Source organism: Syngnathus acus, chromosome 8, assembly GCF_901709675.1.
Source record: "Syngnathus acus chromosome 8, fSynAcu1.2, whole genome shotgun sequence".
Classification (NCBI taxonomy): Eukaryota; Metazoa; Chordata; class Actinopteri; order Syngnathiformes; family Syngnathidae; genus Syngnathus; species Syngnathus acus.
This window is the reverse complement of record NC_051093.1, coordinates 36,797-180,975: the sequence shown is the minus strand read 5'-3', so window position 1 is coordinate 180,975 and position 144,179 is coordinate 36,797. Positions and strand designations below refer to the sequence as shown.

The 144,179-nt window shown below is 47.9% G+C and overlaps 3 protein-coding genes, 2 long non-coding RNA genes, 5 other non-coding genes and 2 pseudogenes across 10 annotated transcripts in view; 5 read left to right on the top strand and 7 right to left on the bottom strand.

Annotated features, from left to right (window-relative positions):
• The first annotated feature begins 16,348 nt into the window (after positions 1–16,348).
• Positions 16,349–32,657, top strand: gpr139 (G protein-coupled receptor 139). Its single transcript, XM_037257264.1, has 2 exons — positions 16,349–16,897; positions 31,287–32,657. Exons 1-2 carry the CDS (start codon positions 16,759–16,761, stop codon positions 32,264–32,266), a joined length of 1,119 nt encoding a protein of 372 aa, XP_037113159.1. The 5' UTR covers positions 16,349–16,758; the 3' UTR covers positions 32,267–32,657.
• Positions 32,658–60,613: 27,956 nt separating this feature from the next.
• On the bottom strand, positions 60,614–62,336 carry LOC119126068 (piggyBac transposable element-derived protein 3-like). Its single transcript, XM_037257094.1, has 2 exons — positions 60,678–62,336; positions 60,614–60,631 (listed from the first exon to the last, which is right to left on the bottom strand). Exons 1-2 carry the CDS (start codon positions 62,334–62,336, stop codon positions 60,614–60,616), a joined length of 1,677 nt encoding a protein of 558 aa, XP_037112989.1.
• Positions 62,337–69,840: 7,504 nt separating this feature from the next.
• LOC119126437 lies at positions 69,841–70,012 on the top strand (annotated as a pseudogene).
• An 817-nt stretch (positions 70,013–70,829) lies between these two features.
• Positions 70,830–70,991, top strand: LOC119126434 (annotated as a pseudogene).
• A 3,758-nt stretch (positions 70,992–74,749) lies between these two features.
• LOC119126423 lies at positions 74,750–74,913 on the bottom strand. Its single transcript, XR_005098648.1, has one exon. It is a non-coding gene; the product is annotated as a U1 spliceosomal RNA (small nuclear RNA).
• A 13,229-nt stretch (positions 74,914–88,142) lies between these two features.
• On the bottom strand, positions 88,143–100,483 carry LOC119126011. The gene is made up of 3 exons (XR_005098568.1): positions 100,331–100,483; positions 93,602–93,610; positions 88,143–88,153 (listed from the first exon to the last, which is right to left on the bottom strand). It is a non-coding gene; the product is annotated as an uncharacterized LOC119126011 (long non-coding RNA).
• LOC119126439 lies at positions 94,588–94,699 on the bottom strand. The gene has a single exon (XR_005098662.1). It is a non-coding gene; the product is annotated as a U5 spliceosomal RNA (small nuclear RNA).
• A 3,484-nt stretch (positions 100,484–103,967) lies between the features above and the next one.
• On the bottom strand, positions 103,968–107,313 carry LOC119126067 (delta(24)-sterol reductase-like). Its single transcript, XM_037257093.1, has 3 exons — positions 107,295–107,313; positions 104,307–104,484; positions 103,968–104,259 (listed from the first exon to the last, which is right to left on the bottom strand). The coding sequence occupies exons 1-3, from the start codon at positions 107,311–107,313 to the stop codon at positions 104,106–104,108; spliced, it is 351 nt and encodes a 116-aa protein (XP_037112988.1). The 3' UTR covers positions 103,968–104,105.
• Positions 105,991–106,063, bottom strand: trnam-cau. Its single transcript has one exon. It is a non-coding gene; the product is annotated as a tRNA-Met (tRNA).
• Positions 107,314–122,123: 14,810 nt separating the features above from the next.
• Positions 122,124–122,208, top strand: trnas-aga. Its single transcript has one exon. It is a non-coding gene; the product is annotated as a tRNA-Ser (tRNA).
• A 763-nt stretch (positions 122,209–122,971) lies between these two features.
• trnaq-cug lies at positions 122,972–123,043 on the top strand. Its single transcript has one exon. It is a non-coding gene; the product is annotated as a tRNA-Gln (tRNA).
• A 20,879-nt stretch (positions 123,044–143,922) lies between these two features.
• LOC119125707 overlaps positions 143,923–144,179 on the bottom strand; it is a 390-nt gene continuing 133 nt past the window's right edge. The window contains exons 1-2 of the long non-coding RNA XR_005098519.1: positions 144,163–144,179; positions 143,923–144,033 (exon numbers count right to left, since the gene is read on the bottom strand). The exon at positions 144,163–144,179 is cut by the window's right edge and continues 133 nt beyond it. This is a non-coding gene — a long non-coding RNA (uncharacterized LOC119125707). The remainder of the gene's footprint in view (positions 144,034–144,162) is intronic.

Here is a 144,179-nt window from a genome sequence, read left to right as displayed (position 1 = left end):
GTCGGATCTGACTGGGCCAGAGCGGCGTGTTGTGTACAAATCGACTGCCGCCCCCCTACCGCCCCCCTACCGCCCCTTTCTTCCTCACCGCCCCCCCAGATCTTTCCACCGCCCCCAGGGGGGCGGTACCGCCCACTTTGGGAACCACTGGTTTACACCAATATAAAGGATGCATTCAGAGCAGCCCCCCGCCCCCACCTCGGCTCTTCAGACCACCTATCTGTTATGCTAATCCCTGCATACAGGCCTCTGCTGATCAGAGCAAAACCCACAGTGAAGCAGGTGAGGGTGTGGTCTGAGGGGGCCATGGAGGCACTCCAGGACTGCTTTGAGTGCTCTGACTGGGACATGTTCAAATCAGCAGCAACATATGACATTGATGAGTACGCCATGACTGTGTCAGCCTACATCAACAAATGCACCGAGGACGTCAGCACCACTAAGAACATCATCACCCGAGCCAACCAACGACCCTGGATGACTGAGGAGGTACGTCATACGCTACGAGCACGGAACTCAGCCTTCAAGTCTGGCGACAAGGAGGCACTGAGGACAGCGAGAGCCAACTTGAACCGTGCCATCAGGTTAGCGAAGCGAAGCCACAGTCGAAAAATTCAGGATATTTTCCACGACGCCAATAACACCAGGAGTATGTGGCAAGGCATACGGGCGATCACGGACTACAACTTACCCTCCCCCCCGGTGGGTGAGGTTGATGGTGACTTCCTAAATGGTCTAAATAACTTCTTTGGGCGGTTTGAGGCACTAAACAGCACTCCTGCAGTTAAATCTGTTCCCCTTCAGGAAGAGGAGGCACTCTGCCTTGACTCAGCCGACGTGTGGAAGACTCTGAGAAGAGTCAACCCACGTAAGGCCCCAGGTCCCGACAACATACCTGGGCGGGTGTTAAAGGAATGTGCAGGTCAGCTGGCTGGTGTCATCACAGACATTTTTAACATCTCGCTGGGCCAAGCCACAGTGCCAGTATGCTTCAAGGCTGCCTCCATCATTCCGGTGCCGAAGAAACCTCAAATCACCTCATTGAATGACTACAGACCTGTGGCACTGACTCCCATCATGATGAAGTGCTTCGAAAGGCTGCTCAAAGAACACATCGTCTCCAGACTCCCCCCAACATTCGACCCGTTCCAGTTCCTCTACTGAGGATGCCATCGCCTCCGTTCTTCACCTGAGCCTGGCTCACCTGGAGGAGAGGAACACCCACGTGCGGTTGCTGTTCCTGGACTTCAGCTCAGCGTTTAACACCATCATTCCACAGCATCTGGTGGAAAAACTGGAACATCTGGGCTTCAGCACCCCCCTTCGAAACTGGCTGCTAGACTTCCTCACCAACAGACCTCAGTCAGTCCGGGTCGGACAGAACACCTCAGATGTCATCACCCTCAGCACAGGCTCCCCTCAGGGCTGCGTCCTGAGCCCCCTGCTGTTCACCCTGATGACACACGACTGCACCCCCAGGTTCACCACCAATCACATCGTGAAGTTTGCAGACGACACAACGGTGGTGGGCCTCATCAGTGACAACAACGACCTGGACTACAGAGAGGAGGTGGAGCAGTTGGTGGGCTGGTGCAGAGACAATAGCCTGATCCTGAATGTGGAGAAGACGAAGGAGATCATCGTCGACTTCAGGAAGAACCAGCCTCACCACGCTCCACTGATCATCAACAGCTCAGCTGTGGAGGTGGTCAGCAGCACTAAATTCCTGGGGGTCCACATCACAGATGACCTCACCTGGACTGTGAACACCACAACACTGGTCAAGAGGGCACAGAAGCGCTTGTACTTCCTGCGGAGGATGAGGAGAGCCCACCTGCCCCCACCCATCATGAGGACGTTCTACCGAAGCACCATAGAGAGCATTCTGACAAGCTGTCTCTCGGTGTGGTGTGGAGGTTGCAGCGCCTCCGATTGGCAGAACCTGAGGAGAGTGGTGAGGACAGCAGAGAGGATCATCAGGGCTCCTCTTCCCTCCATTCAGGACTTGTCATCCCTGCGCTGCGTGTCCCGAGCCCGTAATATTATCAGTGACCCATCACACCCCCACCATGGACTGTTCTCCCTGCTGCCCTCTGGGAAGAGGTTTCGCAGCATCCGCTGCAGGTCCACCAGGTTCTGCAATAGTTTTTTCCCTGCTGTCGTCAGACTGTTGAACATTCAAACTTAGCATTCCTCTGCACACTTGTAAATACTGTTTTTGTCTCCTGCACTGTTTACATACTTTATCACTGCTGCACTTTGTACTTTATACTTATCTTATTTCATATTTTTATATAGAATGTCACTTTTTAACCAGCTGCAATATCACTACATTGTTGAAAGCCGTATGCAACGTAATTTCGTTTTGTGTACACCCAGTGTTGACAAAATGACAATAAAGTTTGTCTAAGTCTAAGTCTAAGTCAATTCATGCTCCCTTCCGGCTGAGCCACCAAGTTTTTGTGGCGTGGGTAATTCTTGAGCACATCACCTCTAGGGATGACTCCTTCATCATTCTCTCTAAATGTGAAAATGGGCTTTCCATCAAGAGAACTCTTAGAACTTTGCTTCAGAAACTTAGCACTGATCTCGTCACCTTCAACATTCTCCACCAATCCAACATAGTTATAGGATTTGGATTTTTGACACGCAAACCTCACAATGACAAAGTCACCAGCAGACAGATTCTTGTCACCATCATCCTCATCACTCTGGACATCTGAACTGTCATATTCAGTGACATCACTAAGTGGAAGCGGAACGTCACTCTCTTCTGAGCTACTGGGGAGTACTTTCTTTTTGGATTTGTTTTGCTTTGACCCTTTCAGGCTCCCCTTCTTATTTCCACTCCTTTTCTTCTTTGAAGCCTGTTTTTTTTTGTGGCACAACTTACCCCAGGCCCTTTGGCACAAACTACCCCAGACCCACCATTATGAAAAAAATGCATCCCCCTGCTGTTTTGAGCAAGCATCATGCTAACTCTATGGACTCATGCTGTAGCTTACTAAAGCACCTGGGGTGCTGGAATGTCAGGACTATGACACCTGGGCTCAGCGACAACCTACATGAAATTAGTGATGTCCGTAAAACTGCAGTTATAAACAACGAACTCCTGAAGCTCAGAATTGACATCTCGACCCTCCAGGAAACACGACTCCATGGATCTGGCTCACTCAGGGAAAAGGACTATACCTTCTTTTGGCGGGGGAAGCCCCCTGAGGAAACCAGGGAATACGGAGTAGGGTTTGCTGTCAGGAACACACTCCTGGGAGCAGTGGTACCACCCACAGGCGGCTCTTACAGAATCCTGGCTCTCTGCCTCAATACATCCATGGGACCTGTCCACCGAGTGAGTGTGTACTCTCCAATACTTAGCTCCCCCCAGGAAATAAAAGAAAGGTTTTATGATGAACTCGAAGCGACTCTTGAAACATTCCCAGCCGTGAACAGCTCTACCTACTTGGTGACTTTAATGCTAGAGTCGGAGCCGATCGTGACTCCTGGCCATCCTGCTTGTGACACCATGGCATCGGTAAGCTGAATGAAAATGGGCAGCGTCTTCTGGAGTTCTGCACATATCACCACCTCTGCATCACCAACACATACTTCCAGACCAAACCCATTCACAAAGTCTCTTGGAGACATCCACGCTCAGGTCACTGGCACCAGGTAGACCTGATCATAACACGCACTTCTGATCTCAGAGGCATCCTTCAAACACGCAGTCTCCACAGTGCAGTCTGCGACACAGACAACTCCCTTGTGCTCTGTAGAGTCAAGCTACAGGCAAAAAACCTACACAGATCCAAACCAAAGGGAGCCCCACGCATCGACAGCAGCAAAACAACTGACCCAACCAAAGCTACAGCCTTCCTCTGTGCCTTAGAGGTCTCCCTCCACGGCCCACCCCTGTCCAGCTCCGCCCAGCGGTACTGGGATGGCTTGAGGGATGCCATACACAGCAAGGCCCTGTCGGTCTTTGGCAAAAAGCAGGGAAAGCCAAATGACTGGTTCAATGCCAATTTAACATCATTGGCACCAATCCTTGAAGAAAAACGCGTCGCACTCACAAATTACAAGCACACTCCAAACACCAAAACTCTACAGACACTCCGATCTTCTCGGGGGAAACTCCAACAAGCCGCTAGACGTTGTGCCAATGACTATTGGCTACAGCACTGCAGCAACATCCAAGCAGCTGCTGACACAGGCAACATCAGACTCATGTTCGATGGCATCAAAAAGGCACTTGGACCATCACCCCGCAAAATCGTCCCATTGAAATCAGCTTCGGGAGAAACCATCGCTGAACGCTCTAAGCAGCTGGACCGCTGGGTGGAACACTACTCAGAGCTCTATGCCAGGGACAACAGTGTCTCTGATGCAGCCCTCAGGCATGTAGGGCACCTACCTGTTATGGAAGAGCTCAACATGGAACCAACAACTGAGGAGCTAAGCAAAGCAATTAACAGCCTGCCCAGCGGAAAAGCTCCAGGCACTGATGGGATAACAGCCGAAGTCCTCAAGTGTGGGAAGCCTGCTCTTCTGCATAGACTGCATAAGCTCTTATGCCTGTGCTGGAAAGAAGGCTCTGTCCCACAGGACATGAGAAATGCTAACATCGTCACCTTGTACAAAAACAAGGGAGACAGGAGTGACTGTAACAACTACCGTGGCATCTCCCTACTCAGCATTACCGGTAAGCTCTTTGCTCGAGTTGTACTAAACAGACTCCAAGTCCTTGCAGAGAAACTCTACCCAGAGTCACAGGCAGGGTTCAGAGCAGGAAGATCAACTCTGGATATGATCTTCACCCTGAGACAGCTGCAGGAGAAGTGCAGAGAACAACATAAACCTCTCTACATGGCCTTCGTTGACCTAACCAAGGCTTTTGACCTGGTGAGCAGGAGCGGCCTTTTCCAACTGGTGGAACGGATAGGTTGCCCGCCAAAACTCCTCAGCATCCTCCAGTCCTTCCACACTGACATGAAAGGTACTGTCCAGTACGATGGGTGCACTTCTGAGTCCTTTAACATCCGCTGTGGTGTCAAACAGGGATGCGTGCTGGCACCCACTCTGTTTGGGATATTCTTCTCTCTCCTCCTGCGCCAAGCCTTCGGAACATCAACTGAGGGAGTTTACTTACACACCAGGACAGACGGCAAACTATTCAACCTATCCCGACTGAGAGCAAAAACCAAGATCAGACCACTCACCATTCGGGACATGTTGTTTGCTGATGATGCAGCATTGGCAACACACACTAAGGAACACCTGCAGATTCTCCTAGACCGGTTCAGCCAAGCATGTCAGGACTTCAACCTGACCATCAGCCTAAACAAAACCAAGACAATGGGCCAGGGGACCACTGTCCCACCCTCCATCACCATCAACAACTACACACTGGAAGCTGGAAGCAGCTTTATCTATCTTGGGTCTACCATCACCTGCAATTTGTCACTCGATGCCGAGGTCAGCAGCCGGATTGGGAAAGCAGCTTCTACCTTTGGAAGACTGACACCCAGAGTATGGCAGAACAGCAAGCTCACCATCCATACAAAGGTGCAAGTGTACAGGGCCTGTGTCGTCAGTACACTCTTGTATGGCAGCGAAGCCTGGACTCTTTATGCACATCAAGAGAGAAGGCTAAACTCTTTCCATCTGCGTTGCCTGAGACGCATACTGGGCATCACCTGGCGGGACAGGATCACAGACAGTGCAGTCCTGGAGAGTGCACAGCTCCCCACTATGCTCTCCCTGCTGAAGCAGCGGCGTCTCCGTTGGCTGGGCCATGTCTGTCGGATGGAAGATGGTCGTATGCCAAAGGACATCTTATATGCAGAGCTAAAATCAGGCAAAAGGCAAGTAGGCCGCCCACTGCTCCGCTACAAGGATGTCTGCAAACAAGACCTCAAATCCTTCAACATCAACCCAGCCACCTGGGAAGGCGTCGCCCAGGATCGCCACAAATGGCAACAGGCTCTCCGAAACGGGCTGCAGACCTACGAAATCACCCTGGCTCAACATCGAGAAACGAAAAGGAAGTTGAGGAAGCAGCAAGCCACCATGCCCCCACCTTCACCGGATCCGGCCCACACCTGTAACATCTGCGGCCGTGTCTGTCTCTCACGGATAGGACTCACCAGCCACAGCAGACGCTGTGCAAAGAACACCTAACCTCCAGACACAAGAAATCTATGGTCTTTCGAGACTGTGATGCCGATGAATGTAGCTTACTAAAGCACTAAAACATGTGTGAACTGTTTTCAAAGTTGTTTATGATTGTTCAAACACAGAAATCAAAAAACCTTAATCATAGAAATTTTACTTTTGAGGGCAGAAAAAAGGTTTTTGAACTTATATGTGCTTACCTCTCAAGCCATGTGTCTCCCTTCTCTGCAGGATGAGTGAAATGGATGCCCCTTCGAAAATAGGTGGTCACATGACCAACTTTTTCTATGGTTTTCTGGAAAACAAGGGTGGTACTACTTGCCCCTTGGGACAAATTACCCCACTCTCCCCTATGTATGTATGTGTGTATGTATGTATGTATGTATGTATGTATGTATGTATGTATATATATATGTATGTATGTATGTATGTATGTATTGTCGAGTTACATGGTGGATAGGATGGTAAAAGATGGTGTGTGTGTATTGGATTTGGCCCAGACGAATTGGCTAAGATGAAATTCCAGATTTCAAAGCTTGACATGGAGGACCTGAAGAAAGGGGCCTGAGTAGGGGTTACTTAAAAGTTAGTTCTTCAAAATTAACGATAGTTAAATTGGTAAAGGGGAATTTGTTGGTTGAACCAGTAAACCTCCATTCCCGTTCCAAATTTCACCAGAAGATGGTGCCAAAGTCAGATTGACCTAACATAGTAAATTAATAGTTTAAAAAGTCATCGATTAGATGAAGACTTGTTCTGAAGCACGGCAACACACAATTTTGGATTATGTTATATTATTTTGTTTTGCTATAATATACTTTGAAACTGCTTGAATATTTTAATTTGCTAACTAGGGAAGCCCATGCTCATTGTTAGGTAATGAGAATGAGACATGTTAATCACAGTTAGAGTAAGCTGCAATATACTTTATTTTATTTTGTTTTGCAATATTGTATAGTTAGTAGCAACTTGAGCAGCATCATAGCACTGATGTTTCATTTACACATGAATGTATTAATAGTTGAGTAAGGACAAGCGGCTGACAATGGGCGGAAGACTGCAATCCCACGCTTGAGCTTGACCTAGAGGTCACCAGCTTGTCAAAATACGTTTTGAAGATGCTTGAGTGTTTTAACCTGCTAACTAAGAGAATCCACGATCATAGTTATGATTATGTGTTAAATTGATTATTGTGAAAGTATGTGTTAGTATTGTCACAATGTTTGATCAGTATCAAACATGTATATAATATTGATGTTCCAGGGGTATGGCCCCAGCGGCGACTGCCGTGGGTCGAGAACGCCGATTGGACAAAGATAGATTTCATTCTTTATGAGATTAACCCTAGGTCCGTTAAAATGAATTTATACTATCTTCAAATTGGACTGCAGGAGAGAGGAGCCATTTTTAGGGCGTCGTCATCTCCATTCTTTAGGCCAGCCTGTTCTTTTAAACAGAATTCGGATTTTGGAACAAGGAGAACTGATCACTCGACTTTTCCACCAAACAGCATTTTAGACCTCTAGCCTCTTACCCTTTTTTACTATATTTTTGAGTTTTCAATCGAGAGAACTTTGAGACTGAATAATTTTTGCTCTATTGAGAATGGTGAGTGGAAATTATTGTTAGTTGTTCGAACAATTGAAACTTGTAATTCTCTTTCTTGCTTATTCATTAAATTTCTACTTTATAATCATTTAATTTCGATTAATGATTATTTTTATCTTTTATGCTTTAAATCTCTTTTGTTTCTCTATCATAGTCATACTTTAAACCGTTCAGTTCTTTTTTAAATGACGACAGCTTTAATCCTTGACATCAGGGAGTGTCAGAATCTGGTTCGAAACCGTTAACTTAAGCTCAGCTAGTGTGAGTGAACGCTAGTGAAAATAAACGAGTTCCCGCGGTCTTACCAAAGACAGCTAAACTATTCCGAGCGGATAACAAAAGCAACAATCTTAATAGGAAAGGAGAGCCGCTGAAACGGCCGCGATCGAGGAGATCCTGGGTCTCGACAAAGTAGTTACTCAACCCTCGGGTTTCTTTGATTTCAGCGTGACTGGCGTCCGGAAATGACGGAATTAATCTAACAATAGATTAGTTACCTGAACAGCGGTTAGACTCGGAACGAATCTTCTTTCCGTACCGGCTTAAATCAATTCTCGTCTCCCCTACAGGCTGCGTTACTGCAGAGGGACTAAAGTACAGAATTTTACCCTTTAAACGGAGAGCCGGTCACTTACATCGGATAAGTGCACGATTGACAGTATGTATGTATGTATCTCCGTCCGTCCGTCCATCCATCCATCCATCCATCCATCCATCCATCCATCCATCCATCCATCCATCCATCCATCCATCCATCCATCCATCCATCCATCCATCCATCCATCTGTAATGTCGTCCTGACATAAAACAGGCCACGCCGTATGCTGAACAGAAACTGGTTGTTCTTTATTCTTCAACTCCCGAGTACCGACTGTCGAATCACACTTAAGCTCTCGCGATAGAGTATGGGCCGTTCAAAGACCAGCTAGTGTGGGAAATTACAATATTCGTTCATTCATTACATCTTCCCCTCTTTTTGAAAAACAGAGTCTATCTTTGGCTCCACCAAGTGGTTATAACTTGTAACAACAGAACATTGTTATTATTACTATAGCATACCCAGCTCTTGTTTTCCCATATGAAAGCTTTCCGCAACTAAGTTATATAACACAAATAACAGTATCTTAACACCGCATCAAATAGCTTATTTGAACACAGCATAACTTTAACTTTTTTTTTTTTTTCTCTTTTCTAACTACAGATCTAACTTCGGTGGAGGCTTACTCACTCGACCTGAGCGAGTGATTGTAACTGTCTCAGTCATTGGTGATGTCCCAGAGGTTGTAATAATGTCGTTGTCCCCACTCCTGGGCGAAAGATCTTGCGGGGGCCCGCTGATAGCTGGAAGTAAGGGAGCAGCAGGCACTTTCAATAAGTGGTGGCGGTTCCGTCTAAAACAGTGGTTCCCAAACTTTTGCAGGCTGGCGCCCCCTTTGGCTCCCCAGTGAATTCCTAGCGCCCCCCCCCCCCCCCAAGGCATTTATATAAATAAATAATACATTTATATAAATAAATAAATAATACATTAATAATATCATTACCAATACGTTGAATTAGTGGGAGCACTGAGTTTGTTTCTCAGAAACGAGCCGGTCCCATCTAGACGTAATCGGAGACAATGACACCCGAAGTGATTTAAGGTTTGTCTTTTATTGCAGGATGCTTGGTCTCCATGTGTTGAAGCAGTTTTGAATGCTTCACTGCCTGGTTAGTTAGCCTGTCGCCACATATTAGCTTTGCGGGCTCGACTGGGGAAACATGTCACGTGACCGGGACGAGTGTCTTGACCTGAATTAATTGATCGTCGATAAAAAAAAAAATTCTGTGCGGCTTGGCGGCCCGGTACCAAGTGACCCACGGACCGGTACCGGTCCGCGGCCCGGTGGTTGGGGACCACTGCCCTAACCAGCTCAACACAACACAACACGGCGCGTTCTGGCGAGTCCCCAATTTCATGTTGACTTGAACTCAAGATGATGTTGACCGCCAGAATGCGGTTTTTATTATAAGATAAAATTCTGAACATTACAAGCTTGAAATTACAAACCTGAGCTTTTGCTTTTGTAGTCTATGCTGTCGGATCTGACTGGGCCAGAGCGGCGTGTTGTGTACAAATCGACTGCCGCCCCCCTACCGCCCCCCTACCGCCCCTTTCTTCCTCACCGCCCCCCCAGATCTTTCCACCGCCCCCAGGGGGGCGGTACCGCCCACTTTGGGAACCACTGGTCTAAAACAACCTCCTTGGGCTGTCGTCACGACATAAGACCTGGGTGCAGAACTGTTACCTTGTACCATTCCTGGAGTAGCCCATTGTTTTTCATTGTCCAGTTTCATCAGGATCTTGTCTCCAGACCTCAGTGGAGGTAAGTGTCGGACACCATTCCTGCGGTCATAATAAAATGCTTGCTTCTGTTTGGCCGCAGCATCTGCAGAGCGTGTCTCCTCCCTGTTGGGCCACCTTGGATCCAGGTTAGCAGACAGGATGGGCAGCGTGGTTCTGATCTTGCGGCCCATCAGCAGCTCCGCTGGGCTAAAGCCTGTAGAAGTAGTGGGAGTGCTCCTATAAACCATAAGAGCTAAAAGGGGGTTTTCCTGCTTAAGAATTCCTTTTGCTATCTGCACTGCCCTTTCTGCATGACCATTACTTTGAGCGTAATGCGGGCTAGATGTGGTGTGGATAAAATCCAACTCTCTGCTGAACCTCCTGAACTCTTCGGAAGTAAACTGAGGCCCATTATCACTAACAAGCTCCTCTGGAACCCCAAACCTGGCAAAAGTAGCAGCTAGCTTACTTATAACCTGAGTGGTTGTGGTTGTGGGCAAGTTCAGAATCTCTAGATAGCGAGAGTAATAATCAGAAGCTACCAAGTAAGTTTGCTTGTTATATTCACATAAATCCACCCCTATCTTTTGCCATGGTCTGTCTGGCAATACTGTTGAGATGAGTGGCTCTTTATTCTGTGTGTGCCTCGTTGCAGTGCAGAAATCACACTCAGTAACTTTGTTGTTTATGCATTTTGAGATCCCTGGCCACCACACTGATTGTTTGGCCCTCTCTCTACACTTCACTAGACCTAGGTGACCATCGTGAATCCTGTCTATCATCTCAGATCTCATCACACTAGGAATTACTATCCGGCTTCCCCTGACCACCAACCCCTCTACCACAGACAGCTCCCCCCTTACTTTGTAAAAATCTTTAACTGCCTCGGGAACCTGTCTTTCGTAATCTGCCCAGCCCATCTGAATAAACTGTTTAACTAGCTGTAGCTGGGGGTCTAGGTCGGTGTGCTCTCTTATCTGCTGCAGCTTGTGGGGCGTTGCTGGGAGGTGGTTGATGACTGCTCCGATGTGCACCATCACGTCTTCCTCCAGCTGCTCGTCACCGGTTTGTTCAAGGGGCCCTCTTGACAGTGCGTCCGCCACTGCCAATGTCTTGCCGGGTGCGTATACTGCTTCTGCATTAAAACGCATCAGTCTCATCAAGAGTCTCTGGCACCTTAGTGGGACATTATCCAAGTCCTTATTGTTCATCAAAGGCACCAATGGTTTGTGGTCCGTGACCAATGTAAATGTCTCTAGTCCGATCAGGTATTTCTCAAAGCACTCACATGCCCAGACGCTCGCTAGGCACTCCTTCTCTATTTGTGCGTATCTTGTTTCAGGATCACGAAGTCTCCTTGAGCAATAAGCGATTGGCCTCCAATCTTCACCATGTCGCTGAAGTAGGACTCCTCCGAGCCCATAGCTACTGGCGTCAGCGGACACCATTGTGGGTTTATTGGCATCATAGAAAGTGAGAACCGGTGCAGATGCCAAAGCTGATTTCAGTCTCTGAAAGGAGGATTCCTGTGCCAGACCCCACTGCCATTTCACACTGGTTTTTAGAAGTTCATAGAGTGGTTGTCCAACTGTCGCCATTTCAGGCACGAACTTTGCTAGGTAGTTGACCATGCCAATAAACCGTCTCAGCTCAGCGACGTTCTGGGGTTTAGGGAACTTCTCAATCCCCTCAACCTTTGCTGGGTCTGGCCTCACCCCGTTCTCATCAATGATGTGTCCCAAGAATTTAATCTGCCTCCGTCTGAACTTACACTTGCCTTTGTTTAGTTTCAGTCCGGCTTCCTCAATGACTCTGAGGACCTGCTCCAAGCGTTTGTCGTGCTCCCCCTCCGTCACTCCGTGGACCAATATATCGTCCATGTACACCTCTGCACCTTCCAGCCCCTGTAGTGTCTCTGCCATCTTGCGCTGAAAAATCTCGGGGGCACTCGATATTCCAAATGGAAGTCTGCAAAAAGCATATCTCCCGAAGGGAGTAATGAAGGTGGTTAGTTTGCGACTGTCTTTATGCAGCGGGATCTGGTAGAACCCACTCGCAGCGTCCAGGGATGTGAACAGTTTGGATCCTGAGAGTCTTGGCATTATCTCTTCCATTGTCGGCAACACATATTTCTCCCGTGCTACGGCCTTGTTTAGTTTTCTCAAGTCTGCACAGCACCTTACTTCAACTTTGTTGGGCTTTAAGACCGGCACCATTGCTGCACACCACTCAGTAGGTTCGGTTACTTTTTCAACTATGCCTTCGGTTTCTAGTCTTTGTAACTCCTTCCTAACGAGTGGCATGAGTGGGAGTGGGACTCTTCTGGCCACGTGGACTGCGTATGGTTGTGTATTTTCTTTGAGAAGGATCTTTACTGGTTCTGTCTTTAACAATCCAGTAGTTCCGAACACAGCACTGATTTCCTCTACTCTTTTCACCAAACCCATCCTGACCGCCTCCGTGCGACTGAGCAAGCAGCTGTTCCCTTTTATCACGTATACTGGAAAGGTGTAGTTTTCTCCTTTGTACTCTGTGTTTGCCTCGAACATCCCAAAGCACTGGAGTGGACCTCCGGGTCCTGAGAAGGGTGTTGTGGTAGGGGTTAGTTTGTACTTTTTATTGAGTAGACTGAATGTTTTGTCTCCAATGACGCTTGCATCAGCTCCTGTATCTATTTTGAAGGTCAGAGGCATCTCTGCAATGTCCAGTGTGACGGTCCATTTCTCGGGGTCTGCTGAGCCAGTGACTTCACCTAGAAAGTGGTACTGGGTGGCTTCACTGAGTTCGTTCACAACCTTGGTACGGCATACACGAGCCCAGTGCCCCTTTTTGTTGCACTTTTTACACACACTTCTTGCTGCTGGGCATCTGTTCTTTTCATAGTGCTGTGTGCCGCATCTACCACAGCTTGTGGACTCTCTTTGAGTATGTTGTGTGGACTTTTTGTGTGGTCCTTTCCGACGTCCTTCTGCGGAAACACTTGCGACCTGGAGCTCCGGTGGGAGACCGCTAGCTTGCATGCTAATTTGCATGGTGACCTCTTCAGACTGTCGTACCTGCTGTATAACATGCGCCAGCGTCAGGTCTACTGTGAGCTGTAGTTTCAGCGACAACTCCTTGTCCCTTATGCCCACAACGAGCCTATCACGAATGTGCTCGTCCCTCTTGTCCCCAAAGTCACAGTTCTCTGCTAATTCATACAGGACTCGTATGTACGCTTCCGCTTTTTCCCCTTGTAGTTGGTTGCGTTGGTAGAAGCACGCCCTTCCGTGTATTATATTTCGTCTGGGTATAAAGTATTCATCAAATATTCCAAGAACAACTCCATAGTCCTTCTTATCGTCTTCCCCCGCGAACTCAAACGAGGCGAAGATTTGTATCGTTCATTCATTACACCATCCATCTTCACTAATCAGCAGGATAAACAACAGTTTGTTTCACCCCAAACATCAGATTCTCACCAAGAAGTGAGACACCTGGCTTTTGGGGAAAAATAGCAGCAACTATGTACTAATTAATTCTAATAAAATAAGATTTGCTGCCATAACTTTGTCATAGGGTGAATTCAGACCTGACTGTTTGGTCCGCTTTAAACGGACCAGGGTTCGATTGTAACAGTGGTCCAGACCTTTTGTGCAGGTGTGAATACACGCAAACAAATCCTTGTGCGGATTATAGAAAAACCCACTTTTTCTAGTGGACTTGGTTGGCTTCCAAACGAACTCTGGGGCGGTTCGCTTCAAGTATGAATACAAACAGCGTAGATCCGAACCAACAGCACAAATATGCAGAGCAGGAACACAGCGCGTAGAACTCACATGTCTTCCTCCATTCCGGGTCTGCGCTCTGTGTGCCGCCCTGGTCATTGCTGTCCAATGGGAGCACAGATCGTCACAAGCGTGGATGTGTATACTTCACTTGCAAAATTTACAGTCTGAATAGGAACCGCACCAAACGAAAAAAATTAAGTCCGCTTTTGGTCCGGACCAAACAAGCGGACTAAAGGACTTTTCTGGTCTGAATACTCCCATAGTATTTACCTCACGGTATCTTTTTGTCCTTTTTTCGCAATCACCTTTTCTATGTCCCCATTCTCAGTATCTGTCTGCTCTGACCCACTGAGAGGCTGCATGGGCCCTGATTGTGCTGAAGAGGCATTCTGCAAGCTCGCCAAATGGACTGCGCTCGCTCGCTGGCTCAGGCCAATAGCACTCTGAGGTCCGAGAGGCTTCTCGAAATCAGAGATGTGAGAAGGGGAGAAGAAAACTTCTACCAAGGTCAGGAGCAAAGCTTTTTTTCATGCTAACAAGATGTTGAGAGACTTTTTTGAAAAGCCTTCCAAACCCCACCAGTTGAATTTGCAGTTCCACGAACTGAGACCTTAAATTCAGCTAGACCAGCAATGTCCAAAGTCCGGCCCGCGGGCCAAATCCGGCCCCCGGTCAGATTTCGATGTATTATTTATGGCCCGCCTGCACTGTCAAACTGAATAAAAAAAAGTCCTGAAACTTGAAACTGTAATTCCTATTACCAAAAGGTGGAAGCACCACCCATCTCCGCTCATCTCTGGCATGGCGACTGCAAAGAAAACGAGGAATGTTGACATTGAGGGCCGTCGCTTTCAAGAGAAATAGGAATTACAATACTTCTTCACTGAAAATCAAGGCAATTGTGTTTGTCTAATTTCTAAAGTTGCCTTGTTTAAGGATTTCAACCCATCAGACTAAACATGCTAACACATACGACAAGCTAACAGGGAGTGACCACGCTGATAAAGTGAAGCAGCTCCAAGCTGAACTGGCATCACAACAACGATTCTTCACGCGGGGCTGTGAGTCAAAAGTAAATCCAAAGTAAATATTACCTAATATTAAATATTACGAAGTGGCCATATTAATACTGTTGATGTTATGAACCAGACGTGACACAAACTATTACTTTCTGGGAGATATTGTAAATGACAAGAGCAAAATTCACTTGTTTTGAGTTTTAATAATAACAGACAGCTTTGCATTACTTATAACTCCTGTTTAAAATGTTCATGAGGCAAAAATAATTTTAAACTCATGTAAATTTAAGGTATGTCATACAGTTTGTTCAATGTTATCTGACTCTTCAGATCTGAATGAATGTGTTTTTAAAGTTGTTCACATCTGCATGAGTGGCTTATACTTGGTTATTTTGTCATTTAAAAAATAAAGACAGTTGGGACAATGAAATTTGTTTTATAACAGTGTGTATTTGCATGAAATCTTTGTAGTTAGAAAATGTCCGAAAAAACTATTGGCACCCGGGCCCCTTCATTTTATCAAATCTGGCCCTCCTTGCAAAAAGTTTGGACATCCTTGAGCTAGATCATTTCTGCTGCATTCTTTTCATAACTGCCTTTCTGTATTGCTTCCAGTATGTGTATGCTTGGTGGATTTTTTTTCTTCTCCCGATCACATTTCTGCCATGTCAACCTAATCTGCCCCAGGATTATGCTTGCTGATGTTGCTTCAACTATATTAACATTGGGGACTCTTTTCTTAAGATATCAGATTTCACTCCGGTCCTTACAGAGCCAGAACACTGGCCTTTGATGACATCAGCATTTTTTCAGCATCCATTTATGCATTTAATAATTAGCATGACCGTGACATATTGAATAGGCGCTAGATGAGTATTTTTTTTGTGCTGCTCCAGATATGTGCTGTTCCATTGCAGTCCTGTATAGCATTGATGGTTGATCTCTAATTGCGATGCGCCAGTGCTGGTGTTAAGAGCTGAATTGAGCCGAGTAAGTCCATGGCGATGGCGCAAATCCAACCACGCAGCTTCAGCCAAAATGTCCTTCCTTCCCGCTGCGGCTTGAGCCAAAATGTCCTTTCTTACCACTGCAGTTGACGCGGCTAGCAAATTTGCCGTTGATTGGCAGAACTGGCTTCATATGACATAGCGGCTATGTGGCACTAAAAACTTGACCCGTTGACTCTCGTTCAAAGTTTGATGTGCTCGTCTGTCGGTGCAATAGATAGGACCAAGGTGGGGCGCGACATTGCTGCGCCCATCCTGGCCACATTGCATCTGACCGTCACAGCTCAGTCTCGGTAGTTGGCTACATGCCGTAGGTTTACAATGTGTCTAGAGCACCCCGCGTTGAACGAAGCCTTCAAGTCAAGCGCGGCTCAGTTGACTGGCTGTGTGCTGGCGTCGCAATTTCCTCCTTTGGTGTTTTCCATCGCGGCACTGCCAGTGGGGGGTCACTTGTCTTCTAGCCCACGGTCACGTGTCTCTGTACCTTCTCCCACATTGTCTGTCTGTCTCCTTCATCCCGCCTCCCTCCCTTTCTCTCGCCCCCTCGCTTGCCCGACACTCTCATCTCCCAAGCCCGTCTCCCTCACACACACGCGGCGTCCTCCCCTCTCACACATCTCTCCTCCTTCCTCTTCCCTCATCTGCTGGCACATCTCACCTTTTGCATCGCGCTCCCCCAACCCAGCCACCTCCGCCCGCCTCCGACTCCCCCCCCCCCCCCATCCGCCCCCCCCCCCCATCTCCCAACACTCGTGCATGTGCCGATTGTCAGACGGAGCGCAGAGCAACAGTCACCTCACGGTTTGCTGGCACCATCCGGCTTCTCGACACCGAGCGCAGCTGAGGAAGAGGACGCGGCCATGGAGCACAGCCACATCTTCCCCGTTGCCGCCCCCAACGAGAGCGGTCGCAGCGTCGGGCAGCATCCCTCGGAGGGGTGTCCCCTCGGACCGCTGCCCGTCATCTACTACAGCGTCTTGCTGTGTCTCGGCCTGCCGGGTAAGAAACCCACGCACAAATGCGCCTTTCTCGTGGCTTGCCAAAGTTGATTTGGTGTCTGCGTGAGTCAGACTGACCTTGTGGCTGTCGCATGCGTCTGTATACTTTGTCGTTTGCCGCTTTCATTTGCAAGTCGTCAAAAGACTTCAATAAACGTGACCATGAGACCAAAATTTACGCTTGCTGTTGGAACGCCCCAACCAACACCTTGAAGCGTGCAATATCGGCACAATGTGCGTGATGGCTCAGCTTTGACCTCTGCCGGTCAAGAGGCACGTTTGTGTCTGTGTGGACATTTTAGAGTCTTGAATGAAGCTAGCAAAGGAGCGTACTTTTGGAATGTGGCAGGAAGCCAGGGGGCTGAACATAGCTAACGCTGAACTGTGTAGCGTTACGCTTTGCACATCCCAGCTTCCGAGTTGCGATCTCGGCTCCGGTTGGCTAGAGCCGACACGTCTGTCCTGCCCCATCCTTGCCTCAAAATAGTCTGGCAAAAACATTTGCGTTTCATTCAGTCTCCGCTTGAAATGTGCTGCACTGGCAAGCGGTCTACGGTGTAGTTCGCCTCCCGCCCAGTGTCAGCTCGGACTGGCCTCGGCTCTCGGTTGACCCTTGGCATACAAAATGGCTGCTACAGTGGTACCCTGACTTAAGAGCATAGCAACCTTTCAAGTTCTGAATCATTGCTCAATCACCTTTGAGAAATTCTGAAACGGAAGGAAATGCAAGTCTCGAGGTGCCGTTTATGCCTCAGATTTCACGTGATAAGTTCTGCATGTGTTGCATCACAAGGTCAGTCAAATTCAACCCATAAATTTAGGCCCCCACTCCGTGTGCATCTCTTGCAGTCGAGCGTTGCCACATTAAAGCTGCAGTGCGACATGAAGAAGGCACTTTGGAGCAGCAACTTTGTGTCCCCGCCAAATCCCTCTGCTCAGATCTTGCATTCCCCTCAAGATGCTGCAGGAACAATTTCCTCTGTCGCCACCATTCGATTCCATTCTGCCCCTGCAACCGAGGCCGGCTGTTTGTTTAATCAGCGTGACCAGAGAGAGTAATGGAATCCCGCTACAGTTGTTGGAATTAATGGCCGTCTCGAGTGCGGCAGTCGCTGCAACTTATTCAATCGTTATGACTACGCTCGGCACTCTCCGGCGGGGCCCATGAATGATTCATGAGCGGCGGTGCGAGTGTCGGCGTGAGTGGCAACGTGGCGTGACCCACCAACCCAGGTGGAATTCACGCTGTGAATGTGGCTGCTACCTTAATTACGACGTTGTGTTGTCCATCGCACCGACAAGGGTCAAGAGAAAGCTGAGACCACTCGATCTGGATAATCTCACCTCCCACAATTTGCTCATAGAAAAGACGCAGTGCAAAATGTTTCCTGGGTTTGAGGTATGGCACGTTGGTATCTTGTTCAGGAGTGGCTGAAAGCTGTAGCGCAAGCTAGCTCGACATGCATCTTCCTGCCAAATGATTAGGGTGGTAACCTCGATACTGTCGACGCGCGAGCCCTGCATTGTCAAATGTGCATTTTGCAGCTGACCTTTTCAGGGAGGTCATGTCAATTGCGCCGATGTAAGGGCGGCTGGGGTGACGGCAAATGGGATTACGTGGCCTTAAGCACGGAATGATTACACAGCGACAGATCCGCCTGCGACACGTACGCGCGCACGCACGCAGGCAGGCAGGCAGGCAGGCAGGCAGGCAGGCAGGCAGGCAGGCAGGCAGGCAGGCAGGCAGGCAGGCAGGCAAGCTCACAAGCACTCACGTACGCACACACACACACACACACACACACACACACACACACACACACACACACACACACACACACACACACACACACACACACACACACACACACACACACAAAAGGGGATCAAGGACAACCAGGCTGGAGTTTGCTATCAGAGCAGAGAAGCCACATTAATAAGAGGCGAAGCAGTCAAGTTGCAGCTCAACGCTGTAAGGGGGGGGGGGGGGGGGGGACTGCAGGCGATGGCTGAGCTGAGACAAATTGCCACCTTTAATTAATGGTGCTGCCTCTCTTCTTCTTCTCCTTCCCCGAGCTTGCTTGCCACTGCACAAGAGGCAGCGCAGGGTAAACAGTGCCACAGAAGGCAGAAGCACTCTTGCTGCAGCCGCAAAAGCGCAGTGGCGACGCTGGCGTCACACTTTCGACTGTTGTCTTGTCTTTTTGTACCGTAGTGACACTTTCTCCAATTGCTATGAGATGGCCAGTCAAAGGTGGATTTAGTTATCCTGTCGTTGGAGCAGTAAAGCTGTGAGCCTTCTAATAATAATAATAATTCATTCAATTTATATAGCGCTTTTCAATAACCCAAAGACGCTTTACATGGAATAAAAAAAAGAGTGGAGGGGGGGGGGGAGACAGTAGGTTATAGTTAACAGGACATCGATCAGCAGTGCAAAGGAGATGGATGGAGGAGCAGGAGGGGCGGGAGCGGAGGTTGTTGAGGTTGCCAGTACGGGAGGTGGGGGTGACGGGGGGTTGGTAGTCCAGAAAGAAGAGATGGGTGAGCCATCGGGGAAAAACCGGTCAGATGTAGCGGCGACGGCGAAGGATCCCAGCCTCGTGCGGAAGCAGCAGCGGACCAGGCGGTGATGCCGGTCGACCTCGACTGCACCCGCTCGAACGGCGGGCCCCAACGCACCACGGCGGCACACAGCAGAGCCACGGTTGGCGAGCCCGCAGGGAGCGGAGCCCGTCCCCCGAGGACGCCGGACGGAAGGCCAGAGAGCCGGGCCAGAGCCGCCGTCGAGTCCACAGCAGGCGGCCACAGGCTCCGAGTCGGGAGGCAGGAGGGTCCGGTGGTGGTTTTGGCCAGTTGGCTGTTTGCTAGCTGGCTAACGTAGTTGGTAGTCCGAGGGAGAGGAAACAGATAGGTGAGAGCGGAGCTGCGGGGATGCGAGGTGGATGGAAGACAACACGAGAAAAATAAAAGAAGAGACGGGTGCACTGAAAACGGGAAAACAAAAAACAAGTAACGGACACGGTCCGGGACAGAAGCGGCAGTCAACAAATCTGACGCCAGCGTGCTCTGACCCGGAAGACAACAGACTGCTGCCACATCCGGTTGCATCAATATTTGACCTACCTGCAGGAAGTTCAATTTTCTCTGTTTTAGCCTGCTGGCTGGCTAACACTCAGCCACTCATTTTTACATGACTTGCTCTTGCGCCCTCGTGTATGGCTACCTCATGTTCAATCTTTGTGACTAAGTTGCAAATTTCTTTCTTCTTCTTCAATGGACACATTTGCTTGCATGGACGAGAGATCAGAGCTGCAATTGTCATCAAGGAGACGCAATTGATTTTGTGTCAGAGACATTTGCTTTGTACTACAAATAATCCTTCTTGATGACGATGATCAAATAAGTATTTGCCGGCGCACCAACTGAAGCGCAGCCTTCGTCTTTATCCGGTGGACCCGCTGACACCAAATATGCAGAACTTGTCCTGTGTATGTCTTGCTCATTCTTAAAGCACATGAGATTTTAGGGCAAATGTTGTACAATAATCTCTCGCTACTTCGTTTAAGGGCGGTTCGGTCCCTGTATCACCGATGCCAGAGTTTGGTCCGCATTTCCGGCAGTAAGTCGGATTCGTTCCCAGTGAGGGTTGGACTCCGCCAAGGCTGCCCTTTGTCACAGATTCTGTTCATAATTTTTATGGACAGAATTTCTAGGCGCAGCCGAGGCGTTGAGGGTGTCCGGTTTGGGGACCTCAGCATCGCGTCTCTGCTTTTTGCAGACGACGTGGTGCTGTTGGCTTCTTCAGGCCGTGATCTCCAGCTCTCACTGGAGCGGTTCGCAGCCGAGTGTGAAGCGGTCGGGATGAGGGTCGGCACCTCCAAATTCGAGTCCATGGTCCTCGATCGGAAAAGGGTGGAATGCCCTCTCCGGATCGGGGATGCGATCCTGCCCCAAGTGGAGGAGTTCAAGTATCTTGGGGTCTGGTTCACGAGTGAGGGGAGGATGGAGCGCGAGATCGACAGGCGGATCGGTGCAGCGTCGGCAGTAATGCGGACTCTGTACCGGTCCGTCGTGGTAAAGAGAGAGCTGAGCCAAAAGGCAAAGCTCTCAATTTACCGGTCGATTTACGCTCCTACCCTCACCTATGGTCACGAGCTATGGGTCGTGACCGAAAGAACGAGATCCCGGATACAAGCGGCCGAAATGAGTTTTCTCCGCAGGATGTCCGGGCTCTCCCTTAGAGATAGGGTGAGAAGTTCGGTCATCCGGGAGAGACTCGGAGTAGAGTCGCTGCTCCTCCACGTTGAGAGGAGCCAGATGAGGTGGCTCGGGCATCTCATCAGGATGCCTCCTGGACGCCTCCCTGGGGAGGTGTTCCGGGCATGTCCCACCGGTAGGAGACCCCGGGGACGACCCAGGACGCGCTGGAGAGACTATGTCTCTCAGCTGGCCTGGGAACGCCTTGGGATCCCCCGGCATGAGCTAGATGAAGTGGCTGGGGAGAGGGAAGTCTGGGAGTCCCTCCTGAAGCTGCTGCCCCCGCGACCCGACCCCGGATAAGCGGAAGAAGATGGATGGATGGATGGATACTTCGCGGTTCACCTATCGTGTCCTCGGTGCATCGCGGATTTTTATGAAAACAAATATTGCAGATATATTTGATGCATCGCGGCGTCATTTGCAGCGCGGGGCTTTGTCTGCCCATATGACTTTACAGCACACTATTGGCCGGGAGGAGACCAATGGGAACATGTTGATCTGTATCCTTGCCGATGATTGGCTTAGAGCTGTAAGAGCAGCTTTAACCAGGCTTTATCTCAATCTCTCCTCCACTTCGTTTGTGTCAGCAGAATCAGCAACATCTCTGATTTGCGCTTCGTTTTGTTGTCACAAACGAGGCAGGACAACCAAATGCAACATGGGCTCTTTATTTCGGGAAGGTTAAGGGAAACAAGGAGGTTTGGAATATACCGGCAAGTTGACGAGTTGGTCAGCAAGCTCGAGTCGTGCGTTATCGAAGCAGAAGGGCGTAGCAAGCTTTTTAAAGCTATTTAAAAAGTATTTAAAGATACAATAAAGAGTTTAAAAGTATAATAAAGTGTTTAAAAATAAAATTATAAAAGTCTTGTGCATATGCCCTCGTGCTGGGCTGCGGGGGCGCGTCAGCCAGTCAGCACGACAAGAGCAGAGCAGAGCCGTTGCACGTTTCCACTTTAAAATGACGTGCCGGTCAGCGAGCTTGCGTGGTGCGGCCATCTCATAACACAGAGGGTCAGGCAAACGAGAATCAAGTGGCAGGCATGCATGTCCAAACAGACAAAACTGTTCAGACTGACAATGAGCAGTTCCGTATTGGCGATGAGTGCCTCAGAGGTCTAGCGGCCGGCAAGGCGAGAGTGGAGACGTGACACAGCCACGCACGAAGGAAAAATGCACCGCCGGGCAGAAACAGTGATAGCTGATAACGCGGGGCGTACACTGAGGACAAGCGCCGGGTGAGCGGAAACCGCACATGTAGGAAAAAAGCACTGTCGCCCAGGATTTGGGACAGCGGCCGGCAATGAGCACAAATGGCGCGTGCCTCTGAGAAATGTGCGGGTTGCCCTCGCGCTGGCCTGCGGCGGCGTGTCAGTCGGTCAGCACGGCAAGAGCGGAGCCGTGACACGTTTACACTTTAAAATGTTTAAATGTTTAAAATTACAATAAAGTGTTTAAAAATAAAATTATAAATGTCTTGTGCGGATGCCCTCGCGCTGGGCTGCAGGGGCACGTTAGCCGGTCAGCGCGGCAAGAGCAGAGCGGAGCCGTGACACCTTTACACTTTAAAAGTGTTTAAGATACAATGACGTATTTCCAAGTACAATAGAGTGTATAAAAATAAAATTATAAAAGTCTTGTGCGGATGCGCTCGTTCTGGGCCGCGGGGGCGCGTCAGTCAAGATTCAAGAACTTTTATTGGCCATGTTTGAGCATGCCAAACAAGGCATTTGACTTCGGTACATCTCAGCCTCTGTTGAACATTTAGGTGACTAACAACACTCAGGACATGTGCGAAAATTGACAAATATTCTCAAACATCCCCTGATCTTAAACACCCAGGTGGGCAAGGAAAAGCTCAAAACTCCTACTAGGGGAAATGAGAAACCTTGAGAAGAGACCACAGATGGGAGGATCCCTCTTCTAGCATGACCAGGCTGCAATGGATGCAGAGTGGACACATAGTACACATAATACAGACAATTCAAAAAGGTGTTGCAGCACGCAAGAGCAGAGAGGAGCCAGACACGTTTACACTTCAAAAAAGGTTAATCCATCCATCCATCCATCCATCCATCCATCCATCCATCCATCCATCCATCCATCCATCCATCCATCCATCCATCCATCCATCCATCCATCCATCCATCCATCCATCCATCCATCCATCCATCCATCCGTAGTGTTGTGATAATTAGACGCTACCCCTTTAAGAGACTGAGGAAGTCGGATCGGGTTGAACAGAGAGAGTCAGAGTTGTTGCTGTACAGGCTAAGTGAGGAGTCAATATTATACTACCTGTAACTGTTCATGAAAGTTATTAAAGCTTCAACCTAAAGGATATAAACTGAGAGGACATTCAGTTTCTACACCATCCATCCATCCATCCATCCATCCATCCATCCATCCATCCATCCATCCATCCATCCATCCATCCATCCATCCATCCATCCATCCATCCATCCATCCATCTCTATACCACTTGTCCCCACGGGGATCACAGGTGTGCTGGAGCTTATCCCAGCAGTCATCGGGCAATAGGCGGGGGATACCCTGAACCGGTTGCCAGCCGATCGCAGGGCACACAGAGACGAACAACCATCCGCACTCGCACTCACACCTAGGGGCAATTTGGAGTGCTCAATTGGCCTACTAAGCATGTTTTTGGGATGTGGAAGAAACCAGAGTGTCCAGAGAAAACCCATGCGGGCACGGGGAGAGCATGCAAACTCCACACAGGGAGGGTCAGAGGTGGAATCGAACCGGCACCCTCCTAACTGTGAGGTGGACTTGCAGTGCGTCACCGAGCCGCCCTTGTAACAGTATAATTATTCTTATTTATTTTCTTATTTAAATAAATAATGTTTATTAAAATCAGTTTGACTTTAAAAAAGTGTTTAAAATACTAAAAAACATTTCAAAGTACAATACAGTGTTTAAAAATACAATAAAGGTTCATAAAAGTATTTTATGGATATTGTAACACTATAGTTTCTCTACACCGCGGATTTTCACCGATCGCTGGTGGTCTTGGAACCAATTATCTGCGATAAACGAGGGATTACTGTACACCACGCACGAGCTTTGTTCTAAATGTTGTCTTGCAGCTGTGATGTGACGACTTTTTGTGGAAGGAGTGCTGGCCTGCTTCCTGTCCGCTTTAAAGGCGGCAAGGAAAAAAGAGCTTGTCATCATAACAAAGTGCATGCGACCTTCAAAGCCAGCTTTGATGCGGCCTCCTTGGGTACGCGTTGCTGCTTTGTCATTGTCATCCATCTGGCTTTGGGTCTTTCTGTTGCTTCCCTACTTTCCCATTCAGTCGCCTTGTGTCTTTTTCACAGCCCCTTACTTCATCTACTCCTTGATGTCTATTTCGTCTCACGTTCTTACTCGCCTCTAGATTTCTTCCAATGAAAACCAAAAATCTTTAATTGCAAATTCTTTAAAGGACGGGCTATCTCCCACTCAGTGTCACAGATGTTCACTTTTTGTCATATGAGACCCTCGGGAACTATTGATGGCTGCGGTGTTTCCCTGAAACACTGCAGCTCATTGTTACCACTGCCGCTACATGACATTGCGGAGCTATGGGTGGCTTTTTAGGGTACCGAATGCAGGCACATCCACGTTTCATTTTGTTTCTCATATGTTGGCCGTCAGCCGTTCACAAATTCAAATGGACCTCTTTGTGGACGTTTTTGGGCGGCGTTATTCACTGCGCAAATAGGTGTGTGTTGCCACTTTGCGTGTTTGAAAGTAGCAGTTGTTCAAAGGTTTACGCCCGAATGTCTATGCTAATTCCCCTGGTCGCTCTGTCGCATTTCGGATCCTAATTTAGCACCTAGCTAGCTGACTTTCATTAGAGTAGTATACTCATAAATTGTTTACTTGATGTCTATTTTTTCGGTTAACTGGGATCGACAAACAAGCATACATTTTGTAAATGGGGATTTGCATTTTTTGCCCAAAGGCGGAGCATTGGTTAGCACCAGAGATGGGGACTCGAGTCACTGTGACTTGGACTCGAGTCGACTCGAGTCGCTGTTTTGATGACTTGTGACTTGACTTGACAAAAAATGAAAAAGACTCGGGACTTGACTTGACTTGAGACACGATGACTTGAATGACTTCAGTGTTATTTAGTTTATGTTTTCAGTTTGAATATAAAATTAATAATACATTTAAAAAAATAATATCGATAACACGGTAGGAGCGCAGGCTGAGAATGGCGTTATCATGATTGGATCACTACCCTGTCAATCAATCAGTCGTGCCCTCTCTACCTACCGAACGTGTTTATTAGAGAATCACGCCCCTTTATATCAGACACGCGCAAACATGTCAGCGGTAGCGGTACCGCGAGTCGACACCTTCGTCTATCGCAATTACTTTTATGACGGCAAAAGACGGACAGCACAGTGCGAGATATGCAACAAAAACATTTCGGACAGCCAGACGACAACTTCAAACTTTGTCCGTCATCTGAAGAGCCATTCTGCCAAGTAAGTGCTTTTCATTTATCTAAATAGAGGCTTTGCAGTCACGTGGTTTTATCATGTGATTTTGTGTTATGCCGCCATCTTGGCGGTCAACTCGTCGGCTCGTTCCTACGTGTTTGTATGGATTGTCTGATTTCTGCGCTACGTTTTCACCGATTTCTAACGAATTATGGCTGATTTGCTATCCAACGAAGTTAGGCATTTGGATGAAGACTCCAAGAAACGTTACAGAGAGAAGTTGAACCTTGTTGGCACAACGGATCCGTACCTTTTACCGAGAAGCATGCTAAAATCGCCCGAGCATTTTGCAACAGCCGACCTGCCTGAACGCTCATATCCAGATATTTATAATTACCTCGTCGATTTGTTTTGTAATGGCATTTCATAACTTGACATATTAAAAAACTGAATAGAGTGAAATCATTCAGATACTGTACCTGTCTGTTCAAGTTGCTACCATTTTTATTTTTTGTTTATTTTTGCATGATGCCACATCTGATTGGCTTGAAAACTTAACCAATACAATTTTTAACCTTGTGCCAATGGCTTGAAAACTTTACCAATGTAGATTTTACCTTGTGCCAAATGAAGTAACAAAAACCCTCTTGTTAAAAAATGCTACATTAAAAAAAAATTGTTTCACAAGGTTCATAATAATTTTTGGGGAAATTTCCTAATGCATTCACTCGAGAATTAATTGTTCAATTCCAATATGAAGTTCAATATTTACATTGATAACGTTTTCAAGCCAATCAGATGAAGCATCATGAAAAAATAAACACAAAATAAAAACGGGGGGGTGAACTGAAGAAATCATCCCATTCCCTGCCTTGCTGCTCTTGCTGCCTTTCTAAAAATGCACCCAGCATTTTCAACAATCATATTTGTATCATCCCATATTGTATTATTTCACATTTTGTGAAACAAATCAGGGGTGAATAGTTTGTTTACATACCTGATATGAAGTCCTCATTGCATATCCTTGTGTAAATCGTAGGTTTCCGTCGTTCACGACGAATATCCGCGATCCATTTATCACGTTTTTTCATGTTCGCCGGAAATCTATAGAAGCTAAGATTTGGTTTATCGCCTCGTCTATTGCTACATCCAACAGCACAGCAGGTATCCGGCATTTTTAAGCTCATATAACAAGAAAGCGTGTGTGAGTCGTTAACCGGCACTGAAAAGTTGACCGCCAAGATGGCCGCCAAGCTAATGTGGGTAGCTTGATGACGTCAGCTGCAAAGCCTCTATAGGTGTGTGTATATATAGCTTTAATGCAATGAATATGATGATGAAACTGAATTAAGTAAATATGACTTAATATGGAGCAAGTTAATGAATAAAAACTAGTTAACTTGACTTGGACTTGACCTATTTAAGACTTGACTTGGACTTGACTTGACCTATTTAAGGACTTGACTTGACTTGCCCAAGAAAAAAATGACTTGGGACTTACTTGAGACTTGAAGGTTAAGACTTGAGACTTACTTGAGACTTGCACATGTGTGACTTGGTCCCATCTCTGGTTAGCACGTCCGCCTCACAGTTCGGAGAGTGCGGGTTCCATTCCACCCTTCCGGCTTTTCCTGTGTGGAGTTTGCAAGTTCTCCCCGTGCCTGCGTGGGTTTTCTCTGGGTCCTCCGGTTTCCTCTCACACCCCAAAAACAATGCACGGTAGACCGATTGAGCACTCCAAATTGCCCCTAGGTGTGAGTGCGAGTGCGAATGGTTGTTCGTCTCAGTGTGCCCTACGATTTGCTGGCAACCGGTTCAGGGTGTCCCCCGCCTACTGCCCAATGACTGCTGGGATAGGCTCCAGCACACCTGCGACCCCCGTGGGGACAAGCGGTACAGAAAACAGATGGATGGATGGATGGATGGATGGATGGATGGATGGATGGATGGATGGGTCCAAAGGCACAGAGCGGTTAACACTAGCTGCGTTGGTTCCGACACCAGCGCTGCAAAGTGGCGGCTTTAGCGTTGTGGATGAGTCAGGCGGATTAGGCAGCTCGGGAACTCATGCTGTGCCTCGCCAAGTCAACGGCGTCTCGCCCCGTCATTTCACCAGAGCAGCGAGAGCGGTGTGGGGCTACAAAAAAACACTTGGACATCAATAGATACACAGGGGTGACCTGTGCAAGAAAACATGCACACCCCCACAAACACACACGCACACACGCACGCACACACACACACACATACACACACACACACACGCACTCCACACACACACACACACACACACACACACACACACACACACACACACACACGCGCGCACAGAGCACACGTCTGCACACGCACCGCATTACATTATCGCTTGCGCAGGTCATTCGAATGGCCTCTCAGCTGGAGACATGCCCGCTCATTACCTGCACCTACGCATAGGGATATTGTGGAGCTACGTGTGTTTTTGTACGTGTGTGTGTGCGTATGTGTTCGTGCGTGTCAAAATGCACGCACACGCACTTGTCCGGGGAGCCCCCCGGAGTCACTCTTTGTACTTCCGATTTGTTCGGCTCTACAATCAAATCACACGTCATTGCCATCGTCCTGATGATAACAAGTAACATTTTAAGACTCATTACTCACAAAATCATTTCAGCTTTCGACATTCATTCATTTATATACTGCACAGTCACTCACAAAATGTATTATAAAAACTTATAACAAATTACCATGAACTGTAAAAACTAACCCTAACTCTCACTTTAAAAGAGCAGCTGAGCCCCCCCCCTTTTTTTTTTTTTTAAATAGTAATGTAAGGCATAGGCCAAAGATAGATATTTATGAAATATTATGAAAATTTGTAACCTCTTGTTACAAAAAATCCAATGTGTTTGTTTTCATCCAGTTTTCTTCACACAGATGCTACTACTTAATTTCTGTGCGTGTCTGGATACCACTAAGAGACCAGGCCTTTCTTGGGCACCTTATAGCTGTAAAATGGCGAGCACTTTCAGCTCGATGCTGCCTCCCTTGTGTGCGCATGGGGGCTGTCATCCATCGAAATGAAGCCCCGTGCCAGCTTGCCTCCGCTAAATGGAAATGTAAAACTCAACGTGAATCCCTTTTGTTGGTCGCAGGGGAGCTCGGGCAGAATAAGACGCGAGAGCCCGCTGACACTCAACAATTGAGTGCCACGCGTCCGTCTCCGTCCCGGACATGTAGAAATAATTGGCGGGTGGGCCGATTTGAGAAAGCCATCTCTATCTATCTCTATCCGAAAATGGTGGACGCCGGGTGAGCGGTGGCAAAGTGGCACGCGAGCCATAAAGCATGCGTAACGTCACGTTCAAATGTTGAGCAGAAGTGCTCATTTTGCGTTGGCGACACTCCAAACAAATGGAGATCATCTTTGGTGCTCATTTTCCAAGCGATGCTGCCATATGACGTTGTTTGGCTTGTTGCTGTTCCACTTAGGGCAGGGGTCTCAAACTCCAGTCCTCGGGGGCCGCATTCCTACATGTTTTCCAAGTTTCCCTCGTTAAACACACCTGATTCAAATGATCAGTTCATCCTCACGTTCTGCAGGAGCCTGATAATTGAATCAGGTGTGTTTAACGAGGGAAACTTGGAAAACATGTGGGAATGCGGCCCCCGAGGACTGGAGTTTGAGACCCCTGACTTAGGGCCTTTCGGTGTCCTTTCCAACTGTTGCCGACTGGCAAAAGAAGACACTTGCATCCTCATCGCCGTCCTCCATCTCGCCTGCTTCGAAGGCTCGGATCGTCCGGGAGCACGTGCGCAAAGCCGAGCCCTTTTAGTTGGAAGGAAGCGTCAGAAGAAACAAAGGACGTGTTGATCAGTCAATGATGCAATCACGCACCCTATCACCTGAGAGCAATACTACACGTGGCTGCGTCATCATGTATGTGTGTGTGTGTGTGTGTGTGGTCATTTTCAGTGTTCCTTCATGTGTGTTGTCACATTCTTTTGGTTTCCCGGTTGTTGCTGGTGTTCACGTTAGCCAATTGGTGACCAGCATTCTTGTTGCACGTTTGCGTGTCATCTAGTCTGGCAAGGATGTCGCATAGATAATTAGCTGATAGTGGCTGTGAAGTGCAGCGACTTGAAGACGGACGCTTTTAATCCCGTCTGGCTTCTATTAGCAAACGGAGGGTGGCTGCGCAACGGCACACGCAAGCTTTCTTCTGCTGGAATGCAAATCAATGTCAAAATGCAGGTTCATCTGTAAAAACCGGTGCCATCAGCTTTCCACTTATGTAAGCCATCGTTTGGACTCTTGGCATACACTGACGACACAAATGATGTACTTTGGAATCGGATGCCCCTGAAATGAGACATCAGCATTTGAAGTGCGAGTAGATTTTGCGAGACTACCTCACTCTCATGAGAACCGAACAGCGTTTCAGAGCTGACTGCGTGTAATGCGCCGCAATGAGTCCAAAAACAGATGGTTGACATTTTGCTTAGCTTGCTTCAAGTCTCTGTCAAGTGGAAAATTAATAATTTGACAGCACAGGGACGAGTGTTGGTAGCAAGCATTCCAAATTGGAATGGTAAAAAAAAATGCTAGATTTTAAAACGAGGCTTGAACGTCGTGAGCAATCGAGCTTTTCTTGCGCTCAAGTCTGCAGTGCGACACTCTGACCCTTTCCAGCACTTAGCTTGAGACATGTTGAATACATATATCAATTCTCTTTTCATTAAATTTTTACAGATCCAAACCAACAGTGCATACACGATGCATATTCTAACATGTCATGATTGTCACATGTCTTCATAACATCAATAAATGGGGATCTTACTCTCTTACATATAACACTGATGATCAGATTTTGAACATTCACACCAATAAACCTTTGAGGTGTACCAAGTAGTCCTCAAAATGAAAATAGATGAGAAAAACCAGGTTTGTATACAGGACAGTTGGATACTCGAGACATATTGCAGCATTTTTTGAAGAACATATCCTTCTGAAGCCTCAGAGCAAAAGTTATTATTTCCATTTCCATAATAAATGCCTATCCATTCCTTTACGCTCAGCTGCTCAACTTTCAGCCATTTCCATATTGTGATCTTCCATAAATATCCGGACTCGAGATTTATCCTGAGAAGATACATGTCCTAATTGGAATGCACAAAAACACACAGATTCCATTTGGAAAGGAATATCCCTTTGGAAGACCTTTTGTAATTTCCTATGGACCTCCCCCCAGAATGGACGCAGTGATGCACATGACCGGAATACATGCAAGGGATTCGCCTCTTGGTGAATGTGGAATTCGATTAGCCCTCTCTTCAAATGAAAATATTAATTTCATTTTAGAAAAACAATAACTTTATGACATGTCAGGGCTTCCAAAACAAACAAGGCGATCATTTGCTGCACATCAAGTTATTGCAGCCGGCCATAAATCTTGCAAGGGATTTCTTTCTACCCGGCTGGCAAAAAAAGAGGGAAGACTGCACAGTGATGGCAGCATGTCCTTGAGCAGATGTAGCCTGTTCTCTCTTTAAACCAAGTTGCCTACTAACACCCTGAATTGTGTCTTTCTTTTTTCCTACCCCTCATCTTCATTTTCCAATCACCTCTTCATCCTCTATGGTTATTCTCTGGACTAACCGGTCATCATCATCATGATCCCCCCCCCTCTCCAGCCAACATCCTGACAGTGGTCATCTTGTCCCAGCTGGTGCTGCGTCGTCAGAAGTCGTCGTACAATTATCTCCTGGCGTTGGCGGCCGCTGATATCACGGTCCTCCTCCTCATTGTTTTTGTGGACTTCATCCTGGAAGATTTTATTCTGGCTATGCCACTGCCGCCGTCGCTCAACAGCGCAGTGCAGGTGTTGGAATTCTGCTCCATCCATACGTCCATCTGGATCACTGTGCCCCTCACTGTCGACCGCTACATTGCCGTTTGCCACCCGCTGCGCTACCACACTGTCTCCTACCCGGCACGCACGCGCAGGGTGATATTGGCCGTCTACCTCGGGTGCCTGCTCTCGGCCGCTCCATACTACTGGTGGCCCGAGCTGTGGCACGGCTCGCTCGCTGCGGCCGATGAGGGCGGCCCAGAGCGTAGCGGTCCAACTGTCGCCCAGCACGTCCTGGTGTGGGCCCACTGTGCCACCATCTACCTCCTCCCCTGCGCCGTCTTCTTCAGCCTCAATGCCGTCATAGTGAGCAAGCTGCGCCGCCGCCGCAGCTGCTTCCGCATGCGCGGCTACTCCACTGGCAAGACCACGGCCATCCTGCTGGCCATCACCTCTGTTTTTGCCGTGCTCTGGGCGCCCCGCACCTTCCTGATCCTCTACCACTTCTACTCGCCGCCGCCGGCCTCGCTGGATGCCGGGCGCCTGCTGCATGCATTGACCGACTTTGCCAACATGCTGGCGTTGCTCAACACGGGCGTCAACTTCTTCCTCTACTGCTTTATCAGTAAGCGTTTCCGGGCCATGGCGGCCAACGTGCTTCACGCGCTGCTCCGTTGCCGCAAGCAGCCGCAGCCGTTCTACGCCAGCCACAATTTCTCCATCACCAGCAGTCCATGGATTTCACCGGCAAACTCCCACTGCATCAAAATGTTGGTGTACCAGTACGACAAAAATGGAAAGCCTATTTGCATTTCCTCCTGAGGGCTCAGTGGAGGGTGCTTCGGGGCTTTCTCACTCTTGCCTGCACAGGACGCTTTGGGAAAAGGTCAGCTTGCACGGCAGGAACAGCAGTGACGCTTGAGCTAGCTATGAGCCAAAACAAAGCGTCTAGACAAAATAGCTTGTGTTTGAAGCAACGATGTTGGAACCAGCATCTCTTTGCAAAAAATACGTACATTCTCCAGACTCTTGCTCTAGACCACGGACCGATATCCTATGCCCGTGAATCGTAGCGGCCCCATGGGAGGCATCACAGGCTTGGCCGCAATGAGTTCGCCGCTCGGTGCGCTACGCCAGGAGTCCCCAATCCCCGGTACTGGTCCGTGGGTCACTTGGTACCGGGCCGCCAAGCCGTACAGGAAAAAAAAAACATTTTTTTATCGACGATCAATTCATTCTGGTCAAGACGCTCGTCCCGGTCAATCTTGAAGAATCAGTGAAAGCATACATCCAAATAAAGTATAATCAAAACGGCAACACGGTGAGGGGTATCTGAACATCAGAGCAGAGTTTTAACTCACAAACACCTGGTAACAGAGGTGAGGAAACGGGAAACTTCCTTAAAGTAAGCCTTAAGAACTTTACAGGTTAAGATTAGTCGCAAACAGGTGGTGCATCAATGTCCTTGAGCATCCTGCATTGTTTGAAAATGAGAATGGTCGCTAGTTTCAATGCCTGCTATGTGTACAAATCATATTCAAAATGCATTTTTTTACAACAAACTTGAGAGCCTCCCCTTCATTTTCAGTGGGAACAGTGTTGTTGGTCTCCCTTTTTTGCTAGTGCGTCATAGTCAGGAGTAAAATTTGTTGTGGCAATTCTTAGGAGAGATCCGAGGTGTCCGTCCGTTTACCTCGATCTGTGACGGGTTGATGTTCATGTGGCTGAACGTCACGTCGCGTACGTCGAGCCAAATTGGCCACTCTTTTTTAAACACTCGGCACTGTGTCCACCTTGCTTTTCCTTGGACGACTCATTTTAATAGAAGGATTCCAGGGGAAGGTTTGTGGGTGGCTTTAGCGGAAAACTGTATCTGAAAGCTCAGCGCGCGAATTACAAGAATGCTGTCGTCACAGCCCACGCTCTAAATTCGGGACTGATACAAATAGAGCGCGAGTGCGCCATGTCCGTACTACTGAGTACGTACACGCACTTGTGAGTGTGCACCGAGCTTTCTGACACGGCTTCCGGTAGTAAATGCGCAGGCGAGCGGTTCCCCATCTACTGGGGAAACGCAGTCATTGCATGCAAAATGACCAAAAGAAATGCTTAATAATACAATTTATTCAGGGTTGGCGGGCCGGATTAAACGGTCCCGTGGGCCGGATGTGGCCCGCGGGCCGTAGTTTGCCCACCCCTGGTCTAGACGTTATCCTAAAACAACGACCGTATTTTCCGGAGTATAAATCGCTCCGGAGTATAGGTCGCACCAGCCATAAAATGCATAATAAAGAAGAAAAAAACTTAAATAAGACGCACCGGAGTATAAGTCGCATTTTTGGGGGAAATCTATTTGACAAAATCCAACACCAAGAACAGACATGAATAGGCAATAACAAGCTGAACGGTACGGTATGCTAACGTTACATAAACACATAAACGGGAAACTGAGAACGTGCCTGACATAACATATCAAGAGTTATTCACATAACTAAAGCATAAATAACATGCTAACAAGTTTATCGAACCATCCACGTCACTCCAAATCATTAACTCCTACTAAATCTTCATCCTCTGTGTCACTTATAAACAACTCCGCTAACCCCGGAAGCACAAGATGCTTCCTTTTTTACGTGGCTTACTTCAGACTCATCATCAGTTGCAGTTCCAATTATTCCACAGGCCTAGAGCACCCTCATGTGGTTTAGTGTGAAAATAACATGTGAAATGATATAATAATGCGTTAATAATTTCACATATAAGTCGCTCCTGAGTATAAGTCGCTCCCCCAGCCAAACTATTAAAAAAAAACTGCGACTTACAGTCCGGAAAATACGGGAGTTCGAACATGCGGAAGATTTACCTGTTTTTTTTGTCTGGTGCTTTCTCCGGAAGTTCCAAACAGTTGCGGCAACTTGGCATATCGCGGCTCCAAGATGTATTCACGCTAGACCATTAACTGTCCATGTTCAGTGCTATGGCTGTGAAGCTAGTCATCGTCGTTTCCATTATCAAGAAGAGGAAATTTCTGCCATTAGTGGATAGTTCTCTGTGAACTGATAATGAATGGCCCAGGATGATTTCCCGTCAGCCATTATCCGGGCGAATGTAATCAAACGTTTCTTCAAGCCTTTATTGGGACAAGACAAATGCCTTGTGTCCCACTAAGTCAGTTTGTTACATATTTTGTCATCTAGCAAATCCACCAAGCAGCTCTGAGGTTTGCCGTTCGTTTCTCGGGCTCCCTCTGTGGGGTGGGGCTTGTATTCACAGCTCCTCCCTGCTAGATCAAGAAGTGACTTTGGTCTCTGCTCATCCATCCCACTGGGGGATGAAGTTTGCATCTCGTGTGGCAAACGCGTCGAAATTGAAAATGGCTCCCGCAGACACCTTCAGTCCCTTCAGTAATCCGTCCAACAGTCGTTGTGGCCTTCCCCAGGAAGCGTCCGACATACATACATGATGCCTGCTTCTCAAGTCATTGCGCAAAAGAAGCAAACCTTGCTGCAACTCATAATTATTTGCTGAACTGTGAATAGTGACTGCATGGTGTGTGATACCGCTTGTTGGTGACCGACATTTTATGGCTATTCTGAAATGCCTTGAGTGTTTTGTCCTGGAAAAACTAGGACAACGCTGTTTCTTCGAACGGCCACGTAAGACGTGGGGAAGGTGTGCTCGCACGTCTCTGTCTTGGCCGAATTATGAAGGATGGAATGTACTCGTATGACTCACTAAGATGACATGTGGGCAGAACTCTATTTTGCCGTGTCTGGCTAGAGAGCAACATGTGGTCCTTGTGTCTCTTCCCATCACCGATAACCGCTCCCCTGTTTCTAGTCAGGTGCATGTCAGCATAGATGAGGAGCTCCAATCGCCAGACCAATCGCCGTGTTTTTGTTCCACTCAAATTGATTTTCCTCCAAATTGCAAAGCGAAATGAGAGACTTTGGCTTGCCACCTGCTCCTCTCTCTCCTTGCTGCCGTTGTTGGAGGCTCTTTGCATCCACTTGATGTCCAAGCCACCTGCGCAGACCTCACTCTCAACTGTACTCTTTATCTGTCGACTGAATAGAAAACCAAGCAATGTTATTTCATGTTGGCAACTATTCGAATGTTTATGACAAAATATCGTCTTTTCAGCTCCTCACGTGCTGTTCCTGCTCACAAAATGAGCATTCGAGTTCTTGCCCTTAACATGAGCATTGCTGCTCCTGCACAATCTCAGAGCAACAATTTGATTGCACCAAAGTTTAACATGAATGTGTGCACCCAAGAAAACTGCTCTGAAATTAAGCCAAAAGACTGACAAATGTTTCAATGGAGGTGAATGTAGGCCAGGCCTTGATGTTGTTTTGGCCCACAACCAAAACAACCTCAGAACAACAACAACAACCGCCACGTTTTCTTTTGAACTTGAACATTTGGAGCTCACGTCACATTTCAAAGGTTGACTTGGGCCTAGCGCCAGTACCGGAGAGAGACGCTGGATGGCCAGGCCTTCTGTTTGGCCCACAACTAAAACAACGTCAGAACGGCAACAACCGCTTCGTGTTTTGTTTTGAACTTAAAACATTGAAGCTCATTTCACATTCAAAAGGTTGACTTGTGCTTAGCGCCTGTACTGGAGAGAGATGCAGGACTAGAAGAAAAACAATTGTTGAGCGAGCGCCTCCGCCTTGCTGTCAGTGCGAAGCAGCGCGTCATCGCATTTCATTGAGCGCCAGGGAGCAGTTGAGTTTTGCGCTAATGATTCCACGGTCGATCATCAAACATTTAGGTCTTACGCACAAAGAAATGGATTTCTAAGCCTGAGGAGCGTACTGCGGTTCTGATGACATTTGTAACAACACATGCTGTCATTCGTGCTGTTTGGGGTGCACATGTGACATTTAGGCGAGGGGCTGTCTGCCGCTACCCGGGCCAACAGGGAACAAAGCAGGCATGCTGAGAACCCATCCCCCCTCAGATGGGAGGGTGAATTCAAGGAGGAGGCCATACCAAGAAATAATGAGGGTGGAATGCACCATTGTGTTATGTTGTGTTCTCTTCAATCAAATACTTAAAAGACAGAAGAGTACAAATGCAAACGCAGATGTCGCCAATTTATTTATTTATTTATTATTTATTTATTTGTCCATTTATTTATTCATCTATGTATTCATTCATTCATTTATTCAGTTATTCATTTATGTATTCATTCATTTATTTATTTATTCAGTTATTCATTCATTCTATTGATTGATTGATTTATTGTCGAGCAGAATTCTCCATAGTGGCAGCTGTGGTAGAGCATGTCACTTGATCTTTCAAGAGGCCTTCAGATTATTGTGCTCTGTGACAAGATTATTTCCCTGCTGTCTCCTCCTGCTGGACAGTGTGTTTTGTTTCTGGGTGTGTTTGAGAAGGAAGCTTTAAAGAGTGCCAGAGGAACATATCAAATCCAATGTGTATTTCTATCAAAGGCAGACTATATAATAGCTAGAATGACAAACAGCACAGTATGGTAAAAACACGTGTTTGTGAAACGTACAACTGATCCTATTTTCAGGTTGTGATTTTGTACTTAATGACATTTTTGAGAAATCTTTTACCTCCTTCCATGGTTGTGTTTAGTTAAAAATGGTTTTAGATTGTACAGGAGTGACGATAGGCTTGCATAATAAACTGTCTCCTGCTACTGAATGTATTATTGACTTAAAGGTTATGTATCATCGTGACGTGGGAAAGTATGCTGAAAAGCCAATATTTTTATTGAAGAAATAAAGAGTGTCTCTGAGAACTGTGATGATTTTTTTCATTTGTTGCATCAAATACTGACTCCTACGTACAAAGTACCTTTAGAAAATACGCTTCTTAATAGTAGTTTATTCTTGTACCAATATAATCTAAGACAAGCATCCAGGGTCTTTTAGGACATTGACACAGGACTATTTTATTTTAGTGGATAGAAGCTGGCATTTCACAATTTTGGAGAATCGTGAAAAAAATGGAAGGACTCTCACAGGGATATTGGATGCTAAACCATCACACAAAAGCTTCTAAGTGAGCACATAAGCAATATGCAGGGAAATAAAATTGGGCACAAAACACCATCACCTTTGTTTTCTTAAAAAAAAAAAAATAAATCCGTTCAGGCTTTAATAGCTTCAAGACATAGTTTTTTCCCATTAATGGGACATAAATCCGACCGTCATTGGGTTACGGTATAGAAATAAAAATCCTTTCTCAGCCAAATACAAAGAGAAAAGCTGATCCCTTTGGAATCCCACAATATTGCAGAGCAGGGGGTGACTTTGAGCTAACAACTCAACTAATTTTTATTTATATTGCGAATTCATAACAGCTGCAGCTATAGCAAAGTGCTTAGCATCACTGTTCCACATACCCAAATTCTCACATTATCCCTATGAACTAAATGAGATCTCTTCTTGACCTATTCAAAAAGTCTCACAATCCACGTTTGAGCATTCACATGCAATTACTCCCCCCAAAAAGCGATTCTCCTGTCTTTAATGTTAATTAAAGTATGCATACGTGTTGTGTTCATGAAGCCAAAGAAAACGGGACAGTTGATACGGCAACACATTTCATTTGTCGTTTAACCCTCGCGAGAGGTGCACAGATTGAAGATTAAAATGTGCAATATGATCCATCCTCAGTCATTCATCATGGCAGCAAATAGCATCTCTCTGAATTAAATTGTGTGAGCGAGCAATGCAGTAACACTGACTCACGCTGCACACAGGCAGGGGGACAAACGCGACACGTAACAGAAGAGCATCAGCTCCATGGCGCATGGCGAGTTGTTTTCAATTCAAATGTTTTTTTTTCCCCGAGGAAATCTTGTCAAGTGACTCAAGGTTCGCTAAGTCTCTCCTGGAGGCCCAGGTGCCAATCTACGGACAACTGCAAAAGCTCCACGTTTAATTTGAAGCCATTTTGTGGTTAATGACTTGCTGAAGTAAAGTTCCAAAAGTGTGTCTTTGAACTCCTTAGCAACCACCAGGCTGATCGCTCGCATCGCTGTTATTTACGCTCTGCCAATTATCAATACACGCGGCCGACGACAAGCTCACTGACACCTTTCTCGCCAAAGAAATCTTCTCCCTGTAGGAGTGATGTCACCAGCTGCTAAATCAGTGTGTGTGCATATTTACGTACGTGTGTGCGTGTGCGCATGTGTGCATGTGTGTGAGCGTGCGCCTCAGGGAGGCCGAACGATTGGCCTCATTCTGTCAGTCCGCTCAGATTTTCATCTCCTCTTGTATGATTAAGTAACCGATAAATGTTGGCAGAGATCTGTCGCGTGCGAAAGAGACTTGATGATGCCGTGGGCAAAGCGATTTTGTGTGCATACACGTGTGTGTGTGTGTGTGTGTGTGTGTGTATACGCTTGCGTGTTTTTTGTGGGCCAGCGTAACTGCAATAATAAAGATGGATGAGCTTGTCTACTGCAGCCATGATTAGGGCTGAAAATGGTGTGCAAGCGTGGCATCTGTGTGCATGTGTGACTGCGCGTGTGCGCGCATTGCGTGCGTTTGTGTGGGCATGAGTGTGTGCAGAGAGGAATATCTTTGGACCTGTGGTTTGTTCGGATTGTCACGAATAAAATGTCCTGCAGCCAAAATCACCCAAAAATTTAGTTCACCACCAAACCCATTGTTATATGAATTTAGTTTTTTTCTTTTTCCTGGCGGCGGTGGTATCTACTCGCTGCCACTTGCTCAAACAAGCATATTTACGTACATGTATAGCGGGACCACAATTTAAGAGCTACCCGACTTAATTACACTTTTTGTTATGCCTGAATGAGGATAATTACATGCTGTTGCTTGCCGCTTGCAAGTGATGTAGACTTTAAAAGTAAAAATAAAACAAAAAGAATGACGTATATTGAACCAACATTTTTTCGTCAAAAGTCTTCTATTGGAAGGCTAACACCAGATGCAAAACACCAGATAAAACTTGCCTGCATTTGTTTTTAAAAAAAAATCCACTTTTCTGGCTTTTATTTTCATTTTATTGTGCACTTGGAGTCTCCAAGATTGAAGAAAAGTGTAATCTATCCCTCCAGGTGCCTCCCCAGTCATGAACCTCACCACACGTCACTGTGCAGTACGTGTTAAGAATTTTCCATGTTATTTATGTTATTCAGCCGTGCTTTGATTTGAGGTAGGGTACTTTATTTTGAAGGCCGTTTTCAGGCGATACTACTTCCTGTTTCACGTTCGTGTACTTACATGTCGGTTACAGTGGTACAGCAGTCATTGACGATGTAAGTGGATCTCCTAACAAGAGAAATTAACGATCACATGTGTCTAACATTTAGGACGATGTAGTATTGCTCCGAATGTTGGTTTACATTCCTTTAGAGGTCCGTTTTCGCGTGTTAGCATGATCGCGAATCAGCATCTTTCCGCTAACTCGTTACCCTGCCCAGTACTTCTTGTTAACATATTACACACACACACACACACACACACACACACACACACACACACACACACACACACACACACACACACACACACACACACACACACACACACACACACACACTTCCATCTGCAAAGGCAAGAAGTATGAGCTCGCCTGCGAGCGTATTGATGGAACAATGTGTCAACTGACACGTGCGGACAGACTGCTCAACAGATTGTGCCTCCTAGATGTGATTGATGGCTTGTCAGCCTATTCCAATTTGCATGGGCTGATTGGAAGAATCCAATACTGCGTGTGTGAAATAGCTGCAATTCTCTCGCGCGTTAATGTGCGCCCACGCGTGGCTTCTAAGATCCTCTTACGAGTTTCATGATCGACAGTGACACCCTTTCTCAATTTGTGAGAAAAACCAAAGAAGGCTGTTGATTTAATTGTCAAGATGGCGGCGCGTGCACACGCAGCGACCTCTCTCTGTTCCGCCCGTACGGTGTTTTGTTCGTCTAATGAGTGTTTGTCCGACAGTTTTGTGTGTTCGTCTCGTCGTACTAAGTCGTGCTACAAGTACAGCAGGCAGGTTCTGATCGACATCGGCGAAAGTGGGTTTGTGGCGTTCTAGACTTTGATGCGGAGACATTAAAGGAGCTCGGGCTGCTCCGTCCTGGAACGTCGCCGGACTCGCCTGCTATTCCTCCCCCGGATGGAAAGCGTTGGAAGCGGTGTGCGAGGAGGCAGAAGAGGGGCAAGCGCGGAGGCGTCCGGGCCAGGCTGGCAGCTAACCCAGCTCGCCCGGCCGTGCCTTCCATTCTTCTGGCGAATGTTCGAGCGCTGGACAACAAAATGGATTACATTCGCCTGTTGAGATTTACGAACCGGACAGTGCGTAACTGCTGTGTGCTCGTGTTCACTGAGACTTGGCTGACTGTCAACATTCCGGACTCTGCTGTGCATCTGGAGCGGCTAGCGTGCTATTGGGCGGACCGGGCCATTGTAAGAGGGGGATAATCGCGAGGAGGTGGAATATGCGTCTACATCCGTGACGAATGGTGCCGGGACTCTGTGGTGGTATGCAAGCACTGCTCGCCACTGGCGGAGTTTGTGATCATAAAGTGCCGTCCTTTTTACCTGCCGAGGGAATTTACTGCGATTCTGCTAGTCGCGGTATACATCCCGCCTTCCAACATCGAAGGCGACAGGATCGCGGCTCTTAGTGAACTGTACCAGGCTGTCAGCGAACAACAGACGGCGCACCCTGACGGTTTCACCATCTTCGCTGGGGACTTTAATCATGCTAACCTGAAGTCTGTTTTTCCGAGGCTTTACCAGCATGTTAATTTTCCAACACGTGGTGACAGCTTCCTGGACCTGGTCTACTCCACACATAAAGGAGCTTTCAAAGCCGCCCCCCTCCCCCATCTTGGACTTTCTGACCATCTCACTGTTATGCTTTTGCCCGCATACAGACAAATGGTGAAAGCATCCAGGCCGGTTCGCAAGCGGTTACGGGTGTGGCCTGAGGGTGCCTCTGATGCGCTTCGTGACTGCTTTGGCACTACTGACTGGGACATGTTTAGGCGGGCAGCCACTTGCGACGATCGGACAGACATAGAGGAGTATACTGACTCTGTTTCCTCTTACATCACGAAGTGCATTGATGATGTGACTCACTCGAAATCCATCGTCACTCGGGCTAACTGGAAGCCGTGGCTGACAGGGGCTGTCCTCAGGCTGCTGAGGGCCAGGGACAAGGCCTGCAGAGCGGGGGATGAGGCTGGCTTGAGGACAGCGAGGGCCGACCTGTCCCGGGGCATCAAGGAAGCGAAAAGGGCGTTCTCTTGCAAGATTACCACCCACTTCAAGGACAGCAGGGACGCACGGAGCCTTTGGCAGGGCATTCAGACCATCACGGACTACAAGCCTGCGCCGCAGAGCTGTGAGGGCAACGTCCGGCTGCTCAATGATCTTAACCGCTTCTTTGCTCGCTTCGACGCTCAGAACAGCACTTGCCCGCTGAAGACCACTCCCCCTTCACACGAGCAGCCCCTGTGCCTCTCTGCCGACAGCGTGAGGAGGGCGCTTGCCGCTATCAACATCCGTAAGGCGGCGGGCCCTGACAACATCCCAGGTCGAGCGCTGAAGGACTGCGCTGGGGAGCTGACGGGTGTCTTCACGGACATCTTTAACATTTCCCTGCAGCAGGCCATCGTCCCTTCGTGTTTCAAGGCTGCCACCATCGTACCTGTGCCGAAGAAACCTGCTCCGTCCTGCTTCAATGACTACCGCCCCGTGGCACTGACGCCCATCATCATGAAGTGCTTTGAGCGGCTTGTCATGGAGCACATCAGATCCATTCTCCCCCCCACCATAGACCCCTCCCAGTTTGCGTACCGAGCCAAACGGTCCTCTGAGGATGCCATCTGCTCTGCCCTCCACTCGGCCCTCACCCACTTGGAGAGGAGAGACTCGTACGTGAGATTGCTGTTTGTGGACTTCAGTTCTGCCTTCAACACCATTGTGCCACAACGACTCATCTGCAAACTCGACAAGCTGGGCCTCAGTACCTACCTCTGCAACTGGCTACTGGACTTCCTCTGTCAGAGGCCTCAGGTGGTACGTGTTGGCGACAAAATCTCCGCCAGCATCACGCTGAGCACAGGGGCCCCCCAAGGCTGCGTGCTCAGTCCGCTGCTCTTCACCCTGCTGACGCATGACTGCACTGCAACCTACAGCGACAACCGCATAGTGAAGTTTGCTGACGACACGACTCTGGTGGGTCTCATCTCCAAGGGCGACGAGACTCGGTACAGGTTGGAGGTTGACCTTCTGACCGCGTGGTGCAGGGACAACAACCTCCTGCTGAACGTCAACAAGACCAAGGAAATTGTTGTTGACTTCCGGAAGGGTCACACCCAACACCTGCCGCTGACCATCGACGGTGCTGTGGTGGAGAGAGTGAGCAGCACCAGATTCCTGGGGGTGCACATCAGTGAGGACCTCTCCTGGTCCGCCAACACCGCATCACTGGCCAAGAAAGCTCAGCGCCGCCTGTACTTCCTGCGGAAACTCAGGCGAGCAAGTGCTCCTCCGGCCGTCATGACCACATTCTACCGTGGCACCATTGAGAGCGTCCTCTCCAGTTGTATCGCTGTCTGGGGTGGTAGCTGAACTGAATACAACGTGAAGGCCCTCCAGCGCATAGTGAACACGGCTGGTAAGATTATTGGTGCTTCACTCGCCTCCCTGAAGGACATTTACACCTCCCATCTCACCCGCAAGGCGACCTTGCCTGCGCTCCCGCACCACCAGACTCACCAACAGCTTCATTCTCCAGGCTGTTAGGATCCTGAACTCTCTCCCCCCTTCTGCGTAGCGTCCTGTACTTTTGCGCTATATTCTGTATGCACACTTGCTCCATTTTTGCTCCTCTTATTTATTGTGTTATTTGTTTATTTATTATTTATTCACCACTCTTATTTATTCATTGTTTGTGCCTTCTTGTCTTTATTTTTTTGTGTTGTTTACTTGTATGTGTATTGTGTACTATGTCTTGTCACCGTGGGATAGTGGGAACGTTATTTCGATTTCTTTGTGTGTCTTGGCATGTGAAGAAATTGACAATAAAGCAGACTTTGACTTTTGATTTTAGACTCCATTGTCAAACTGTCTGCCTCCATCTGGACAACCAAATGCAGCACGATGCAGACTTTATTGAAATGGGGGAAAGGGGAAGTGGAAAGCTGGATGGCTGACTTGGCTGGTGTACCTGGGTAGCTGAACGGGAACCAGCGGAGGACAGAGCCGGAGCCGAATGTGGTGGCTGACTGCGGAGCGGCCAACTGGCAGGGAGCAGGAACCAACCTAGCGCAGAGAGCAGCAGAGCAAGCACGCAAGGCAGCAGGACGCAGCACGTTATCAGTATCGGGGCTAAGTGGAGGTCGGGACAAGCGGCGATCAGAGCCTGGTCAAAAGGACAAGCTAGTGGTCAGGACGGGCAGCGATCAGAGTGTGGTCAACGACGGGCAAATGGTCAGGACGGGCGGCTATCAAAGGGTTGTCAAGGACAGGCAAGTGGTCAGGACGGGAGGTGAGCAGAGCGAGTCGGGTCAGCGTGCAAGAGAGGTTGGAAACCGGAGTCATGCGGACAGAACACAGTGACCAGACGAGTGTTATCAAGGACAAACTGATGGGGATTGATGGGAACTCAGGGTTTAAGTAGTGTTGCTTAACAAGCGGAAACAGGGGCTGGTGAATGGCTTGATAATGTAGGCGTGGCTGCGAACGATTGACGTCAAGGGGAAAATTACTGGTCGAGTGACAGGTGGTGCCGGCATGTGACACCATCTCGTGTTCATCGTTTCTTGGTGCCCTCTCTCTTGTTTTTCAAGTTGCACAGAAAGAATCGACTGGTAGCTGGGCCACAAGGGAGCAACAGGAACGCTCATTTTGTTGAGTGAAAGTCGAGGAGGGGGAGATTTCCCTTGCTGGGCTTCCTGGAGGAACTGGAGAAAAGAACCCTATATGGGTAGAAAATTGACCATTCTACTACTTGACTCAGATCTAAGTTTTTTTTATGCAAAAATGATCCAATATTCAAAATAAAATTGACCCAAGTAGTAGATCAGTGATCAGTATTTTTTATTTTTTTTTTGTATGCAAAAATGAGCCAATATTCAAAATAAAATTAACCTAAGTAGTGAGTCGTCATCTTATCTTGGTGGAGGGGTTTGCGTGTCCCAATGATCCTAGGAGCCATGTTGTCTGGGGCTTCATGCCCGTGCTAGGGTCACCCATGGCAAAAGGGTCCTAGGTGAGGGGCCAGACAAAGCACGACTCAAAAAAACCCTTATGAAGAAAAATATATATGGACTTCCCTCGCCCGGACGCGGGTCACCGCCCTGGCCCCTCTGGAGCCAGGCCTGGGGGTGGGGCTCTAAGGCAAGCATCTGGGGGTCCCCCTTCCCATGGGCTCACCACCTGTGGGAGGGACCAAAGGGGTCGGGTGCAAAGTAAGCTGGGCGGCGGCTAAAGGCAGGGACCTTGGTGGTCCAATCCCCGGCTGCAGAAGCTGTCTCTTGGGACATGGAATGTCACCTCTCTGGCTGGAAAGGAGCCCGAACTGGTGTGCGAGGCAGAAAAGTTCTGACTAGACATAGTCGGACTTGCCTCCACACACAGTTTGGGTTCCGGTACAAGCCCTCTCGAGAGGGGCTGGACTCTCTTCCACTCTGGAGTTGCCCACAGTGAGAGGCGTCGAGCAGGTGTGGGTATACTTATTGCCCCCCGGTTGGGCGCCAGCACATTGGGGTTCACCCCGGTGAACGAGAACCCTCCCTCCGTCTTTGAGTGGGGGGACAGGTCCTGACTGTTGTTTGTGTCTATGCACCAAACGGCAGCTCAGAGTACCCACCCCAGAGCTTTTCCCACGTCCCGGAGGAGGCGAGGGACATTGAGTCCGAGTGGACCATGTTCCGTGCCTCCATTGTTGGTCGGTGCCTGTCGTGGTGGCAATCCCCAAACCCGCTGGTGGTCACCGGCGGTAAGGGATGCCGTCAATATGAAGCAGTTCTATTGGGCTGTTTTGGCCTGTGGGACTCCGGAGGCAGCCGGCGCGTACCGGATGGCCAAGCAGAACACGGCTTCGGCAGTCGCTGAGGCAAAAATCCGGGCGTGGGAGGAGTTTGGCGAGGCCATGGAGAATGACTTCCGGATGGCTTCAAGGAAATTCTGGTCCATCCGGCGTCTCAGGAGGGGGAAGCAGTGCACTGTCAACACTGTTTAGAGTGGAGATGGCGTGCTGCTGACCTCGACTCGGGACGTCGAGAGTCGGTGGGGAGAATACTTCGAAGACCTCCTTAATTCCACCTTTCATTGTGGAAGCAGGGCCTAAAGACTCTGAGGTGGACTCTCCAATGTCTGAGGTCGAAGTCACTGAGGTAGTTAAAAAACTCCTCGAGGACAAGGCCCCAGGGGTGGATGAGATCCGCCCGGAGTTTTTAAAGGCTCTGGATGTTGTGGGGCTGACACGCCTCTACAGCATCGGGGACGGTGCCTCCGGATTGGCAGACTGGGGTGGTGGTTCCCCTCTTTAAGAAGGGGGATCGGAGTTACAACTACAGAGGTATCACACTCCTCAGCCTCCCTGGTAAGGTTTATTCAGGGGGTGCTGCAGAGGATGGTCCGTCGGGAGGTCGAATGTCAGATTCAGGAGGAGCAGAGTGGTTTTCGTCCTGGCCGTGGAACGGTGGACCAGCTCTATACCCTCGGCAGGATCCTAGAGGGTGCATGAGAGTTCGCTCAACCAGTCCACATGTGTTTTGTGGACTTGGAGAAGGTGTTCGACTGTGTCCCTCGGGAAGTTCTGTGGAGGGTGCTTCGGGAATACGGAGTGCCGAACCAACTGATAAGGGCGGTTCTGTCCCTGTATCATTGATGCCAGAGTTTGGTCCACATTTCCGTCAGTAAGTTGAATTTGTTCCCAGTGAGGGTTGGACTCCGCCAAGGCTGCCCTTTTGTCACCGATTCTGTTCATAACTTTTATGGAAAGAATTTGTTGAGGGTGTCCGGTTTGGGGACTTCAGCAATACGTCTCTGCTTTTTGCAGACGACGTGGTGCTGCTGGCTTCTTCAAGCCGTGATGTCCAGCTCTCACTGGAGCGGTTCGCAGCCGAGTGTGAAGCGGTCGGGATGAGGATCAGCACCTCCAAATCTGAGGCCATGGTCCTCAGTCTGAAAAGGGTGGAATGCCCTCTCCGGATCGGGGATGGGATCCTGCCCCAAGTAGAGGAGTTCAAGTATCTTGGGGTCTTGTTCACGAGCGAGGGCAGGATGGAGTGTGAGATCGACAGGCGGATCGGTGCAGCGTCGGCTGTAATGCGGACTCTGTACCGGTCTGTCATGGTGAAGACAGAGCTGAGCCAAAAGGCAAAGCTCTCAATTTACTGGTCGATCTACGCTCCTACCATCACCTATGGTCACGAGCTACTGGTTGTGACCGAAAGAACAAGATCCCGGATACAAGCGGCCGAAATGAGTTTCCTCCGCAGGGTGTCCGGTCTCTCCCTTGGAGATAGGGTCAGAAGCTCGGTCATCCGGGAGAGACTCCGAGCAGAGCCGCTGCTCCTCCACGTTGAGAGGGGCCAGATGAGGTGGCTCGGGCATCTCACCAGGATGCGTCCTGGACACCTCCCTGGGGAGGTGTACCGGGCATGTCCCACTGGCAGGAGACCCCGTGGATGACCCAGGACGCGCTGGAGAGACTAGGTCGCTCAGACTCCTTGAAAAATCTCCGAGGCGTTTTTAAATAATGTCAGGTTTAATTCACTGACTGAATAACTATTAAGAGAAGAGCATCAGCAAACAAACCACAAGTGAGACGGAATATTAGTTCTTTTCTCGCGAGGAGTGCAGTACAGATCGCTTACAACAATCTCACTACACTAAATATCTGTATGCACTCCTGCGCTTTTTATTTGGATTTTCCCTACCCACAAAATGAGATAAAGCCCCTAAAGGGGAGGGGGAAAGCACGTGGGCTTTGTCTCGTAAGCAGAAAAATCACAAGGTGTTACATATTAAAAAAGGAACAGTGTGATGAGGAGTATGAGTGATCAGCAACCATTCTTTGTGTCTGTGATGAAATCAGGAAACATGAGTGATCACTTGCAGGTTCATTGGGGGGTGCGAGATAGCGATGAGGCATGTTGTTGATCAGATCAAAAGGGTCTTTGTTAAAAAGGAACTGTCTTGGTAGATGTCTTCATTTTGCTGAGTTGTCCGCTGCGACCTGTCGGACCCAGCTGTAACCTCTCTCTTCTGTGGTACATCATAAAAACAGCAAGGCCAAACAGCAAGCATATATTGCAGTAATATTGCGGTAAAGCATCGATTAGAGAACGCATGATAACATATATATACATTTTTCTAACAAATAATGAAGTAGAAAAGAATTTCTGCAGGTCACTGAGTTTAGAGCGGAAAAAAAGAAGATTAATGAAGTAAAGCCCAAACTTGAGTTGTTTGATTGAGTATTGTTGCCGACAATATGACTTTTTTTCCTTTTCTTCTTTTTTTAGCAAAGCTGACTTGATAAGTGCTCTCAAGCAGCATGGAGAAGAGGCTGCAAATGTCACACTCTGAGTAATCATTTCCTTAGCAAGTATGATCTTTTGGGCAGGACGTTGAGGCGGGCACGAGGGCAAGAGGTTTGGAGGCTCTTCGTCTTGGGTTGGTCCCCATCGCACGCAAATCACCACTTGAGCTTGTCTTTTTCAGGTTACCATGATGACCAGAGATGGGGAGGCAAGGAGTGGGGTGGCGCTTAGAGCCCGAAATCTATATAAAAAAAAAAGATACATACATTGTACTTTCCCTTTAAAGGCATCACTTGAGATTTCGAGAGATTTTCTTTCTTTTGGGTAACACTCAATGTGTGGGCAGGCATTCAGGTTTCTTTTTGGTCACAGTGTGTGGGCAGGCGTTCCAGAGACGCAACTATTCCACGCTAGCCGTCAAAAAGGCCCTCCTCTGCAAAATGTCCCGTTTCAACTCAGGACCACAAAAGACCTTGAGTTGAAAGCTTATACTTCATCAAATGCAGGCAGGAATTGATCTCTGTACACTACCATCGATCAATATCAGCACGACGGTGGCGATCAATATTCACGATACTCGGAGAACATGCGCCCAAACGACATTTGTCTTGACACTCAGAATAAACCCAAACTGTTTGGCCCAGGCATATTGGCTATCCCAAAACATGCAGTAGTTCCAAAATGTCACCAGGAGATGGTGTTAAAGCTTGACATACGGGTGACCTGATGGAAACTAACAAATCTAATAAATTAAATTGTTAGCAATTGGGAGGACACGACCTGTTCAAACACATAGCAAAACACAATTTTGGAATATGAGTTTGATATGCCATAATTTTAAGCTGTAACATATTGAGCAATATCAATATATATGTTAAAGTTAGAAGAACCCATTATTATGGCTAAGTATGATTATGTGTTAAGATTGATCTTTACTAGACAAGATATATGTTATTAATGTTGCAATGTTTTATCCAACCTGTATTTAACATTGGTGTTCCATCCATACCTGAATGTATTAAGTTGAGAGGAGACATCAAGCGCTAATAGTGAAAGAACGAGCAAAACAGGAAACAGCAGCAGAGAACAGTCATGCGCAATGCTTGCTGTTTTGAGCAAAATTGCCAAGGCAACCAGTGGTTCCCAGCTGAGAGTCAGGTGAAGATTCCGCAACCCTAAAATATCAGCTGAGAAATCCGTTGAGACAGCATTAAAATATCAGCTGGAAAATCAGATGAGGTCATGCATTCCTAGCATACCAGGCATTCCAGACATTCCGCACATTCCGATGAGGTAATGCCAGAGGAGCTGGCAAGCCTATAAAAGCTTGGCTTCAGACGAGAGAAGGGCTCTTCCTGGTCAGGGCGATGGCCCTGTTGCTGCCCGGAGTAAAGAACGCCGCTTAGACTTAGATAGATTTTTCATGCTTTTTGAGAGTGGACCAAAATCTACGAAGATGAATTTCCAGAGTCTTCGAATTGGACTTTGTCAAATTTTAAGCTTCGAATTGGACTTTGTCAAATTTTACGCTTCGAGGAAGGCAGAGGAGACAGCCGCTTCTGGCAGAAAGGGGAAGACGGCAATGTAACGGCGTTGGCTAATCTCCTCATCGACAGACTTTTCCTCTTTTTAAACAGAATTCGGATTTTGGAACAAAGGAGAGCCGATCACTCGACTTGTTCAACCAAATAGGATTTTAGACCTTTTGTCTCCTCTTTTGTTCTGACATGGGTGAGTGGAATTATTGTTGTTTTTTCGACTTGTAATTCTTTTTCTTGCTTATTCATTAAATTTCTTCTTAATCCTTAATTCGGTTATCGATTATTTCGTATTAACTATGTTGAGCATGGTTATATATGCAGTAATTAGAACTTTACATTTTCTTTATTTCCCTATCATAGTCATTCTTCAAATCCGTTCAATTCTTTTTAAAGTGAAGACAGCTTTAATCCTTAACATCAGGTATTGTCAGATCTGGTTCGAAATAGTTATCTTAAACTCAGCTAGGGCGAATGCGTGCTAGTTTAAATAACGAATCCCTGAGGTCTTAACAAAGGCATCTAAATATATCCGAGATTTAACAAAAGCCACAAATCACAGAAGGGAGCCACCCGTCATTCTGACGACGCGTCTCAATTTTAGTTACCGTGTTTTTCCACGTATAATGCGCAAAATTTAACAAATTTATTGTCCTAAAATCTGGGGTGCGCATTATACATGGGTACATTTCTTTTTTTTTTTTTTTTTATGAAGAAAATCTCCCTCGAAATAAAACTTGAAATCACCTTTCTTCTTGTTTGTTGTCAATCGTGCATCGCATTCAGCCATCCTGCCCAACACACTTAGTCAGTAAAATTCATAACTGACGACACATCGTTTGATGCGATGATGCAATCCTTGATGGTGTGTTACTGTCAAATATTATTTATTTATTTCTCCATCGCAAACCGGAGATCATACGGAGGCCGCCATTACAGATGCGCAGAACGGATGCGCAAGACACGTCAGCTATATAAAGAGCAAGAGTTCAGTTCTCTACCTATTAGTTTCAATTCACAGTTTAATTAGCAGTTCCAATCAGCAAATAACAAAATGCGTATTACAGGTAATATTGTATTTCACAACACTTTGCCTTGTTCCTTTCTTCTCTGCTGTTCACTTCAAACACGCTCCATACGAACACAATGCTCTCGTATCAGACGCTTGCTCGATCACCTGCTCGTTTGCTGTCACAATGTACCCTACACAAATCCGAAACATTCCTTCGCTATCGAGTTTGCTAGCGCATGCGCAGTGATACTGACCGGCAGAATAACATCCGGTTGTTCCCAAAGATGATCTTTTTTCTGAAATAATTTTACGTTTACGGACTTAAGTAGGAGTCAAAATTTGGGTGCGTATTATACATGGGTACAGGTTTTTTTCCAGCATCGACATGCCATTTTTAGGGTGCGTATTATACATGGGGGCGCATTATACATAGAAAAAACGGTATATATAGACATAATTTAGACGTCTATTTTAGATCTATATATGGACCTAATTTAGACGTCTATCTTAGGTCTATAAAATAACCTAAAATAAACGTCAGGTTACAGAAATAATCAATTCATATGTACGGATCAATATGCTTGTTAAACACAAATCCAAACAACTTCTGCACATTATTTATACAACTTACAGCTGGTTCAGACTTTAAAATTTCGAAATATGATTATATTTTATGTTTTTAATTTAGACATCTATTTTTTTATTTTATTTTATTTATTTTTTTAGTCCCAATGATTGTCACACACACATCTGGGTGTGGTGAAATTTGTCCTCTGCATTTAACCCATCCCCGTGTGATTTTAATCCATCCCCTGGGGGAGAGGGGAGCAGTGAGCAGCAGCGGTGCCGCGCTCGGGAATCATTTGGTGATCACACCCCCCAATTCCAACCCTTAATGCTGAGTGCCAAGCAGGGAGGCAATGGGTCCCATTTTTATAGTCTTTGGTATGACCCGGCCGGGGTTTGAACCCACAACCTTCCAGTCTCAGGGCGGACACTCTACCACTAAGCCACTGAGCTGGTTTTAGGTCTATACCAGGGGTCGGCAACCCGCGGCTCCAGAGCCGCATGCGGCTCTTTAGCACCCCCCTAGCGGCTCCCTGGAGTTTTTCCAAAAATGCGTGAACATGGGAAAAGATGTTTTTTTTTTGTTGTTGCTGTTTTTGTTGATTTTTTAAATATGGTTTTTAGATGGTAATCATGACACAACCATTCTCATGCTATAAAAATGTATGTAGTTGTAAATATATTAAAAATACCTAATTTAAGAATGCCGTCAAATAGCAAAATTGCTTCATAGCCTGCGACACTGCACAGGTGAGTTGTAAACAAACAGTTGTGTGAGTGATGGATTCAAAAGGCAAAAAGAGAAAGATTGCTGATGAGAACAGAGGGTTTAAGAAAGAATGGATTGAACTATTTGCTTTCATTGCCAATGCTGAAGCATTGCCTGCATGTTTGATTTGCAATGAGACGTTGTCAAATAACAAGAAGAGGAATTTGGAACAACATTTTCAGCTAAAGCATGCTAAATTTGTTGCCGATCACCCAGTTGGAACTGAGAGGAAAGGTGCAATTGCAATGCCGGTGGAGAAATTTGAGGACCGAAAAAACTGTTTCAAGTAGTGGATTGCATCTCCAAACTCTACTACTGATGCAAGTCTTCTTGCAGCCCGGGAGATAATAAAGCGCGTAAAACCATTCACAGATGGCGAGTACATGAAGGATTCATTCATTAAAATATCAGATTGCCTATTTTTGGATTTTTGGAAAAACAAAACCGAGATCATTCAGAAAATTGAAGACATGCCTCTCTCCGCAAAAACTGCGAAGGAAAGGGTAATTAAAATGGCAAACAATATCACCGATCAGCAAATCAAGGACATCAATTCAGCTCCAGCTTTCTCTATTGCCTGTGATGGACGAGTCGTGTGACGTGACCGATATCGAAGAGACAGCTCTGCTATGCAGGTACGTGAACTCTAATGGGCCTCAAGAAGAAATGATCGAATTGATACCACTATTTTTTTTTTTTAATTATTTTAATAGAAGGCATACAACTTATCTATTGACAGTCTATGTTGCCTTATAAAAGGCTTTTAGATTTTTACAGCTCCATACAGGCATGTTTTTTGTTTTTTTGGGCCAATATGGCCCTTTGAACATTTTGGGTTGCCGAAGCCTAATGTTGGGAAAAATATACTTTTTATCATTGGATTCTATGTATCTACTTATGTGTGTGCAAGATCTTCCACAGTATGTGACAGTTTGACCTCGTGATAATGACTTGGGAGCATATGGCTGGCTAAGGAGCACATGACCGGGGTCATGAACCGCGTTATACAATAAACTCCTTCGTTAGCTAGTCATGACCAGGTCATGAGTCTATTATGAGATGGCTAAAGCAGACAAATGTCTTATTTAATCTAAAGTCATAAGTACGCCACAGATGTATGCATCCCAGGGGTACTAAGACCCTCCTAAGATTTGAAAAAGCAAGATCGATCAGGGCTAATTTTGGACTAAATATGGGTTTAGGATTACTCTGGGGCACCATTGACAACAAAAGACTTCAATGGAGAAGGCCCATTTCAAGATTATGACCAGACGTGACTATACCAGCATTGACAATCAAGACTCTGAGCCAAGACAGTGTATGACAACTCTGGACTTACCTGACAGTGTGACGAAATGTATGTGACGGAATTTGTGATGACTTGCTTTGTTTTGATGTTTTACCTAATTGTATTGCAGCCTCTAACAGCATCCCAGGGAGCAGTTTGTGCTTTATTTGTTAAACTCGTGTTTACTTTGCAGGTTGTCAACTGCAGTCTTGGAGAATTTTGTGTCATGTCTGGGAACATGCATTAACAACTAACCCCTTACTTTTCATAACGTGTTGGAGGAGAAGAAGCAGCTCGGCAGAAATGAAGTGAATGGGAGACAACATCGTGAAATGGAGCCAAAGCCTGGTAACAAGTGTGGAGCGTTTTAAAATAGCTTATAATAAATTGTAGACCTTTACAAGATAGGATCAAATAGGTGGGAGAGTATTAAATGTAAAAAATTGGAACAATAACATAGAGACTAGAAACGAATTGGGAACAGGTGGATAGTTTATGAACATTCAAGTTTGAATACCACATTATTCACATGATTCATTTGCAGGATAAACAATGGAAGGGATTGATAAATTGAACAAATTTAAGATGACTGCAGGAGTATTATGTCGAAAACCAATAGATTCAACAAATTTTTCTTTCCCTATTAAATGGTGCCGTTTGGGTTTGAAGTACATAGTCGCTTCGAAAGAGGAAAAGCATGATTTAAGATACGTGATTGATCAATGATTAAATGTTAGTAAAACAACAGATTGAATAAATTACGATGACTATGCTTTGAGAAGGCTATCCCTTATACCAGGGGTGTCAAACTCGTTTTTTCGCAGGCCGCATTGTCGTCATAGCTTCTTTCGGAGGGCCGTTATGACTGTCACCCCAAATAAATGTATGAGCACCTCATATTATATACAGTAAAAGCTACAAAACAAACTGACAAGTAACTTGTTTTCAAATCAGACGAGTAAAAACTGGTCAAATATTTAAAAATAAAATATTATTATAAGTGAAGACAATTTGCAATTCGAGTAATGACACATGAATTTGAAGCACAATTTGTCTTCGTGGGCCACATAAAATGATGTGGCGGGCTGCATCTGGCCCCCGGGTCTTGAGTTTGACACCTGTGCCTTATACAAAGGTAAAGTAGGATTATAATTTGATAAAACTGATATGGACATTCACATATTCCATGAGAGTTTAAACTGCTTGCAATACCATTACAAATTAGTTAACACTTGTGAGTGAGTGAGTGAGTGAGTGAGTGAGTGAGTGAGTGAGTGAGTGAGTGAGTGAGTGAGAGATTGATTGATTGATTTATTGGTTGATTGATTGATTGATTGATTGATTGACTAATTGATTGATTGATTGACTGATTCATTGAGTGACTGACTGAATGACTGTGACCGAGTGACAGAATGACCGAGACCAAATGACTGAGTGACCGAATGGGCGATCGTTCGATGTCTGTCTGTCTATATGTACATATATATGTATGTATGTATTTCGTTATTTGTTTATGTATTTTTCTCTCACATTGTTTTTCTCATCTTCCTCTTCTTTTGGCTGCTCCTGTTAGGGGCCGCGACAGCAGAGCAATCGTTTCCATATCTTTCTGTCCTGTCACACCAACCATCTGCATGTCCTATAACATCTTCATCTCTGCCACACTCTCCATTATTTTGGCCAGTAGAGATTTCCAAGCCTCGCTTCTAACATTCTTTCCCATAACTTCATGCTTTGCTGGATCAACATAACACCTCTGTAGCTAATGCAGTTCTGTGCATCGCCGTGGTCTGAAATAAAAAATAGGAACCAGTACCTTTCCTCAGGCATCTTCTCGCTTTTTAAGGAATCTCCCCTGCCATCTCTCCTTGATAGTTCCATGCTGTCACTGGAATGTTGTCTAGGCCAATTGCCTTTCCACTCTCCATCTTTTACAAATGTCGGGGTATGAATTTTATCCAGGGCTGTGGACTCGGACTCGGACTCGGGGACTCGGACTCGGTCGGACTCGGGCATTTTTGCCGGACTCGGACTCGGTGCTGATTTTGACCGAGTCCACCGAGTCCGACAATAAAATAAATATGTTCAATTTTATTTTCATCATGCTGCTGAGAATGCGTGTAGGAATACTGTCCACAGCCCTGCTTACGATCAAGTTTGAAAAATAACTTGACAGCATTGAGCGCCTCCGGCGTTTGTCGGCCGCCACCTCGCCAACCGGTCAAACGCGCATGCGCGTGAGGGGAAATCCCGCAAAGGAGGAGGGACAAACAGAGCGATTGGTTTTGCTGGCTTTTTAATAAATGGCGACTGTGACTACGGGGGCCCATTAGGTCCAGAAAAGCTGACAAGACGCTTGCCAAAATGGCAAGGAAAAAATGCACAGCTAAACGAATATATGACGATGAACACAGGATGTTTTTAACAGAGTTAAAGTTGTTGTTTTTTTAACGCTATGGCAAGCATTCTGCCTGATATGTCGGACGTCATTGGCGCATTTAAAAGCTTCAAATGGTCAGCGCCACTTGTGAGAAAAATAAATATAGATAAAGTTTTTATCTATATTTATTTTTCTCACTCATTGGCGGCCCCACAGAAGGACTTGAAGCGGCTCCACAGAGGGACGTGGTGTGCCAACAGAGGGACCCTGGTGGTATCAACGGATATGGTGACCTCAGTTAAACTGAGGTCAACAGAGGGAGTGAAGGAATGGGGTCGAAATACAAAAAGTCCTGCCTAGCTACAAAAACAGATATGCTCAAACCTCATTGAATAAAGTACATAAGCAGACAAGTATATTCACATATTAAATCAATAAAAGAAACATTTTAAGCATATAATTATACCTACACACCAAATCAGTAAAGAAGACATGACTAGACATTTTTGATAGGGGGTAATGACAAAGGTTTTTACTTTATGATCTGATATGTATTTCTGAGCACTTTGAAATAACAAATGTTTTTTTACTATATTGCCTGAATACCTTAATGACCCTTAAGGAACTGTTTAATGCATGCCTGATGATTTTCTAAATCACGGACACTGCCAAGGTCGTCTAAAAATGTTCAGTACTTGATTATATCTTGTGTTTTGACTAATGCTAGACGCCAGTTTTCGATTACTACTGAACGTTATGGACAGAGGGAAATATTTTGCCTAACAAAGAAAAGATATGGTTGGAAGCATGATTAAACTAAGAATATGAGGACGTAAGCAAGTACATGGAGTATCAAAAGAACAAACAAACAAAAACATGGTAAGTGGTGAGTACAAACTTTGCATAGTCAGGGAACATTAATAAATTGATGATGTCACAGCCAAAAGCTCACATAATTCCGTACAAAATGACAAAATTGAAAGAATGATGAAGGGGCGGTGTGCGACAGTGGGCGAAGTGGATGTATGTGCAAGAATGGTTTACAAGAAGGACACTGAGATAAAACCGATAGAGGTGCCAGAGGAAGAGCGGCAGGAGGAAAACAACCAAGAACCCGGCCAAAGGTGATCGCCAAGGCCGAAAGACGGGATGGAAGACAACAGCCCCCACAAACACCGAATCGGCCATTATCAGCACCCACCCCCACGGAACCAGCTCTCACCGAACCACCACCCACTCCCATGGATTCAAACTCTCCTGCGAACTTGCCACACCCCCTGACTCATCACCCATCAAATAGAATAGAATAGAATAGATCTTTATTGTCATTGTCACCTGTACAACGAAATTTAAAAAGTGCCAACCGATCCGCGCATGCGATAAAAAATATATAGAATAAATAGAATAAAAAGATAAAAAAAACAAGCTTAAAGATTAAAGATTAAAGTCCCAATGATCGTCACACACACACCTGGGTGTGGTGAAATTTGTCCTCTGCATTTAACCCATCCCCGTGTGATTTTAATCCATCCCCTGGGGGAGAGGGGAGCAGTGAGCAGCAGCGGTGCCGCGCTCGGGAATCAGTTGGTGATCTAACCCCCCAATTCCAACCCTTAATGCTGAGTGCCAAGCAGGGAGGCAATGGGTCCCATTTTTATAGTCTTTGGTATGACCCGGCCGGGGTTTGAACCCACAACCTTCCAGTCTCAGGGCGGACACTCTACCACTAGGCTACTGAGCTGGTCAAACCCACAGAAGAACATACACAGACATAATCATTTACGTTTAGCTGCATTCAATGTGACTACCGCTGTAGGGTAAAAACTGTTGGCGAATCTGCTAGTCCTCGACCTAATTAATTCTCCACAGGTGCAAAACTTGGTAAAAGTCGTCTGGCGGGTCTTTTTTGAGCCATCTTATTATTATTTCTCTGACGTGTAGAGCGGTCTCTCTCTTGGTGGTAGGTGTGAAGGCTGAGTCCGAAACCCCGCTCTTATACAGTTTAGATAGGTATGCTAATGACTACAGTCACCTTTCTGTGACAGTAGGTAAATCCCCACAGAGTCTCCGCTGTTAGATACCAGTTCTGCTCAAGTTTTTCTGTAGGAGGCTGTTGCATATGTTTTAGATACATACATATGCCTCTTCCTAGGAGTGTTTAACAAGCCATCAGGGCCTTTACGGCAAAGATGAATACTGACCGGTGTTTCCGCTATCATGATTTGAGCTTCAGGTTTGCAGTTTAACACCAAAGCTTTAGCTTAGCTCTTTTCTGTGAACTCGCCGCTCGATACTCTGCCGTAATATAGCTGCAGCAGGTCCAGCCCCTCTCTCAAACCACACCTCTGTGTATCACGTGTTTTTAGTCAGGGCATGTTTTTAACTTAGGCAACTTTCATAAAACTATCCAAACAAATTGTAACATACGAAATATGCTGGAGGCACATCAAATATACTGAAATATAAGGCCTTCAGAGGCTTTCATCTATCTCCCTCCAAAATTAAATGCTCCCAACACCTAGTCTCTTACTTTCAGATAACTTCGTCAGCATATTGACAACGCTTTAATGACTCGACCTCAGCTCAAACTATTGTATGTTAAATTAGGTGTACCAACACCTTGTCTTTCTCCTTCAGGTGTCTTTTTCAACAAAGTTACACGCAGACAACTCAGAGCCAATAAATGTTGACTCTCCTGACTCTACTAGCGGAGGCTCCACAAGCTATTGTATGTCAAATTAGGTGCAGCAACACCTTGACTAGCTCCTTCAGATGCCTTTTTTTTTCAACAAAACTCCCCCCTTGACCTCTAGACACACTGGTTGATAGCAAATCTAGCTCAGATGTATCACTTCTTTGGTTTGTTTCAAAAAAATGGATGCAAATCTATTTCATCAATGTTTGTTAGAAAATCTGACTCCGCATCCGGCTGATATAATACAGGCCCCATACATGCCCATACATGTCCCCATCCAAAATGGCGCCACCAAACCAAAATGGCGACAGCCCCCCCTCTTGACTGGCGCTATCTTGGCGCCCGCCAGACTGGCGCCTAGCTCATTTGCATCTACATTTGCATACAATAGACATCAAAGTCTTATACCTTCTTATATTGTGTGTTTCAACACCCAGATGAGCCCTTCGTTAAAACATTTCTGTTGATCAACTAGCCCCATTTCATCTGAGGTGCATGTCACATGGGCTGTCAATTGAAACGAAACGGGTTGAGTTAATTTACCTTGGGTCTCTTAAGTCTGTTGTTTTGATTCTCATCACTTGAATCTGCCGTCATGTGTCATCCATTGCACCACTCGCCCTACAAGACTGTATCGACTGTAAACTTGTGTGGAAAACTGTCATTGTCCAAAGGAAGGCTGTTTAGCAACAGTGACCAGCAGACAAATTCAACGAGCTAATTTGATTATGCCATAACTCGGATTCGAATCGAACATGAATTAACCAGTACACGATCATGGCCTATATGCAGTACCATTAAATCAAGTGTGCAGGCCATGATCGTATAGTGGTTAGTACTCTGCGTTGTGGCCGCAGTAACCCTGCTTCAGATCTTGGTCATGGCATAATCAAATTACTTAATTTGTCCCTTGCTCACTATTGCTAAACTGCCAAATTTTGGACAATGACGATTTTCCACACAAGTTTACGGTCAATAGCCGTAACTTGTAGGGTGAGTGGCGCAATGGATAAAGCATCGCGGCGTATTCAAATTATGTCACTTTTTTTTTTTTTTTTTTTTCATTTTTGCAAAAGTGTTACACACAAGTTTACAAGCCACATATGCCCGTGGGGCGAGTGGAGCAATGGATAACGCATCTGTCTACAGATCAGAAGATTCCAGGACTCCTGGCTTGCTCACATGCCATTTTGTGGTCAACATTAGCTATGTGTACTTTATGTGAACTTTTGGGTTGAAGTAACTCAGAGACACTGTCAACAAAAAAGTCTTTCCAATTTTGTCTCATCTCAAGTCTTAGGGATCATCGGATGTGAGTAGTTATTGGATAGTTCCACCAACATTTTAACATCAACATTCTTTCATGGTCTGCCTGGGTGTCGTGGCTGAAGATCCTAGAGAAAAGACCCGAAACATGCAACTGCATATTGGCCATAATACAGCATTGAGGCCTCTGCAACCCCGGTTTCAATCTGTTAATAGCAGAATAAACTTGTTGAAGAGTTATTTTTTATTCACCCTGAACAGTCTTACGTTGGACCATGACAAATTTACATACACACAAGCTTACAGAAAATGACAACTTCCCGTGGGGCTATTGGCTCGTTCCTTGCTCTGAACGGACAGCCAAAATGATTCCTAACACTTACTAATCAAGTCCTAACCAATTCCTGTGTGTGTTTGGGGGTTGGCAAAGGAACCAATCAGATGGCCCGAATCCATGCATGGGGAATGACGGCAGTGATCAACACAGTGATACTTGAGAAGTGAAGTGAAGTTTATAGGATTTGCAGACAGTGTGCAATCATTATTTAATAATATTATAATTCTGCCCAAATTTTTATTTCTAAAAAGGTGCATATTTTCTGGGTCCTTAGGTGTCCCTAAGTACGAATATGCCGCGCTTTTTTGGTTATGACGTCGCGTACACGAAATATGCGGCATCTATATATAAACTATGGGCTGATACGTGCACAAAAATCGGAGCATTCTGACGATTTACAAGTGTAACGTGATGTAATTTATTTGAATGTTCAGAGTTGTTGTGTTTTACACGTAACAGCTGTCTGCAACATGAAAGGGACCATTTCCACAATTTTCAATGGGCATGCATGTGCAACGCCTCCAGTCAACGGCGGCCGTCATCCCCAGGGTATGGGGACCAGCCGTAAGAAAATGCCGAAGTTTCTATGAATACAAGTTGGCTTTCATAGCCGTATGTATTTGCAACAAACTTTCAGGGAAAACGGTACAAAACCACGGTACAATAAGCGCAGTGGACTGAAGATTGCGGTACCATAAACGCAGATATAAACTGTAACTCAGCAGTGATCATGTTCAGCCTTGCGCCGCCACTTCCGGTCAGAAAACGGATCACGCGACCAGTGCTTCTCACACATTCTGTTCCGGCTGGTGGTAACCACGGAAACACTTCATGCACAGTGCCACGCGGCACTTGGAGCACGCACTGGACGGACGCGACTTGCAAGTCGGCAGTGCGCACTTTCGGCCTTGCTCCGCCACTTCCGGCCAGTGCTCCATGCTGTCGAAGCGGTCTGCCCGATCTCCGAGCTCGAGTGACGCCTGGTGCTGCAAGCAGAGTTCGGGCCACCTCGCGTCGGAAGTCCAGCAGAGACATCCCGCCATGCTCATCCAGCCGGTGCAGCACCCATGCATTGAAGACGGCCGCGTCCAGCATCCAGGTGAATATCGGCCACCACCACTTCTTCCGACGCATGTTGATGCGGTAGAGCCCGATGCTCTGGTCGGCGCGGTCCGTGCCGCCCATGCTGCGGTTGTACAGCTGGACAACAAATGGCTGTTCCACTGCCACCTTCTTCTTCTCCTTCGCTGACCAGCGTGACGAGTTCTGCAGAGGATGCTCGGCGGCGAGGGTGGAGGCGATGGTGACCACGGCGTTATCCTTCCACCGAGTGAGCGCAATCTTGTTTGCACCACGCGGCTTGCTCTTCATAGCCTTCTGATCTGTGATCGGGCAGGAGCGCGGGATGCGGTTTTCTCGGATCGTCCCCGTGCAAGCGTAGCCCCGCCTGCGCAGCTCTGCAACTAGCGGGAGGCCGGTGAAGTAGTTGTCGATGTAGACGCGTAGCGGAAGTGCACGCACAGCATCGGGGAGGTCGTCCAGAAGTCGAAGGAGCGTGCCACCGCCCTTGTCGAACTTGCGTTCTACTTCAGAGGCATCTCCACTCGCCCCCTGGTAGATGTCGAAGCGGAGCAGGAAGCCGCTGGTCCCACTGTTCAGGCACCAGGCCTTGAAGCCGAACCGCACTGGCTTGTTTCGGATTGCTTGCTTGCATCCGTGTCTTCCAAAATATTCAATCATTGCCTCGTCCAGATCAACATTGCAGTCCATTGGATACGCCTCCCCGAACCGAGCGTTGAGGATGTCCATCATGGGACGCAGCTTTGTCATCCGGTCGCTGAGGTTCAGGTGCGCGTTGTCGGCGCAGTGAATGTAGCGGATGATCTCCTCGAACCTGTTGCGTGACATGGCCCCAGCGACGAGGGCGCACTGGAGATCGTCATCTGTGCTACAGTAGTGTCGGCGACTGGGGAGAGAGTGGTAACCCGAGAGCAGCAAGATCCCCAACACGCGCTTCAATTCTCCGATGGTGAGCTGGAAGTTGGAGTCAGTCACCGCCGCATACTTGATGGTCTCTCGAACAAGGTGAGGATATACATCAGAAAGGAAGAAGTCCAGCTTCTGAATTGCGCTCTTTCCAACGACAATCGTGGGGACGGCGAGAGGCCTGGCGTCCGGGAATTTTGTCAGCCGCTTTTTACTGTTGGTCCATTTGTAGTCCACCCCATCTTTCTGCGAGCGTTTCTTTGAGGTGGAGGCCTGTTGGGGCTCCTCTTCTTCCTCCGTGTCGCCATCATCATCTCCGATCACCCGTCCGTCGGCGAGGACCGCCACGGCGGGAGCGCAAAGCTGCCGTCCCGAGAGATTATCGATCGTTCCTCCGCCGTCTTCCTCGCCGCTGTCTTCGTCAGACTCCACACTGACCACGGGGGGAGCAATGAAGATTTTATCCACAACTGCGTCTTCATCTTCGATTGCATCGAGGACATCCAGCGCCGATTTTGTACCCATAGACGCCAATAGTCTATACATAGATGTTTTGCATAAAATAATACATGGAGGAAATACGTTAGGGCGAATCATCACTGCAATCACATAAGTCAATAACCATTATATGATAATTGTTCCCTAAAAGTTTCACCCCCCTATCTCGAGTCTATCATAATATCCCGTAGCTCAGCTTTGATCATGTTCCACCGTGAATCGCAACCGTCCGGCTTCACTCACCTAGCACGACTGACTCATACACTGGGAAGATGGCGGCGATTCCGGTTTCGACAGGTCAAAGACTGGTTATAACCGGATACAACCGGCACGAATGCTGGTCGTCATTTGAGGGCGACGGATGTTACGGAAATTGGAGCGTCTAAATGTAGACTATGGGCAGAAAGTTAAACAAAAGTAGGCAGGTGCATACATTTGGAAACCCCAACAGAAAAATGACATCAATATTTAGTAGATCCTCCTTTTGAAGAAATAACAACCTCTAAACCAGTGGTTCTTAACCTGGGTTCGGTCAAACTCTAGGGGTTCGGTGAGTCGGTCTCAGGGGTTCAGCAGAGCCTCCACTGCGGAGGTCCGGACACACGTGATTTATAAATTCGTGATAACGCATATCTGAACTGGTCTCGCAAAGGCAACAGCAGAAGTCACACTGATGTATGTCATTTGTCGTGAATTCATGCATTGTGTTGGTTTTATTCTTTGAACAAGGTGGTGTTCGTGCACGGCTCATGTTGTGCGCCAGTAAAAAACATCTGTCTTGAATTTGAAAAAAAAATAAAAAATTCACTAAAAAGGGGCTCGGTTATTGCGCATAAGAAACTGGTGGGATTCGGTACCTCCAACAAGGTTAAGAACCACTGCTCTAGACACTTCCTATAGCTTCCAATGAGAGTCTGGATTCTGGTTGAAGGTACTATATTTGATCATTCTTCTTGACAATTCTGCAAATCCTATAAACTTAATTTCACTTCTCAAATATCACTGTGTCTGTTTGCTATATGATATATTTAACTGAAATTGCTGATGCGATCAGCCAATGATTTATAAATGAAAATCTTGAAAATGATGAGGGGTGCCCAAACTTTTGCATACGACTGTATATGACCAAGATTTGAGGTCCAACCGAGACTTGAACTGAGATCACTGGATTCAGAGCCCTAGCTGAGCTCAAGATAACTACTTCGAACCAGATCTGAAAATTCCTGATGTTATGGATTAAAGCTGTCTTCACGTTAAGAAGAATTGAACGGATTTAAAGAAAATTTAAAGTTCTAATTACTGCATATAAAACCATGCTCAACATAGTTAATACGAAATAATCGATAACCGAATTAAGGATTAAGAAGAAATTTGATGAATAGGCAAGAAAATGAATGACAAGTCTCAATCTTTTTCTTCCCCCTCCTCCCCCACCGTCTGTTGTCTTCCGGGTTAGAGCAACGCTGGCGTCAGATCTGCCGCTTCTGTCCCGGACCGTGTCCGTTACTTGTTTTTCGTTTTCCCGTTTTCAGTGCACCCATCTCTTCTTTTATTTTTCTCGTGTTGTCTTCCGTCCACCTCGCATTCCCGCAGCTCCGCTCTCACCTATCTGTTTCCTCTCCCTCGGACTACCAGCTACGTTAGCCAGCTAGCCAACAGCCAACTGGCCAAAACCACCACCGGACCCTCCTGCCTCCCGACTCTGAGCCTGTGGCCGCCTGCTGTGGACTCGACGGCAGCTCTGGCCCGGCTCTCTGGCCTTCCGTCCGGCGTCCTCGGGCGACGGGCTCCACTCCCTGCGGGCTCGCCAACCGTGGCTCTGCTGTGTGCCGCCGTGGTGCGTTGGGGCCTGCCGTTCGAGCGGGTGCAGTCGAGGTCGACCGGCATCACCACCTGGTCCACTGCTGCTTCCACACGAGGCTGGGATCCTTCGCCGTCGCCGCTACATCTGGACCGGCACTTCCCCGATGGCTCACCCATCTCCTCTTTTTGGACTACCAACCCCCCGTCACCCCCACCTCCCGCACTGCCAACCTCAACAACCTCCGCTCCCGCCCTTCCTGCTCCTCCATCCATCTCCTTGCACTGCTGACCGATGTCCTGTTATTAACTATATCCTATTGTCCACCCCCCCGCCCCCCATACGTCCCCACCCTTTTTGTTCCCTGTAAAGCGTCTTTGGGTCATTGAAAAGTGCTATATAAATTGAATGAATTATTATTATTATTATTAATAGTTCGAACGACAACAATTCCACTCGCCAAATTCAGAGCAAAACAGGAGACAAAGGGTCTAGAATACTATTTGGTTGGAGTGATCAGTTCTCCTTTGTTCCAAAATCCGAATTCTGTTTGAATAGATAGGCGGCCTTCTGGAGGAGGACCACGCCTTGAAAATGGCATCTCCCTTTCCTGCTGGCCCGAATTCCTCTCTCCTAGCCTATCTATCAGCTTAAAATTTGACAAAGTCCAATTCGAAGACTGTAGAAATTCATTTTAGTAGATTTTGGTCCAATGTCAAAAAGAATGAAAAATCCATCTTCATTTTAAGGCGTTCTTGGCTCCGGGCACGCAGTGCCAGCGTACTGGCGAGGGAGAACCCTTTTCCTGTCCTCATTGATATGGAATGCCTAGTATGAACTAATTTTCACAGTTAACACTGCATTAACATGACAACAAAGGAATTCAATTCAATCTCGACTGCGTAACTTGTGAGAGTGCGAAACTGCGTCCGTGCTCTCCCTGATTCGATTGGACTTCAGCTGTCGGAAAACTGCCTCGTCGGCTGGTGTCTCGACTGCTCTCCCTTGCCCTCACAAACCTGACAGGGAGCTGTATGGCTTTAGACTGGTTGTTGGCCTCTTTTCTGTTGGTCTCGAGAACTTCGGCCAGCTTCGTCAGGACTGGATCGTGGCGCCATCTGTAGCGTGCCTGTGTCAGTGCAGCCAGACAGTAGGTTCTGTAGGCTGGCGTAAGTGCGCTGCACAGGGGTCCCCCTCTTTGTGGCCTTGGACCAGAATCATGGAGGCTCTCCCCAGCCAAGCCCCGCTCTCCCTTCTTTCACCTTGCCAATTGTTTCCTGATGTTGAAGCCTGCCGATAGCGCCACAAGTGCATTTCTCACAGTAGGATCCAAGGATCCTTTTAGCTCAAGAACGAACCTGGCCTTCTCCTGCTCGTAGCCCAAGGTATGGACTGGATCGGCAGTTGCAGCGCGGTTGCCCCGAACAAGCCTGTGTCAGAGAAATCTTTCGGTAGACCTAGCCATTTCCGAATGTAGGAGATGGCTTAGTCTGTCCAGCCCGTTCAAGATTCAAGAGTTTTTTATTCGCCATGTTTGAGCGTGCCAAACAAGGAATTTGACTTCGGTAAATCACAGCCTCTGTTCAACATTTAGGTGACTAACAACACTCAGCTCATGTGAAAAATGGCTTAAACTCCCAAGAGGGCAAGGAAAAACTCAAAACTCCAGCTAAGGGAAATGAGAAACCTTGAGGAGAGACCACCGATGGGAAGGTCCCTTATCCAGGATGACCAGGCTGCAATGGATGCAGAGAGGGCACATAGTACAAACAGTGTAGACAAATTCAAAAAGGTGTGGAGAGCAGGATGTTATTGCACAGTAATGACTCGTAGACTCTAAGAGTGGTGTGAGTTCATCAGAGCAACAGCCTGGGGGAAGAAGCTGTCTCTGTGTCTGCTGGTTTTGGCGTACCGAGCTCTATAACGCCGTCCGGAGGGGAGTAGTTCAAACAGACTGCAACCTGGGTGAGAAGGGTCTGTAGAGATGTTCCTTGCACGTTTCCTGGTCCTGGACAGTTACAAGTCTTGGATAGATGGGAGGTTGATTCCAATTATCTTTTCTGCAGTCCTGATTGTCCGTTGCAGTCTGTGCTTGTCTTGTTTGGAGGCCGATCCAAACCAGACAGTGATGGAGGTGCAGAGGACAGACTGGATGATGGCAGTGTAGAAGGTCTTCAGAAGCTCTCGCGGCAGGTTGAACTTCTTGAGCTGTCTCAGGAAGTACAGCCTCTGCTGGGCCTTCTTCCTTCTATGTGGCCGGTCCATTTCAGGTCCCGAGAGATTGTGGTACTCAGGAACTTGAAGGTGTCTGTGGAGAGAATAGTATTACTGCGGATAGTGAGGGGTAAAAGTGGTGAAGGGTCTCGCCTGAAATGTCATCTCCACGGTCTTGAGCGGGTTCAGCTCCAGGTGGTTTTGGCTGCACCAGTGGACCAGCCGCTCCACCTCCTGTCTGTACGCAGTCTCATCACCGTCCTGGATCAGTCCGATGAGAGTGGTGTCGTCTGCATACTTCAGGAGCTTCACAGGAGAGTCACCTGAGTATAAATCGTTGGTGTAGAGAGAGAAGAGCAGTGGGGAGAGGACGCACCCATGAGGGGCTCCAGTATTGGTGGTCCGGGTGTCAGATGTGATGCCCCCCAGCCTCACACGCTGTCTCCTGTTGGTCAGGAAGCTGGTGATCCACTGACAGGTGGAGGCAGGCACCACAAGCTGGATGAGCTTCTGTTGGAGGATGTCAGGAGCGATGGTGTTGAACGCCGAGCTGAAGTCTACGAACAGGATCTTGGCGTACGTTCCTGGGGTGTCCAGGTGGTGCAGGATGTAGTGCAGTCCCATGTTGACCGCATCATCCACCGACCTGTTTGCCCGGTAGGCAAACTGGAGGGGGTCAAGCAGGGGGCCCGTGACATCCTTCAGGTGGTTCAGCACTAACCTCTCGAAAGATTTCATGACCACAGATGTCAGTGCGACAGGTCTATAGTCATTCAAACCTGTGATGGCGGGCTTCTTGGCCACTGGAACGATGGTGGAGCTCTTGAAGCACGAGGGCACCTCACACAGCTCCAGAGAACGGTTGAAGATCCGTGCAAAGGTGGGCGCCAGCTGCTCAGCGCAGACTTTCAAGCAGGAAGGTGACACGCCGTCTGGGCCCGGTGCCTTCCTGGTCTTTTGTCTCCGGAACATCTGGCGCACTTCATCCTCGCGGATCTGGAGTGCGGGCGCGGCCTCTGCAAGAGAGAGAGTGGGTGACAACGTTGATAGAGGTGTGGACAGAGCAGTTGTGGGGAGAGGTGAGTATGTAGATTGTGCTGCAGGAAGTCCCGTTGTGTGGGAGGACCGATCAAACCTGCAGTAGAACCTGTTTAGCTGGTTAGCAAGCCTTGGGCTCTCCACAGGACTGGGGGTTCGTTTCTTGAAGCCCGTGATGCTCTGCAGACCTTTCCACACTGTTGAGGGATCAGGATTGGCAGAGAGGTGTCTCTTCAGGCTCTCCCCGTAAGCGATCTGCACGCGTTAGCCGAAACCCCGCTAACTCCACGGCGTGGTGGGGGGTTCGTTCGCTGAGCCACGTTCCAACAAAGCACAGCACGGCGGATCTGCTGAAGTCCGTGTTCCTTGAAGTGAGGAGCAGCAGTTCGTCCATCTTGTTCGCCAGGGAGCGGACATTCGCCAGATGAATTGACGGTAGGGCAGAACGGAACCCTCTCTGCCTCAGCTTTACGAGGGCTCCGGCTCGTTTTCCGCGCCGCCGTCGTCGCGCTAGCTTGTACAGCACCGCCGCTACGGCTAGAATCTCCGACAAACAGTCTGAATCAGAGAGAACAGGAGAGAAAATACCAGAAGAAGACTGTCCGATGTTTAACAGCGCTTCTCTGGTAAAAGTGATCCGGGATGGACAGCAGAGGACACAGTAAACACACAAAATAAGACAAAGAAACAGGGAGCGACTCACCGTGGCTGCCATCTGCGGCGCCATCATATGACGACTTCGCTCTTGATGTTGCTCCTCTTCAGTGGCCACATGGCCCTTTGGTACAATGTGAAGTTGTAGCACCACAATTTTTGCTTTCCGGGTAGCTGGCTCTTGACGATGATAGCAAGGCCTTCTGCGAGTTGTTTCTTCTTTGTTACATTATAAACAAGGCGGTGTCGGACAGCACTAACCTGGTTGCTGGTGGGGAAACCAGCTATGTATCCTCCGATTCCAAAGTTCTAATATAATTGTCAAGAAAATTCCATACAATAGCCCAGGAATTAGGTAGTGTGGCAATGCGGTCTAATTGGTCGTTTATTTAAGCTCCAGTCACTCCTGACTTGTGGGTTCAAATCCCACCACAGCCACTTCTGCATCAATTCAGGTCTGGTCTTTTTGCCCAAATCCTGTCAGTGCAGCAGTAAAGTATCAAAACCCTTCAAAGGTTTTTGCGAAATATCAATCTTTGCCTTTTATTCTAACCAGGAGTACCAATTTAATAGGTAACTACACTGTGTATTTGGACTGAGAATGGTAAAAGAAGGCACATATATGCCTCATAAACTGTATGCATTGAGGATGGGTGGTCGACTTCCATGCAGCACAACCAACGTGTGGAAAATACTATGCGCACGACATTTCTTCTCAAAAGCATGACTTGAAAGAAGGTCCAAAGCAGGTAAACTCCAAATAGCAGAGGATGGTTTCGATCCATCGACCTCTGGGTTATGGGCCCAGCACGCTCCCGCTGCGCCACTCTGCTGTTCAGTGCTAGAAATTCATCAAGTCCTCTAATCGGCAAACAAGCATTCGGTTCCAACTCGCAACTGGATTCTGATTGTCACTCATATTGTTCATTACATTATGAACAAAGCTCAGTCGGGCAGCGCTAACCTGGATGCTGGTGGAGAAACCAACTTTTTATCCACTTTCACGTTTTAATAGATTGTCAACAAAATTCAATGTTGAAACTGCAGTTGGTAGGTAGTGTGGCTGAGCGGTCTAAGGCGCGAGGCTCCAGCCTTTCCTAAAGCGTGGGTTCAAATCCTGTGTCACTTCCGCTCATCTGGCCCAACTCTTTTCGGTGCAGCTGTTGTACATATGATGACCCTGGAAAATTAATCTGGACTACCCTTTTAATGGGTACCTACACTGTGTAGTTGGATAGAGACTGCTGAAAGGGGACACATATATGCCTCGTGAACTACATGCATTACTGCGAGTGAAGAAGAGTGAACAAATAAGTCGGCAGACAAGTTTGCCGATTTATTAGTGCCCAGAAGAGCAGCACTCTGTTGCGTACTATAACCTGGTAGGTTTGTTCCCAGTTCTTTATCCTTAATGCTCGATATGCTGACAGTAATTACCAAGTGGCAGCCTTCACAGTTTAACTATTTAATGTATGCCAAAATGATCGATGCACAGCTGTGGAGCCCTTTCTGCGAGATGCGGAAGAAGGTCCCTCTCCCATCGCCAAGGTTCCTGCTCTTATACTACTCTGGGCCACGACTCTGCCTAGCCTGTGTGATAATGTGTGACCTTGTAGTCTTAACTGAGAGCGACTTCTACATATGTGCAAAGGGTGTCATAGAGAAGAGAAAGCTAATAAAGCAAGAGAAGGGTTACAGCGATATAACTGCATAGCTCAAGCTACCTAGCTAATCACATGTACCAAAGAGACCTATTCTAACAAACCGTTGGTGAGAATGGGTAGACGGGGAAGCCTGTAAGCGAGTCCGTCACTCACATACTCCATCGCTTCTCGGCCTTTTGGCTAAGATCAAGTGTAGTATCTGTTCTTGGGTTTGGGGGATTAAGAGAGCTGACTATAGAAAAGAGAATTTTAACCATAAAAGTGGTGATTTTACCCTTGATTTTACTAATCAGTTCTATTTTCATCCCAACAAGGAAGGTGCTTTTAGAGTTGGACCGAGCCATTTTTTACTTCATCTGGAAATCCAAGTTGGAGAGACTGAAGAGGGACACCATGAAGAAAAAGAAAAAAAAGGGAGGAAAAGAAGTGCCGGACTTAAAGCTCTTCCTCGGAAGCAGATATGTTGCCCTGCACCTGCGAAGCGCGCTCGTTACACCAAATGCACCAAAAAGCCAAGCAATGACACGATTCCGGATGGGCTCATACCTTCGGAAACCAAATCCAATACCCACCGACCAAAGAATACCTGTGTCTTTTAACCTGTCACCTTCTTATTCCTTAGTGAAGAAGTTTTTGAAGAACTTTAAATTAGAGCAAGAAAATAGTGAAATTTTAACAAATCACAGATCTATGATCGCTGTCGTACAGGAGCGGGAAGCGGTGTGTCCAGTGTGCGGGCTTGCATTCGGCGAGCCCACAAGAGTTTGGCACAACGTCAACCACCCCGCCCTCTCGAAACAAACTTCGGGACCTGTTATGGATGGTGACCCATGATGTCCTCCCAGTCAGGTCCGTTATGCACTCCCGGGACATGTCAGCGCTCGCAACGTGCCCCCAACCTGGCTGTGGCGCCCAGGAGTCGGTGTGGCATCTGCTCTGGTAGTGCAGGGCTGCCGTAGACCTGTGGGCGACCTGCAATTCCCGGCAAGGGAAGCGCTGAATGCAGACCTTGTACTCTATGGGGTGAGCCCGTTGAAAATCAAGCAAGAAGACTTTACAAAGCAGTGACTCACCTTTGCTGCCATCAAAGACACCATGTGGACTTCCAGAAACTTGCTGGTAAGGAGGCACAGACAGAACCCCCCCCCCCCCCCTGTTCTTGTTCTTATCAGTTTAATATCTGATACGTCCCCTATCCGGGGATCACATATTAAATTGATTTTTGGAATAGGGTGATGGAATAGGGACTTGCCCCGTCCACTCCACGCATCGACCTGGTATTGCAATACCTCCAGGAACGGTGCACCCTACTGGCCAAATCAAGAGTTCATATGTTAGAAAACCATTTCAATCCGTTCGCTGCATTCTTACAGGATTAAGCAGTCAATTATGACTTGATGGGGTCTGATTTAAATGTAAGATGTTGGCATTTCAGGCTTTCCCACCAATCGGTTTGCAAATAGGTTCATTTCTCGAGGCTTCATGTGCACACAAACCCCTCTGCTGATCAAAATTACATTTACATTTTGCTTCATGTAGCCTGATAAAAATGAATAAAACTTCTCTCTGTATGGGCATTCACGTGTAACATTGAAGGAGGTGGACGTGTGTTTCAATATGTAAATAAATACCATCGTTGTCTATTAAGAAGCTAAAAGTTGATGGAACACATTTCTTTTGTAGGGCTGCTGTGTTTTAACAAGGAAAGACTGATGTGCTTCTGGATGAAAATGACTTGTACTTGTGATTGTGCTTGTAAACAGTAAAGAGGAGTGCTTGTGCAATTGAGAGGGTTGGTTATTGGTTTTTATTCAAAAACAATATTTTTTGCCAAATTACAATAGACTGACATGTGCCCATTCAAATGGGTACCACCAGAAATTAAACAGCATTGATAAACGAGGCCCTTCGTTAGACTTAGACTTAGACAAACTTTATTGTCATTTTGTCTACACAGGGTGCATACAAAACGAAATTTCGTTGCATACAGCTTTCAACAATGTAGTGATATTGCGGTTGAATAAAAGTAACATTCTATATAAAAATATAAGATAAAATAAGATAAGAATAAAGTGCAGCAGTGATAAAGTATGTAACAGTGCAGGAAACAAAACAGTATTTACAAAGTGTGCAGAGGAATGCTAACCCAGGTTGCGTACTTTTAAATTAACATGGATTATAAAGGTTCAGCAAGGTTGGCAGTGCGAGATAGTGGTTGTAGTATGATAATGTACAGATTCTGTGTATGTGTGATGCAGAGACCAGTTTAGAGTTCAGCAGTTTGAATGTTCAACAGTCTGACGACAGCAGGGAAAAAGCTATTGCAGAACCTGGTGGACCTGCAGCGGATGCTGCGAAACCTCTTCCCAGAGGGCAGCAGGGAGAACAGTCCATGGTGGGGGTGTGATGGGTCACTGATAATGTTACGGGCTCGGGACACGCAGCGCTGCGATGACATGTCCTGAATGGAGGGAAGAGGAGCCCCGATGATCCTCTCTGCTGTCCTCACCACTCTCCTCACGTTCTTCCAATCGGAGGCGCTGCAACCTCCACACCACACCGAGAGACAGCTTGTCAGAATGCTCTCTATGGTGCTTCTGTAGAACGTCCTCATGATGGGTGGGGGCAGGTGGGCTCTCCTCATCCTCCGCAGGAAGTACAAGCGCTTCTGTGCCCTCTTGACCAGTGTCGTGGTGTTCACAGTCCAGGTGAGGTCGTCTGTGATGTGGACCCCCAGGAATTTAGTGCTGCTGACCACCTCCACAGCTGAGCTGTTGATGATCAGTGGAGCATGGTGAGGCTGTTTTTTCCTGAAGCCGACGATGATCTCCTTCGTCTTCTCCACATTCAGGATCAGGCTATTGTCTCTGCACCAGCCCACCAACTGCTCCACCTCCTCTCTGTAGTCCAGGTCGTTGTTGTCACTGATGAGGCCCACCACCGTTGTGTCGTCTGCAAACTTCACGATGTGATTGGTGGTGAACCTGGGGACGCAGTCGTGTGTCATCAGGGTGAACAGCAGGGGGCTCAGGACGCAGCCCTGAGGGGAGCCTGTGCTGAGGGTGATGACATCTGAGGTGTTCTGTCCGACCCGGACTGACTGAGGTCTGTTGGTGAGGAAGTCTAGCAGCCAGTTCCGAAGGGGGGTGCTGAAGCCCAGGTGTTCCAGTTTTCCCACCAGATGCTGTGGAATGATGGTGTTAAACGCTGAACTGAAGTCCAGGAACAGCATCCGCACGTGGGTGTTCTTCTCCTCCAGGTGAGCCAGGCTCAGGTGAAGAACGGAGGAGATGGGATCCTCAGTAGAGCGGTTCTGCCGGTAGGCAAACTGGAACGGAACGTTAGTCGTCACCTTACCGTGGTGGAGGGGTTTGCGCGCCCCAATGATCCTAGGAGCCATGTTGTCTGGGGCTTCATGCCCCTGGTAGGGTCACCCATGGCAACCGGATCCTAGGTGAGCGGCCAGACAAAGCACGGCTCTCACAAGCCCCTTATGAAGAAAAACATAAATGGATTTCGTTTTCCCTTGCCCGGACGCGGGTCACCGGGGCCCCCCTCTGGAGACAGGCCTGGAGGTGGGGCTCGAAGGCGAGCGTCCCCTTTCCCATGGGCTCACCACCTGTGGGAGGGGTCAAAGTGGTCGGGTGCAGTGTAAGCTGGGCGGCGGCCAAAGGCAGGGACCTTGGCGGACCGATCCCTGGCTGCAGAAGCTGTCTCTTGGGACATGGAATGTCACCTCTCTGGCTGAAAAGGAGCCCGAGCTGGTGTGCGAGGCAGAAATGTTCCGACTAGACATAGTCGGACTTGCCTCCACACACAGTTTGGGTTCCAGTACAAGCCCTCTCGAGAGGGGCTGGATTCTCTTCCACTTTGGAGTTGCCCACGGTGAGAGGCGTCGAGCAGGTGTGGGTATACTTATTGCCTTCCGGCTGGGCGCCTGCACATTGAAGTTCACCCCGGTGAACGAGAGACAACCCTAACCCTAACCCTCCGCCTTCGGGTGGGGGGATGGGTCCTGACTGTTGTTTGTGTCTATGCACCAAACGGCAGCTCAGAGTACCCACCCTTTTTGGAGTCCTTGGAAGAAGTGCTGGAGAGCGCTCCTTCTGAGGACTCTATCGTTTTACTGGGTGACTTCAATGCTCACGTGGGCAATGACAGTGAGACCTGGAAGAGTGTGATTGGGAGGAACGGCCCCCCCGATCTGAACCCGAGCGGTGTTCTATTATTGGACTTCTGTGCTTGACACGGATTGTCAATAATGAACACCATGTTCAAACATAAGGGTGTCCATGTGTGCACCCTAGGCCGCAGTTCAATGATCGTCTTTGTAGTCGTGTCATCGGATTTGCGGCTGCATGTTTTGGACACTCGGGTGAAGAGAGGGGCGGAGCTGTCAACTGATCACCACCGGGTTGGCTCCGATGGTGGGGGAAGATGCCGGTCCGACCTGGCAGGCTCAAACGTATTGTGAGGGTCTGCTGGGAACGTCTGGCAGAATCCCCTGTCAGGAAGAGCTTCAACTCCCACCTCCGGCAGAGCTTTTCCCACGTTCCGGAGGGCGCGGGGGACATTGAGTCCGAGTGGACCATGTTCCGTGCCTCCATTGTTGAGGCAGCCGGCCGGAGCTGTGGCCGTAAGGTGGTTGGTACCTGTCGTGGCGGCAATCCCCGAACCCGCTGGTGGACATGGTTTGGAGTGTAATTCACCTCCACTGCGATGGTGGCGTTCAATATTTGACATTTGAATATAAATCTGTCATTTTACTTTAGAAAGTTTTCTAGAAATCCATACTTGTGATGTATGAGGAACAACAATCGGGCACATTCTTAAAAAGACAGACCTACAGCCGACAAAAAGGTTTTGATACGTTCATGTCTTATAACGAGTCGGGAACGTGGTAATTAAATATTATTTTGCATTTACTAATTTGGTTAATACAGTTTAGCGAGCAAATGCACAGTTCCAGAGTACAGTTAATAACATGCTCAGAAGTGTTCAGTGTGTCACAGCATCGCAGACCTAAACTCCATGTGCGTACTGCTGCGCGTAAGTTTTTTCAGAAAGACCAGCGGAGAGCGCGAACGCAGTCCCCCACTACCAGAATTAATGCAGTCGAGATTCCCACATTTGGGGTATTCGCATAGGTCAGTACGACCGGAGTGCAATGGCTGAGCCTCACCCTGGGTGAACCACCTTCTTGATCATGTCGTCTCCCCTGCCAGGTAAGTATGAACTAAACAAGTTGCTGGGCCGACGTCTTTACCGCACATGCCATCTTCAGTCACGGGCTTAATTGCTAAAAACGTTTGGCACACATACACACTCAGTGGATGAAACAGGATTCGTAGAACTGTTTAAATCAGGGGTCTCAAACTCCAGTCCTCGGGGGCCGCATTCCTACATGTTATCCAAGTTTCCCTCGTTAAACACACCTGATTCAAATGATCAGTTCATCCTCACGTTCTGCAGGAGCCTGATAATTGAATCAGGTGTGTTTAACGAGGGAAACTTGGAAAACATGTTGGAATGCGGCCCCCGAGGACTGGAGTTTGAGACCCCTGGTTTAAATAGTACCTTTGGTCATTACCAAACCAAAGCATTATAAATTAAGTAAAAAATAGCTTAAGAAACACTATTATCATGCTTTGCTTCTTTTTCTACCATTAGTTGCCCCTACCCCCACGCCTTTGTTCACCTCCTTTTTCTTAGTCGCCATCTAGTGGTGATGGCAGCAACCTTAACAAACCATAAAAAATAAAGTAAAAATAATATACCTGCAAAAACATGCCTATCATGCATTGCCTCTTTTAACCTGAGAACCCTAAACTATGAATTTGTATTTATTGAAAACCTCCAACATTACCACTGAATAATTTTTTTTTTTTCTGAACAAGTTTTGAAAATGACATTTTCTTAAAAAAATGATAATAAGAATTGTAATAAAAATTCTTGGAACAATGATAGTGAAGGAATGGGGTCGAAATACAAAAAGTCCTGCCTAGCTACAAAAACAGATATGCTCAAACGTCATTGAATAAAGTACATAAGCAGACAAGTATATTCCCATATGAAATCAATAAAAGAAACATTTTAAGCATATACTAATTATGCCTACACACCAAATCAGTAAAAAAGACATAACTAGACATTTTTGATAGGTGATAATGACAAAGGTTTTTATAACTTTATGATCTGATATGTATTTCTGAGCACTTTGAAATAACAAATGTTTTTTGATATATTGCCTGAATAGCGATAGCGTGAGGAAGGCGCTTGCCGCTATCAACACCCATAAGGCGGCGGGCCCTGACAACATCCAAGGTCGAGCGCTGAAGGACTGCGCTGGGGAGCTGATGGGTGTCTTCACGGACATCTTTAACATTTCCCTGCAGCAGGCCATCGTCCCTTCATGTTTCAAGGCTGCCACCATCGTACCTGTGCCGAAGAAACCTGCTCCGTCCTGCTTCAATGACTACCGCCCCGTGGCACTGACGCCCATCATCATGAAGTGCTTTGAGCGGCTTGTCATGGAGCACATCAGAGCCATTCTCCCCCCCCACCATAGACCCCTTCCAGTTTGCGTACCGAGCCAAACGGTCCTCTGAGGATGCCATCTGCTCTGCCCTCCACTCAGCCCTCACCCACCTGGAGAGCAGGGACTCGTATGTTTGTGGACTTCAGTTCTGCAGTCAACACCATTGTACCACAACGACTCATCTGCAAACACGACAAGCTGGGCCTCAGTACCCACCTCTGCAACTCGCTACTGGACTTCCTCTGTCAGAGGTGGTACGTGTTGGCGACAAAATCTCCGCCAGCATCACGCTGAGCACGGGGGCCCCCCAAGGCTGCGTGCTCAGTCCGCTGCTCTTCACCCTGCTGACGCATGACTGTACTGCGACTTACAGTACCAACCGCGTGCTGAAATATGCCGACGACACAACTCTGGTGGGTCTCATCACCGGGGGCGACGAGACTCAATACAAGTCGAAGGTCGACCTTCTGGCCACGTGGTGCAGGGACAACAACCTCCTGCTGAACGTCAACAAGACCAAGGAGATTGTTGTTGACTTCTGGAAGGGTCACACCCAACACCTGCCACTGACCATTGACGGTGCTGTGGTGGAGAGAGTGAGCACCACCAGATTCCTGGGGGTGCACATCAGTGAGGACCTCTCCTGGTCCACCAACACCGCATCACTGGCGAAGAAAGCTCACCGCCGCCTGTACTTCCTACAGAAACTCAGGCGAGTAAGTGCTCCTCCGGCCGTCATGACTACATTCTACCGTGGCATCATTGAGAGTGTCCTCTCCAGTTGTATCGCTGTTTGGGGTGGTAGCTGCACTGAATACAATTTGAAGGCCCTGCAGCGCATAGTGAACACAGCTGGTAAGATTATTAAAATCCAAGATGGCGGGAAAATCCAAGATGGCGGCGCCCCTGTTGGCCGCGGCCGCTACGGGTCTCAGCATTCGACGAGGATATTCACAAAATATGTCGCCTAGGACACTACAAACAACTCAAAGTTTAGTTTATCCATCCAGTAGATTAGCGTATGATCGCCAGCGCCTGCTGGAGGTACGGTCATCGAGTGTTTTCGGACACGTAGCCACAACTACCCTAGTCTGTTTGCGTAGCCTCGGAGTGCTCAGGGCGCTAGCCCCAGGAGCTCACGACGCAGCGGGCTCGCCGGGCAGCACACGCCGGAGGAGGAGTAAGCGTAGGCGGTGTGACCGGCGGCGAAAGCGCGGCTGTCGAGGTGGGCTAACGGCTAAGCTGAGAGCTAACCCCTACAAACCGCCGCTTCCATCCATCTTCCTCTCCAACGTCCGCTCGCTGGATAATAAAATGGACCATCTAAAACTGGAACTCTCTTCAAAGAGGGAAGTTAGAAACTGCTGCGCTCTCATCCTGACGGAGACATGGCTGAACTCATCAATGCCGGACAACGCCGTTAGCCTGGAGGGGCTCGCTACATTCCGCGCCGACAGAAACAGCGAGCTAAGCGGTAAATCCCGAGGAGGTGGGCTGTGTGTCTACATCAACAACAACTGGTGCAAAAATGCTAGATCTGTCGCCAGCTTCTGCTCTTCGGACATCGAGCTTTTGACTGTGAACTGCAGACCCTTCTACCTGCCCAGGGAGTTTACTGTTGTTAGCATCACGGCTGTGTACGTGCCTCCTAGCGCTAACACTAAAGAGGCCATGAGGGTTCTCTACCGGACAATTAGTGAGCTGCAATCCACGCACACAGAGGGGGTTTTCATCATTGCTGGGGACTTCAACCAGGCTAGCATGAAGACTATTCTCCCTCATTTTTACCAACACGTGGATTTTCCAACTCGGGGAGAGAACACTCTGGACTTGGTTTACACCAATATAAAGGATGCATTCAGAGCAGCCCCCCGCCCCCACCTCGGCTCTTCAGACCACCTATCTGTTATGCTAACCCCTGCATACAGGCCCCTGCTGATCAGAGCAAAACCCACAGTGAAGCAGGTGAGGGTGTGGTCTGAGGGGGCCATGGAGGCACTCCAGGACTGCTTTGAGTGCTCTGACTGGGACATGTTCAAATCAGCAGCAACATATGACAATCAGATCAACATTGATGAGTACGCCATGACTGTGTCAGCCTACATCAACAAATGCTCCGAGGACGTCAGCACCACTAAGAACATCATCACCCGAGCCAACCAACGACCCTGGATGACTGAGGATGTACGTCATACGCTGCGAGCACGGAACTCAGCCTTCAAGTCTGGCGACAAGGAGGCACTGAGGACAGCGAGAGCCAACTTGAACCGTGCCATCAGGCTAGCGAAGCGAAGCCACAGTCGGAAAATTCAGGATTTTTTCCACGACGCCAATAACACCAGGAGTATGTGGCAAGGCATACGGGCGATCACGGACTACAACTCTCCCTCCCCCCCGGTGGGTGAGGTTGATGCTGACTTCCTAAATGGTCTAAATAACTTCTTTGGGCGTTTTGAGGCACTAAACAGCACTCCTGCAGTTAAAACTGTTCCCCACCAGGAAGAGGAGGCCCTCTGCCTAGACTCAGCCGACGTGTGGAAGACTCTGAGAAGAGTCAACCCACGTAAGGCCCCAGGCCCCGACAACATACCTGGGCGGGTGTTCAAGGAGTGTGCAGGCCAGCTGGCTGGTGTCATCACAGACATTTTTAACATCTCGCTGGACCAAGCCAAAGTGCCAGTGTGCTTCAAGGCTGCCTCCATCATTCCGGTGCCGAAGAAACCTCAAATCACCTCATGGAATGACTACAGACCTGTGGCACTGACTCCCATCATGATGAAGTGCTTCGAAAGGCTGCTCAAAGATCACATCGTCTCCGGACTCCCCCCAACATTCGATCCGTTCCAGTTTGCCTACCGGCAGAACCGCTCCACTGAGGATGCCATCTCCTCCGTTCTTCACCTGAGCCTGGCTCACCTGGAGGAGAGGAACACCCACGTGCGGTTGTTGTTCCTGGACTTCAGCTCAGCGTTTAACACCATCATTCCACAACATCTGGTGGAAAAACTGGAACACCTGGGCTTCAGCACCCCCCTTCGGAACTGGCTGCTAGACTTCCTCACCAACAGACCTCAGTCAGTCCGGGTCGGACAGAACACCTCAGATGTCATCACCCTCAGCACAGGCTCCCCTCAGGGCTGCGTCCTGAGCCCCCTGCTGTTCACCCTGATGACACACGACTGCGCCCCCAGGTTCACCACCAATCACATCGTGAAGTTTGCAGACGACACAACGGTGGTGGGCCTCATCAGGGACAACAACGACCTGGACTACAGAGAGGAGGTGGAGCAGTTGGTGGGCTGGTGCAGAGAAAATAGCCTGATCCTGAATGTGGAGAAGACGAAGGAGATCATCGTCGACTTCAGGAAGAACCAGCCTCACCACGCTCCACTGATCATCAACAGCTCAGCTGTGGAGGTGGTCAGCAGCACTAAATTCCTGGGAGTCCACATCACAGACGACCTCACCTGGACTGTGAACACCACAACACTGGTCAAGAGGGCACAGAAGCGCTTGTACTTCCTGCGGAGGATGAGGAGAGCCCACCTGCCCCCACCCATCATGAGGACGTTCTACCGAAGCACCATAGAGAGCATTCTGACAAGCTGTCTCTCGGTGTGGTGTGGAGGTTGCTGCGCCTCCGATTGGAAGAACCTGAGGAGAGTGGTGAGGACAGCAGAGAGGATCATCGGGGCTCCTCTTCCCTCCATTCAGGACTTGTCATCCCAGCGCTGCGTGTCCCGAGCCCGAAATATTATCAGTGACCCATCACACCCCCACCATGGACTGTTCTCCCTGCTGCCCTCTGGGAAGAGGTTTCGCAGCATCCGCTGCAGGTCCACCAGGTTCTGCAATAGTTTTTTCCCTGCTGTCGTCAGACTGTTGAACATTTAAACGTAGCATTCCTCTGCACACTTGTAAATACTGCTTTTGTCTCCTGCACTGTTCACATACTTTATCACTGCTGCACTTTGTACTTTATAATTATCTTATTTCATTTTTTTATATAGAATGTCACTTTTTTTTTTAACCAGCCGAAATACCTCTACATTGTTGAAAGCCGTATGCAACGAAATTTCGTTTTGTACACCTAGTGTTGACAAAATGACAATAAAGTTCTGTCTAAGTCTAAGTCTAAGTCTAAGTCTATTGGTGCTTCACTCCCCTCCCTGAAGGACATTTACACCTCCCATCTCACCCGCAAGGCGACCACAATTGTGAGTGATGTGAGTCACCCCGTTCACTCTTTGTTTGATCTTCTGCCCTCTGGGAAGAGGTACAGGAGCCTGCGCTCCCGCACCACCAGACTCACCAACAGCTTCGTACTCCAGGCTGTTAGGATCCTGAACTCTCTCCCCCCTTCTGCGTAGCGTCCTGTACTTTTGCGCTGTATTCTGACTGTCTGCTGTATGCACACTTGCTCCATTTTTGCTCCTCTTATTTATTGTTATTTGTTTATTTATTATTTATTCATTTATTCATCACTCTTATTTATTCATTGTTTGTGCCTTCTTCTTTTTACTTTTTGTGTTGTTTACTTGTATGTATATTGTGTACTATGTCTTGTCACCGTGGGATAGAGGGAATGTAATTTCGATCTCTTTGTGTGTCTTGACGTGAAGAAATTGACAATAAAGCAGACTTTGACTTTGAATAGCTTAATGACCCTTAAGGAACTGTTCAATGCATGGCTGATGATTTTCTAAATCACGGACACTGCCAAAGTCGTCTAAAAATGTTCAGTACTTGATTATATCTTATGTTTTGACGAATGCTAGATGCCAGTTTTCGATTACTACAGAACGTTCTGGACAGAGGGAAATATTTTGCCTAACAAAGAAAAGATATGATTGGAAGCATGATTAAACTAAGAATATGATGACGTAAGCAAGTACATGGAGTATCAAAAGAACAAACAAACAAAAACATGGTAAGTGGTGAGTACAAACTTTGCATAGTCAGGGAACATTAATAAATTGATGATGTCACAGCCAAAAGCTCACATAATTCCGTACAAAATGACAAAGATGAAAGAATGATGACTGGGCGGTGTGCGACAGTGGGCGAAGTGGATGTATGTGCAAGAATGGTTTACAGGAAGGACCCTTGGAGATAAAACCGGTAGAGGTGCCAGAGAAAGAGCGGCAGGAGGAAAACAACAACCAAGAACCCGGCCAAAGGTGATAGCCAAGGCCGAAAGACGGGATGGAAGACAACAGCCCCCACACACACCGAATCGCCTATAATCAGCACCCACCCCCACCGAACCAGCTCTCACCGAACCAGCACCCACTCCCATGGAATCAAACTCTCCTGCGAACTTGCCACACCCCCTGATTCATCATCCATCAAACTCGGCCCACACTGACATGTGCAACTGAATATAAGCTGACCAAAGAACCTTGAACGTTGCCTTTTCTGAATGGAGACATTCTGCTCTTGAGCATGGTCGCACGAAAGGCCCAGAGCTGTATTGTACTTTCCTGAAAACAGAGCTTTCTTAAGTTAACAAGAATTGTGATTGAACTCAACCAACCTGTGTAAGTCTAAATTCCGTTTCGGTGTCTTAGCCTTTTCCTAAAACGGAAAAAATAAAACGAGCACACGGTGAGTAAATTGGATAACAGGTGATTGGCTATGGCTTTTGCCGTGAGGCGCGGAAAGCGCGCTGCCCAAATTGTGGACCAAAATGCAACAAATGGTGACCATCCGACGTGATTTCTTCAGAAGGGAAAGTGCATGCTCCAGGAAGGATTCTTCCTTCTCCGCTCTTGCTCAACAATATTGCAGTCCGATCGGCACAAAAGGTAAGGGGAAACCTTTTTTTTTTTTTTCAATAAATCCTCCCAGTTCAGCAATATTGTGAAGTGAAAGCATAGTAAAATTAAATATGAATAATTTTAGCTCTGTGTTCAGAATGGTGGTTAAGATAAGATAAGATAATCCTTTATTATTCCCTCAATGGGGAAACTCCTATGTTAGCAGCAGTACACTTAACATATACACGCATGCGGGGAAGGGGGTAAAAGATTTAAAAAAGTAGAAGGTATATATAATCAAAAAATATGGACAGTATATACAAAATACACAATACACAATATACAGTGGAGATAAAAAAAATATTAGATAAAAAAATAGTGCAAAGGAAGAGAAAAAAACAGTGCAAAAAAAGCAGGTAAAAAGAGTGTGAGGTAGACAGATATTGCACATAGTATGATTGCACATATGGTTATTGCACGTTATTGCATGTTATTTTGTCCGTTAGCTACAGTCTGGTTGTACAGTCTGATGGCAGCAGGGAGGAAGGACCTGCGATGCCTCTCGGTCGTGCATCGTGGGTGACGAAGCCGGTCACTGATGGAGCTCTCCAGGGCTCTGACAGTCTCATGAAGGGGGTGGAAGACATTGTCCATGATGGAGGACAGCTTAGCCACCATCCTCCTCTCCCCCACCACCTCCACCCGATCCAGACTGCAGCCCAGGACAGAGCCGGCTTTCTTCACCACCTTGTCCAGCCTCTTCCTCTCCGCTGCAGTGATGCCGCTGCTCCAGCAGACCACCCCATAAAAAATGGCGGACGCCACCACAGAGTCGTAGAAGGTCCTCAGGAGGCCGTCCCTCACTCCAAAGGACCTCAGTCTGCGCAGCAGGTGGAGTCTGCTTTGGCCCTTCTTGTATAGGGCCTGAGTGTTAACAGTCCAGTCCAGTTTATTGTTCAGGTGAACACCCAGGAACTTGTAAGAGTCCACAATCTCTATGTCCGTTCCCTGGATGTTCACCGGCGAGGGGGGGACTTTGCGCCGACGGAAGTCCACCACCAGCTCCTTTGTTTTTCCAGAATTAATCTGGAGGCGGTTCCGCCGGCACCAGTCCACGAATCTGTGATTCAGTTCTCGGTACTCTGTCTCGTCTCCGTTGTTAATGAGACCGACGATGGCGGAGTCGTCCGAGAACTTCTGGAGGTGGCAGGTTGATGTGTGGTGGGTGAAGTCAGCTGTGTAGATGGTGAAGAGGAGGGGGGCCAGGACGGTCCCCTGTGGAGCTCCTGTGCTGCAGACCACCGTGTCAGACACACGGCCTCCTGTCCTCACAAACTGCGGTCTGTTTGTGAGGAAGTCCAGGACCCATGATGTCAGCTGCTGGCAGGCTCCAGCATGGTGCAGTTTGTTCCCCAGCAGTTCTGGCTGGATGGTGTTGAAGGCACTGGAGAAATCATAAAACATGATCCTCACAGTGCTTCCAGCCCGCTCCAGGTGGGCCAGGGACCTCTGCATGAGGAAGATGACGGCGTCCTCAACCCCGATGCTCGGCCGGTAGGCGAACTGCAGGGGGTCGGCGGAGGAGCTCACCAGGGGGAAGCAGGTAGTGGAGGACCAGCCTCTCCAGGGTCTTCGCCAGGTGGGATGTCAGGGCCACCGGCCGGTAGTGGTTGAAGTCGCTGGGGCGAGATGACTTGGGCACCGGTACCACGTAGGACGTCTTCCACAGCTGTGGCACCCTGTGCAGCCTCAGGCTCATGTTGAATATGTGCTCCACGATCCTGCACAGTTGCCCGGAGCAGGATCCGAGCAGCCTGGGGGTGATGCCATCTGGACCCGTAGCCTTCTTCACCTTGAGCCTGGCCAGTCCTCTCTCCACCTGGGCTGTGGAGAGCACCATGCTGGGTGGGGGGGTGGGGTTGGTGGGGTGGGGTGGGTTGCAGGGGGGGTGGTTGGTGGGTTCGGTGGAGTTGAGAGTGGGCTGGGGGGTTTTGGAGGGGAAGTAGCAGGGGGCGTGGTTGAGGTGAGAGTCCTCGGAGCAGAAGAGGCTCCAGTCGGGGGAAGTTGCAGCAGGGCTGGGTGGGTGGGGGGAGGAGTGGATGGTTGTTCAAACCGGTTGAAGAACCGGTTCAGGCCATTCACCCACTCCTGATCCCTGTCCAGCGCAGGTCTGGAGTTGCTACGTCCTGAGATGGTGTTCCTGGCTCCTCCAGACCCCGCTGACGTCGTCCCGCTGCAGTTGGTCTTCCATCCTCCTCCTGTAGTTGCTCTTCCCCTCCCTGATCTTCTTCTTCAGGTCCCTCTGCACCGTCTTCAGCAGGTCCCTGTCTCCTGATTTAAAGACCCTCCTTTTTTCCCTGAGCAGGTCTTTAATCTCAGGGGTGATCCAAGGTTTGCTGTTTGCAAAAACCCTGACTGTTTTGGTGGGTATGGTGGAGTCTACACAAAAGTTAATGTAGTCTGTGACACAGCTGGTGAGACCGTCGATGTCGTTCCCGTAGTCCTCACAGAACACGTCCCACACCGTGGTCTCAAAACAGTCCTGAAGAGTCTCCAGAGATTCTTCAGACCAGATCTGTCTGGTGTGGGTGACTGCTGGTTGCCTGTGCACCAGAGGCTGATACAGGGGGAGAAGGTGGATCAGATCGTGATCAGATCTTCCAAGGGGGGGGGAGGGGGGATGATGTATATGCCTCCTTAAGGTTGGCATAAAAAAGGTCCAGTGTTTTATTTCCTCTGGTGCTGCAGGTGACATATTGGCTGAAAGTTGGAAGTGTGGATGAAGGAGAGGCATGATTGAAGTCCCCGGTAATAAGGAGGAGGGTATGTGGATGCTGTGTTTGCAGCCTGCTTACATTGCTGTGCAGGACATTGCGGGCTGCGTCGGCATTAGCATTAGGGGGAACGTACGCAGTTATCGCGATAACGTGCGAGAGTTCCCGCGGCAGGTAGTGTGGCCTCATGCTAACGGCTAGCAGCTCAATGTTCGCGCTGCAGAGTTGCTCTTTGATAGTGATGTGCCCAGGGTTATACCATCTATCGTTCACAAACACAGCAAGCCCCCCTCCTTTCCTCTTACCGCTCTCTCGTGTCCTGTCTGCCCTTATCAGGTTAAACCCGTCCAGAGCGACAGCAGAGTCCGGTGTTTGCTCCGTTAGCCAGGTCTCCGTGAACAGCAGCATGCTACATTCCCGGTATTCCCGTTGGTGCCGTGCCAGCGCCGTTAGCTCATCCATCTTATTACAGATGGATCTCACATTCCCGGTGATGATGGTGGGGAGTGTGGGCTTGAAGCGGCGTTTCTTTTTCCGGCACATAACACCCGAGCGTTGTCCTCTTTTCCTCCTCTTCAGCTCGGGGGAAACATCGGGCTTGTAGCCGGTTAGCTTCCCTTGGCTACAGAGGGCTAACAGCTGACCACGGGTGTAAACAATGGAGCGTTTACTCCCTGCTTCGGTGGTTGCTTGGGTGATGAACCAGGTGAAAAATAGGAAAAATAAAAGGGCCAGCCTCACTGTTTTTGCAAACATGTTTCTGCCCGGTAAAAAAAGAAAACTCAGGACTGCGAAAAAAGAAAAAATAATCAAAAAAAAACATATAAAACGAGACAATATACAGACGAGTCGACGGAGCTGCTGCAAACGTGTCGCCACTACCGCGGCGCCATCTTGTATATACATTTATGATTGTATGGATGATTTCTTTTTGAAAAGAGAAAGGTGGTGAGGACTTTGTCTGATCAGCGAAGGGCGCTCACACCGCTGGAACTTGTGGGATGCCAATGGCGAGCATATGGGCACCGGAGTGGCCTCAATAGCAGACGCTTAGGGACTTTGTACTGTTGCCTAAGGTCAGGGTCGATGAGATCGGCCAGGCCACCAATACGAGTCAGGGACTCGTGGAAAAAAAAAAAGGTGAAGGCATCGCTGATATAGCAGGACGGATGCCTGGCGACCTCAATAGTGCGACCTTAGAGAATTATATTGTTGTCTAGGGCGAAGGGTAACTGGGTTAACCAGGTCGCTACATAATTGTTGAAGTGTGTTTATGTTGATATTGTGTGGAAAGCAGGCTTGGCTGTCAGATGGGACAGCGACACAGCTGGAGACGTGAGTGATTAGTTGTGCTGGTGCTGTTCATGGGGTGGAAGTGATGATTTGTGGTTCATGAAGAACAATAAGTTGATTTGTATAAAATTGTAGATTTGTTTTTTTATTTGGCATGTGAGTTAGAGTCAGAAAAATGGCTTAACAAGAATTTGATAAAGAATGTATATATAAACTTAGCATGAAGGTTGTATCCCATTTTGCGGTGGGGTTAAACTGTAACCATTTTTGTTTTCAAAAGGGCGCGGCTGTAAAGTTTGGGCCAAACGATCAGGTGGGCACAAATGCATATTTAGGACAGAGGTGGGGAGGTTGTGTGACCTGGTGGTGGCGAGGTTCTCCGGACTTCAGCTGCCCCCCTCCCCACTTGTCATCGGCTGGGAAGATTGTCACGTGTATGTTGTGGGCCCGTGTGTTATCTATGTTTGTCTTTGCGTACCAGTTCGTTCTAAATGATGGAATTGGGCTAAAATGGTGCACGAAAACGGTGTGCATTCACCTTTATATTTTGCTTCATGTAGTCTGATCAAAATGAATAAAACTTTTCTCTGTATGTGCATTCACGTGTAACATTGAAGGAGGTGGATATTGTGTTTCAATATGTAAATAAATACCATCATTGTCTATTAAGACACTAAAAGTTGTTGGAACACATTTTGTTTTGAAGGGCTGCTATGTTTTAACAAGGAAAGACTGATGTGCTTATGGATGAAGATGACTTGTATTTGTGATTGTGCTTGTGAACAGTAAAGAGGAGTGCTTGTGCAATTGAGGGGGATGGTGATTGGTTTTTATTCAAAAACAATATTTTTGGCCAAATTAGAATAGACACAGATGGTGACTGTTTCACTTGACTGATTGATTTGACGGCTGCGTGTGGACCAAGGCGGAAGTAATCTGGGGAGAGGACGCTGGCGCTGATTGTTCGCCGCTTCTCCACCAGAATTAGTTTAGTTTTAGTGTTTTTATTTATTTATTTATTTATTTTAGCCATTATTAAAGTTTAGTTTTTAGCTTCTAGTTTTAGTGTGCAGTGCGCCTGGACCGCGGCGAACCTCCACAGAGCCGGCTGCCTACTACGGCGCGCCCACCCCACCACCACCCGCCAAGGCATCCTGGCTAGCCTAGCCAATGGCTAACACTCAAGTTCAGTGTTCTCCAACCGGCACTATGTTAACGTACTCCATCCCCCGCTTGCTGGAGCTGAGTAATCACACCATTCCAGGGTGTGTCTCAGTCATCAAACAACTTGGACTTCTCCGCAGACCACGTTACATCCACAGAAGCACCCGTCGTAACTTTGTTTTCTCCCAACCCGTCCATAACACTGTACCATTCATCTGCTCCTCCTCCGCCCGTCACCCCGTCGCATGTACAACACGTCATCAGTAGGGATGGGCGGATCGATACCAAACTATCGATATATCGATCCAGGCTGCTCATTTTTGAGTATCGATCTCCCTAGCTAAAATATCGATACTTACAATTATTTAATTATATTTTTCCTCATTTTTTTCTGCTCCAATTTGACGACTTGCACTCATGCTAGCACTACTTTTCCTTCCGCCTGCTGCACCGGCGTGTCCTGCTCTGCTCTGCTCCCGCCCCCTTTTCTCACAAGCCAAGCCCTCCTCCTCCGCCCCCCGTTCCAATCCAAACAAACACAAACAAGCATGGCCACGGCGGCGGCCCAGTCCGAACGCAAGAGAAGTCTGGTTTGGGGATATTATATTTTACTTAATAACAACGAGGCAAAATGTGAAATATGTCACAAAACAATTAAATATTGTGGCAACACCACAAACTTGACAAAACATTTAAGCAAAATTCACCCCACGGTTCATGAAGAGCTGCAGTTGAAACGTGCCGCAGACACTAAGGCAGCGACGGAAAACCCTGCAGCCACACCGAGGCTAAGGTACCAAAGTACCTTAGAAGCAGCGTTTCAGAAAGGCAAGACATATCCAGGTAACAGGTGCTAACCAAAAATCGTAAGCATTTGTGGTTGATGTGCTATTTGAAGCAATAATTACTGCGCTTTAGTCAGTCATTTATAAATAAAGTTTTCCCCTTTTCAATTTGTGGTCGAACGCCATACGTTTTATTTGTAACTCCACTTCCTATAAACAACACTAAAGTATTACAATATTAAATGTAAGTATCCAGTGGCTTTACAAATTGATAGTTTTGCTGCTCATGACGATTAAGCCCTGCATCTCTGTTGGTACCATGTCTCTTTTTACATTATACTAAAAGACAAAACTTTTTCCCAACAACAGAGAGAGAGAGAAAAAAGTAAAGAATAGCTCCTTTTAATTAAAGTTATACTATTAATATGCATCTTCCATTAATGTTTTTCTAAAAAGGTTAATAATTCATGTACATGACGTAATACTTTTTTCTACAAAATTCAATAGATGACTCTCCAAGAGCAAGTATCATTTGCAGTGAAACACCTGCTGTAGTATACAAATGTGCAGGTCAATAGTCACATGTAAGGCACAAAATATTGATGCAGCATGCCACTGCATTTAGCAATTTGGCGGGAAATTACACTTCCGGTATCGATATCGGATCGATATCGGGTATTTTGGGCAGGAAATACTTGGTATCGGATCGATTCCAAAATCATTGGTATCGCCCATCCCTAGTCATCAGATACCTGGCGCACTTGGATCTTATAGAGGCTTTGCAGCTGACGTCATCAAGCTACCCACATTAGCTTGGCGGCCATCTTGGCGGTCAACTTTTCAGTGCCTGTCAACGACTCACACACGCTTTCTTGTTATATCTGCTGCTATTTGAGCTTAAAAATGCCGGATACCTGCTGTGCTGTTGGATGTAGCAATAGACGAGGCGATAAACCAAATCTTAGCTTCTATAGATTTCCGGCGAACATGAAAAAACGTGATAAATGGATCGCGGATATTCGTCGTGAACGATGGAAACCTACGATTTACACAAGGATATGCAATGAGGACTTCATATCAGGTATGTAAACAAACCATTCACCCCTGATTTGTTTCACAAAATGTGAAATAATACAATATGGGATGATACAAATATGATTGTTGAAAATGCTGGGTGCATTTTTAGAAAGGCAGCAAGAGCAGCAAGGCAGGGAATGGGATGATTTCTTCAGTTCACCCCCCCGTTTTTATTTTGTGTTTATTTTTTCATGATGCTTCATCTGATTGGCTTGAAAACGTTATCGATGTAAATATTGAATTATATTTATTGGTTAAGTTTTCAAGCCAATCAGATGTGGCATCATGCAAAAATAAACAAATAATAAAAATGGTAGCAACTTGAACAGACAGGTACAGTATCTGAATGATTTCACTCTATTCAGTTTTTTAATATGTCAAGTTATGAAATGCCATTACAAAACAAATCGACGAGGTAATTATAAATATCTGGATATGAGAGTTCAGGCAGGTCGGCTGTTGCAAAATGCTCGGGCGATTTTAGCATGCTTCTCGGTAAAAGGTACGGATCCGTTGTGCCAACAAGGTTCAACTTCTCTCTGTAACGTTTCTTGGAGTCTTCATCCAAATGCCCAACTTCGTTGGATAGCAAATCAGCCATAATTCGGATGAAATCGGTGAAAATGTAGCGCAGAAATCAAACAATCTATACAAACACGTAGGAACGAGCTGACGAGTTGACCGCCAAGATGGCGGCATAACACAAAATCACGTGATAAAACCACGTGACTGCAAAGCCTCTATTGTAGCAACCATGCGGGGCTGCAGTACTCCAGGTGGCCTGGAAGACATGGTGCGGGCTTAACTCCTACACGGAGCGGACTCCGACACAAGACGGACACCAGGTTGCCGGGAAAACACGGAGTGTTAATTTCTCCAGCACGGAACGGACACCAACACGGAGTGGATTTCACTCCAACACAGAGTGGACTGCACTGCATGTGGCACAGAAAACGTGGAGTGGATTTCTCTCTACTTCGCCCCCTACCTAAACACAGCCCCACAGCCACAATCAAAATGGATCTCCTCAACATCCAAGCACTCACCCGTAAATCATCATTTATTCACGACCTCATCCTGGACAAAGGCTTAGACATAATGTGCCTGACTGAGACCTGGCAACCACCGGATGTCTATCAATCCCTCAATGAAGCCTGTCCCTCTGGTTATACATAACTAAACCTCGCAGCACTGGCCGTGGCGGTGGCCTGGCTGTACTCCACCGTCTTGATCTAGAGCTGTCCCCCCTCCCTCTACCAGGTAGGTAGAGTCTACCTGATCACTCCTCATTCGAATCCCTTGCATTCAAATGTAAACCTCCATATCCAATCACAGTTTTACTTATTTACCGCCCTCCTAAACCAAACTCCTCTTTCATTCCAGAACTACACGATCTACTCACTACCCTCTGTACCTCCACTTCCTCTAATCTAATCATATTAGGTGATGTTAACATCCATGTCGACACCCCCTCCCGCCCCCCTGCCTCTGACCTGTTGCAACTATTGGACTGTTTACACCTCACCCAACATGTAAATGTCCCCACACATGACAAAGGTCATACACTTGACCTTGTCATCTCCTCATCGGCCATAAGCAACCTGCAAGTTCACGAGGTCGGTGTGTCTGACCACAAACTTATTCAAATGGAACTTCCTTTCCCACGCCCCCACTCCAAACCCAAGCGGCAAATCTCATTCAGAAATTTCAAAAACATCAACCAAGACACTATAGCTCAGGACCTCCAGCTTCTCTCCTCCTCCTCTGCAACCTTTACATCAGTCAGCAAGGCAGTGGACCATTACAATAACTCTTTGGCCAAACTTCTAAGTATCCACGCCCCCCAAAAAACCAAAACAGTCACTTTTTCACGCTCAGCCCTCTGGTACACCAGTGAGCTGCGTCTGATGAAGTTAACTGGACGCATAATGGAGCGTCGTCTTAAAGCCTCAGGACTGACCGTGCACAAACAGGCCTACAAAGAACATCAGAAGGCCTACTCAAAAGCCCTTGGGACTGCACGTGCCCAGTTCTATTCCAATATCATAAACAATACCCCTGGAAATTCAAAACAGCTCTTTTCAACCATCAACCACTTTCTCAAACCCCAACCCACCACTCCAACAGAATCCTCAGAGGTACTGTCCAATAACTTTATGACCTTCTTTACCGCTAAGGTTGACAACATCCGCACCCAGCTCCTCTCCTCTTCTGGCCCCACCACTTCACCTCCTCCCCCCTTCCTTCCACCCGGGACAGTCCAGCCTCTCCGCTGCTTCTCCCCTATCTTGCAGTCGGAGGTAGAGGACATCATCAAAAAGATGAAACCCTCCACATGTGCCCTGGACCCTTTCCCCACAGCCCTCATTAAACAACAAACCTCAGCCATTAGTCCCCTAATAACCAATGTCATCAACCTCTCACTCCAGTCTGGCTCTGTACCCCCTGCATTGAAGACTGCCATTATTACCCCCTGCTCAAAAAACCCTCACTTGACCCGGACAACCTTGCCAACTACAGACCAATATCTAACCTCCCGTTCCTCTTCAAGGTTCTGGAAAAAGTGGTAGCTGCCCAACTTCACACTCATCTCACCCCAACAACATCGCTGAGAAATTTCAATCCGGGTTTCGCTCTGGCCACAGCACTGAAACAGCACTTGTTAGGGTCACCAACGACCTTCTCATGGCTGCCGATGCAGGCTCCCCGTCACTTCTTATCCTGTTGGATCTGTCCGCTGCATTTGACACTGTCCACCACAATATCCTCCTAAACCAACTTCACTCCACTGGATTCTCTGGCACTGCTCTAACCTGGCTTCAGTCCTACCTCTCGAACCGGACCGAGTACGTTTCCCTGGGGGGGGAAAAATCCGACACTCACACTGTCACCTCCGGTGTCCCCCAGGGATCTGTACTCGGTCCTACCCTCTTCACTCTCTACATACTACCCCTCGGCAATATAATCAGGAAGTTCGGCATCTCATATCATTGTTATGCGGACGACACCCAGCTATACCTCAAACTTGACCCCCCGCCCTCCATAACCCAGCCTTCTCCATCTCCCTCATCCATCCTCTCCCTGTGTCTGGAGGAGATAAAGGCGTGGATGAATCTCAGCTTCCTGCAAGTTAACAGTGACAAAACCCAAGCCATGTTAATTGGCACTCCCCATCAGATCCATACCTGCCCAATAACAAGCATCTTATTCGCCGGTCTCACTATTCCCCTCTCAGCCACTGTCACCAACCTGGGTGTGAAACTGGACCCTCAACTCAACCTTGAGTCACACATAAAACACATCTGCAAAACCTCCTTCTTCCACCTCAGAAATATTTCCAAACTCCGCCCCACACTTACCCTGACGGATGCTGAGAAACTTGTCCACGCCTTTGTCTCCTCAAGGCTAGACTATTGTAACGCACTCCTCATCGGGATCCCTAGCAAGAGCCTCCAGAGGCTTCAGTACATTCAAAACAGCGCTGCTAGGATCCTGATGAGGGTGCGGAAAAGCAATCACATCACACCCATCCTCCGTTCTCTGCACTGGCTACCCATCAAATTCCGAATTGATTATAAGATCGCCCTCCTCACTCACCATTGTATCCTCGGACATGCTCCCCCATACCTCAAAGAACTCCTTGCCCCAAAACCTGCCACCCGAAGCCTCCGCTCATCCAATTCACACCTTCTCCACGTTCCGAAAACCAAGCTGCGCACCATGGGCGACCGGGCCTTCTGCCATACAGCCCCTACACTGTGGAACTCCCTCCCCGACCACCTAAGAGCACCCCAATCCACTGACTCTTTCAAAACTGGTGGTCATGAAGTGCTTTGAAAAGCTGGTACGGGGTCACATCACAGCACTCCTGTTCAGAGGTTTTGACCCCCACCAGTTTGCCTACAGGGCAAATAGATCCACAGAGGACGCAGTAGCTACAGCCCTCCACGCTGCACTGTCCCACCTGGAGCAGCCGGGGAGCTATGTGCGGATGCTCTTCGTGGACTTTAGCTCTGCTTTTAACACCATCCTCCCCCACAGACTGGTGGACATACTGGAGGGCCTGGGACTTCCACATAATACTTGCAGGTGGATTAAGAGCTTCCTGACGGGTCGCAGCCAGAGGGTGAAAGTGGGCCGTCATACATCCACACCTCTCAGTCTTGGTACCGGCTCCCCACAGGGCTGCGTACTGAGCCCACTGCTTTACACGCTCTACACACATGCATGCACCCCCGCCCACCGCAGCAACACCATCGTGAAATTTGCGGATGACACAACCGTGGTGGGGCTCATCTCAAAGGGGGATGAGTCTGCCTACAGGGACGAAGTGGTCCAGCTATCGGAGTGGTGCGGAGAGAACAATCTGCTCCTAAACACGGCTAAAACCCAAGAACTGGTCATTGATTTTAGGAGGAAAAATAAAACGGACATTCCACCACTCATCATCGACGGGGTCTGTGTGAAGAGGGTGTCCTCCTTCCGCTACCTGGGAGTCCACATCGAGGAGGACTTCACCTGGGGCGTGAACACCTCTGAGCTGCTTAAAAAGGCCCAACAGAGACTCTACTTTTTAAGGGTGCTGAGGAGGCACAGCATTACACGGAGACTGCTGGTGTCCTTCTATCGCTGCTCCATAGAAAGCACTTTAACGTACTGTATATGTGTTTGGTACTCCAGCTGCACTGCTGCTCAGAGGAAAAAGCTCCAAGGGGTCATCAACACAGCACAGAAGATCATTGGCTGCCCTCTCCCCACACTGGAAGACCTACACAGAACCCGCTGTCTCAAAAAAACACAGAACATTCTGAAGGACACTTCCCACCCTGGCCACTCCCTTTTCGAACTGTTGCCATCAGGCAGACGCTACAGATTAATTAGGTCGAGGACTAGCAGATTCGCCAACAGTTTTTACCCTACAGCGGTAGTCACATTGAATGCAGCTAAACGTAAATGATTATGTCTGTGTATGTTCTTCTGTGGGTTTTTAGCTTGTTTTTTTTATGTTTTTATTCTATTTATTCTATATATTTTTTATCGCATGCGCGGATCGGTTGGCACTTTTTAAATTTCGTTGTACATGTGACAATGACAATAAAGATCTATTCTATTCTATTCTATTCTAAAACTCACCTCTTTACCTTAGCATTTCCGTAATTTCTCTCATATCTTGGTTGTCGTCCAGTTGTTTTATACTTGTCCTTGTTTTGTTTTCTTGTTTTTTATCTGCCATGTAGCACTTTGAGATTCCCCCGAATATAAAGTGCGTTATAAATATAATTTATTATTATTATTATTATTACATGTGCCCATTCAAATGGGTACCACCAGAAATTAAACTGCATTGATAAACGAGGTCTTAAATGTGATTGGCTTTCTGCACTCGGCATAATTTCTCTGTTTGTGTGAACATGTTCACATATGTGTCGGTATGAATTATGTGACAGTATGACTGTTGCACGGAGTATGATATAGGCAGTTATCCGTTGCGATATTGATATTTTAACAGAGAAAGAAAGCTCCGCTTTCGCAGAGCATAAAAAAATTGAGATAGATTCTTATTGTTCCTCCCCACGGAAATCTTGAGTAAAAGGCCAAAGATTTATTTGATCTGAAGAGAAATAAGAGTGAGCTGATAATATGGGGAAAAGTTTATGTTTAATGTGGCATGATATAGTGAGAGGCTCTCACTATATCATGCCACATGCTCTCTCGCTGAGAGCCCTTCTGGTTGCTAGCAGGTCTTTATTCTCCCGCCCTAGAAAGGCTAAGAACATCAAGCCAGGGTGGAATAAATGGGTAACTGGCCACCATGCAGAGGCCAATGAGGCCCACAAGGCTTGGGTAATAGCTGGTAGGCCCAGACAGGGACCTGTCCTTGAATATAAAAAGAAAATGAATGCCAAGTACAAATATGCATTATGGTACATAAATAAGCAAGAGCACGCCCTAAGTGCTCACTCTATGGTTGATAATCTGCTTAATAATGATGTAATTAATTTTTGGAAAGAGGTAAAATCCCTGAACAGGGCTAAAGCAGCTCTCCCATGTAACATAGAGGGGGTAACAGATCCTGTGAGCATCGCTGACCTCTGGAGGCAGCATTATTCAGCACTATTTAACGGTCTGAAAAGTGAGCCCTGTCATGTAGGCATAATTGAAGAGGAAAGTATTTGTTTTAATTGTCATGAGGTGTCTATTGCCGGAGGACAACTTTCTGACAGAAAAGCCAGTGGTCTGGATAACATCACAGCAGAGCATTTAAAGTTAGCTGACCCCCGATTGACAGCGCTGCTGTCTCTCTGTTTCTCATGGCTTGGTGACTCACGGTACTCTACCTGACTTCATGATGTCTGTAGTTCTGGTCCCTGTTATAAAAGACAAGGCTGGTAAAGTAGGATGTATTGCTAACTGTAGACCAATAGCTCTATCTTGTATACTCTCCAAAGTTTTAGAAATATTACTTCTTGACGGATTACCGTGATTTTCCATGCAAAATACGCCCCCGTGCATAATACGCACCCTAAAAATGGCATGTCAATGCTGGAGAAAAGCCTGTACCCATGTATAATACGCACCCAAATTTTGACTCTTACTTAAGTAAACGTAAAATTATTTCAGAAAAAAGATCATCTTTGGGAACAACCGGATGTTATTCTGCCGGTCAGTATCACTGCGCATGCGCTAGCAAACTCGATAGCGGAGAAATGTTTCGGATTTGTGTAGGGTACATTGTGACAGCAAACGAGCAGGTGATCGAGCAAGCGTCTGATACGAGAGCATTGTGTTCGTATGGAGCGTGTTTGAAGTGAACAGCAGAGAAGAAAGGAACAAGGCAAAGTGTTGTGAAATAAAAAATTACCTGTAATACGCATTTTGTTATTTGCTGATTGAAACTGCTAATTAAACTGTGAATTGAAACTAATAGGTAGAGAACTGAACTCTCGCTCTTTATATAGCTGACGTGTCTTGCGCATCCGTTCTGCGCATACTGTCATGGCGCCCCCCATATGATATCCGGTCTGCGATGGAGATTAAAAAACAAACAATATTTGACAATAACACACCATCAAGGATTGCACCATCGCATCAAACGATGTGTCGTCAATTATGAATTTTACTGACTAAGTGTGTTGGGCAGGATGGCTGAATGCGATGCGCGATTGACAACAAACAAGAAGAAAGGTGTGATTTCAAGTTTTATTTCGAGGGAGATTTTCTTCAAAAATTGTTGTACCCATGCATAATGCACACCCCAGATTTTAGGACAATAAATTAGTTAAATTTTGCGCATTATGCATGGAAAATCACGGTAAGTGTATATATAACTACCGTATTTTTCGGACTAAAAGTCGCTCCGGAATATACGGCGCATTATCCATAAAATGCACAATAAAGTGAAAAAAAATACATACGTGTATATATATATATATATATATATACTATATAAGTCACTCCGGAGTATAAGTCGCATTTTGGGGGAAATTTATTCGAAAAATCCAACACCAAAAACAGACATGAACGAGCAACGATAAACGATAGGTATGCTAACGTGACATAAACACAAACGAAGAGCTGAGGACGGGCCTGACGTAACATTCAGAGTTATTCAAATAACTATCACATAAATAACACGTTTGTCAAACTATCTTTGTCACTCCAATTCATTAAATCCATCGATCGTCCTTTATGGAAACGATGCCACGTATGTGCCGCGCCGCTGACGTCTAAATCGTCTAAATATTCCACAGACCCATATAACGCTATATAAAGTATATAAGCGTGCGTAAAACCCGTAATAGTTTTTCAAACCTTCTGTGTCACTCCAAATCATTAAATCCTTCAAACTCATCGTCCTCCGTGTCACTTACAAGCAAAGCCACTAAAGATGCCAGTAGTACATGGGGCCCTTCGTCATCTTCGTCATCCCGTGATCGAATCCTTTGTCCTTTAAGTAAACAACCGCTGCGCCGCTGACGTCACTTGCAGTTCAAACTACAGTAATCCCTTGCTACATCGCGGTTCGTTTATCGCGGTTTCACTTTTTTTTTTTTTTTTTTTAATTTGGAAGATTTGTGACAAAAAAGCACATATAAATCGCTCCTCAGTATAAGTCGACCCCCCACCCAAACTATGAAAAAAACGCGACTTATAGTCCGAAAAATACGATAATCCATCCATCCATCCATCCATCTTCTTCCGCTTATCCGGGGTCGGGTCGCGGGGGCAGCAGCTTCAGGAGGGACTCCCAGACTTCCCTCTCCCCAGCCACTTCATCTAGCTCAGGGGTGGCCAACCGGTCAGAGACTAAGAGCCACATTTTTTTACTGTGTACCGCAAAGAGCCACATCCCCCCCCCTCCCCCCGAAGCGAAGCGAACACGCAGCGTTTGACGTACCATTAACACCCCCCCAAGCCACCCCCCCCCCCCCCCCCGGAGCGAAGCGAACGTAAAGGAGCCGCATGAAACCCGGCAAAGAGCCGCATGCGGCTCGTGAGCCGCGGGTTGGCCACTCCTGATCTAGCTCATCCCGGGGATCCCAAGGCGTTCCCAGGCCAGCTGAGAGACATAGTCTCTCCAGCGCGTCCTGGGTCGTCCCCGGGGTCTCCTACCGGTGGGACATGCCCGGAACACCTCCCCAGGGAGGCGTCCAGGAGGCATCCTGATGAGATGCCCGAGCCACCTCATCTGGCTCCTCTCAACGTGGAGGAGTAGCGACTCTACTCCGAGTCTCTCCCGGATGACCGAACTTCTCACCCTATCCCCGCAAATAAAAATATTTTTGTTGCCTTTTTGTATAATCACACTTTCTATCCATTCTGTGAATGTCTCAATGCTAGAACCAGGAGCTCTATAGACACAGCTTATAATAATGTATTTTTCTTTTCAACACAAATCTGTATCGTGAGACATTCAAGAAGATTGTCCACCACCTGTGTCATAGCCTCTACAATCTTGAATTTCATATTCAAATCAACATAGATTGCAACACCACCCCCACCTTTACTCTGTCTGTTGTTGTATATGAATTCATAGCCTTCCATCTCAAAGTGCTTCTCAGTCGTAATCCAGGTCTCAGAATTAGTTATTATATTAAATGGTTGTTTGAATGTGTTTAAGTAATCCCGAATGCTACTAAAATTTTTATATAGACTCCGGCTATTGAAATGGATAATAGATAGCTTATCTTTTGTTAAGATGTCCGTATTGTACTGATCATTGCTGTAATAATAAAATGTGTTGTTTGTGGTGGAGAAGAAATTATTGTCTGGGTCGATGTCCTGATCTATGTCCAGAGTGCTGCTTTCACTGTAATCAAACGTTAGTTGGAGTTGTTCATGTTCTTGTATCCACTGTGTTACATGTCCATTGTTGCTTGAGGTAGGTTGAGTAGTGTCCCTGAGCATTATGTTTGTGTTTTGTGTTGTTACCTCCATTCAGTTCCAAGTCCACTCCAGTTGATTTTCTATTGAGGATACTTATTCGAGCTTTTCCAGTTCCTCAATACTCCTCACCATCAGTATCTTGGCCTCTTCTGGTGATCCATTAAGCTTGATGTATATCTTGCAATTTCTGGTCCATGTACTCTGTATTTTTTTCATTCTTCTCAAGTGACGTGCTTTCTTTGCAATATCCGCATTGGTCTTTGTCAAATGTTCATTTATGTAGATGTCTGTACCTTTGAGCAACTTACCCTGCTTTAGAAGTGCAACTTTGTGCTTCCTGTTGACAAATTTCAGAATGACTGCAGGCTTGTCGTTACTGTTTCTTCTGGGCAGTGGATGACATGCTTCAACCTGGTTGGAGTCCATAGTTATTCCTTTAGTTTGCAGAAACTCAGCTACCTGTTGCTCGGCTGAGCTTGCATGTTGCTCACAGCCGTCGTTACTTGCCGTCACTGCCCTTGCATAAGATATAGGTTTGATTGCTATTCCCGTGATGACAATGTCATTTATTCTTGTATATTGCTTGATGTCCGCTACCCGACTTTCAAGGTAGGCAAGCCGCTTGTCCTTCTCAGCATTGAGCATATCTCTTCCACCAGTGCCAAGATGATTTTCTGCTGCCGACTCCGCGTCAAAGAAAAGTCTGATGAACTGTCGGAACTGGACAGAGCTCTCCTTGCGACGAGGTACACTTCCCCAGAAATGTGTCTAAAGCATATTCTGCATGTTTTTGCCACCAATAAACAGGTGGATGGCCATAACTCCGTGATGCTGAATCTGCTTCATAAGGACATTGTGCAAATGGATGCAGATGACTCCAAGAAAGACAAAGGAACTGGCAGAATGGCAAGGCAAGCTTCCCCTGTGCAAGGCGCTAAGAATGAGCTCCCGGACTCAATCAAAGTTGCCTTCAGTGCTCGTGTTATGATCACACGCAATATTGATGTTCAAGCAGGTATGTGCAATGGGATGTTTGCAAAAGTTGTCAAATTGGTGAACTATCCAAATGAAGCACGTGTCCAGAAACCTGGGTTTATTAAATAAACCGGAATTAAACCGGAATTGACCTTATTTCAACAAGAAGTGCCTTAAATGAAACCAGAAGTGACCTAAATATAACATTTGCTCTAACCTTTACAATTTTTGTCCGATTAGACCCGTTTCAACTTTTGAACTCCAAACTGAACCTCTTGAACCTGTAGTTTTCGTTTTGTTCCAAATTTTAAAAAATGTTGGCGCAATTTTTCCCATTCATGGTCTTTGCCTTCACACGCAATTTCTCCAGAAATTGCATTTTCTAGTTCTTTTTCTAGTTTATACCATTTGGTCCTTGCAAAAGTTAAAAAGCATTCAAAAGTAAACGCAACTGAAAATATTTCGTTTCTTGAAATTCTACTGACATAATTCCATTTTACACCTTAATTTAATCCTCAAAATGTGACGACCTGTTAACCAGATTTAACGTTTCTAGCGTTTCTGATAATAAAAAAAAACACCCATCAAAAGATGTTTAAAGAGTGCCATGAATTTTTATTTTTAATTTATAACATATTGAATATCTAATATCATGTTTGACAGTGTTTATAAAGTTTGTAACATTTACCGAAAATGCGATCACGTCAAGTGCATCCATCCTGGCTCTGAAAATGGCGACTCTCGAAGGCCCGCCGAGAAGACTCCCCGTATCGTGATGGACAGGGAACCTACAAATTATTCTTTTTATATCTCTTTAGTGGGTTTAAAAAGAGAAGTTGAAACCATTTTGTCCAAATAGTACGTGGCCACGAGCCACGTCCAGACGTTAGTTAGCCACCTAGCAGGTTAGCATAGCTGCTCTTTCATGTTCGATGTGCGTAATATCCGGTGATGTATCAAAGACAATCCCTGTGTTGTGATTGGCTGATGAGGAGGCCTTTTTTTTTTTTTTAAGTATGCCTCGATGATAACGCCGATCATAACGGATAGACATTAGGGATGGGCGATACCAATGATTTTGGATTCGATCCGATACCAAGTATTTCCTGCCCAAAAATACCCGATATCGATCCGATATCGATACCGGAAGTGTAATTTCCCGCCAAAAAAACCAATTTAAATGCAGTGGCATGCTGCATCAATATTTTGTGCCTTACATGTGACTATTGACCTGCACATTTGTATACTACAGCAGGTGTTTCACTGCAAATGATACTTGCTCTTGGAGAGTCATCTATTGAATTTTGTAGAAAAAAGTATTACGTCATGTACATGAATTATTAACCTTTTTAGAAAAACATTAATGGAAGATGCATATTAATAGTATAACTTTAATTAAAAGGAGCTATTCTTTACTTTTTTCTCTCTCTCTCTGTTGTTGGGAAAAAGTTTTGTCTTTTAGTATATTGTAAAAAGAGACATGGTACCAACAGAGATGCAGGGCTTAATCGTCATGAGCAGCAAAACTATCAATTTGTAAAGCCACTGGATACTTACATTTAATATTGTAATACTTTAGTGTTGTTTATAGGAAGTGGAGTTACAAATAAAACGTATGGCGTTCGACCACAAATTGAAAAGGGGAAAACTTTATTTATAAATGACTGACTAAAGCGCAGTAATTATTGCTTCAAATAGCACATCAACCACAAATGCTTACGATTTTTGGTTAGCACCTGATACCTGGATATGTCTTGCCTTTCTGAAACGCTGCTTCTAAGGTACTTTGGTACCTTAGCCTCGGTGTGGCTGCAGGGTTTTCCGTCGCTGCCTTAGTGTCTGCGGCACGTTTCAACTGCAGCTCTTCATGAACCGTGGGGTGAATTTTATTTAAATGTTTTGTTAAGTTTGTGGTGTTGCCACAATATTTAATCGTTTTGTGACATATTTCACATCTTGCCTCGTTGTTATTAACTAAAATATAATACCTCCAAACCAGACTTCTCTTACGTTCGGACTGGGCCGCCGCCGTGGCCATGCTTGTTTGTGTTTGGATTGGAACGGGAGGCGGAGGAGGAGGGCTTGGCTTGTGAGAAAAGGGGGCGGGAGCAGAGCAGAGCAGGACACGCCGGTGCAGCAGGCGGAAGGAAAAGTAGTGCTAGCATGAGTGCAAGTCGTCAAATTGGAGCAGAAAAAAAATGAGGGAAAATATAATTAAATAATTGTAAGTATCGATATTTTAGCTAGGGAGATCGATACTCAAAAATGAGCAGCCTGGATCGATATATCGATATTTTGGAATCGATCCGCCCATCCCTAATAGACATCATTTCGGAAGTCAGAAACTCATCGATCAGACGCACAAAAATTAACCAACGCCAATTTAAAGATGATGCAAAACCGTCAAAAACAGGTAGGGAAAAGTTTTAGACCCAAATAACTTCAATAAAGAAACGTTTTCGCATTAACAACTTTTCTGAAACTTATTGGAACATGCACAAACTTGAAGACACAATTACAATTCGGGACGGAAAAACTCAACTGAAAACTAAAATGTTTAATTTAGTGTTCCAGATGTTTAATGAGGAATTGCAGCCAGATTTGAATGAAGATTAAAGTATGAACAACTAATGCAAACTCTGGATTTTGAGGAGAATCATGCACGAGAACATGAAAAATGGAATAGTTACATGTTTCTCATAAAACAATTAATAACTTTCTTTTTTTTGCAGATTCTGGATGCACACTTGGTGGAACCTTGGTGCCACCTGCCTGATCGAGTGATGTAAGTAACAACTGTATATCATATCATGTTTCTATCGTCAACATTTCTGCAGTCTAACGTTCGTATTTTTCTGTAGCCTTGGACACTTGTCCAATAACATACGACCACCAGGATGTTACCTGCTCACTCCGATCTTACCACCAACACCCCAAAAAGCACGGTAAATCCTCAGTTTCTGCAAAATGTATTCCTTTGAATGCCCACACGATGGTGACATGCGTTTGCTTGTGCTTTTGATTTTCCAGCTGGACAAAAGAACCCCAGACTCCTTCCAAGCCGTATATCACAAAAACACTGAACGCGTTTATGTTATTTATGATGGAGCAGCGGCCTTTTGTCAAAGCTCAACTTGAAAATTCAAGCGGAGAGCGTACAGACAGCGCATCCGTTAATAAAATCTTGGGGCAGATGGTAAGTACGATGCCCACGCATTCACGCGCGCATGTTTTTTTTTTACACTTTCTCATTAAATCCACAGTGGAAGTCGCTCACGCAGGACGAGCAGGAAAAGTACTTTAATGAATCCATCGGCTCAACCAGATCCATGCCAGCTTGCACCCAGATTGGTCCTGTCGAGATAACTATGTGAGTTAGAATCCATCGGAACAATTAAAAATTAAAAATAAAGTGTTTTTGTGTGAAATGACATGATTTTGTGTTTTGTGCAGGGTCAAAAGAAAAAGAGAGTGTGGTGCAGTACCAAAAAATCCGAACGCACCAATAATGTCCAACCGCATGCTTCTTTGATGCAATAATAATACAGGTACGTCTCAGAAAATGTTTCTTTGAATTTTTTGAACTGATCACCTGACAGAGCGTGTCAATCCAAACTGAGCATTCTGTTTAGTGATGGAAGACTCGCAGTGAATCTCATCTCGGGAGTGACTGGCGCTTTTGTGTTTGCAGTGCGTGTACCTGACATCCCCGCACCGGCACCCCCCTCTGTCACGTTCAGCCACTTTGAGGCACCCAAAGCAGACCTGACTGGCGACTTGGCGGTGCCGAGGCAGCTCTTCTTGCCAGATACGAGCATTTGGCAGGCAGGGCCTAATGAGGACCCTGGCTGCACCATCGGTAGGGGTTTTGAGTTGCCTCCATCTTCGTCCTCATCCTCATGCATCGGCAGCCTGTATGAGAACGACCTGACGACCTCCGGCCTATTTAAGGAGTTGGAGGAGCTGGAGATGTCCACTAGCTCCTTCTGGGATTCACCCTTGTGTAGCAGCAGCTTGCATGAGGACGACCTGACCTCCGGCCTATTTAAGGAGTTGGCCAAGGTGACCTCGGACTGCTTTTCGAGTTCACCCTCAGACACCAGCAGCCTTCATGAGGACGAGGAGGATCTGACCTCTGCCCTTTTTAGGCAGCTGGTAGCTTTGGAGGCAGCTGAGGCGTCCTCAGCCTCCTTTTTGTCTTACTACCTCATTTAGGGCATGGAAACAGAGACACAATGAATTGATTCTTTTTACGAATGTTTTGATATACATTTCTTGTTTTTATCTGCTTCTATATAATCTATTAACTGTTTCCTTTTAACTCTTTTAATGACCGATTGGTCTAACTTTATTCTTAATATTTTACAATTGCAATTTACCATTGCTTTACAAAAGTTGTTTTATCTGTTTTATCTATTTTTAAAATGAATTTTATTCGGTGTAAATTTCCCTTAAACACAAATGCACTTGATTTTAAGATACCAAATGCGAACTGTACATTTTAAATTTTTATTGATTAAAACACTTGTGTTATAAAAATGACCCTGTTATCTATTTTCAAAAAATGTTTGTCAAACTTTTTTTAACACGCAGGCACGTTACGACTTGACGGTAGATGATCAACATATGTCACATTTGATGGGGACACGATCCCAACCTGCGGCCGCAGAAGATCAGTGTCTGGCGGCTTTACAAATGTTGTCGTAAACTTCGGGGAAAGCGTCCTTGCAGCCGAGCTCCTCTCTCAATTTCTGATACAGCTGCCCGTCAAACATCTCCCAGAACTCGTCGCGGTCAATGTAGACGTCGGCGTACACCATCTGGGACCTGCAAAGTCAACACAAGAACCTTAGAAAACATCTCTGAGTCATTACCCGTGGACGTCTCGAACAAACTTCTCCAGCCGCCTCGTAGACGCCGTTGCCTCAAAATGTTTGACTTTGGGCTCGCCGTAGGTACCGATGTCCACGTACAGTTCCTCCTCGTCACTTTTGGGGTGCACCATGCCCCTGCCGGGTGGTAGGAGGAACGGGCAGAGCCAGAGAGGGTAAACTTGAACACAGAAAAAACGTTTTGTTCGAAGGGCCGTGTCGAGAGGTGGCTCGCATAATCCAAAATCTTTTGTCCATCTATCTGTCACAGCATTTTGGCGAAAGTCAAAATGTCTTCTCTACCTGGATGTCCTAATATTAAGAAGAGTATTTGTATCTTTAAAGAGAAATACCTCCTTTACCATATAACGACTCTGTGGAGCGTGTGTGCAAAATTGTCAAAAGGAACAGAGAAAGGTATGAGAAACACAGTCGAGACATTGACAATGCCATCCAAGAGGTGGAGGACAGTGGGCTTGTCATAAACGAATGGTGCCACCTGCCTCCCGAGAGTGAGTTGCAAAGACTCGAATGCGTTGAGGAAATCAACGCAAGAGAGGACCCAAATGACACCATGGAGGAAAATGTCCCGGACTATAACGTCAGGTCCGAAACAACACAAATGTCCAGAGATGGGACCAAGTCACACATGTGCAAGTCTCAAGTAAGTCTCAAGTCTTAACCTTCAAGTCTCAAGTAAGTCCCAAGTCATTTTTTTCTTGGGCAAGTCAAGTCAAGTCCTTAAATAGGTCAAGTCAAGTCCAAGTCAAGTCCTTAAATAGGTCAAGTCCAAGTCAAGTTAACTGTAGTTTTTATTTATTAACTTGCTCCATATTAAGTCATACTTACTTAATTCAGTTTCATCATCATATTCATTGCATTAAAGCTATATATACACACACCTATTTAGATAAATGAAAAGCACTTACTTGGCAGAATGGCTCTTCAGATGACGGACAAAGTTTGAAGTTGTCGTCTGGCTGTGCGAAATGTTTTTGTTGCATATTTCGCACTGTGCTGTCCGTCTTTTGCCGTCATAAAAGTAATTGCGATAGCCGAAGGTGTTGACTCGCGGTACCGCTCCCGCTGACATGTTTGCGCATGTCTGATATAAAGGGGCGTGATTCTCCAATAAACACGTTCGGTAGGTAGACAGGGCACGACTGATTGATTGACAGGGTAGTGATCCAATCATGACAACGCCATTCTCAGCCTGCGCTCCTACCCTGTTATCGATAATATTTTTTTAAATGCATTATTAATTTTATATTCAAACTGAAAACATAAACTAAATAACACTGAAGTCATTCAAGTCATCGTGTCTCAAGTCAAGTCACGTCCCAAGTCTTTAACTTCCAAGTCCAAGTCGAGTCTCAAGTTTTTTCATTTTTTGTCAAGTCAAGTCACAAGTCATCAAAACAGCGACTCGAGTCCAATTCACAGTGACTCGAGTCCCCATCTCTGATGCTGCATTAGAAAAGGGTTTTAGATTTTTGTGGCTCCAGACAGGTATGTTTTTTGTATTTTTGGGCCAATATGGCTCTTTGAACATTTTTGGTTGCCGAATCCTGACCAAGGGTTAGGGAGGCCAACTAAGGTTTCAAACTGGGGCCAGGGTTTCCAACTGGGATTTCCAACGAGGATGAGGGTTTCCAACTGGGGCTAGAGTTAGGGCTCTATAAAGGTGTGTCCCGTGTGAGGGTCGAACTCACGACCTTCAGATTATGAGATTGACGCGCTACCACCTGCGCCAACGAGGCTATGCACTTGGTTTCTGACAATTGTATTTTATTGTAAAACTAATTCAACCACCGCCCATATTCATCAAACTGAACTTGGCTAGGATTTCCAACTAGGACGAGGGTTTCCAGCAAGAGGTAGACTGTATAAAAAGCATGGTTTCCAACTCGGGTTAGGGTGTCCAACTGAGGTTTCCAACTGGGGCGAGGGTTTCCAACTAGGGCTCGAGTTAGGACTAAATAAAATGGTGTCTCGTGTGAGGGTCGAAGTCACAACTTTCAAATTATGAGACAGACGCGCTACCGCCTGCGCTAACGAGGCTATGAATGTATGGTTTTACAAGCTATTTTACTGTAAAATTGATTCAACCACCAGCATGTCAAACTCAACTTCATGGACAGAATACTTTATTCTATTCTGAGCAACCTGCTATCTTCTGAAATTGACAATGATTTCACTATGGACTATGGAAAACAGTGCCCCGTATGAGGGTCGAGCTCACAACCTTCAGATTTTGAGACTGATGCACGCCCACTTGCACTAACAAGGTTATATGTCAATTGCATTACAATTCTCTTTTACTGTAAATTGATTAATCCACAGGCCATTTATGTCTGTAACAACTGTGAACTTCACTTCCCACAAGGCTGCAGTCATCAGAAGTCGTTGCCATGTTTCACTTGGTACAGTCTTTCACATGTCTATGTGGCCTAATGCAGTGGTCCCCAACCACCGGGTCGCGGACCGGTACCGGTCCGTGGGTCACTTGGTACCGGGCCGCCAAGCCGCACAGAAAAAATAAATAAATAAATAAAATTATCGACGATCAATTAATTCAGGTCAAGACACTACTAACAAGGAACATGCCCTGTGTTGGGGCAAGATGGACTGCTTGGCGGGAGAAAGGAAAGGGAGGAGGCAGAAAGGGGGACGCTCACAGAACACATGCGCTTATAACTATTATGTGGATTTTAACCATCTGTAAACGTTATTAAAACAGTACTGAAATGGGGCAATCTGCTGGTCTGTTTCGTATATGCCTGCCTTCACGTTTAGAGGGCACTACCTTTACCATTTACCATTAGAGGTTAGGGTTAAAGGTGAGGGGTTACCGTTAGCGAGTTAGCAGGTTAGGGGTTAATTATTAGGGTTTGGTTATTGTTAGGGTTTTAGAGTTAGCGTTAGGGCTTGAAGTTAGGGAATTAGGAGCCTTAGGCCAACCAGATTCCATTTATTCCATTAATCACTGACATTCAGTCTTCAGGTCCATGTCACATGGGCTACCAATCGGAATGTAACGGGGTCAGCTGGTCTACTATGGAGCTCATCGGTGCAGGGGAATGATTCTCACTTAGGGTGCATCATTACCCGGGTTTAACTCCCGGACGAGCTCTTCTTGGAAACACTGTTGTCTATCATAATGTGGAATGTAACATGGTCTGCAAGCTTTCGTCGTGGCTCGTTGGTCTCGGGGTATGATTCTCGCTTTGGGTGTGGGAGGTCCTGGGTTCAACTCCCAGACGAGCCCTTCTTTAAAACGTTGCTGTTGATCAACTACCCCAATTTAATCTTGGGCGCTAGCCCGAATCCATACACGGTGGATGGCGGCAGTGATATTTGAGAAGTGAAATGAAGTTTATTGGATTTGCAAACAGTGTGCAATCATTATTTCAACAAAAGTAGGCAGGTACATAAATTTGGGCACCCCAAGAGAAAAATGACAATATTTCAATATTTCAATATCAATATTTAGTAGATCCTCCTTTTGCAGAAATAACAGCCTCTCGACCCGTGGTTCTTAACCTGGGTTCGGTCGAACCCTAGGGGTTCGGTCGAACCCTAGGGGTTCGGTGAGTCGGTTTCAGGGGTTCGGCAGAGCCTCCACTCCGGAGGTCCAAACACACCTGATTTATAAATTCGCATATCTGAACTGGTCTCGCAAAGGCAACAGCAGAAGTCACACTGATTTGCTGGTATGTCATTTGTTGTGAATTCATGCATTGTGTTGGTTCTATTCTTTGAACAAGGTGATGTTTATGCACGGCTAATTTTGTGCACCAGTAAAAACATCTCTGTCGTGAATTTGAAAAAAATAAATATATATTCACAAAAGAGGGGTTCGGTGAATGGGCATATGAAACTGGTGGGGTTCAGTGCCCCCAACAAGGTTAAGAATCACTGCTCTAGACACTTCCTATAGCTTCCAATGAGTGTAGATTCTGGTTGAAGGTATATTTCACCATTCTTCTTGACAAATCTGAAAATCCCATAAACTTCATTTCCCTTCTCAAATATCATTGTGTCTGTCCGCTATATGATATATTTTACTGATATTGCTGATCTGAACAGGCGATCAAGTGCTCCTCCGGCCGTCATGACTACATTCTACCGTGGCACCATTGAGAGCGTCCTCTCCAGTTGTATCGCTGTTTGGGGTGGTAGCTGCACTGAATACAACATGAAGGCCCTGCAGCGCATAGTGAACACGGCTGGTAAGATTATTGGTGCTTCACTCCCCTCCCTGAAGGACATTTACACCTCCCATCTCACCCGCAAGGCGACCACGATTGTGAGTGATGTGAGTCACCCCGCTCACTCTTTGTTTGATCTTCTGCCCTCTGGGAAGAGGTACAGGAGCCTGCGCTGCCGCACCACCAGACTCACCAACAGCTTCATACTCCAGGCTGTTAGGATCCTGAACTCTCTCCCCCCTTCTGCGTAGCGTCCTGTTTTTTTGCGCTATATTCTGACTGTCTGCTGTATGCACACTTGCTCCATTTTTGCTCCTCTTATTTATTATGTTGTTTGTTTATTTATTATTTATTCATCACTTTTATTTATTCATTGTTTGTGCCTTCTTGTTTTTATTTTTTTGTGTTGTTTACTTGTATGTATATTGTGTACTATGTCTTGTCACCGTGGGATAGTGGGAACGTAATTTCGATTTCTTTGTGTCTTGGCATGTGAAGAAATTGACAATAAAGCAGACTTTGACTTTGACTTTTGACTTTGATAAAGGAAAATCTTGAAATTGATTTTGCATACGAATGATACTTTTGCATATGACCGTATATATGTAACTCGGAGAAGATGTGATTGATTACTTTATCAAATACTATTTGACTAAATATTTGAGGTCCCACTGAATCTTAAAAGTCGGATCACGGCATTCAGAGTCCAGAGTGCTAATCATAACACCATGGAATAGACACACGCACACGCACGCACGCGCACACTCGCACACAGACACACACACACACACACACACACACACACACACACACACACACACACACACACACACACACACACACACCTGGTGCCAAGTGCACACATGGACACCCTTTTGTTTGACCATGGTGTTCATTATAGAAAATCCGTGTCGAGTACAGAAGTCCAACAATAGAACACCGCTCGGGTTCAGATCAGGGGGACCGTTCCTCCCACTCACTCCCTTCCAGGTCTCACTGTCATTGCCCACGTGAGCATTGAAGTCACCCAGTAGAACAATGGAGCCCCCAGAAGGAGCGCTCTCCAGCACTTCTTTCAGGGACCCAAAGAAGGGTGGGTACTCTGAGCTGCCATTTGGTGCATAGACACAAACAACAGTCAGGACCCGTCCCCCCACTCAAAGGTGGAGGGAGGCTACCCTCTCGTTCACCGGGGTGAACCCCAATGTGCAGTTGCCCAGCCGGGGGGCAATAAGTACCGTAATTCTCGGACTATAAGTCGCTCCGGAGTACAAGTTGCATCAGCCATAAAATGCCCAAAAATGTGAAAAAAAAACATATATAAGTGGCTCCGGAGTATAAGTCACATTTTGGGGGGCAATTTATTCGACAAAATCCAACACCAAGAACAGTCATGAACGAGCAACAACAGGCTAAACGACAGGTATGCTAACGTGACATAAACACAAACGAAGAGCTGAGAACGGCCCTGACGTAAAATTCAGAGTTATTCAAAAAACTATTACATAAATAACACGTTGATAAAACCATCTGTGTCACTCCAATTCATTAAATCTATCGATCGCCCTTTGTCAACAATGCGTGCGCGCCGCTGACGGCGCTTGCACTTCAAAATATTCCACAGGCCCATATAACGATATATAAATTATATATCAAATAACTAATATATAAGCAATAATGTTATCAAACCATCTGTGTCACTCCAAATCATTAAATCAATCGATCGTCCTTTGTCAACAATGGGTGCGCGCAGCTGATGGCGTTTGCACTTCAAAATATTCCACAGGCCCATATAACGATATATAAATTAGATATCAAATAACTATTATATAAGCAATAGTATTATCAAACCATCTGTGCACTCTAAATCATTAAATCCATCGATCAAATTCCTCGTCCTTCGTCAACAACGCCGCGCGTGCGCCCTGACGTCAGCCTCGTCGTTATTCCACAGATCTACTATATAACTATATTGTAGTGTTAAGTTAACACTGTTAACAAAGTTCAAGGAAAGACGTGGGTTTGGTGAACGGCTCTTTATTTAACAAAACAAACTTCCAGGCGTGTGGAGGCGTGGACTTCCAGCCACGGAAGTGGAAGAGAGCTCCATAGAATAGGACCGGGCGTGCGTAAAAGCCATGACCGAGCCCCATCCACTGTCCCCGGACAGCCACCCGTCCGAGCGCCGGCCCTCGACTTCCATCCACGGAGGTGAAAGACAGCTCGGTAGAGTAGGACCGGGCGTGCGTAAAAGCATTGTCCAAGCCCCATCCACCGTCCCTGGACAGCCACCCGGCCGAGCGCCGACCCCCGACTTCAATCCACGGAAGTGAAAGAGAGCTCCGTAGAGTAGGACCGGGCGTGGGTAAAAGCCATAATAGTTTTTCAAACCTTCTGTGTCACTCCAAATCCTTAAATCCTTCAAACTCTTCGTCCGCCGTGTCACTTCGAAACAAAGCCGCTAATGATGCCGGTAGTACGTGGGGCCCTTCGTCATCCCGTGATCAATCTTTGTCCTTTATGTAAACAACCGCTGCGCCACGCCGCGTCGCGCTCCTGACGTCACTTGAAATTCTAATTACAGTAATCCCTTGCTACATCGCGGTTCGTTTATCGCGGTTTCACTTTTTTTTGGGGGGGAAAATTTTTGACATTTTTGAAAAAAAACACATATAAGTCGCTCCTTATTATAAGTCGCCCCCCTACCCAAACTATGAAAAAAACCGCGATTTATAGTCCGAAAATTACGGTATGCCCACACCTGCTCGACGCCTCTCACCGTGGGCAACTCCAGAGTGGAAGAAAGTCCAGCCCCTCTCAAAAAAATAGGGGAAGGGTTCTCCCCAATGAGCCATGAACAAAATGACCAATTTGAAGATGATTGACTTGAAGAACAGTGAGGATACCTAGCCGAGTAAAAAGAGGCTGAGATGAATGTTTCGGATGTACACAACATATTACCGTTTTTTTCCGTGTATAATGCGCAAAATTTAACTAATTTATTGTCCTAAAATCTGGGGTGCGCATTATACATGGGTGCAAATTTCTTTTAATTAAAAAGTTTTTTTTTATTTTTTTTTTAAGAAAATCATGGTACAACAAAACCAACAACAGGACTGACCGACAATAGTGTGTTTGTACTGTGCTCTGGTCATTTCGTCAAAGAAGGGATAATAGTCCTCTTCTCTTCTTGACTGACAATGAATGTGATAGTTTAATACAGTGGTTCCCAAAGGGGCGGTAGGGGGGCGGTAGGGGGGCGGCAGTCGATTTGTACACAACACGCCGCTCTGGCCCAGTCAGATCCGACAGCATAGACTACAAAAGCAAAAACCTCAGGTTTGTAATTTCAAGCTTGTAATGTTCAGAATTTTATTTTATAATAAAAACCGCATTCTGGCGGTCAACATCATCTTGAGTTCAAGTCAACATGAAATTGGGGACTCGCCAGAACGCGCCGTGTTGTGTTGTGTTGAGCTGGTTAGGGCAGTGGTCCCCAACCACCGGGCCGCGGACCGGTACCGCCAAGCTGCACAGAATTTTTTTTTTTATCGACGATCAATTAATTCAGGTCAAGACACTCGTCCCGGTCACGTGACATGTTTCCCCAGTCGAGCCCGCAAAGCTAATATGTGGCGACAGGCTAACTAACCAGGCAGTTAAAACTGCTAAAAAATAAATTGGTTTACTAAATACTAAATTGGGTTTTATTTGTGAAATACACATTTGTGTTTAACCTTTCTCTTTTCAAATTGCAGCAAACCAAATATCAAGAAAGAGGTGTTTGTTTCCATATGTGCCTGGGGGGGGGGGCGCTAGGAATTCACTGGGGAGCCAAAGGGGGCGCCAGCCTGCAAAAGTTTGGGAACCACTGGTTTAATACAATCAGCAAATAACAAAATGCGTATTACAGGTAATATTTTATTTCACAACACTTTGCCTTGTTCCTTTCGTCTCTGCTGTTCACTTCAAACACGCTCCATACGAACGCAATGCTCTCGTATCAGACGCTTGCTCGATCACCTGCTCGTTTGCTGTCACAATGTACCCTACACAAATCCGAAACATTTGTTGCGGCTCCGAGTCACGACGAGGGGCAAGTTTTGGTTTCCAAGGGTGTTTTTATTCCTCTTCAACGTCTCTCCCATACAGAGCCGCCTTTTTCACATGTCCGCACGTCACTTTCCTCTCTTTTCATCTGATCGCGGTGGTGCCTTTACGGGCAGTCGGAGAAATCAACGCCAACAAAAAAAAATACATCCAGCCTAGTTAAGACCATACCAAAGACTATAAAAATGGGACCCATTGCCTCCCTGCGTGTGTGACGATCATTGGGACTTAAATAAAAAATAAATTGGGCGCGTATTATACATGGGTACAGGCTTTTTTCCAGCATCAACATGCCATTTTTAGGGTGCGTATTATACATGGGGGCGCATTATACATGGAAAAAAACGGTACTCTTAGAGCTCGTTTCTGCAGACGATATACAGGCTCAAGTTTGGTCTGGTGAGTACTAGCCCAAGCGATATTACAAGAGTAAATATACGGATAGATCATTGAATAGTATAGCATAGTGGCTGCCTCGGGCTGATTAGATGACGGGTTTTACATACAATCAAAGTCAAAGTCAAAGTTAGCTTTATTGTCAATCTCTCCACATGTCAAGACACACAAAGAAATCGAAATTACGTTTCCACTATCCCACGGTGACAAGACATAGTACACGACATACATACATACAAGCAAACTAACACAAAATAAAAACAAGAAGGCACAAACAATGAATAATAAGAGCGATGAATAAATAATAAATAAACAAATAACACAATAAATAAGAGGAGCAAAACGGAGCAAGTGTGCATACAGCAGACAGTCAGAATATAGCGCAAAAGTACAGGACGCTACGCAGAAGGGGGGAGAGAGTTCAGGATCCTAACAGCCTGGAGTATGAAGCTGTTGGTGAGTCTGGTGGTGCGGGAGCGCAGGCTCCTGTACCTCTTCCCAGAGGGCAGAAGATCGAACAAAGAGTGAGCGGGGTGACTCACATCACTCACAATCGTGGTCGCCTCGCGGGTGAGATGGGAGGTATAAATGTCCTTCAAGGAGGGGAGAGAAGCACCAATAATCTTACCAGCCGTATTCACTATGCGCTGGAGGGCCTTCATGTTGTAGTCAGTGCAGCTACCACCCCAAACAGCAATACAACTGGAGAGGACGCTCTCAATGGTGCCACGGTAAAATGTAGTCATGACGGCCGGAGGAGCACACGCTCGCCTGAGCTTCCGCAGGAAGTACAGGCGGCGCTGTGCCTTCTTCGCCAGTGATGCGGTGTTGGTGGACCAGGAGAGATCCTCACTGATGTGCACCCCCAGGAACCTGGTGCCGCTCACTCTCTCCACCACAGCACCGTCGATGGTCAGCGGCAGGTGTTGGGTGTGACCCTTCCGGAAGTCAACAACAACCTCCTTGGTCTTGTTGACGTTCAGCAGGAGGTTGTTGTCCTTGCACCACGTGGCCAGAAGGTCAACCTCCAACCTGTATAGAGTCTCGTCGCCCTTGGTGATGAGACCCACCAGAGTCGTGTCGTCAGCAAATTTCACCATGCGGTTGGTGCTGTAGGTTGCAGCGCAGTCATGCGTCAGCAGGGTGAAGAGTAGCGGACTGAGCACGCAGCCTTGGGGGGCCCCCGTGCTCAGCGTGATGCTAGCGGAGATCTTGTCGCCAACACGTACCACCTGAGGTCTCTGACTGAGGAAGTCTGAGGAAGTCTAGTAGCCAGTAGCAGAGGTAGGTACTGAGGCCCAGCTTGGCGAGTTTGCAGATGAGTCGTTGTGGCACAATGGTGTTGAAGGCGGAACTGAAGTCCACAAACAGCAATCTCACATACGAGTCCCTACTCTCCAGGTGGGTGAGGGCCGAGTGGAGGGCCGAGCAGATGGCATCCTCAGAGGACCGTTTGGCTCGGTACGCAAACTGGAAGGGGTCTATGGTGGGGGGTAGAATGGATCTGATGTGCTCCATGACAAGCCGCTCAAAGCACTTCATGATGATGGGCGTCAGTGCCACGGGGCGGTAGTCATTGAAGCAGGACGGGGCAGGTTTCTTCGGCACAGGTACGATGGTGGCAGCCTTGAAACACGAAGGGACGACGGCCTGCTGCAGGGAAATAGAATAGATCTTTATTGTCATTGTCACATGTACAACGAAATTTAAAAAGTGCCAACCGATCCGCGCATGCGATAAAAAATATATAGAATAAATAGAATAAAAAAAAAAAAAAAAAAGCTAAAAACCCACAGAAGAACATACACAGACATAATCATTTACGTTTAGCTGCATTCAATGTGACTACCGCTGTAGGATAAAAACTTTTGGCGAATCTGCTAGTCCTCGACCTAATTAATCTGTAGCGTCTGCCTGATGGCAACAGTTCGAAAAGGGAGTGGCCAGGGTGGGAAGCGTCCTTCAGAATGTTCTGTGTTTTTTTGAGACAGCGGGTTCTGTGTAGGTCTTCCAGTGTGGGGAGAGGGCAGCCAATGATCTTCTGTGCTGTGTTGATGACCCCTTGGAGCTTTTTCCTCTGAGCAGCAGTGCAGCTGGAGTACCAAACACATATACAGTACGTTAAAGTGCTTTCTATGGAGCAGCGATAGAAGGACACCAGCAGTCTCCGTGTAATGCTGTGCCTCCTCAGCACCCTTAAAAAGTAGAGTCTCTGTTGGGCCTTTTTAAGCAGCTCAGAGGTGTTCACGCCCCAGGTGAAGTCTTCCTCGATGTGGACTCCCAGGTAGCGGAAGGAGGACACCCTCTTCACACAGACCCCGTCGATGATGAGTGGTGGAATGTCCGTTTTATTTTTCCTCCTAAAATCAATGACCAGTTCTTGGGTTTTAGCCGTGTTTAGGAGCAGATTGTTCTCTCCGCACCACTCCGATAGCTGGACCACTTCGTCCCTGTAGGCAGACTCATCCCCCTTTGAGATGAGCCCCACCACGGTTGTGTCATCCGCAAATTTCACGATGGTGTTGCTGCGGTGGGCGGGGGTGCATGCATGTGTGTAGAGCGTGTAAAGCAGTGGGCTCAGTACGCAGCCCTGTGGGGAGCCGGTACCAAGACTGAGAGGTGTGGATGTATGACAGCCCACTTTCACCCTCTGGCTGCGACCCGTCAGGAAGCCCTTAATCCACCTGCAAGTATTATGTGGAAGTCCCAGGCCCTCCAGTATGTCCACCAGTCTGTGGGGGAGGATGGTGTTAAAAGCAGAGCTAAAGTCCACGAAGAGCATCCGCACATAGCTCCCCGGCTGCTCCAGGTGGGACAGTGCAGCGTGGAGGGCTGTAGCTACTGCATCCTCTGTGGATCTATTTGCCCTGTAGGCAAACTGGTGGGGGTCAAAACCTCTGAACAGGAGTGCTGTGATGTGACCCCGTACCAGCTTTTCAAAGCACTTCATGACCACCGGGGTGAGTGCGACTGGCCGGTAGTCATTGAGGCTGGTGATGTGGCGTTTCTTGGGCAGGGGGACTATAGTGAAGGATTTTAAACAGGATGGGACGGTGGACTCAGTAAGGGACTGGTTGAAAATCTTTGTGAAGACTCCAGCCAGCTGATCTGCGCAGTCCTTCAGGACACGCCCAGTGACGCCGTCAGGACCCGCAGCCTTCCTCGGGTTGATGGTCCGCAGCGTGCGCCTCACCTCGTGCTCCTTCACTGTGAGGGTGAAGCTGCTGCGGTCTGTGGCCCCTTCAGGTGGCTCGGACTCGAACCGGGCGAAGAAGGTATTGAGGACCTCTGCCAGTGAGGCGTCCCCTTCAGCAGCTCCGATGGTGGTTCTGTAGTTGGTGAGATGCTGGACTCCCTGCCACACCTGCTTGCTGTTGTTGCTGTCCAGGTGATCCTCAATCCTCTTCTTGTAGGCAAGCTGGGCCTCTCTGATGCCTCTCCTCAGGTTGGCTCTGGCTGTGCTGTAGAGAGCCCCGTCCTCAGACCTGAGGGACAGGGCGGTGTCCCTCTCCTCCAGCAGCCGAAGGACCTCCCGGGTCATCCAGGGCTTCTGGTTGGGGTATATCCGTATAAGTTTGTCCACTGTGACAGTGTCTGTGCAGTGCTTAATATAACACAGAACACTGTCTGTGAACACGTTCAAGTCCCGATGTTCGAAGATGTCCCAGTTAGTCCTGTCGAAGCAGTCCTGCAACTGCTGAGAGGCGTCATCAGGCCAGGTTTGAACAGTTTTAGTGATGATAGGAGCTGATTTCCTGATGGTGGTATATGCCGGGATTAATAGCAGTGACATATGGTCAGACTGGCCCAGGTGAGGTAGCTGTTTTGCCCTGTAGCCTAGCTTGATGTTGGAGTAGACCTTGTCCAGAGTGTTTACTCCTCTAGTGGCACATTTAACATGCTGATGGAAACTAGGGAGTGCTGCTTTCAAATCTACATGATTAAAGTCCCCTGCCATGATGTGGACTGCGTCAGGATATCTGCTCAGCTGGCTGCTAATACTGCCATGTAATAGTCCGATAGCTAGCTTAGCATTAGCCTCCGGAGGTATGTAAACAACAGTCGTCATGACTACGGTAAATTCACGAGGGAGGTAAAAGGGCCTGCATTTAATAGTCACGTACTCCAGGTCCGGGCAGCAGTGACTGTCTACAGTCACCATATTAGTACACCAGTTGTTATTGACGTACATACAGAGCCCCCCCCCCCCCTTGCTCTTGCCGGAGTTCTCAGTCCTGTCATGACGCTGTGTGGTGTATCCTGCTAGCTCGATAGCAGAGTCCGGTATGAGTGGATAAAGCCAGGTTTCGGTGATCAGTACCATGCAGCAGTCCTTCACGGGCTGGTTCGCAGACATCTGTAGCCTTAGTTCATCCATTTTGTTAGCAAGAGACCTGGCGTTGGTAAGAAACAGGCTAGGGAGCGGTGGTTTGAACGGCTGCTTCCGTAGCCTGGTTAGCGCGCCGGCCCTGCAGCCTCGTTTTTGTTTTCTCTCTCTGCGCTGCCTTCGCTTCCTCCCAGCGGGGATGGTGATCCAAGGGGAGCCGGGGCGCCTGATGATATCCTCCGGTATGTTTTTCGAGCGGTGAAACTCCGCTGCGACACTCAACTCGCAGTAAACACCTATCCTGAGGAGCTCCTGCCGGTTGTAGGTGGTGTATGATTGAGATACAGTGGGTACAAACACTAATAAAAAACAAACAATGTGTAGATCGGGAGAGCTGAGCCGCTGCAACTGCGTGCGCCGCCATCTTTCCGTAGTCCGCCATCTAATCAGTAGCCTGATAGTAGATAGTAGTGTTGAAGATGTCCGTGAAGACACCCGCCAGCTCCCCAGCGCAGTCCTTCAGCGCTCGACCCGGGATGTTGTCAGGGCCCGCCGCCTTACGAGTGTTGATAGCGGCAAGCGCCCTCCTCACGCTATCAGCAGAGAGGCACAGGGGCTGCTCTTGTGGAGGAGGAGGGGCCTTCAGCGGGCAAGTGCTGTTCTGAGCGTCGAAGCGAGCAAAGAAGCGATTGAGATCGTTGAGCAGACGGATGTCGCCCTCACAGCTCTGCGGCGCGGGCTTGTAGTCCGTGATGGTCTGAATGCCCTGCCAAAGGCTCCGTGCGTCCTTGCTGTCCTTGAAGTGGGCGGTAATCCTGCAAGAGAACGCCCTTTTCACCTCCTTAATGCCCCGGGACAGGTCGGCCCTCGCTGTCCTCAAGCCAGCCTCATCCCCCGCTCTGAAGGCTTTGTCCCTGGCCCTCAGCAGCCCGAGGACATCCCCAGTCAGCCACGGCTTCCAGTTAGCCCGAGAGACGATGTATTTCGAGTGGGTCACATCATCAATGCACTTCGCGACGTAAGAGGAAACAGAGTCAGTATACTCCTCTATATCCGTCCGATCATCGCAAGTGGCCGCCTGCTTAAACATTTCCCAGTCAGTAGAGCCAAAGCAGTCTCGAAGCACATCAGAGGCACTCTCAGGCCACACTCTAACCCGCTTGCGAACCGGCCTGGATGCTTTCACCATTTGTCTGTATGCGGGCAAAAGCATAACAGTGATATGGTCAGAAAGTCCAAGATGGAGGAGGGGGGCGGCTTTGAAAGCTCCTTCATGTGAAGAGTAGACCAGGTCCAGGAAGCTGTCACCACGTGTTGGAAAATCAACATGTTGGTGAAGCCTCGGAAAAACAGACTTCAGGTTAGCGTGATTAAAATCCCCAGCGAACATGGTGAAACCGTCAGGGTGCGCCGTCTGTTTTTCACTGACAGACTGGTACAGTCCACTAAGAGCCGCGATCCTGTCGCCTTCGATGTTGGAAGGCGGGATGTATACCGCGACTAGCAGAATCGCAGTAAATTCCCTCGGCAGGTAAAAAGGACGGCACTTAATGATCACAAACTCCGCCAGTGGCGAGCAGTGCTTGCATACCACGACAGAGTCCCGGCACCATTCGTCACGGATGTAGACGCATATTCCACCTCCTCGCGATTTTCCCCCTCTTACAATGGCCCGGTCCGCCCGATAGCACACTAGCCGCTCCAGATGTACAGTAGAGTCCGGAATGTTGACAGTCAACCAAGTCTCAGTGAACACGAGCACACAGCAGTTACGCACTGTCCGGTTCGTAGATCTCAGCAGGCGAACGTAATCCATTTTGTTGTCCAGCGATCGAACATTCGCCAGAAGAATGGAAGGCACGGCCGGGCGAGCTGGGTTGGCCGCCAGCCTGGCCCGGATGCCTCCGCGCTTGCCCCTCTTCAGCCTCCTCGCACACCGCTTCCGACGCTCCCTAACCGGGGGAGGAATAGCAGGCGAGTCCGGCGACGTTTCAGGACGGAGCAGTCCTAGCTCCTTTAATGTCCCCGCTTCAAAGTCCAGAACGCCACAAAACTCGCTTTCGTCGATGTCGAGCAGAACCTGCCTGCTGTACTTGTAGCACGACTCAGTACGACAAGACGAACACACAAAACCTTCGGACAAACACTCATTAAACAAACAAAACACCGTACGGGCGGGACAGAGAGAGGTCGCTGCGTGTGCACGCGCCACCATCTTGAATCTTACACAATACCTATCTACAATACCAATGCTCTTGGCCATTTTTGTGGAAATAGTCATGATATGAGATTTCCAGGACAATGATCCATCAATCGTAATGCCAAGGAATCGTATAGAACACACGTTAGTTATAGGAATGTTATCAATATATATTGCTGGTGATTTGTTAAATATATGAGATTTGAGACCAAAACATATGAAGTTTGTTTTTTTAATATTAAGTGATCAATTGAATGTGCTTGATATAAATAACTATTCAATGTAACTGTATGCTGATACATATGCTTAATTTGAATGTGCCTCATATTGGTTCAACAGTTCATTTTTTCTGACATTTTTCTCAGTTGTCATTGTCATCCTAGTGTCAAAGTTCAATGTGGTTTCGTGACTTGTAAGAAATTCAAGAGGCACTGGCATAGTGATTGATTGATTGATAGAACTTCTCGCATGAAAAAATGTCAATGGCACATCATGTCTCAAATCTCATACTATGTGCAGGAGATAGATGGGCGGCGGACAGACTTCCCTCTCGTTTTCCTGTTTGATCGCTCATCTTGTAGTTACGAACCACCGTTGACTCCTCGCATCCTCCCTAAAAATATCAGTTTTATCCATGAGTCTTCCTCCTCCTTTTGTTGGAATTAAAATGTATTTTATTCTTAGTGTGTGGCATAGAATAGTGTAACTCTTTAAACATTCTTAGCATTAGAATTACCAACATAAAAAATAAGGCAGAAATTGTATTACTGAAAAGTATGCTTCATCGCGTGAGCCAATGTAACATTATTCAGTTTGAACATTAAAAAAGGGCTAATGGGAAAATAAAAAACATTCATATCAAATATATTGTAAAAATACTGTGTACGAAACACAAATATTGAATTTGTCACCATTTAACAATTTTAAATTAAATTAAATTTACAAAATTACTCTTTTTTTTCCACACTTTGATGTATTTTAACCCCCTGATTATCATATTATTTTTTGTGTAGATATAAAGCTAGATTTTATGATAGTTATTAATGGAAAAATTATTGTAGTCTTCTTCTTTACCCAGAAAAGAATCCAAAGCGTGTTCTGCCTTACAGCCCTGAGGAGGACTTGTGGCCAGGCGTGGCACACCATCCGTTCCCTGAAGGAGGAATGGCAGAGATTTAGACTGCAGCAGGGACAGAAAGAAGCCAAGTAGGAAACACACACACACACACACACACACATGAATGTGTGAACTGTATCCATGACAATGACAATGACAATATTTTCCTCCCAGGATGGGCTTGCTGAGACAAAACTCATCCTTGTCCAAGCAGAAGAACGAGATGGTGTCCATGCAACAGAGACTCATGGCCAAACTGGACTTCTTCAACACCACCTTTCATATAGACATGGACAAATACCAGAAGCAGACCGCCACTGGAATTGGTATTGTGTTAATTCTGTTTCTTTGAATGGGAACAGATCAGTGAATTAATTGAATTTGAATGCAATTTGAGGTGGACCTTACCAGAAATGAACTGAAGTACAATCAGCGACGAAGATAGTATTAAAAGTTCTGATGTTCAAGTCCATTGCCTTATCCACCATGTATTTAGACGGTGTGTATTACAGAGTGTTCTTCTGGCCGAGTGGTTAAGGAGCTGGACTAGAAATCCGCTGGTGTCTCACCTCACAGGTCCAGGTCCTGCCAAACACGATCCAGATTTTGAATGATCTCGTGGTGTAATATGAGATACTCACCACATTTGGACGGTGTACATTACACAGTGTGTTGTTCTGGCTGAGTGGTTAAGGCAATGGACTAGAAATCCATTGGGGTCTCCCCTCGCAGGTTCGAATACTTTTGACAACGATTCAGATTTTTAATTAGAATCTTGCCAGATCCTCGCAAAATGCATTTTGACAATGTGAGGACACCCCAGTATGTGTTGTTGTGGCCGAGTGGTTAAGGCGATGGACATGAAATCCGTCGGGGTCTCACCTCGCAGGTTCAGGTCCTGCCGACAATGATCCATAAATTTTATTAGAATCTCGTGGTGTATTATGAGATACTCACCACATGCATTTTAACAGTGTGTCTTACAGTTTGTGTTGTTGTGGCAGAGTGGTTAAGGCGATGGACTAGAAATCCATATGGGGTCTCCCCTCTCAAGTTTGAATCCTGCTGACATTTTTGAATTTAGATTCTTGCAATATGCATTTGGACAATGTGAGGAACAAGCCAATGTGTCTTGTTGTGGCCAAGTGGTTAAGGCGATGGATTTGACATCCCTTGGAGTCTCCCCTTGCAGGTTCAAATCCTGTCGACAACGATATAGCTTTTGTATTCGAATCTCGTTGTCCCAGATCCTCACCATACACATTTTGACAATGTGAAGACCTTGGCCAAATTTGCTTAGTGTAGTTGTTCCCGAGTGGTTAAGGCGATGGACTGGAGTTACATTGCGGTCTCGCCTCGCAGGTTCGAATCCTGCAGACGGCAATTCAGATTTTGAATTAGAATCTTACTAGATCCTTGCAATATGCATTTTGACAATGTGAGGACCTCCACAATGTGTGTGGTTGTGGCCGAGTGGTTAAGGTGATGGACTAGAAATCCATGGGGGTTCCCCCTTGCAGGTTCGAATCCTGACACCAATGATACAGCTTTTGTATTAGATTCCCGGACCGGCCACATAGACTCTGTCCGGAAGAAGGCCCAGCAGAGACTGTACATACTGAAACAGTTCAAGAAGTTCGACCTGCCGTGGGAGCTGCTGAAGACCTTCTACACTGCCATCATCCAGGCTGTCCTCTGCACCTCCATCACTGTTGAACTGGACTGCCCTTACACCTGTTTATCGACCCCGTGGAGGCCATTTTGTGTGTTTTGGTGTGTTCTCTGATATTGAGGGGTGCTGGTTGGCCGCTGTTACTTTTTTTCTTTGTCTTTTTGCTTTGCTTTGCTTTGAAGGCTTTTATCTTTCGCACTTACTGGCTTTCTTTGTGGCGCCGTTGTGTGGCAGCCTTATGAGAGCCTTTTGAATTGCGCTCATGCCATCTGTGTGTCTTTTGTGTACCCGCTCTGTGGTATGGATTCTGCTGGGGCCTGAATTTCCCCACCCCCGGGATCAATAAATATCAATCAATCAATCAATCAATCAATCAATCAATCAATCAATCAACCAACCAACCAACCAACCAACCAATGTTTGCATGCTGTGATTGTGAGCACTCTGAAGTCTTGGTGGAACTTCCAATTTGTAGTCATTTACATGGAACAAAAATTTGGAAATTCCAATTCAGTACTTTGTGTACAGCCCTATGAGTGTGTAAGCCCTGCCTCCACTATTGTCAATTTCGTAAAATGAGCCTTAGTGAGTACATTGCGCTCGGAAAATTATTCTCTTCCTTCTGTCACTGCCAGGGTTCCATGGTGTAATGGTAAGCACTCTGGACTCTGAATCCAGTGATCCGAGTTCAAGTCGTGGTGGGACCTCAAATAGTTTGTCATTTAGCTGGGAAAAATTCGCGAAAGGGCAGCAGCCTGTGTGCTGCCCCATGAAATCGTATGCTTCCCTACACCTGAGGGTTCCATGAGCACTCTAGACTCTGAATCCAGTGATCTCAGTTCTAGTCTCAGTTGGACCTCAAATCTTTGGTCATATACAGTCTTATGCAAAGGTTTGGGCAACCCTAATCAATTTCAAGATTTTCCTTATAAATCCTTGGCCGTTCGGATCAGCAATTTCAGTTAAATACAGTGGAGCCTCGGTTTTCGAACGTCCCAGTTCTCGAACAAATAGGTATTTGAACAAAAAATTTGAGATTTTTTTGCTTCGGATGTCGGACGAAATTCGGTTGTCGAACCTCGCGAGATGAGCCGAGAGGACCCGCATGCCAACTGATTCCGTTCGTTATTACATTTTCGTTACTCTGAGGACTGCATCAACTCTAATCATGCCTCCAAAGGAAGCAAGTGGGAGCAGTACAGCCATCCTAAAACACAAAGACGCTCCTAAAGCAATGCGACAGTGAGCGCCCGGTGCGCTGCGGTTGCGCGATCGGACCAAATTAAGCTTCCTGCGCACTGAGGTCCACTTAAATTTTGGAAAGTCTATTAGGACTTTAAAAATATGTTCTAAATTTTAGCGACCGCTCTGTCACAATAATGCGACCAGCGCGGTGCAGTTGCGCAGTCGGCAGCGCGCTACGATTGCACGTTCGGCGGTGCGCTGCAGTTGCGCAATCGGACAAAATTAAGCTCCCTGCGCACTGGGGTCCACTTAAATTTTGGAAAGTACATCAGGACTTCAAAAATATTTTCTAAATTTCAGCGACGGCTCTGCCACAATAATGCGACCAGCGCGGTGGAGTTGCGCGGTCGGAGACGCGCTACGGTTGCGCGTTCTGACAAAAATGCGCAAATGAACAAATGCTTAAAAAAGGCGTTTTTTTGCTTGGAATGGATTAATTTTTAGTCTATTATTTGTAATGGGAAAACATGATTCGGGATTCGAACGATTTGCTTTGCGAACCGCCTTCTGGAACGGATTTTGGCCAAAATCCAAGGTTTGACTGTATTTTTGCTATTCTTGTTAAAATCACACTTACATGTGAACTGGAAATGACAATAATAACACAGTGAAAGCCAAATTGAGCAAATTGGCTATTTCAGAAGTGTGTGTCAAACTCGTAGCCCTTTGCCTTAATCAGTACCCAGGAAGTAGCTCTCGGTTTAAGAAAGGTTGGTGACCCCTGGCATACGACATACAACAATAGGGAAAAAAACACACCAAAACTATAACTAAAGAGAATAATGAATGGATCCAGGTTCATTTAGCATACCATATGGAAAGTGTCTAAGAGAAGTGATTTCAGAGCCTTCTTAAATTGGTGAGAAGATAAGTCCCATAAAAATAGTGGTAGCGAATTGAATCTGTTCTGTTACAGACAAAAAACAATGTTATTACCGTAATTTTCGGACTATAAGTCGCGGTTTTTTCATAGTTTGGGTGGGGGGGCGACTTATAATAAGGAGCGACTTATATGTGTTTTTTTTCAAATATTTTCCCCCCCCCAAAAAAAAGTGAAACCGCGATAAACGAACCGCGATGTAGCAAGGGATTACTGTAATTTGAATTTCAAGTGACGTCAGCAGCGCGACGCGGCGTGGTGCGGTGGTTGTTTACATAAAGGACAAAGATTGATCACGGGATGACGAAGCTCTCTTTCACCTCCGTGGATGGAAGTCTGGGGCCGGCGCTCGGCCGGGTGGCTGTCCGGGGACGGTGGATGGGGCTCGGTCATGGCTTTTACGCACGCCCGGTCCTATTCTGTGGAGCTCTCTTCCACTTCCGTGGCTGGAAGTCCACGCCGCCACACGCCTGGCAGTTTGTTTGGTTAGATAAAGAGCCGTTTACCAAACCCACGTCTTTCCTTGTACTTTGTTAACGCTACAATATAGTTATATACTAGATCTGTGGAATAACGACGAGGCTGACGTCAGGGCGCACGCGTGGCGTTGTTGACAAAGGACGAGGAATTTGATCGATGGATTTAATGATTTAGAGTGCACAGATGGTTTGATAATACTATTGCTTATATAATAGTTATTTGATATCTAATTTATATATCGTTATATGGGCCTGTGGAATATTTTGAAGTGCAAGCGCCGTCAGCTGCGCGCACGCATTGTTGACAAAGGACGATCGATGGATTTAATGAATTGGAGTGACACAGATGGTTTTATTAACGTGTTATTTATGTAATAGTTTTTTGAATAACTCTGAATTTTACGTCAGGGCCGTTCTCAGCTCTTCGTTTGTGTTTATAATAATAATAATAATTATAATAATTCATTCAATTTATATAGCGCTTTTCAATAACCCAAAGACGCTTTACATGGAATAAAAAAAAAAAAAAAAGGAGTGGGGGAGAGACAGTAGGTTATAGTTAACAGGACATCGGTCAGCAGTGCGGAGGAGATGGATGGAGGAGCAGGAGGGGCGGGAGCGGAGGTTGTTGAGGTTGTCATTACGGGAGGTGGGGGTGACGGGGGGTTGGTAGTCCAAAAAGAGGAGATGGGTGAGCCATCGGGGAAATGCCGGTCAGATGTAGCGGCGACGGCGAAGGATCCCAGCCTCGTGTGGAAGCAGCAGTGGACCAGGTGGTGATGCCGGTCGGCCTCGACTGCACCCGCTCGAACGGCAGGCCCCAACGCACCACGGCGGCACACAGCAGAGCCACGGTTGGCGAGCCCGCAGGGAGTGGAGCCCATCCCCCGAGGACGCCGGACGGAAGGCCACAGAGCCGGGCCAGAGCTGCCGTCGAGTCCACAGCAGGCGGCCACAGGCTCCGAGTCGGGAGGCAGGAGGGTCCGGTGGTGGTTTTGGCCAGGTGGCTGTTGGCTAGCTGGCTAACGTAGTTGGTAGTCCGAGGGAGAGGAAACAGATCGGTGAGAGCGGAGCTGCGGGGATGCGAGGTGGACAGAAGACAACACAAGAAAAATAAAAGAAGAGACGGGTGCACTGAAAACGGGAAAACGAAAAACAAGTAACGGACACGGTCCGGGACAGAAGCGGCAGTCAACAAATCTGACGCCAGCGTGCTCTAACCCGGAAGACAACAGACGGTGGGGGATGTCACGTTAGCATACCTATCGTTTAGCCTGTTGTTGCTCGTTCATGACTGTTCTTGGTGTTGGATTTTGTCGAATAAATTGCCCCCCAAAATGCGACTTATACTCCGGAGTGACTTATATGTTTTTTTTTACTTTTTTGGGCATTTTATGGCTGATGCGACTTGTACTCCGGAGCGACTTATAGTCCGAAAATTACGGTAATAAAGTTGCTCTTTATTTTAAGTTGATCTTCTTTTATTTATTTTTTGTTTTTCTTTAATCATTAAAGAAACATTAATGTTAATGTTTTTCTTCTCCCTAGGGGGGCATCACAGAAAATGATGGAGAAGCCCTCACTTTAAAGTCAAAATTTTAAGAATAAAGTGAGAATTCCCCCTGAGAATAAAGTCAGAATATCTGAATTCAAAGTCAGAATAAAGACAGAATTCTGACTTCATTCTGACTTTGAAGTCAGAATCCTGAGAATAAAATCAGAATTCTGACTTTTTGGCGTGGCGGCGGGAACGTCAGTTTGTGGTGTGGTTTTGACCAGCGAGGAGGACATTATGTTGTCAACGAGTGCTTTTTAGCGTAGCAGAGGATTGTCGGAGGATATCATTTCAATCTTGGAGCAGAGGGTGAGTAAATAAAGATAAAAATGATTAGATGCAAGTATTTGAAATTTCCGGTCACACCAAAAACAAAGGAACTTTAACTCAAAATGATCAATAATATTTACCCAACCAAGAAACTTTTGAAGACGAAGTTTAAAATGGATGTAGGGAACTGTGTTTTTTGTGGAGGTGAAATTGAAAATTTAGACCATCTTTTCTTTTGGTGTGTGTCATCGTTTTAGCGATTGATTTGACCCACATGCAGGAAACCAACTCAGAAGTTCAGAATGAGGGATGAGTGTTTATTGAAGGAGATGTGGTGGAGGCAGAGCAGGAGGATCTGAGCCAGGAGCAAGGAGCAGGGTCAGCAACGGCGGAGCGTGTGGAGTTCAGCCAGACGGGGTGGATCTTGGTGGTGAGCCGTGGAGGGAATCTGCGAGCAAAATACACGACTTGGTCAGAGAATTCGACGTGGCTGTGGCGGAGATCTTACTGCAGACCGGAGGATCAGGAGAACGTGGCATCGATGAGTAAGAGGTTATCAAGGAGCTAGAGGCACAACCGTGGAGGTGATCACAACAGGTAGGACACTCAGGCAACGAGCGGTTGACAGCGTGCTCCTTAAGAGCCCTCCTTTAAAGAGCCTGATGAGCCGCACCTGGGCCCTCTGCCACTCTGCTCACGGTTGCTCCGTGTGGAAAAAGGAGGTACACCACCCCGGACCCTGACAAAAGCATTGTGTTCATTTTGTTGACTGCTGCGTATATAACTGACTCCGTGTAGCATGTAGCTCCGTTGCTAATTGATAGCGCTTGAGGGGATGCGCCGCATTTACACGTGAATAAGCATTATGTGTATCTTTGTTCATTCAGTAGTCAGTTTTATTAAACGGATCACGTCACGTACGCTATATAAGTCACGGTAACGTCACAAATCGTCGGTAAAACACTGCAACTCGCGGCATCAAACCCCTTATGCCATTTTAAGTACGTAGTAGGCTTTATGTTTTGGATCATTGTCCTGTTGGAAGATAAATCTCCGTCCCAGTCTCAGGTCTTTTGCAGACTCCAACAGGTTTTCTTCCAGAATGGTCCTGTATTTTGCTCCATCCATCTTCCCATCAATTTTAGCCATCTTCCCTGTCCCTGCTGAAGAAAAGCAGGCCCAAACCATGATGCTGCCACCACCATGTTTGACAGTGGGGATGGTGTGTTCAGGGTGATGAGCTGTGTTGCTTTTACGCCAAACATATCGTTTTGCATTGTGGCCAAAAAGTTCGAATTTGGTTTCATCTGACCAGAGCACCTTCTTCCACGTTTGGTGTGTCTCCCAGGTGGCGAAATGTTGAAAGGTTCAAGGGGGGCGAATACTTTTGCAAGGCACTGTACGTACCAGGGCTGTGGACTCGGTCGGATTTTTGCACCGAGTCCGAGTCCGGCCTCTTGACCACGAGTCCGAGTCCGGCTGTCCATTTTTTCTGTTAATTCATGTGACTGCTTCGTCTTTATTCAAGGCTAATTTAGATCAAAATCTAAATAATTACAACAGTTTTGTGATGGCTTTGTCTTTATTAAACATATAAACGAAATACAATAAACAGATACTTTCAAGTTTCAATTCAACGACTTGAGTTTGTTCTTAGGAACAAAATCGCATCAACCAAGTCAGCCTTCATCGCGCCGCGCTGATCAGACATGATAAACTTGAGCCCGGAAAACAGGCGCTCTACGCTGACTTGGCTGATTGGCATTGCTTTAGTGTCCGAGTCGCTGCCTGACGGCCGGACGGATAACGATCAGCTGTAACAAATGGGCTCTCTTTCATTCGACCAAGTGCCAACATTGCCCCAATTTCTTCATCTATGTCGGTTGGCGAGGTGGCGGCCGACAAACGCTGGCGGCGCTCAATGCTGTCAAGTTCTTTTTCAAACTCATCCTCCTCCGTCGATGTGGAGCCATCAACCTCGGCCTCCATCGACGGCCCCTCCAGGTGCTGGTGGGTACGAGACCGGATTCGCCTCACAACGGCACGGAGGCCATTCTTGGCGCGCTCCATCTGCTCTTCGCTGAGGAGAATGCGGTAACGCGCATCGACGAAGACGGCTGCCAGAAAAAAATCATTGTCGAAGAGCTTGTCCTCTCGTTGCTCCATTGAATTGGCGATTGGTGAAGCCAGAGGGGGCTGCTTGCACAACGCTGCCGTCAAGGCCGACCACTCCTTGAGAAAGCTGCCGGGTGTGATTGAGGCCGACTGGAGCTTGACATCGTATGACATCTTGAGGATCGTGGCCAAGGTCTCAAGCTTCTTCCATTCTGACTCGTTAAGGAGAAGTTCTGGAGAAGCAGCCGCCAAGTCCTGGACATGCTCTCGTAGATGAAGGAGCCGTTTTGTCATGAGGTAGGTGCTTCCCCAACGGGTGGGCACATCGATGACAGGGAGAAGACCTCCTCGACGACGGAGGACAGCAAGCAGATTGGGGGTCCGCAGTCTCTTCACCACCCGTCGGACTTTATCCAGTAGTTTCATGACATGCTCCGCCTTCAATCCGTCACGAATTGCCAGTTGCAGCGTGTGAATAGCACAGCGCATGTGATGAATCATTCGAAAATCGGCATCCTGAATCCCAGCGAACTTCTCAAGCTGGACCTCGTCGTCCAGATTGACGCCCCCCTCGTCCTCATCCATTTCGTTTTCAGTATCATCAGCATCTTCGTCGTCCTCATTGATGAGCCGCACGGACTTTGGACATGACTTCCCTATGGGATTTGCATCAATGGTTGTATTGATGGGTTTAGCCGGTATGTGTTATGGGCAGAGGCCTATACCACAAACAGTGATCCAAAGGTGGTTGCAAGTTATTTGATCAAAACAGTTTCTCGCATTGGTGGATGTCCAGAGAGGATCCGTAAAGACGGGCACAGAAAATGGCCGTGTTGAACAGATGCAAGTTTTTTTGCGACAAAACCACTTGACAATTTTGCTGGGGAGAAAAGTTTTCTTTACCGGACAAGTACTGCCAATCAGCCCATTGAAGGGTCCACCCTTCGCAAACAGAGCGCACGGTTCTGGATTAATTTATTTCCAACTCTTCAGGATGATGGTCATTACATAGGAATTTTTCTGGATAAAACTCTTATCCAGTTTTGCTTTCTTAATCTTGTGCAGGTAAACCCTGTCAGTTTTTGCGGCATTGTATTCACTGCCATTGTCTGACGAAACTTCCTCTTGTGTGGACATCATCTTGGTTGTCTTTTGGTCTTGTTGCAATGTAAAAGCGCAACAATGTTAGCTTTGCAGCCTCGTACATATTGCCGATGAAGTGGCAGGTGTCATCAGTGAGGCAGTTTTGTTTGAAATCCCACACCTCAAACTCAAAGTCCAGTTGTGATCCTTTGGGAGAAATTCCATCTGGGAAAAATAGATGCTGCCACCACCATGTTTGACAGTGGGGATGGTGTGTTCAGGGTGATGAGCTGTTGCTTTTACGCCAAACATATTGTTTTGCATTGTGGCCAAAAAGTTCGATTTTGGTTTCATCGGACCAGAGCACCTTCTTCCACGTTTGGTGTGTCTCCCAGGTGGCTGGTGGCAAACTTTAAACGAGACTTTTTATGGATATCTTTGAGAAATGGCTTTCTTCTTGCCACTCTTCCATAAAGGCCAGATTTGTGCAGTGCACGACTGATTGTTGTCCTATGAACAGACTCTCCCACCTCAGCTGTAGTTATCTGCAGTTCATCCAGAGTGATCATGGGCCTCTTGGCTGCATCTCTGATCAGTCTTCTCCTTGTTTGAGATGAAAGTTTGGAGGGACGGCCGGGTCTTGGTAGATTTGCAGTGGTCTGATACTCCTTCCATTTCAATATAATTGCTTGCACAGTGCTCCTTGAGATGTTTAAAGCTTGGGAAATCTTTTTGTATCCAAATCCGGCTTTAAACTTCTCCACAACAGTATCTCGGACCTGCCTGGTGTGTTCCTTTGTCTTCATGGTTCTCTCTGCGCTTTAAACAGAACCCTGAGACTATCAAAGAGCAGGTGCATTTATACGGAGACTTGATTACACACAAGTGCATTCTATTTATCATCATCAGTCATTTAGGACAACATTGGATCATTCAAAGATCCTCACTGAACTTCTGGAGTGAGTTTGCTGCACTGAAAGTATAGGGGCCGAATAATATTGCACGCCCCACTTTTCAGTTTTTTATTTGTTAAAAAAGTTTAAATTATCCAATAAATTTCGTTCCACTTCACGATTGTGTCCCACTTGTTGTTGATTCTTGACAAAAAATTAAAATTTTATATCTTTATGTTTGAAGCCTGAAATGTGGCGAAATGTTGAAAGGTTCAAGGGGGCCGAATACTTTCGCAAGGCACTGTATATATATATATATATATATATATTGAAGGAACGGGGTCGAAATACAAAAAGTCCTGCCTAGCTACAAAAACAGATATGCTCAAACCTCATTGAATAAAGTACATAAGCAGATATGCTCAAACCTCATTGAATAAAGTACATAAGCAGACAAGTATATTCACATATTAAAGCAATAAAAGAAATATTTTAAGCATATAACTATACCTACACACCAAATCAATAAAGAAGACATAACTAGACATTTTTGATAGGTGGTAATGACAAAGGTTTTTATAACTTTATGATCTGATATATATTTCTGAGCACTTTGAAATAACAAATGTTTTTTGATATATTGCCTGAATAGCTTAATGACCCTTAAGGAACTGTTTAATGCATGCCTGATGATTTTCTAAATCATGGACACGGCCAGAGTCGTCTAGAACGTTCAGTACTTGATTATATCTTGTGTTTTGACTAAACGTCATATGTCGCCTAATGCGAGACGCCAGCTTTTCGATTACAACTGAACGTTCTGGACAGAGGGAAATATTTTGCCTATCAAAGAAAAGATATGGTTGGAAGCATGATTAAACTAAGAATATAATGACGTAAGCAAAGACATGGAGTATCAAAAGAACAAACAAACAAAAACATGGTAAGTGGTGAGAACAAACTTTGCATATTCAGGGAACATTCATAGATTGATGATGTCACAGCCAAAAGCTCACATAATTTCGTACAAAATAGGGCTGTGGACTCGGTCGGATTTTTGCACCGAGTCCGGCCTCTTGACCATGAGCCCGAGTCCGAGTCCGGCTGTCCATTTTTTTCTGTTAATTCATGTGACTGCTTAGTCTTTATTCAAGGCTAATTTAGATCAAAATCTAAATAATTACAACAGTTTTGTGATGGCTTTGTCTTTATTAAACATATAAACGAATACAATAAACAGATACTTTCAAGTTTTAATCATTAATTACACCATTATAGCTCAGACATTTATCTAAACACATATAATTAGTGACGACCCCTTATTTGGAAAGCGAAAAACCCATGTCGTACGGCGTCAGCACTATGTTTTCAATAAAAACATGAAGAACTCACGTTTGCGTCAGTCAATTTTAATTTTTATAAAGGATTATTCTCATTTGATGTCTTTAAATTCATCCGCGTTCTGCCATTGAAGCGGGGTGCATTCAAAGACCAGTCGTACAGACGGAAAACTCATTCACTTCACCAAAACGCAACAATATAATTACGTGAGCTCTTTGCATAAACCTCGATGCAAAGAAACTCCTCTTTTTGGGTACAGGCTACAAGGAGTATATATTACAAAGGAGACTTTATACTTAATTGTGATCATCATTCATCCATCCATCCATTTTATTTTATTACTCAGGTATTTTCAAAGCAAATTAATATTGTTGCATTTATTAATTTGCTTTAACATGACAGCGCAATATAATTAAAAGCTGACACGATAGCAATGTCAAACGTGTTCATTTAAGAAAAAGCCACACACGTTTTGTGATCAAATCTTTCATAACGAGAATGATTTGAGTGAATTGATTTTACAATTTTTATCCCCCCCCCCACCATCTGTCACTTTGCTTGGGACAAAAGGAGCCTTCAGAACTGAAATTTCTTCTCAATTATTCATTCAAATCAATTCACTCAAATCATTCTCGTTATGAAAGATTTGATCACGAAACGTTTCCGTCTGTACGACTGGTCTTTGAATGCACCCCGCTTCAATGGCAGAACGCGGATGAATTTAAAGACATCAAATGAGAATAATCCTTTATAAAAATTAAAATTGACTGACGCAAACGTGAGTTCTTCATGTTTTTATTGAAAACAACATAGTGTTGACGCCGTACGACGCCGTATGACATCGGTTTTTCGCGATAATTCGGTATAATTCGAGGTAGTCCACCCTCACCCAAAGTTAAGGTTTCATGGGAATATTATTGTCATAATTGTCTGGACCATATATGATAATTGTTTAATGGTAGTTATTGATAGATCTTGAAGATGTCAAGTTATAGGTGCATAAGACTATGTTGTTCATGCATATAGCACGTTCATTGTAAGAGGGGAAGAGATGTTGTGTATTTTGGGCTAACTCAAATTCCGTAGTAGAAAAACCCCGGAAGTGGGATGGGCATTCTGTCTGCGCCTAACTTTTTTGGCCGGCTTAGGCTTCCAGGGACCCGGCTAAGCATTTTTACCGGATCATGGAGCTTTTAGCGGACCTCCAGCCGGTCCTCTGGGGGGCTCTGCGCCTAACTTTTTTGGCCGGCCGAGGCTTCCAGGGCCGCGGCTAAGCATTTTTACCGGATCATGGAGCTTTTAGCGGACCTCCAGCCGGAGCTAGAGGAGGCTATCCGCCTAACTTTTTTGGCCGGCTTAGGCTTCCAGGGACCCGGCTAAGCATTTTTACCGGATCATGGAGCTTTTAGCGGAGCTCCAGCCGGTGCTCCAGGAGGCTATCCGCCTAACTTTTTTGGCCGGCTTAGGCTTCCAGGGACCCGGCTAAGCATTTTTACCGGATCATGGAGCTTTTAGCGGAGCTCCAGCCGGTGCTCCAGGAGGCTATCCGCCTAACTTTTTTGGCCGGCTTAGGCTTCCAGGGACCCGGCTAAGCATTTTTACCGGATCATGGAGCTTTTAGCGGAGCTCCAGCCGGTGCTCCAGGAGGCTATCCGCCTAACTTTTTTCGCCGGCTTAGGCTTCCAGGGACCCGGCTAAGCATTTTTACCGGATCATGGAGCTTTTAGCGGAGCTCCAGCCGGTGCTCCAGGAGGCTATCCGCCTAACTTTTTTGGCCGGCTTAGGCTTCCAGGGACCCGGCTAAGCATTTTTACCGGATCATGGAGCTTTTAGCGGAGCTCCAGCCGGTCCTCCAGGAGGCTATCCGCCTAACTTTTTTCGCCGGCTTAGGCTTCCAGGGACCCGGCTAAGCATTTTTACCGGATCATGGAGCTTTTAGCGGACCTCCAGCCGGTGCTCCAGGAGGCTATCCGCCTAACTTTTTTCGCCGGCTTAGGCTTCCAGGGACCCGGCTAAGCATTTTTACCGGATCATGGAGCTTTTAGCGGAGCTCCAGCCGGTGCTCCAGGAGGCTATCCGCCTAACTTTTTTGGCCGGCTTAGGCTTCCAGGGACCCGGCTAAGCATTTTTACCGGATCATGGAGCTTTTAGCGGAGCTCCAGCCGGTCCTCCAGGAGGCTATCCGCCTAACTTTTTTGGCCGGCTTAGGCTTCCAGGGACCCGGCTAAGCATTTTTACCGGATCATGGAGCTTTTAGCGGAGCTCCAGCCGGTGCTCCAGGAGGCTATCCGCCTAACTTTTTTACGCCGGCTTAGGCTTCCAGGGACCCGGCTAAGCATTTTTACCGGATCATGGAGCTTTTAGCGGAGCTCCAGCCGGTCCTCCAGGAGGCTATCCGCCTAACTTTTTTCGCCGGCTTAGGCTTCCAGGGACCCGGCTAAGCATTTTTACCGGATCATGGAGCTTTTAGCGGAGCTCCAGCCGGTCCTCCAGGAGGCTATCCGCCTAACTTTTTTCGCCGGCTTAGGCTTCCAGGGACCCGGCTAAGCATTTTTACCGGATCATGGAGCTTTTAGCGGAGCTCCAGCCGGTCCTCCAGGAGGCTATCCGCCTAACTTTTTTCGCCGGCTTAGGCTTCCAGGGACCCGGCTAAGCATTTTTACCGGATCATGGAGCTTTTAGCGGAGCTCCAGCCGGTCCTCCAGGAGGCTATCCGCCTAACTTTTTTCGCCGGCCTTAGGCTTCCAGGGACCCGGCTAAGCATTTTTACCGGATCATGGAGCTTTTAGCGGAGCTCCAGCCGGTCCTCCAGGAGGCTATCCGCCTAACTTTTTTCGCCGGCTTAGGCTTCCAGGGACCCGGCTAAGCATTTTTACCGGATCATGGAGCTTTTAGCGGAGCTCCAGCCGGTCCTCCAGGAGGCTATCCGCCTAACTTTTTTCGCCGGCTTAGGCTTCCAGGGACCCGGCTAAGCATTTTTACCGGATCATGGAGCTTTTAGCGGAGCTCCAGCCGGTCCTCCAGGAGGCTATCCGCCTAACTTTTTTGGCCGGCCTAGGCTTCCAGGGACCCGGCTAAGCATTTTTACCGGATCATGGAGCTTTTAGCGGAGCTCCAGCCGGTCCTCCAGGAGGCTATCCGCCTAACTTTTTTCGGCCGGCTTAGGCTTCCAGGGACCCGGCTAAGCATTTTTACCGGATCATGGAGCTTTTAGCGGAGCTCCAGCCGGTCCTCCAGGAGGCTATCCGCCTAACTTTTTTCGCCGGCTTAGGCTTCCAGGGACCCGGCTAAGCATTTTTACCGGATCATGGAGCTTTTAGCGGAGCTCCAGCCGGTCCTCCAGGAGGCTATCCGCCTAACTTTTTTCGCCGGCCGAGGCTTCCAGGGCCGCGGCTAAGCATTTTTACCGGAACATGGAGCTTTTAGCGGAGCTCCAGCCGGTCCTCCAGGAGGCTATCCGCCTAACTTTTTTGGCCGGCTTAGGCTTCCAGGGACCCGGCTAAGCATTTTTACCGGATCATGGAGCTTTTAGCGGAGCTCCAGCCGGTCCTCCAGGAGGCTATCCGCCTAACTTTTTTCGCCGGCTTAGGCTTCCAGGGACCCGGCTAAGCATTTTTACCGGATCATGGAGCTTTTAGCGGAGCCTCCAGCCGGTCCTCCAGGAGGCTATCCGCCTAACTTTTTTCGCCGGCTTAGGCTTCCAGGGACCCGGCTAAGCATTTTTACCGGATCATGGAGCTTTTAGCGGAGCTCCAGCCGGTCCTCCAGGAGGCTATCCGCCTAACTTTTTTGGCCGGCTTAGGCTTCCAGGGACCCGGCTAAGCATTTTTACCGGATCATGGAGCTTTTAGCGGAGCTCCAGCCGGTCCTCCAGGAGGCTATCCGCCTAACTTTTTTCGGCCGGCTTAGGCTTCCAGGGACCCGGCTAAGCATTTTTACCGGATCATGGAGCTTTTAGCGGACCTCCAGCCGGTGCTCCAGGAGGCTATCCGCCTAACTTTTTTGGCCGGCCGAGGCTTCCAGGGACCCGGCTAAGCATTTTTACCGGATCATGGAGCTTTTAGCGGAGCTCCAGCCGGTCCTCCAGGAGGCTATCCGCCTAACTTTTTTCGCCGGCTTAGGCTTCCAGGGACCCGGCTAAGCATTTTTACCGGATCATGGAGCTTTTAGCGGAGCTCCAGCCGGTCCTCCAGGAGGCTATCCGCCTAACTTTTTTCGCCGGCTTAGGCTTCCAGGGACCCGGCTAAGCATTTTTACCGGATCATGGAGCTTTTAGCGGAGCTCCAGCCGGTGCTCCAGGAGGCTATCCGCCTAACTTTTTTTGGCCGGCTTAGGCTTCCAGGGACCCGGCTAAGCATTTTTACCGGATCATGGAGCTTTTAGCGGAGCTCCAGCCGGTCCTCCAGGAGGCTATCCGCCTAACTTTTTTCGGCCGGCTTAGGCTTCCAGGGACCCGGCTAAGCATTTTTACCGGATCATGGAGCTTTTAGCGGAGCTCCAGCCGGTCCTCCAGGAGGCTATCCGCCTAACTTTTTTCGGCCGGCTTAGGCTTCCAGGGACCCGGCTAAGCATTTTTACCGGATCATGGAGCTTTTAGCGGAGCCTCCAGCCGGTGCTCCAGGAGGCTATCCGCCTAACTTTTTTCGGCCGGCTTAGGCTTCCAGGGACCCGGCTAAGCATTTTTAACGGATCATGGAGCTTTTAGCGGAGCTCCAGCCGGAGCTCAGGGAGGCTATCCGCCTAACTTTTTTGGCCGGCTTAGGCTTCCAGGGACCCGGCTAAGCATTTTTACCGGATCATGGAGCTTTTAGCGGACCTCCAGCCGGTGCTCGGGGGGGCTCTCCGCCTAACTTTTTTAGCCGGCCGAGGCTTCCAGGGCCGCGGCTAAGCATTTTCAACGGATCATGGAGCTTCCAGTGGACCTCCAGCCGGTGCTCGGGGGGGCTCTGCGCCTAACTTTTTTAGCCGGCCGAGGCTTCCAGGGCCGCGGCTAAGCATTTTCAACGGATCATGGAGCTTCCAGTGGACCTCCAGCCGGTGCTCGGGGGGGCTCTGCGCCTAACTTTTTTAGCCGGCCGAGGCTTCCAGGGCCGCGGCTAAGCATTTTCAACGGATCATGGAGCTTCCAGTGGACCTCCAGCCGGTGCTCGGGGGGGCTCTGCGCCTAACTTTTTTAGCCGGCCGAGGCTTCCAGGGCCGCGGCTAAGCATTTTCAACGGATCATGGAGCTTCCAGTGGACCTCCAGCCGGTGCTCGGGGGGGCTCTGCGCCTAACTTTTTTAGCCGGCCGAGGCTTCCAGGGCCGCGGCTAAGCATTTTCAACGGATCATGGAGCTTCCAGTGGACCTCCAGCCGGTGCTCGGGGGGGCTCTGCGCCTAACTTTTTTAGCCGGCCGAGGCTTCCAGGGCCGCGGCTAAGCATTTTCAACGGATCATGGAGCTTCCAGTGGACCTCCAGCCGGTGCTCGGGGGGGCTCTGCGCCTAACTTTTTTAGCCGGCCGAGGCTTCCAGGGCCGCGGCTAAGCATTTTCAACGGATCATGGAGCTTCCAGTGGACCTCCAGCCGGTGCTCGGGGGGGCTCTGCGCCTAACTTTTTTAGCCGGCCGAGGCTTCCAGGGCCGCGGCTAAGCATTTTCAACGGATCATGGAGCTTCCAGTGGACCTCCAGCCGGTGCTCGGGGGGGCTCTGCGCCTAACTTTTTTAGCCGGCCGAGGCTTCCAGGGCCGCGGCTAAGCATTTTCAACGGATCATGGAGCTTTCCAGCTGGAGCCTCCAGCCGGTGCTCGGGGGGGCTCTGCGCCTAACTTTTTTAGCCGGCCGAGGCTTCCAGGGACCGCGGCTAAGCATTTTCAACGGATCATGGAGCTTTTAGCGGAGCTCCAGCCGGTGCTCCAGGAGGCTATCCGCCTAACTTTTACGCCCGAGGAGGCTTCCAGAGCCTCGGCTAAGCATTTTTACCGGATCATGGAGCTTTTAGCGGAGCTCCAGCCGGTGCTCCAGGAGGCTATCCGCCTAACTTTTACGCCCGAGGAGGCTTCCAGAGCCTCGGCTAAGCATTTTTACCGGATCATGGAGCTTTTAGCGGAGCTCCAGCCGGTGCTCCAGGAGGCTATCCGCCTAACTTTTTTCGCCGGCTTAGGCTTCCAGGGACCCGGCTAAGCATTTTTACCGGATCATGGAGCTTTTAGCGGAGCTCCAGCCGGTGCTCCAGGAGGCTATCCGCCTAACTTTTACGCCCGAGGAGGCTTCCAGAGCCTCGGCTAAGCATTTTTAACGGATCATGGAGCTTTTAGCGGAGCTCCAGCTGGTGCTCCTTGAGGCTATCCGCCTAACTTTTACGCCCGAGGAGGCTTCCAGAGCCTCGGCTAAGCATTTTTAACGGATCATGGAGCTTTTAGCGGAGCTCCAGCCGGTGCTCCTTGAGGCTATCCGCCTAACTTTTACGCCCGAGGAGGCTTCCAGAGCCTCGGCTAAGCATTTTTAACAGATCATGGAGCTTCCAGGTGACTTCCAGCCGGTGCTCCTTGAGGCTCTCCGCCTAACTTTTACGCCCGAGGAGGCTTCCAGAGCCTCGGCTAAGCATTTTTAACGGATCATGGAGCTTTTAGCGGAGCTCCAGCCGGTGCTCCTTGAGGCTATCCGCCTAACTTTTACGCCCGAGGAGGCTTCCAGGGCCTCGGCTAAGCATTTTTAACAGATCATGGAGCTTCCAGGTGACTTCCAGCCGGTGCTCCTTGAGGCTATCCGCCTAACTTTTACGCCCGAGGAGGCTTCCAGAGCCTCGGCTAAGCATTTTTAACGGATCATGGAGCTTTTAGCGGAGCTCCAGCCGGTGCTCCTTGAGGCTATCCGCCTAACTTTTACGCCCGAGGAGGCTTCCAGAGCCTCGGCTAAGCATTTTTAACAGATCATGGAGCTTCCAGGTGACTTCCAGCCGGTGCTCCTTGAGGCTCTCCGCCTAACTTTTACGCCCGAGGAGGCTTCCAGAGCCTCGGCTATGCATTGTCCCACGCTGACAAGTACGCAATATACATGCAAGTACACAACACCAAAAGTAAAAAGGAGAGGGCCGCAACAGTTTGCGTGCAGCCATGCCCGATTAGGGTACCAGGAGGTCGGCTAGACGTGTGTCCGCTCTCGCTGGAGCTCTGCTGGAAGATCGGCGCCGTCTGGCGGACATGCCGTGGTAACGCGGGCAAACGGCGAGAGTAACTATGACTCTCTTAAGGTAGCCTGAGGTGAAATGGTCTCCGGTCCGACTTTGTGAGAGCGGGTGGACAATTTTCAAGCGCCGGCCGCGGGGCTGAGATCACGGAGCATTGTTAATGAATTAATTCATTAGATTTAATATTAGACTTCCGGCGGGCCGAAAGCGGCTCTGCTGGCCGCGAGCACACGCGCGAGGCGGGCCGGAAAAAAGCACCAGGAGAGCGGGTGGACACATTTCAAGCACCGCGGCGGAGATCGCGGAGCTTTATTAGACTTCCAGCGGGCCCGAAGCGGCTCTGCTGGCCGCGAGCACACGCGCGAGGCGGCCGGAAATAAGCACCAGGAGAGCGGGTGGACACATTTCAAGCACCGCGGCGGAGATCGCGGAGCTTTATTAGACTTCCAGCGGGCCCAATGCGGCTCTGCTGGCCGCGAGCACACGCGCGAGGCGGCCGGAAATAAGCACCAGGAGAGCGGGTGGACACATTTCAAGCACCGCGGCGGAGATCGCGGAGCTTTATTAGACTTCCAGCGGGCCCAATGCGGCTCTGCTGACCGCTGAGCGCGACCCGGTACCTCGCACGGGACGCGGCACCGCCCGCGCAGCGTTCCGGCAGCTCGGGGGGACTTTTAAGCGCTGCCGCTGCAGCTGCAGCCGGGAATTACCTCCCTCCGGTGGACACGACGAGTAAATACACCAGCGCTCGCACTTGGAAAAATTCTCTTAAGCTTCCGTAATGTACCGGGCGAGGCGGGCCGGAAAAAAGCACCAGGAGAGCGGGTGGACACATTTCAAGCACCGCGGCGGAGATCACGGTGCATTATTGGACTTCCAGCGGGCCGGAAGCGGCTCTGCCGGCCGCGAGCACACGCGCGAGGCGGGCCGGAAATAAGCACCAGGAGAGCGGGTGGACACATTTCAAGCACCGCGGCGGAGATCGCGGAGCTTTATTAGACTTCCAGCGGGCCCGAAGCGGCTCTGCTGGCCGCGAGCACACGCGCGAGGCGGCCGAAAAAAAGCTCCAAGAGAGCGGGTGGACACGTTTCAAGCACCGCGGCGGAGATCACGGAGCTTTATTAGACTTCCAGCGGGCCCAGTGCGGCTCTGCTGACCGCTGAGCGCGACCCGGTACCTCGCACGGGACGCAGCACCGCCCGCGCAGCGTTCCGGCAGCTCGGGGGGACGTTTAAGCGCTGCCGCTGCAGCTGCAGCCGGGAATTACCTCCCTCCGGTGGACACGACGAGTAAATACACCAGCGCTCGCACTTAGAAAAATTTCTCTTAAGCTTCCGTAATGGACCGGGCGCGGACGCTAACTCACGCCCGGCATGAGAGCTCGGAAGGCGGATAGGCTTTCGCGGACGCCCCGCCGGTAAATACCGCGGGTAATAGGCGGGAGTAACTATGACTCTCTTAAGGTAGCCCGCGCGGCGTTCCGGCAGCTCGGGTGGACGTTTAAGCGCTGCCGCTGCAGCCGGGAATTACCTCCCTCCGGTGGACACGACGAGTAAATGCACCAGCGCTCGCACTTAGAAAAATTTCTCTTAAGCTTCCGTAATGTACCGGGCGCGGACGCAAACTCACGCCCGGCATGAGCGCTCGTAGGGCGGATAGGCATTCACCGAGGTCCCGCCAGCCGGTCCGCGGGCCATTCAGGGTCCCATACATGACCGGGCGCGGTCTCAAACTCAGGCCCGGCAGGAGTGCTCGGAGGGCGGATAGGCATTGACGGAGGTCCCGCCGGCCGGTCCGCGGGCCATTCAGGGTCCCGTACATGACCGGGCGCGGTCTCAAACTCAGGCCCGGCAGGAGTGCTCGGAGGGCGGATAGGCATTCACGGAGGTCCCGCCGGCCGGTCCGCGGGCCATTCAGGGTCCCGTACATGACCGGGTGCGGTCTCTAACTCAGGCCCGGCAGGAGTGCTCGGAGGGCGGATAGGCATTCACGGAGGTCCCGCCGGCCGGTCCGCGGGCCATTCAGGGTCCCGTACATGACCGGGCGCGGTCTCAAACTCAGGCCCGGCAGGAGTGCTCGGAGGGCGGATAGGCATTCACGGAGGTCCCGCCGGCCGGTCCGCGGGCCATTCAGGGTCCCGTACATGACCGGGTGCGGTCTCTAACCCACGCCCGGCAAGAGCGCTCCGAAGGCGGATACACTCTCTAACAAGCTCCCGTACATCGCCCTCTGGCGGACACGCCGTTGTAAATGAATGGGCTTCCGCACTTAGTGCATTTCTGCCCAGCCGCACTGCCAGGCTGCTGGGCGACCGCTGCCACGGCCCGCTCCTCTTCTACGGGTGGAAGTGGGAGGCCGGCGCTCGGCCGCTGACTGACCGAGGACGGCGGACCAAGCTCGGGCTTCGCCCACACCGCGACACGCATGGAAGTCGGCCGGGGACGGTCGGCTGGTGGCGGTCGCCTTGTGGCGGTCGGCTGGTGGCGGTCGGCTGGTGGCGGTCGGCTGGTGGCGGTCGGCTGGTGGCGGTCGCCTTGTGGCGGTCGGGGGGTGGCGGTCGGGGGTGGCGCTTGGGGTCGGTGGCGGTCGGCTGGTGGCGGTCGGCTGGTGGCGGTCGCCTTGTGGCGGTCGGAGGGTGGCGGTCGGGGGGTGGCGCTTGGGGTCGGTGGCGGTCGGCTGGTGGCGGTCGGCTGGTGGCGGTCGCCTTGTGGCGGTCGGGGGGTGGCGGTCGGGGGTGGCGCTTGGGGTCGGTGGCGGTCGGCTGGTGGCGGTCGGCTGGTGGCGGTCGCCTGGTGGCGGTCGCCTTGTGGCGGTCGGGGGTGGCGGTCGGGGGTGGCGCTTGGGGTCGGTGGCGGTCGCATTTAGGGTCCCGTACGTGACCGGGCGCGGTCTCTAACCCACGCCCGGCAGGAGTGCTCGGAGGGCGGACAGGCATTCACGGAGGTCCCGCCGGCCGGTCCGCGGGCCATTCAGGGTCCCATACATGACCGGGCGCGGCCGCTAACCCACGCCCGGCAAGAGCGCTCCGAAGGCGGATACACTCTCTAACAAGCTCCCGTACATCGCCCTCTGGCGGACACGCCGTTGTAAATGAATGGGCTTCCGCACTTAGTGCATTTCTGCCCAGCCGCACTGCCAGGCTGCTGGGCGACCGCTGCCACGGCCCGCTCCTCTTCTACGGGTGGAAGTGGGAGGCCGGCGCTCGGCCGCTGACTGACCGAGGACGGCGGACCAAGCTCGGGCTTCGCCCACACCGCGACACGCATGGAAGTCGGCCGGGGACGGTCGGCTGGTGGCGGTCGCCTTGTGGCGGTCGGCTGGTGGCGGTCGGCTGGTGGCGGTCGGCTGGTGGCGGTCGGCTGGTGGCGGTCGCCTTGTGGCGGTCGGGGGGTGGCGGTCGGGGGTGGCGCTTGGGGTCGGTGGCGGTCGCTTGTGGCGGTCGGCTGGTGGCGGTCGCCTTGTGGCGGTCGCCTTGTGGCGGTCGGGGGTGGCGCTTGGGGTCGGTGGCGGTCGCTTGTGGCGGTCGGCTGGTGGCGGTCGGCTGGTGGCGGTCGCCTTGTGGCGGTCGCCTTGTGGCGGTCGGGGGGTGGCGGTCGGGGGTGGCGCTTGGGGTCGGTGGCGGTCGCTTGTGGCGGTCGGCTGGTGGCGGTCGCCTTGTGGCGGTCGCCTTGTGGCGGTCGGAGGGTGGCGCTTGGGGTCGGTGGCGGTCGGCTGGTGGCGGTCGGCTGGTGGCGGTCGCCTGGTGGCGGTCGCCTTGTGGCGGTCGGGGGTGGCGGTCGGGGGTGGCGCTTGGGGTCGGTGGCGGTCGCTTGTGGCGGTCGGCTGGTGGCGGTCGGCTGGTGGCGGTCGCCTTGTGGCGGTCGGGGGGTGGCGGTCGGGGGTGGCGCTTGGGGTCGGTGGCGGTCGCTTGTGGCGGTCGGCTGGTGGCGGTCGGCTGGTGGCGGTCGGCTGGTGGCGGTCGCCTTGTGGCGGTCGGGGGGTGGCGGTCGGGGGTGGCGCTTGGGGTCGGTGGCGGTCGCTTGTGGCGGTCGCTTGTGGCGGTCGCTTGTGGCGGTCGGCTGGTGGCGGTCGGCTGGTGGCGGTCGCCTTGTGGCGGTCGGGGGGTGGCGGTCGGGGGTGGCGCTTGGGGCCGGCGTCCGCCTATAGTGGTTTAATTTCGGGAGGAAGATTGATTTCAGTCCCAAGCCCGCCGCTGGAGAAAATTTTAGGTACCAGGAGTGGATTTTTTTTGTCCACTCAGGAGGGGGACGTTGACTGGGTCGGTGTCCGGCGGAAAGTGCTCTTTTCTCGGCCCGGAGAAAAATTAGACCCCCAGCCCGCCGCTGGAGAAATTTTTAGGTACCAGGAGTGGATTTTTTTTGTCCACTCAGGAGGGGGACGTTGCCTCGTTCGGTGTCCGGGCGAAAGTGCTCTTTTCTCGGCCCGGAGAAAGATTAGACCCCAGGCCCGCCGCTGGAGGAAATTTTAGGTACCAGGAGCGGATTTTTTTTGTCACCGCGGCTGTGGGACGTTGCTTCGTTCGGTGTCCGGGGAGGGTGCCTGGTCCCCGGACAAGCCTCTTACGCGCTCCCGCTGTCATTCTCCGGAGACTAAGTTACACTAAGGGGAGGCTGCCTCCTCCCGCCCGCCGCCCGAGGATGCTGCCTCATCCCCGGACGAGCCTCTTGCCTCATCCCCGGACGAGCCTCTTACGCGCTCCCGCTGTCATTCTCCGGAGGCTAAGTTACACTAAGGGGAGGCTGCCTCCTCCCGCCCGCCGCCCGAGGATGCTGCCTCATCCCCGGACAAGCCTCTTACGCGCGCCCGCTGTCATT

Bases quoted from the DNA above. Each gene is read 5' to 3' on its own strand.
- LOC119126067 (XM_037257093.1), bottom strand. The intron at 104,260-104,306 runs GTAATGACTCAG...TTGACTTTGCAG, and splicing joins TTTGTTCGAGACGTCCACGG to GTCCCAGATGGTGTACGCCG.
- LOC119126068 (XM_037257094.1), bottom strand. From the start codon at position 62,336: ATGGGTACAAAATCGGCGCTGGATGTCCTCGATGCAATCGAAGATGAA.
- gpr139 (XM_037257264.1), top strand. From the start codon at position 16,759: ATGGAGCACAGCCACATCTTCCCCGTTGCCGCCCCCAACGAGAGCGGT. The intron at 16,898-31,286 runs GTAAGAAACCCA...CCCCCTCTCCAG, and splicing joins GCTGTGTCTCGGCCTGCCGG to CCAACATCCTGACAGTGGTC.